The sequence below is a fragment of the Anomaloglossus baeobatrachus genome, chromosome 5 (genome assembly GCF_048569485.1).
Source record: "Anomaloglossus baeobatrachus isolate aAnoBae1 chromosome 5, aAnoBae1.hap1, whole genome shotgun sequence".
Taxonomy (NCBI): domain Eukaryota; kingdom Metazoa; phylum Chordata; class Amphibia; order Anura; family Aromobatidae; genus Anomaloglossus; species Anomaloglossus baeobatrachus.
The window spans coordinates 19,802,108-19,946,286 of NC_134357.1; the positions used below are offsets into that span (position 1 = coordinate 19,802,108).

Below are 144,179 nucleotides of genomic sequence, written 5' to 3' on the forward strand. Positions count from 1 at the left end.
ATGTTATAACAACAAAGCAAGTCTTGTTTTACATCAGAGAATACACACAGGTGAGAATCTGTATTCATGTACTGAATGTGAAAAATGTTTTACATATAGATCAAATCTTCTAATACATCTAAGAACACACACAGGGGAGAAGCCATATTCATGTTCTGAATGTGGAAAATGTTTTCCATCTAAATCATATTTTGCTATACATCAGAAAATTCACACAGGTGAGAAGCCATATTCATGTTCCGAATGTGGAAAATGTTTTAGCAGTAAATCTGCTCTTGTCAGACATAAGAAAATTCACACAGGGGAGATGCCACATTCATGTTCTGAATGTGGAAAATGTTTTATCAGTAAATCTGCTCTTGTCATACATAAGAAAATTCACACAGGGGAGAAGCCATATTTATGTTCCGAATGTGGAAAATGTTTAACAACTAAATCATATCTTGTTATACATCAGAAAATTCACAAAGGGGAGATGCCATATTCGTGTTCAGAATGTGGAAAATGTTTTCCAACTAAGTCATATCTTCTTAGACATCAGAAATGTCACACAAGTGAGAAACCTTATTCATGTTCCGAATGTGAAAAAGGTTTTAAAACAAGAATGGGTCTTGATATTCATGTAAGAACCCACACAGGGGAGAAACCTTATTCATGTTTAGAATGTGGAAAATGTTTTAGCAGTAAGTCTAGTTTGTTTGCACATAAGACAATTCACACTGGAAAGAAACGGTATTCATGTTCAGAATGTGAGGAACGTTTTCAATGCAGAAAAGATCTTGTTGTACATCAAAGAAAACACACAGGTGAAAAGCCGTATTCATGTTTAGAATGTGGAAAATGTTTTCGCAGTAAATCTACTCTTGTCACACATAAAAAAATTCACACAGGGGAGAAGCCATATGCATGTTCAGAATGTGGGAAATGTTTTACAACTAAATCATATCTTGTTAGACATCAGAAAACTCACACAAGTGAGAAACCATATTCATGTTCCAAATGTGAAAAGTGTTTTAAAACAAGATTAGGTCTTGATTTGCATCTAAGAAACCACACAGAGGAGAAACTTTCTTCATGACAAGGACCCAGGTTAAGATATAGGTAACATTGGACATAACCCAAAATGCCTCATACCCCAATGTGAGCATCACACGCACATATACAGAGTGTAAGGGGGTGTAAGGCTCAGCCTCCCCACACTTCCAAATCCACTGTGTAATGTTTCAATTTGATACAATGGTGTAGTGTGCTCAAACGGCCACTAGGTGGCCACAATGTGTAAGCTGCTTCCCTGGTACTCCTGGCCTAGTGGGAGTTAATTAAGCGGAGGAGCTTGGTCAGAGAAAATGAAGGAAGTAGGAGGAGTCCCTGAGGGAGAGAAACAGATTTAGTCTGTGAGAGATGTGTTGGAGGAAAACCCCAATAACTTTAATGTGGCGTGACCTTCTGGGTCAAATCCGGGTGCCGGACACGTGATGCAGTCCAGGTGGTTTCCATTCCCTGGCGGATACTTAACGAATTCCCTCAGTCAACGGAAGGTCAGTGGGCTCTTGAGAGAAGGATAGCCCCTGACTGACCGGAGAGACTGTTGTTTCTGTCAGGAATAATGAAGCTGAAAGAGAGGATGAGGAGCTTAGGGACCCCAATGGGCGCCCGAGTACCAGGGAAGCGGTTGGTCAGTAAAATATATGACTTATCCGTTGCTAATAGTAACCCCTTCGGGAAACAAGAATGTTCCCACCTAAGGCGATATAATAAACTGTTTTTGAAGACGTTGACAAGTAAAGAAGTTTGATGAATAGAACCTGTGACAATGTCAGTGCTTGTGATGCATGAAGAAAAAGTATGCTTATTACTATATTGCACTAAAGTGGTGGTTGGGGTACAGAGAAAAGAAACCGGGCTGCGCTGCAGCCGAACAGCAGGTTCTGCCATGATTTTCAAGACCCTCAACTGCCTCTTTAATAACATATACATGATCAGAATGTGGGAAATGTTTCCAACTAAATCAGATCTTGTCAGACATCAGAAAACACCGACACAAGTGAGAAACCATATTCATGTTCCAAATGTTTTAAAATGAGATTAGCTCTTAATATGCATCTAAGAAACCACACAGAGGAGAAATCTTGTTCATGTTTAGAATATGGAAAATGTTTTGGCACAAAATCTATTCTTGTTATACATAAGAGAATTCGCACACGGGAGAAGCCGTATTCATGTTTAGAATGTAGTAAATATTGTAAACAGGAATCATATCATCTTAGTCATCAGAGAATTCACACGGGAGAGAAATGGTATTCATGTTCAGAACGTGGGAAATGTTTCAGAGATCACATTTTGTTAATCATCAGAGAATTCATACAGGGGAGTAGCCATATTCATGTCAGAATGTTGGAAATGTTTTACACGTAAATCCCATCTATTAGACATCAGAAAAGTCACACAGGTGAGAAGCCATATTGCTGCTTACAGTGTGGTAAACAGTGCTTTTTTGCGGTGGTACGCGCTGATACGGCGTACCGGAAACTCTGAAGAGCGCCTCTGGCTCTGTGCACATGGCTAATTTGTAAACTATACAAATTAGCCATGTGGAGCGGAGGCACAAGCCAAAGGCGTCTCCAGGGGGCGCTGTCGGGCTGCTTGATGCGGCGGTGGTGATGTCTGCCGTGTGGGAGGCGCTATTCTCTGAGCGCAGCTGTCACGCTGACAGCCGCACTCATAGAATCTGCAGCGCGCGGCTCCCACTGCAATTGTCCTTGCATCTGTCAGATGCAAGGACAATTGGAGCGTTGACGCCGGCGCTGACTTCCGGGTCAGCGCGACGGCTGTCATGTGATCAGGTCAGCTGATCAGACTGCTGACCCGGAAGCCAGCGCTGCAGCGCAGAGGCAGCAGACAAACGCTGAGAAGTGCTCCACTGTGGAGCTGAAGACACGGACGTAGGAACATTATGGGGTAAGAGGGGAGTATTTATGAAACAGTATGGGGGAGAGAGGGAACTATCTGTGGACACACTATGGGGGGGGCAGAGGGTGGGGAATCTGTACCATGTGTGGACACACTTTTGGGGGACAAAGGGTGGGGAGGGGGCAATATGTATATACACAGTATAGGTGGGGGAGGGAACTATCTGTGGACAGAGTATGGGGAGAGAGAGGATCAGGTTTCATGCATGGGGAGAGAAATGATGAGGGGTGATGTATGGGGAGAGAGAGGATGAGGTTTCATGCACGGGGAGAGAGAGGATGAGGTTTCATGCATGGGGAGAGAGAGGATGAGGTTTCATGCATGGGGAGAGAGACTATGAGGTTTCATGTATGGGGAGAGAGGATGAGGTTTCATGTATGGGGAGAGAGAGGATGAGGTTTCATGTATGGGGAGAGAGAGGATGAGGTTTCATGTATGGGGAGAGAGACGATGAGGTTTCATGTATGGGGAGAGAGACGATGAGGTTTCATCTATGGGGAGAGAGACGATGAGGTTTCATGTATGGGGAGAGAGAGGATGAGGTTTCATGTATGGGGAGAGAGAGAATGAGGTTTCATGTATGGGGAGAGAGAGGATGAGGTTTCATGTATGGGGAGAGAGAGGATGAGGTTTCATGCATGAGGAGAGAGAGGATGAGGTTTCATGTATGGGGAGAGAGAGGATGAGGTTTCATGTATGGGGAGAGAGAGGATGAGGTTTCATGCATGGGGAGAGAGAGGATGAGGTTTCATGCATGAGGAGAGAGAGGATGAGGTTTCATGCATGGGGAGAGAGAGGATGAGGTTTCATGCATCGGGAGAGAGAGGATGAGGTTTCATGCATGGGGAGAGAAATGATGAGGGGTGATGTATGGGGAGAGAGAGGATAAGGTTTCATGTATGGGGAGAGAGAGGATGAGGTTTCATGTATGGGGACAGAGGATGAAGTTTCATGTATGGGGAGAGAGAGGATGAGGTTTCATGCATGGGGAGAGAGAGGATGAAGTTTCATGTATGGGGAGAGAGAGGATGAGGTTTCATGTATGGGGAGAGAGAGGATGAGGTTTCATGCATGGGGAGAGAGGATGAGGTTTCATGCATGGGGAGAGAGACTATGAGGTTTCATGTATGGGGAGAGAGGATGAGGTTTCATGTATGGGGAGAGAGAGGATGAGGTTTCATGTATGGGGAGAGAGAGGATGAGGTTTCATGTATGGGGAGAGAGACGATGAGGTTTCATGTATGGGGAGAGAGACGATGAGGTTTCATCTATGGGGAGAGAGACGATGAGGTTTCATGTATGGGGAGAGAGAGGATGAGGTTTCATGTATGGGGGAGAGAGAGGATGAGGTTTCATGTATGGGGAGAGAGAGGATGAGGTTTCATGTATGGGGAGAGAGAGGATGAGGTTTCATGCATGAGGAGAGAGAGGATGAGGTTTCATGCATGGGGAGAGAGAGGATGAGGTTTCATGCATGGGGAGAGAAATGATGAGGGGTGATGTATGGGGAGAGGGAGGATAAGTTTTCATGTATGGGGAGAGAGAGGATGAGGTTTCATGTATGGGGACAGAGGATGAGGGGTGATGTATGGGGAGAGAGAGGATGAGGTTTCATGCACGGGGAGAGAGAGGATGAGTTTCATGCACGGGGAGAGAGAGAATGAGGTTTCATGCATGGGGAGAGAGGATGAAGTTTCATGTATGGGGAGAGAGAGGATGAAGTTTCATGTATGGGGAGAGAGAGGATGAGGTTTCATGCATGGGGAGAGAGAGGATGAGGTTTCATGCATGGGGAGAGAGAGGATGAGGTTTCATGCATGGGGAGAGAAATGATGAGGGGTGATGTATGGGGAGAGAGACGATGAGGTTTCATGTATGGGAAGAGAGAGGATGAGGTTTCATGCATGGGGAGAGAGAGGATGAGGTTTCATGCATGGGGAGAGAGAGGATGAGGGGTGATGTAAGGGGAGAGAGAGAGGATGAGGTTTCATGTATGGGGAGAGAGAGGATGAGGTTTCATGTATGGGGAGAGAGAGGATGAGGTTTCATGTATGGGGAGAGAGAGGATGAGGTTTCATGTATGGAGAGAGAGAGGATGAGGTTTCATGTATGGGGAGAGAGAGGATGAGGTTTCATGTATGGAGAGAGAGAGGATGAGGTTTCATGTATGGGGAGAGAGAGGATGAGGTTTCATGCATGGGGAGAGAGAGGATGAGGTTTCATGCATGGGGAGAGAGAGGATGAGGTTTCATGCACGGGGAGAGAGAGGATGAGGTTTCATGCATGGGGAGAGAAATGATGAGGGGTGATGCATGGGGACAGAGAGGATGAGGTTTCATGCATGGGGAGAGAAATGATGAGGGGTGATGCATGGGGACAGAGAGGATGTGGAGCAAACTGGAAAGAAATTTTGAGGACACAGAATAAAGAGTGACATGGTATGAGGAGCAAGTGGGCAGGATGGGGAGTGAGGTGGAAAAGTATATGGACACACAGGAGGTAGCGAGGAGACAGGAAGGGATGAGAAGAATGTGAGGGGCACAGAATAGAGACTTGGTAGTGGAGGGGGTGGTATGGAGAGGGGGCAGAATGGGAGGACAGTGTGAGAGGATGAGGTTTCATGCATGAGGAGAGAGAGGATGAGGTTTCATGGAGGGGGAGAGAGAGGATGAGGTTTCATGTATGGGGAGAGAGAGGATGAGGTTTCATGTATGGGGAGAGAGAGGATGAGGTTTCATGCATGAGGAGAGAGAGGATGAGGTTTCATGCATCGGGAGAGAAATGATGAGGGGTGATGTATGGGGAGAGAGAGGATAAGGTTTCATGTATGGGGAGAGAGAGGATGAGGTTTCATGTATGGGGAGAGAGAGGATGAGGTTTCATGCATGGGGAGAGAGAGGATGAAGTTTCATGTATGGGGAGAGAGAGGATGAGGTTTCATGTATGGGGAGAGAGAGGATGAGGTTTCATGCATGGGGAGAGAGGATGAGGTTTTATGCATGGGGAGAGAGACTATGAGGTTTCATGTATGGGGAGAGAGGATGAGGTTTCATGTATGGGGAGAGAGAGGATGAGGTTTCATGTATGGGGAGAGAGAGGATGAGGTTTCATGTATGGGGAGAGAGAGAGGATGAGGTTTCATGTATGGGGAGAGAGACGATGAGGTTTCATCTATGGGGAGAGAGACGATGAGGTTTCATGTATGGGGAGAGAGAGGATGAGGTTTCATGTATGGGGGAGAGAGAGGATGAGGTTTCATGCATGGGGAGAGAGGATGAGGTTTCATGCATGGGGAGAGAGACTATGAGGTTTCATGTATGGGGAGAGAGGATGAGGTTTCATGTATGGGGAGAGAGAGGATGAGGTTTCATGTATGGGGAGAGAGAGGATGAGGTTTCATGTATGGGGAGAGAGAGGATGAGGTTTCATGTATGGGGAGAGAGACTATGAGGTTTCATGTATGGGGAGAGAGACGATGAGGTTTCATCTATGGGGAGAGAGACGATGAGGTTTCATGTATGGGGAGAGAGAGGATGAGGTTTCATGTATGGGGAGAGAGAGGATGAGGTTTCATGCATGGGGAGAGAGGATGAGGTTTCATGCATGGGGAGAGAGACTATGAGGTTTCATGTATGGGGAGAGAGGATGAGGTTTCATGTATGGGGAGAGAGAGGATGAGGTTTCATGTATGGGGAGAGAGAGGATGAGGTTTCATGTATGGGGAGAGAGAGGATGAGGTTTCATGTATGGGGAGAGAGACGATGAGGTTTCATGTATGGGGAGAGAGACGATGAGGTTTCATCTATGGGGAGAGAGACGATGAGGTTTCATGTATGGGGAGAGAGAGGATGAGGTTTCATGTATGGGGGAGAGAGAGGATGAGGTTTCATGTATGGGGAGAGAGAGGATGAGGTTTCATGTATGGGGAGAGAGAGGATGAGGTTTTATGCATGAGGAGAGAGAGGATGAGGTTTCATGCATGAGGAGAGAGAGGATGAGGTTTCATGCATGGGGAGAGAAATGATGAGGGGTGATGTATGGGGAAAGGGAGGATAAGTTTTCATGTATGGGGAGAGAGAGGATGAGGTTTCATATATGGGGACAGAGGATGAGGGGTGATGTATGGGGAGAGAGAGGATGAGGTTTCATGCACGGGGAGAGAGAGGATGAGTTTCATGCACGGGGAGAGAGAGAATGAGGTTTCATGCATGGGGAGAGAGGATGAAGTTTCATGTATGGGGAGAGAGAGGATGAGGTTTCATGTATGGGGAGAGAGAGGATGAGGTTTCATGCATGGGGAGAGAGAGGATGAGGTTTCATGCATGGGGAGAGAGAGGATGAGGTTTCATGCATGGGGAGAGAAATGATGAGGGGTGATGTATGGGGAGAGAGAGGATGAGGTTTCTTGTATGGGGAGAGAGACGATGAGGTTTCATGTATGGGAAGAGAGAGGATGAGGTTTCATGCATGGGGAGAGAGAGGATGAGGTTTCATGCATGGGGAGAGAGAGGATGAGGTTTCATGCATGGGGAGAGAGAGGATGAGGGGTGATGTAAGGGGAGAGAGAGAGGATGAGGTTTCATGCATGGTGAGAGAGAGGATGAGGTTTCATGTATGGGGAGAGAGAGGATGAGGTTTCATGTATGGGGAGAGAGAGGATGAGGTTTCATGTATGGAGAGAGAGAGGATGAGGTTTCATGTATGGGGAGAGAGACGATGAGGTTTCATGCACGGGGAGAGAGAGGATGAGGTTTCATGCATGGGGAGAGAAATGATGAGGGGTGATGCATGGGGACAGAGAGGATGAGGTTTCATGCATGGGGAGAGAAATGATGAGGGGTGATGCATGGGGACAGAGAGGATGTGGAGCAAACTGGAAAGAAATTTTGAGGACACAGAATAAAGAGTGACATGGTATGAGGAGCAAGTGGGCAGGATGGGGAGTGAGGTGGAAAAGTATATGGACACACAGGAGGTAGCGAGGAGACAGGAAGGGATGAGAAGAATGTGAGGGGCACAGAATAGAGACTGGGTAGTGGAGGGGGTGGTATGGAGAGGGGGCAGAATGGGAGGACAGTGTGAGGTTATAGCGAGGAGGGGGAGTGTGATGAGGGCTCAGTATAAAGACTGGGCAGTATAAGGGGACACAGTGTAAAGGACACTGTAAACAGTAGGCTCAGTTTGGAAAGAGGGAATATGGAGGGCATGTAACATAAGAGGGACAGTGTGGGTCATATTTTGTACAGAGAATACTGTGAGGGGCCATTATTTATTCAGGGGAACAGTGTAGGGCAGATATTTTTAAGTAGAAGTATTATAATCATTCTGCTATTTTTAGGGGCATCGTGATGGGATGTGCTGCAGAAGACCAGAGAAGATGGAAATCTGCAGAGACGAGATGTGAATGTGAAAAGTCATCATGGCGTCAGGACAAGATGAAGAATAGAAAGAAATGACTAGAGACAACATCATCTATAAGGTACCTGAATGTAAATGTTTATTTGTGATACTATGTCCCATCATTAGGCCTTGGTCTCACTTGCGCATTGCTTCTGATGTGAGCGCAATGGGACCCCACTGATCAGCTGATCTTGGTGCAGGTGTCCGGAAATGCTTATTTCTGGATCTGCTCCATCCTCTGATGGTGTCTGCGGCCGGGTACTGCACATCCACCTCATTGATTTTAATAAGAGACTGCTGCCACTATCAGAAGACAGAGCAGATCCAGAACTGAGCACTTCCGGGCACCTACCACCACCGACACCTAGAGTAGGGAATTGGCGGGGTTGCCAGGTGCCGGATCCTGAGCAATCAGACATTGGGGATCTATCCTAAAGAAAGGTCATTAATGTTAAAGTACTGGACAATCTCTTTAATAAAGTCTTGTGCCGTCTGACAAGTTAAGGGTTACTATGTTTTTATTTATGTTGTTAGGAGCATTAAAGGGGTTGTCCAAATTTGTGATGATTCTGCAGCCACTCCTTGTGTGACTCTGTGACTGCAGCCTTCTGAATTCTCACAGTGTGCACTCTGCCCGCTGTCAGGATTCTCTGGTGCTGGCGGTGAGAGTGGGAGGTTATGAAGCTGCAAGTATGCAATTTACGCAGATGTGGTCACGTGCTGAACAGACATGCTCAATGAAAATGAATTTACTGAGGCTGGACACATCAAATCAGAATGTGGCCACAAGTATACAACCCTCATACTTGTGCTCACATGAGGTGACGTGGGGTCAGCAGCACCGCGCTTGCGTAGAACGAAGGACGCCGAGGGGGAAAGCGCGGTCCCGCGATTATGGGCGGTTGCTTGGTAATAAACATCACAGCACCACCCATAATCTAAAGCCTGCGCGCACGTCACCAGCGGTGACACTGGGCACAGTGCTCATCCCCGAGAGATAGGCACTGGGAATGCGCGGGGACCTGTGGAGCACTGGGCGGCGTCCACAGCTATGGAAATCAGCGCTGGGGGACGGCCTAAAGTGGCAGGAGGCAGACTAACGGCCATCAGGCTGCCCGCCCCCGTGTCACATTTACAGAATCTGCATACAAAAAGGTACCACTTTATAAAGTCTTTATTTTGGTCTCACAGGGGGCACAATAATAACAGGAACATTGCTAGAATGCAGCCCAGGAGCTGCAGAGGGGGAATCTTTTAGGTTTTGGGCGAAATTTCTGCTGACAGGTTCCCTTTAATTCCTTTAATTTGAATGAGTGGGCTTTCCCAATAATCAACTCTCTCAAATATCCATTATATAGGCTGCATGATTACAGAGGATTTCCTGTTGCAGGGGTCTCTGGTGCCTTCTGGCTCAAGCTGTTGCCTCAACTGAGATTGTTATTAGACTAAAGGCCACTTTACACACAGAGATAAATCTGTGGCAGATCTGTGGTTGCAGTGAAATTGTGGACAATCAGTGCCAGGTTTGTGGCTGTGTACAAATGGAACAATATGTCCATGATTTCACTGCAACCACAGATCTGCCAAAGATTTATCTCTGTGTGACGGGGCCTTTAGTATTTGATTATTTCTTTTGAAAAAGGCTAATTTTACTGTCCTGAAACTGTATCTCCAAGACTAATATCAGTAGATGGTCTGACTTTTGGGGTGTTCAATGAATCCTAAAAAAATTCTTTTTTAATTACACTGGAATTGTTCAGATATACAGCATATCACAAAAGTTAGTACACCTCAAAGTTTTTGCAGATCTATACAAAATATCTTTTCACGAGGCAACACTGGAGATCTGACTCTGTGATACAATGCACAGCATCAGTGCGTAGCATGTATCACAAGGTAAATTTGGTGCCGTCCAAGCAACAAACACAGCCATTAATGTCTAAACTGCTGGCAACAAAAATGAGTACACCCCTAAGTGAAAATGGTCAAATTGTGCACAATTAGGCTGGTTTCAGACGTCCGTGTTTCAGGTACATATGACATCCGGTTTTAACACACGTGTGACCCCTCATGACCCCACATGCAGACATGTCCGTTTTTTCCTCCAGAAGCACGGGTGTCACACGGACCGCACACTGATGTGATCCGTTTGACATCAGTGTGACACGTAACGGAGAAAACACGGGTCTTTGAAATGAAAAGATTTTCTATATTTACCTGTATCCAGTGATGCTGCCTCCCGCTTCTGACCGCCGAGAATTATATTTATTGATTATTCACTCCACTGAGGAGTTGGAAGCTGGAGCATCGCGGGGACGTCAATCGTTGGGGACAGGTGAGTATCCATCAGTGTGTGTTCAGTGTATACAAGCATATGTACATGTATTACCATAACCATGCGTGTGACTTGTACCTGATTAAGGCTATGTGCACACGTTGCATTTTTTCCCGCGGAAACGCTGTGTTTAGAACCGCAGCGTTTCAGTGCCAAATAGCATGCGTTCAGCTTCCTCAGCAAAGTGTATGAGAAAGCCGAAAAATCAATGCACACGCTGCGCATCTAAACGCAGCGTTCTGGATGCCAAAAATCGGTGCGGAAAAAGAAGCAGCATGTCACTTCTTTTGTGTGTTGTAGCTGCGTTCTCCCCCCATTGAAATCAATGATGTGGGTCAGAATGCAGCTACATCGCAGTTCGCTGCATTTTTGTTGTGGTCCGCATGCTTTATCTGCATACAGAATGCAGGCATTTATCTGGAAGTGAGGTCAAGAGGTTTCCTGTTGACCTCACTTCCTGGCAAAGTTCAGGAAAGCCCCCGGTGTCGCCAAAGTGCCCGCCCCGACCCCCGACCCCCCTCCCAAAAATCCAACATGGCCGCGCGCACAGCAGCGCACCGGCCGCCCTACTCCTCTGTTTCTCTCGCATGTGCAATAACACATGCGACAGAAAACTGCTCCCCAGGCCTTGCCAGGTCCGGTGTCCCCCGGTAACCCCCGCACCTGTCACAGCGCTGATCCCCCGCGGCCCCCTCCTCCTTCACAGTGCTCGCCGGTCACGTGTGCCGAGCAGCTGACGGCTTCCTGTGTTCAGTGTGAGCTGCGCTGGCTGCTGCTCGGCACACTACAGCTGTGACCCGGGGAGAGTGGGTGCAGATTCTTTGCACCCACTCTCCTCAAATGGAGGGTCTGCACTACTAGAAAATGGGGGGACATGTTCCCTGAGCGTGCCCCCCATATTCTAGAAGGTCCAGAGGCGACGTGGGACGTCAAAAATGGATACTGCGGACCGAATTTTTTTTCTTTTCAATAAATTGGTGAAAGAGGACATGTTTTTGGGGAGTATTTTTTCAAATACATTTTTTTTTTGTTGTCAATTTTTTTTGCTATTACTGTCAATTAGTTATGTCTGGTATCAAATAGATGCCGTGACATCACTAATTGCTGGGCTTGATGCCAGGTGACATTACACATCTGGTATCAACCCCATATATTACCCCGTTTGCCACCACACCAGGGCAACGGGATGAGTTGGGGCGAAGCGCCAGGATTGGCGCATCTAATGGATGCGCCACTTCTGGGGCGGCTGCGACCTGCTATTTTAGGCTGCTAAGAGTCCAATAAACATGGCTCTTCCCATCCTGAGAATACCAGACCCCAGCTGTCAGCGTCACCTTGGCTGGTGATCTAATTTGGGGGGACCCCACGTGTTTTGTTTTTTTTTAAATTATTTATAAATAAAAAAAAACAGCTTGGGGAGCCCTCCAAATTGATCACCAGACAAGATGAAGCTGTCAGCTGTGGTTTGCAGGCTGCAGCTGTCTGCTTTACCCTGACTGGCTATCAAAAATAGGGGGGACCCCACGTCATTTATTTTAATTATTTTTTTTTTGGGCTAAATACAAGGCTAGGCACCCTTTAGTGCCACATGAAAGGCATTAAAGGGTGCCAGCTTAGAATATGCAGGGGGGGTGGGACGTTATATATATGTTTGACATCCATTGACACATTTTTGGCTGTGTGCCCACAATCAGGGTTTGCAGCGTTTTGGGCACAGAGTGTTTTCCTTGCGTCCATAACGCTGCGTTGTGCAGTAGAAGCACAGTGGAAGGATTTTTAGAAATCCCGTGCCCACTGGGCTTCTTTTCTCCGCAGCATAAACTGACCTGTGGCGCTGCCTGAACCCAAATCGTGGGCATGGGCAGCTGCGTTCTCCCGTGGACAACACTCACATCTCTGCAGGAAGGCTGACACTGTGTACTGGATGTACTGTGGCACTGTCACTGGATCATGTGGTCAAAAACGCACCTGAAGAAAACGCATGGAAAACGCATGCGTTTTTGATGCGTTTTTCCCCAAAACGTATTGTTTACAATTGTCCCCTCTGCCAGAGGGTGCGTTTTTTCTGCACTGAAAAAAACGCAACGTGTGCACATAGCCTAAACACGGACGTTTAAAACTGGCCTTAGCCAGTTTCCCTCCCCGGTGTCATGTGACTCGTTGGTGTTACAAGGGCTCAAGTGTAAAATGGGAGCAGGTGTGGTGTGGAGACAGAAAAGGGCACCTGTACAAGAGCAATAAATGGGACCTTTGTTGTTCAATAGGGTATCATAATGCACAATTCCACTTGTTTTGGAGGTAGAAATTGGCCTCTTCAAAACAGGCCTCGCCATGGGTCCACCAAAGAAGCTGAGTGGAGGTGCTAAGCGTCATATCTAGTGTAAAAAAAAGTTCACATTTATTAAATAATTCACAATACATATAGATACATGTGGCACCTGCTTTAGGAGCAATCTATAGAGTTCCACCCACATTCACCTCTACAGATGTTGCTTCTTTGGTTGAACTGGAGAATACTACAATTCCCAAGGTGTCTTGCAAATCTGGGGGAGGAGGAAACCGGACGGAGGGGTGGAAGGAAGTTGAGCCATCTTGGAGGGGTGAAGCTGCCGCTCTGTGTGATGAGAGACTGAGTTTTGAAGCTACAGGATGCACCATTAGTAGGAGCTGCGGCCTTCCAGGTTTACCACGCCGAAGAAGGATATTGCCTGCTGTACCAACTCCCTCCCAGACATTGAATCCAGACGCCCCAGTGTGGAATAGTCTGAGGAACAGACCTGCTGCAGACAGAAGAGAGGAGGACATTGCTGTGACTTGTAGTTCTACAGTTTGAGAAGTGTGCTGGAGCAAATTACAAGGCCTTGCTAAAAAAACCTTTTGATTGCACTAACTGGGAGTTTGTATAGGACCAGCCCTGGGGAAATACTGCCTTCATTACTTTAAGCGCGCCAACATCCGCGGCAACTGGGGCCCCAATTTGGGACTGTGTCATTTGTGAGGCTGCAGCTATTAGTTGGTAGATTGTAAGTAGTCAGCAGAGTGTGTGGTGTAGGTTAAAGAGGAAGCATTACCCCTAACCTTCAGGTCTATTACAAAGAGCCCCTCCTGCATTTTTGTAGAATACTGCATAACACTACCTGTCGTTTCACTGTTATTTGCTTTTACCCTGCAATTGCCATTTTTCATCCTCCTGCCAATAAACCTGTTAAGATTTCTAACCTCAGTTATTGTGAGTGTGTACGGAGCGTGGGTAGGGGTTTCCCGAGTCGACCCCTAGCAGAAGACAAATAACCTTCTACATTCCCCTAGAGCTCCTAGCAAGATTCGGGTGGAGGCACTGCGTCATATCAAGGTGAGAACTACCGAACACCCTGCCCCAGCGGCAAATTAAAGGGGTGTTACATACATTTTTGCTGAAATATCAAAAGTGTATGTTCGTGTGTAATCCTGGTAAAGAGTTGAATCATGCAAGGGACAGGACGTCCTAAGAAGGACATCACCAGCTGCACCTAAAACATATAACAATCCATCACATGACACACAGGGGGCTCACTTCACTCTGGAGAGTCGACGCTTCAGCAACATCTGTGAGAGCTGCAGGAAGATTCCCGATGAAGCACATGTGCTAGGCCTCAGCAGGACACTATGCCTAGACCAGGGGTCTCAAACTCGGCTGGGTGTATGGGCCGCACAGAGGAAAAAAAATAATTTGGGGGGCCGCATTCTATGCAGGACAAAGTGACATTTGTATTGGTACTATATATAATATAATTTTTTTTTACACACCTTTGGATCACTGATTTTGAACATTTTCACTTGTTTATTATAGCAAACGTGCACATTCTTTGTTTAAATATAAATTTTTTTTATTTTTTTTTTTACATTTTATTCCTTTCTTGTAACTAATAGTCTTACAATTAGCACTATATTGAAATTTTGACCAACATCTTTTAGTAACGTTCCCCATCTTGTTGTAACGTGCCCATCCTTGTCCCCTTGTAGTATTGTGCCCATCCTTGCCCCCATCCTAAAGTAATGTTCCCCATCCTTGTCCCCATCTTATCGTAATGTGCCCATCCTTATCCCCATCCTATAGTACTGTCCCATCCTATGGTAATGTCCCCATTCTATAGTAATGTGCCAACCTTTTCCCCATCCTATAGTAATGTCCCCAGCCTTATCCCTATTCTATAGTAATGTTTCCCATCCTTGTCCCCTTGTAGTAATGTCCCCATCATGTAGTACTGTGCAGATCCTAGTCCCCATCCTATAGTAATGTCCCCAACCTTGTCCCCAGTCTGAAAAAAAAACAAAAAGCCAGCACCAAGTGTGCACTTCAGCACTAAACAGCACTTGTCCCCATCCAATAGTATTGTGCCCATCCTTGTAATGTCCCCATCCTATAGTAATGTCCCAACTCTATAGTAATGTCCCCAGCCTTATCCCCATCCTATAGTAATGTGCGCACTTTGTCTCCATCCTGTAGTAATGGGGGGGGGGGGGGGTGGCGGCAGCGGCTGAAAGGGGCCAGTGGCTATATCGATCGCTCCCCTCACCTTCCACAGACGCCGGAGTGAAGCTGAGGGGAGTGGTCTCCGGCCCCAGATCCAGTGATTGGAGAGATCAGTCACAAGGCCGGTCTCTCCAATCAGAGCTGGGGGCGGGTGAAACAGAGGTCACCCAGCTCCAGCCAATGATCAGGGCTATAGCTGCACTGATCATGGCTGGATTTCAATGTTTCAGCCGTTTTCAATGAAACATTACAGTGTCTGTGATTGGCTGAGCGGCGTTGGTCAGCCAATCACAGCCTCCGTAGGTCTGGGGAGGAGACTCCACCCCTCCTGAGGTCCCCTCCTCCTCGAATCTAAGGTATTTGCAAAGCGATTGCAGCCACCGGGGCTCCGGGGCCGTGATTTCGCCATGACGTACTGGGTACGTCATGGGTCCTTAAGTACCAGGGAGCCATGACGTACCCAGTACGTCATAGGTCACTAAGGGGTTAATGTGCTGTCCTTCACATACACACACAAAAAAAAAAACACCATTCTTCTCACCTGTCTCACATTCCCTCAGTTGCCTCATCTCTGCTTCGTGTGTCCCCCAGGCCCGTGTTCCTGTTCACCATCAAGGCAGGTGCAGGGGATTTATGTCAGATGATAGTATTACCGGCGCGAGAGCGCAGCGTCGGCAAAACATTCATCTGACATTGCGCTTTATGTCAGATGAATGTTTTGCCGACGCTGCTCTCTCGCGCCGGTAATACTATCATCTGACATAAATCACAGACAGTGGCTGCGGCCCCCGCACCTGCCACCATAGTGAACAGGGGCACGGGCCTGGGGGCCGCACGAAGCAGCCTGAGGGGCCGCGTGTTTGAGACCCCTGGCCTAGACCATTTGAAGGATTCAAGCAAGGATAACTGAAACAAACTTTATTCATTTAATAGAGAAATGGACTATTATCCACTAGAATCTCAAAATATCTATCACGTAAGCTAAGGAAAAATACTATTTTTCCTTTTCTGTAACTGATCAACATACACAAATCTTCCCTGGTATTTTAGATGTCTACTCTACAGCAGCTTGTTCTTTGCATTCAGATGCCTCATCATGCAGGTGGTGCTTAGGTGAAGAACTTTTATGCCTTGCATCAAGCTCCGATGGCACAGCGTACAAACCACCGTGTCTTGTCATCAGCACACTGCCTATAGAAATGTCATGCTAGGGAGCTACCATATTTTTCAGACTATAAGACGCACCCAGGTTTTATAAGTGTAAAATAGGAAAAAAAAATTGAAGCAAAAAGCAGACCCCCCCTTCCCAGGATCGTCATACTTACCAGCCCCAGGCGTCTGTCTGCCTGTGATCTCTGGCGAGCACTCCATGGAGGTGTACTGCACGCCATCCTCCCCTGCGTCCGGCCGGCACTCACACATCAGAACGCACACTCACACATCCAATCGTATACACTCACACACAGTCACAAAATCACACATACCAATACAATTGCGCGCATACTCACGACATTCAGTGATACCACGTGCTTCCGGCCATGTGATCATCCTGCAGGTCCTGGAAGCTCAACACAGTGCACAACGTCGCAGGTCCTTATGCTGCCGAGAAGCATGCGATATCGCTGGATGTGGCGAGTCTGTGGATGCAATCTGTAGTGTGATTGTGTGTGCTTTCTCGTGTGTGTGTGTGCGTGCGTACACAACCCGAACATAAATTCCTCCACCACCAACATATATTCAGACTATAAGATGCATCCCCCACTTTCCTCCAAAATTTGGAGGAAAAAAAAGTGCTTATAGTCCGAAAAATACGGAACTTTGAGCTGGTTTTAGTGCTTTTGCACTCTGCTCCCTCTTTTGCTGTGCAGCTGGGGCAGCGTGACCACATCTTCCTGCGAACTGTACACATCACTCAGATGGCATTGACTCTATGTGGGGTCTAGGAACTCATCGTTCCTTGCATTATCTTCCACAAATTCCTCAACTCAGCCCTTCTTGCCAGTCTGTACACTGCAGAAAGCCGCACTACTTGCCAACTGTTTTATCATCATCAGAGATGTGATGCAGTGGTCCATTGACAGTGCGCACTTGCCACGTACTCCTCTTCAAACAGAACAAGTGGTTGGTTATCCGTACGCTCAATCTCCATTTCTCGTGCAGGGCTACAGAACCCCAGCCAGTGGAGTCATCTAAAATCAGAAGTGGCTGCTGCATGACTTGGGACTCAAACTGCTTGGCTGATTTGCCAGTGGTTGAGGTGGAAGGGAGATGCCCATGGGCAACACGTGCAAACTCTGCACTGTAAGCAGGGGACCAGTTGGAAGACCAAGCAAAGGAACTGGAGGCATTTTGAGCCATACAATGTAAAACTGCCTCTACTTGTTCTGGCCTCACCATTTGTACAGCGGTAATCGGGCCTATGAAATTATCCATAACGACTTGTCACCTGCTTGCACCAGAAGAAGGTGTTTCATTTGGGAGTGTGACGCCCTGGCACCCCAGGTAGTCACACAGTGGTAGGCCCCCGCACACCACCTTCCCACAAAGGGTTACATACAGCCGACAAAACCCAAGTAACCCCCCTCAGGGTTGGACAGACACACCAGTGGGCCAGACCAGGCGGATGGAGAACTCCCACCTAGGGGTCTAGGGAACCCGGGGCGGGAAAACAGTGAGTTGAGTTAAGGTTAGTCAGTGAAAGGAGGTCAAATGGAGTGAAGTTGGAGTCAGTAGTTCAAGTTCAAGCCAGAGTGGAAAGTCATCGGGGTTGGAGCCCCAGTGTGCTGGCTAGGTGGTAGACGGTGGTCAGTGTCTGCAGGAGACGGGAAGATGGTTGCCGGAGATCCGAGGTGGGCAGGGTAGGAGCCCACCGATACCGACACCGGAGAACCGACCCAGAAACCGTGCACAGAGGGGGTACTTGGACCCTGAAGCCAGGACCGGAACCAACAGCCTACTAATTAAAGAAATTGAGAGAAGGATTATAGGTCCAGTCCCACAAAAAGTCCCAAAAGCAGGTAACAGCTCACCGCGGGGAATAGGGCATCCGCCAGGGCCCGTTAGATCCCAAGAGCCAGCGTCAGCGGGAACGGCTCCCACCCGTAGTTCTGGGAGCGGGCTTCCGTGTTCCATACCGGAGAGCCCAAAGAGAACTTACAACAGTGCAGAGGGAAGAGATACTGGCCACCAACCCGGGCGTAGGACCCAAATACGCCAAGCCGCGGCGGCCGGCCACGATCACCTTGGTTACTTCTGGACTTGTCTGAGTTATTTAACCGAAATCGTGAGTAACCTAACAGTTCCCGGTCGGACCGGGCGCGCCGGCCCCTGCCACCATCACCCACAGCAAAGAGACACTGGGCCCCGAGGCATCCATCCCTACCCACGGAGGGGTTAACAAATGGCTGCTATTCCATCGCCCCCAGGTATCCCACAACAGCAGCAGTGGTGCTACACTTCACCATACACCGTGGGTGGCGTCACAGCCAGTATACTATACACCCCGTACAAATACGTCCCTTTTCATTTGATGTGTCTGCGCGACCCCCAGGTCCGGTAGAATCCCTCGAGCCACATTGCGGATCCAGATCCGAGCAGCCCGGCTGCTGGCACGGGGGCGGTACAGGAGCATAGCAGGCACAGATTGACCACATCCTGTCCCTACAGCAGCTCCAACACCAGCAGCACCACCCCTATTTGATACTCTCCTAATTCTTTATGTGGCGTCCCTGACCTGGTCAGGCACCACTGAGTACTGCACCGATGCTGGGACAATGCTTCCAGGTAATTCCAAAGGCCAGAACGAGGTGTGTACGCACAGACACATAGCAACCAGGTCTTCCACACCATGAGAGGGGACCCTTGGGCAGGCCCAACAGGGGGCTTGCCTTCAATTCTCATCAAGGGTTGTAGGGAGGGGCTGGAAGCTAAGGTTGCAGTGGCTGTGAGGAAAGGGGGAGGAGCGAGCCAGTCTGAGAGTAGCGAGTGCAGTTGCTAAGAGGAAGCAGATGTGGACACACGCTAGTCAGAGCCTGCACGTGTGGTAGCAGTTGACGGGGGAGAACGGTCACCGGAAAGTCAGTCTGAAAGACACCTGAAGAGAGGTAGTCGAGTACGAGGACTGCTGGAGACCAGGTACGCACAGGGAACAGGTCACTAGAGTAGACGTCCATTTACTGATCTGCTAAACCTGCTGGCGAGGGGACAAGAAGTTCCTCACCAACCTAACAGAGTCCGAGCCTCTGTAGCAACAGGGGGACCCATAAGGAGACAGAGCCAGAAGCCATCTCACCTGGTCCACGCTGCCAGCAAACGGGCCAAAAAGGGGAGAGAAGCCAGTAACGACTTCCCTGGATAGACCCCACGGTACTTCAGGTCAGGGGTTATCTGAAACAAAGTGCTAGGAAGGTGAGTTAACGGTTACCCTCTGAACGGCCTGAAGGAGTTCCTGGTTCCACCTGGTTTATCTCAGGATCGCCCGGGTTCCTCACAAAACCAACTAAAAGTGAGTAAACAAGTTGAAAGACTTTCTGACTCAGACTGAGTTATTCTGGGACCTGTTGTTCTACACACCCGAGCCCCTGGGGCCAGCCTCACTCATGGGAGGCCACACCACCCGACTGCAGACTCCATCAGCCCCAGACGCTCGTTAAACCTGCAGTGGCGGTCACCCGTAACCCTGACTGCCATCCGTGAGGGGCGTCACGACTCCTATATATATAAAACTGCCATATCTGTCGCCAGAAGTAACCCAGCGAAGACCGTGGTGTCCCTGAAGGTGGAGTGATGTCCCTGGGGCGGCTGCTGCTGGCGGGCGACATATCTGGCATCACGAACAGGATCAAGGACTAGACCTGCTTAGACAGGCAGGTGACAGTGTGCCTCAGCGGTCCGATCGAAAAATTTGAACCGCCGCCATTTTGTTGCTGTTAAAAGCGCGCCATTTCCAAAGCTGCGGCCCTTGCAGAAAAAAAGGTAACCACCCACGGAGGGGAGTGACAGTCCCAGAATCCCCGAAGCGCTCTGACCCCGCGAGAGGAAGAGGTGACTTGAAAAGGAACTCTGAGGGAAGATGGATGCCATGAGTACTACTGCCCCCAGCCAGGGCGACGCAACCCAAGCGAGGCCTGGCCCTAGCGCGGTGAACGCAGCGGCGCCTAGCTCCGGTGCGGCGGTCACAGCTGTGCCGGCCGAAATCTCCCCGATTATGCCGATCTCCTTACCATACGTCCCAGACGGACACACTGACCGGGTTCAAAAAGAAGATCAGCACCCTGCTTGACATGTACGTGATGACCGGCAAGCAGAGGGCTGCAGTGGTGCTGGAGCAACTGACTGGAGCAGCAGAATTAGAGGCTGAGGCCTGGATCAGTGATGACCGGAACTCCAGGGACACCATTTTGCCTTTGAAAACCGCACAGAGGCAGAGCTTAGAATGGGCTTCTATAACTGCCACCAGAAGCCCCAAGATAGCATAAGAGACTATGCCCTCAGGCTGCAAGCCGCACTGCGGGCTCTCAAACTCGTGGACCCTGTCGGTGATCAGGAGGGAAACAGGATGATGACAGAACAGTTCTTGCAGGGCCTGCACTCCTCTGAGGATAGAAAACAGATGAGGCTGTGGTCCCTGGAACACAGTGATGTAGACTTTGCCATTCTGAAAAACAGGGCCGTGAAAGCACTCCAATCCCCCATTGACACGGACCCCATCCAACCAGCATGGTCTACCAGCACCCTGACTGTCGGAGCAAAATCCTCCTCGCAGGCCCTGGTAGCCACAAAAGGACTCATCACCTCAGCCGAAAACACAGATACCCTGTCTTCCCAGGTGCAACAGCTCAGCAAGGACGTCGCCCGGATCTTGAAAGCGATGCAACTTCCACCAGAATCCAAAACCCCTCATAGGATCCTGCTTGCTGACAGCCCAGAGGACGTCCCCTGGATGCGAGGGAGAAGAGGTCCCTCATCCCAAGGGAGGAGCAGTGATCGTTATTACTCGTCCGGACAACCCATCTGCTGCCGTTGCCAGGAAGCAGGCCACTATGCGAGGGTCTGTCCTTTAAACGGGCCAAACCTGGGGCCAAGGTCCAGTCCCCAGGAATAGGAACAGCTGACTGCTGTGATCAGTATGTAGGTAGACGACCAGTCCTGTCCATCACCCTGGACGGGATCCCAACCTTAGCATTATTGGACACAGTCTCCCAGGTAACGACAATCCCGTATGTCCTTTATCGCAGGGTTTGGTCGGACGAAGATCTCCGGCGACCAGACCCTGGCCTCAGCATCTATGCCGCTAATGGACAACCTATAGACCAGATTGGGGTCAGAGGTAACCATAAAAGGTGGGAAGGCAGGAAATGAAGGGACAAGGACTGATTGTTGTAGATAATGATGTTAAGGAAAGGAATCCACAAATGATTTTAGGCACTAATGTCATTGAGAATTGCCTAGGGGAAGTGTTGTTGCTTCTTCACCAGATTGCTAAAGGTGTTGAGGGCGGACAACGGAGAGCCCTGCAAAAAGAGATCTGACTCATCCTGAGGAAGCAACAGGTAAACCAGATTGGCGGTGAAATTGGTAATGTACGGGTGATAGAGGCTAACCCCCATCTACCAGAAAGAAGAGGTTCACCGGGTCGTGCAGGAATACGAGCAGGTTTTTAGTAAGAACCCACTAGACTTTGGGAGAATCAAGGGGGTGCAACATCACATACCCACAGGCAGTCATCCTCCCATTAAAGAAAAGCACAGGCCTATATCCCACCAGCCCATTACCAGAGCGCCAAGACATGCTGAAAAACATGAAAGAGGGGCTCAGCTGAGTGCTCTCACATGCCGGCTGCCAGGCGCTCAGCTGAACGTTCGGTCACTGAGAGACAAAATAAAGTTTGTGACCTTAAAAAAAAAAAAAAAAAAAGGAGCATGCGCAGTGAAATCCTACGGATTGCGCTGCTCAAAAAAAAAAAGTTACATGCTGTGTTCCTTCCGCCCGACGCAGCGTCAAAATAACGACGCTGCGTCGTCCAGCGGATGCAACGCTGACACTTGTGTTACAGTGCGTCGTCCATACAAGTCTATGGAGAATAGCGCAGTGCGTTAACGGACTGCGCTATTCTCCATAGTGACGTACTGCGCTGAACGCAAGTGTGAAAGTACCCTAAGGGGTAAAACAGGACAAGTGCGGCCGAGTGTCTTCTCTTACATGACCCCGTCCATACTCAGCGCTGCTTTCTCTTACCTGAAAAGGGAAATATTAAGAGGAAAGAATAAACCTGCGCTGATGACCCCGGAATATTGACATGCTAGGATGTGACACCCCGGGAAGGGTCCGCATGTGTGGAGGGGCTCAGGAGCGGAGTTCTCCACACTCGTCTACACATAGCTGTGGTATTTTAAAAACTAGAAAACTTCAAAAATTACTCAAAGACAAAAATAGCAATATTAAAAATCAAACAACAAAAAAAAACCAAGCGCTCCTATCATACGGCCAAAAACATTAAACAGTCTTTGGAATACGATGATATAAAAGCCCCCCAAAAATAGTTCCAGGTCATGAGGGGGTAAAATACACGGATCCTGAAGGGGTTAAGCAATATCAGATAAGATGGCGCTCGTATTAGACGACGTATAACCAGGAATATACAAGATGGTGATCACCGCTGTAATGTGGAAGTAATAGCGCTATATAAGTGAGGAAATAACAAGAAATACAGGAACAGCAGAAGGAAAGTGAGATCCAGCACCATGACAACCAGCCCTGCAGTGCAGCACACTAGTGATGTGTCGTTCGCGAACGAACCGATTCTTTGAGCCGGCTCTTTGAAGTGAACGATATGAGCCGAATCATCAAAGTGAACAAGCCATAAAGAGCAGCTTTTTTTTTTTTTCTCTGCTTCAGGGGGAAGCAGGAGATAAGGAGAAGAGTAAAGCAAACACAAGCTCTGGGCAGGAGCTGACACTTAAAGCTATACACACATAGTGGTTCTTCCTTAGTTCAGTGGGTACAATTGAGTACCAGGGAATGATGTGCTAGGGTTAAGTTTTCTGACCTCGACTGGCACATATGGTAATGTGTAGGAGGAGAGGGCTCAGCTTGTTTGCTGATAACAATGATCATCTTCTCTAGGTATTAGGGGTGCTTCACACACAGCGAGCTCGCTGCCGAGATCGCTGCTGAGTCACGCTTTTTGTGACGCAGCATGACCTCATTAGCGATCTCGCTGTGTGTGACACTGAGCAGCGATCTGGCCCCTGCTGCGAGATCGCTGCTCGTTACAGCCCTGGTTCGTTTTCTTCAAAGGCGCTCTCCCGCTGTGACACACAGATCGCTGTGTGTGACAGCGAGAGAGCGACAAATGAAGCGAGCAGGGAGCAGGAGCCGGCGTCCAAGGTGGTTACCCGATATTTACCTTAGTTACCAGCCTCCGCCGCTCTCACGCTGCCTGTGCTGCCGGCTCCGGCTCTCTGCACATGTAGCTGCTGTACACATCGGGTTAATTAACCCGATGTGTACTGTAGCTAGGAGATCAAGGAGCCAGCGCTCAGTGTGCGCGGCTCCCTGCTCCCTGCACACACAGCTAAGTGGTGTGCGCTGGTAACTAATGTAAACATCGGGTAACCATACCCGATGTTTACCTTAGTTACCAGTGTCTGCAGCTTCCAGACGCCGGCTCCGTGCAAGCGCAGCGTCGCTTGCACGTCGCTGCTAGCTGGGGGCTGGTCACTGGTGAGATCTGCCTGTTTGACAGCTCACCTGCGACCATGTAGCGATGCAGCAGCGATCCTGACCAGGTCAGATCGCTGGTCGGATCGCTGCTGCATCGCTAAAGTGTGAAGGTACCCTTAGGGTTCAGGACCACTACAGTAAAGACCTGACCAGTTGTTGGGTAAGCATACCTCCCAACCGTCCCGGATACAGCGGGACAGTCCCTCTTTTGAGCCTTTGATCCCGAGTCCCGCCCGTGAGGCTGTTTGTCTCGTGCTCCGCCCACCCACTGTAGCCCCGCCTCGCTGTTTCTCCCTTCTATTCATTACAGAGTCGAGCGCGCACCTTGAAACTCCTGTGACTGCTGCTGAGGTATGAATCACCCCCTGCAGCAGAGCGACCCCCCCCTGCAGCAGAGCCGAGCCCCCCCCTCCCCCAGAGCGGACATCCCCAGCCCTGGAGTGGATCCCCTGCACCAGAGCCGGCCCGACCCCCCCTCCCCCAGAGCGGACATCCGCAGCCCCGGAGTGGATCCCCTGCACCAGCACTTCTCTCTCCTGCAGATAGCACTGGCCAGTAATAACCTATGCAGAGTGACATCTGCAGACTTCTATTAGCTTACCGATCAGTGGTCTCTGCCTGTGGAGCTGCTGGGTCCTAGCTGCCCAACAGCTTCAGCTCTGCTTTATCCTGGCTCCCCTACCAGTTAAAGGGAACATGTCAGCAGAAATTTCACAATAAAAGTAATAGATTCCCCTCTGCAGCTCCTGGGCTGCTTCTAGAAAGGTTCCTGTTGTTATTGTGCCCCCTTTGAGACCTACAAAAATACTTTATGAAGTCTTACCTTTTTGTATGCAAATGTTTTTTATGGTCACGGGGGCGGGCTGTCTAGCGTCCGTTATTCCCCCTCCTGCCGCTTTACGCAGTCCCCCATTGCCATTTACATACACAAGGACGCCTTCCTCATGTAACTGTCCTCCCGAAGTTTTGCGCATGTGAACGCTTTTTCAGGTGATTGCGCAGAGATTATGGGCGGCGCTGTGATTGTCATCAGCAGCGTTATCCAAGTACCCGCCCATAATCTCGTGCCCGCACTTTTCCCTCTGACTCCACTGTTATGCGCAAGTGCTGGCCATATGAACCATGTTACCTATTACCACTTGCACGAGATTATGGGCGGGTACTTGGATGACTTTGCTGATGACAATCACAGCGCCGCCCATAATCTTGCGCCTGCGGTAATAGGTAATGTGGTTCATATGGCCAGCGCTTGCGCATAACGGTTGAGGCAGAGTGAGAAGCGTGGGCACGAGATTATGGGTGGGTACTTGGATGACGCTGCTGATGACAATCACAGCGCCGCCCATAATCTCGCGCCTGCGCAATCACCTCAAAAGCGTTCACACTTTGCACAGTGCTCACTCCCGCGAGAGTGGCACTGGGCATGCACAAAACTTCAGGAGGACAGTTACATGAGGAAGGCGTCCTCATGTATGGAAATGAGCAATGGGGGACGGCGTACAGCGGCAGGAGGGGGAATAACGGACGCCAGGCAGCCCGCCCCCGTGACCATAAAAACAGATTTGCATACAAAAAGGTAAGACTTCATAAAGTATTTTTTTAGGTCTCAAAGGGGGCACAATAACAACAGGAACCTTTCTAGAATGCAGCCCAGGAGCTGCAGAGGGGAATCTTTTATTTTTTTTGCTAAATTTCTGGTGACAGGTTCCCTTTAAAGGGAACCTATCAGGTGCAATCTGCACTCAGAGCCAGGAGCAGTTCTGGGTGTATATTGCTAATCCCTCCCTAACTGTCCCTGTATACACTAGCATAGATAAAGGCATCTATAGAAAAAGTATTTTTAAAGAGCTCATATCTTATGCTAATTAGCGCGGGGACTAGTCCCAAGTGTATACAGGGACGGTTAGGCAGGGATTAGCAATATGTACCCAGAACTGCTCCTGGCTCTGAGTGCATATTGCACCTGACAGGTTCACTTTAAAGGGAACCTGTCACCAGATTTGGGGCCTATAAGCTGCGGCCACCACCAGTGGGATCTTATATACACATTCTAACATGCTGCATACCTCCCAACCGTCCCGGATACAGCGGGACTTTCACGCTTTACGTTGTTTGTCCCGTTGCCACGGGCGGGACGGCCGGCTCCCGGGCTCCGCCCACCCACTCTCTCTCCGCCTCCCTGCTTTTCCCTCCTACCATCCTAGTAGACGTGGCATAGAGAGGAGCGCTGCCTGTGCTGCTGCTGGTACAGTAAACGAATCTCCCCAGCGCTGATTTCCCTCCCTCCCCCCTCACCCCCGGCCGGAGCCTGTCTGTGCGGTCGGCCCGCCACCTGTCTGTGCGGGCGCCCCCCTGCCGCCTGTCTGTGCGGGCGCCCCCCTGCCGCCTGTCTGTGCGGGCGCCCCCCGCCACCTGTCTGTGCGGGCGCCCCCCGCCGCCTGTCTGTGCGGGCGGCCCGCCGCCTCATTGTGCGGGCGGCCGGCCGCCTCTCTGTGCGGGCGGCTGGCCGCCTCTCTGTGCGGGCGGCCCGCCGCCTGTCTGTGAAGGCGGGCGGCCGGCCGCCTGTCTGTGAAGGCGATCGGCCGCCTCACTGTGCGGGCGACCGGCCGCCTCACTGTGGCTGCCTGCGTCTCCGTGCTGGAAGCCCGCCAGCTGCCTGCCTCTCCGTGCTGGAGGCCCGCCGGCTGCCTGCCTCTCCGTGCTGGAGGCCCGCCGGCTGCCTGCCTCTCCGTGCTGGAGGCCCGCCGGCTGCCTGCCTCTCCGTGCTGGAGGCCCGCCGGCTGCCTGCGTGTCCGTGCTGGAGGCCCGCCGGCTGCCTGCGTGTCCGTGCTGGAGGCCCGCCGGTTGCCTGCGTGTCCGTGCTGGAGGCCCGCCGGCTGCCTGCCTGTCCGTGCTGGAGGCCCGCCGGCTGCCTGCCTGTCCGTGCTGGAGGCCCGCCGGCTGCCTGCCTGTCCGTGCTGGAGGCCCGCCGGCTGCCTGCGTGTCCGTGCTGGAGGCCCGCCGGCTGCCTGCGTGTCCGTGCTGGAGGCCCGCCGGCTGCCTGCGTGTCCGTGCTGGAGGCCCGCCGGCTGCCTGCGTGTCCGTGCTGGAGGCCCGCCGGCTGCCTGCCTGTCCGTGCTGGAGGCCCGCCGGCTGCCTGCGTGTCCGTGCTGGAGGCCCGCCGGCTGCCTGCGTGTCCGTGCTGGAGGCCCGCCGGCTGCCTGCGTGTCCCTGCTGGAGGCCCGCCTGCTGCCTGCGTGTCCGTGCTGGAGGCCCGCCGGCTGCCTGCGTGTCCGTGCTGGAGGCCCGCCGGCTGCCTGCGTGTCCGTGCTGGAGGCCCGCCGGCTGCCTGCGTGTCCATGCTGAATGGGTGTGAATGGGGAGTGGATATGGGCGTGATTGTGAAATGGGTGTGGTTAGGGGGCAAGGCCTAAAAATTTGCCACGGCGCGCTACGCGCGCCGCAATCTTTGTCCCTCTTTTCCTTCTTTAAAAGTTGGGAGGTATGGGGTAAGTAATAGCATTTTAGACCAAACATATGTAAAGAAGTGTATACAGCTTCAATCATTGTATAGAGTTAGTAATAGAAGTCAGCACTTAGTGTCCAGTGTGTGCACAGAACAGATGACCCCTGACATGTTCATTTAATCCTGTAAGGTTTTCTTTCTGGCATAAAAAAGAGAAAATCATTGATAATAAGCCATGTCTCCATTCCTTCAATGTTTAGTGGAAGCTGCTGTGTGTCTGTGCGCGTGTGTGTGTGTGTGTGTGTGTGTGTGTGTGTGTTATTTTTTTTTTGTGACCACAATTGATATTTTTTTACTAGTTTGGTGACTACATACAACATATTCATTAGCCTCTATATGCATGTGTCTGTGGCGTTGCGGTGTCACAATTCTCGCAGTTAAGACTTTTTTTCTATTTCTGTTAACAAATCCTGGTATTTTTAGATGTAAATAGATCTGACATCTGCACACAACCTCTATACATTTGTTTTATGTGCAATACTACCTCAATGACATTTATTGTCACTTAACTGTTAAAAAAGTTGGTATGTAACTAGTGTTGCATTGCCATATTGTGTTCCACTTGCTGGGATTTGTAGTGCTCTGCACCACCAGCAGAAGGTGGACCCATGCTATGTTAGCATTTAAACATTTCTGTTCCAGGTTGTGTTGAAATAAACTGATTTTGCTATTCAGTATCCTATGCTTCCATATTTTGGTGTGCGTACAGTGTGTGTGTACAATGTGTGTATGTATGTGTGTCCTTTGTGTTCAGTATGTACAGTGTGTGTGTACAGTGTGTGTATGTGTGTCCTTTGTGTTCAATGTGTACAGTGTGTGTGTACAATGTGTGTGTGTCCTTTGTGTTCAGTATGGACAGTGTGTGTGTACAATGTGTGTATGTGTGTCCTTTGTGTTCAATGTGTACAGTGTGTGTGTACAATGTGTGTGTGTCCTTTGTGTTCAGTATGGACAGTGTGTGTGTACAATGTGTGTATGTGTGTCCTTTGTGTTCAATGTGTACAGTGTGTGTGTACAATGTGTGTGTGTCCTTTGTGTTCAGTGTGTACAGTGTGTGTGTACAATGTGTGTATGTGTGTCCTTTGTGTTCAGTATGTACAGTGTGTGTGTATGTGTGTACAATGTGTGTATGTATGTGTGTCCTTTGTGTTCAGTATGTACAGTGTGTGTGTACAATGTGTGTATGTGTGTCCTTTGTGTTCAGTATGTACAGTGTGTGTGTACAATGTGTGTATGTGTGTCCTTTGTGTTCAGTGTGTACAGTGTGTGTGTACAATGTGTGTATGTGTGTCCTTTGTGTTCAGTATGTACAGTGTGTGTGTATGTGTGTACAATGTGTGTATGTATGTGTGTCCTTTGTGTTCAGTATGTACAGTGTGTGTGTACAATGTGTGTATGTGTGTCCTTTGTGTTCAGTGTGTACAGTGTGTGTGTACAATGTGTGTATGTGTGTCCTTTGTGTTCAGTATGTACAGTGTGTGTGTACAATGTGTGTATGTGTGTCCTTTGTGTTCAGTATGTACAGTGTGTGTGTATGTGTGTACAATGTGTGTATGTATGTGTGTCCTTTGTGTTCAGTATGTACAGTGTGTGTGTACAATGTGTGTATGTGTGTCCTTTGTGTTCAGTATGTACAGTGTGTGTGTACAATGTGTGTATGTGTGTCCTTTGTGTTCAGTATGTACAGTGTGTGTGTACAATGTGTGTATGTGTGTCCTTTGTGTTCAGTATGTACAGTGTGTGTGTACAATGTGTGTATGTGTGTCCTTTGTGTTCAGTATGTACAGTGTGTGTGTATGTGTGTACAATGTGTGTATGTATGTGTGTCCTTTGTGTTCAGTATGTACAGTGTGTGTGTACAATGTGTGTATGTGTGTCCTTTGTGTTCAGTGTGTACAGTGTGTGTGTACAATGTGTGTATGTGTGTCCTTTGTGTTCAGTATGTACAGTATGTGTGTACAATTTGTGTATGTATGTGTGTCCTTTGTGTTCAGTATGTACAGTGTGTGTGTACAATGTGTGTATGTGTGTCCTTTGTGTTCAGTATGTACAGTATGTGTGTACAATGTGTGTATGTATGTGTGTCCTTTGTGTTCAGTATGTACAGTGTGTGTGTACAATGTGTGTATGTGTGTCCTTTGTGTTCAGTATGTACAGTATGTGTGTACAATGTGTGTGTGTCCTTTGTGTTCAGTATGTACAGTGTGTGTGTACAATGTGTGTATGTATGTGTGTCCTTTGTGTTCAGTATGTACAGTGTGTGTACAATGTATGTATGTGTGTCCTTTGTGTTCAGTATGTACAGTGTGTGTGTGTGTGTGTACAATGTGTGTATGTGTGTCCTTTGTGTTCAGTATGTACAGTGTGTGTGTTGCACATATAGTGACAGGCAGCACAGTAATTGCAACTCGCCTTTATTTTCAGGAATTATAATCTTTTGTAGGAGCGACACATATCAGAGCACTGACTAATGTAGAAAGGACATGTACAAAAAACACCACATAAAGGAGGAGCGAGGGCCCTGTCCAGAAGAGCTGACAATCTGAGGAAACAGAAACAATAATGCTAAAAACTGTTTTTACTGCTTCACTAGATACATACAAGGGTAGAATGAGGTTCCCAATGTACAGGGGAGGTTCTGTATCATCACAAGGTGGAGCAGAGGGGTTTTTTTTTTAAAAAAAGAGCAGTTTTTTGAGCCGAAAGAGCCGGACTGTCCATCACTACAGCACAAGCTGAGCCTCCTGGACATGTGACCCCTGACTCCTCCCACACATGTGACTGATCACATGCTGGTGACATCACGGCAGGTCCTGTAAGCACAGAGCAGCGTATTCTCCAGTGTGCGGCTCTGCAGGTGGCGGAGGTGAGTGCAGATTCCCCGTCCAGGGACTGGTTCTCTCTTCACAGCTATTTCTTAGAACCCGGCGTTTATTTATATGTTTATTTGTTTTTTATTGTTGTTTTCCAAGAGCCGGATCTTTATTACTTTTCTGTCGTGGTCGCAGTATGAGAGCGGGGGTTAGTTTTGTTGCGGGGCTTGTGTTATTGATTGGCGCCATTTTTAGGTGCAGACAACTTTTATTTTGAGGAGAAATTGGAAAAACGATCAATAACTCCATTGTTCTTTCTTTGTGTTAGGCCTGTTTCAGACATCGGTGATTTCTGGTATTTATGTTGCAGTTTTTATACGTACCAGAATCTCTGACATACGCAGACCCATTATAATATAATATAATAATATTTATTCACTTATATAGCACTATTGATTCCACAGCGCTTTACATACATTGGCAACGCTGTCCCCATTGGGGCTCACAATCTAGAGTCCCTATCTGTATGTTTTTGGAGTGTGGGAGGAAACCGGAGTACCCGGAGGAAACCCACGCAAACACAGGGAGAACATACAAACTCCTTGCAGATGGTGTCCTTGGTGGGATTTGAACCCAGGACGCCAGCGCTGCAAGACTGCAGTGCTAACCACTGAGCCACCACTAGACTGCAGTGCTAACCACTGAGCCACCACTAGACTGCAGTGCTAACCACTGAGCCACCACTAGACTGCAGTGCTAACCACTGAGCCACCGTGCCGCCCTAATCAATGGGTCTGCTCACACATCAGTGATTTTCACTGCCCGTGTCTCCGTGCGGTGTACACGCGTGTCCATGATTGCCGCATGGAGACAAGTTGTTTTTTTTCTGGCATCACTGATGTCCCACGCACCACACTATGGTGTTGTCTGTAAAACTGTACCAGAAAAAAAGTACATTGAAAATAAAAAATTTTTTTAACTCACTCGGCTTCAGCAACGCTCTGTGCAGCCTCAGCTCTCTGCAGCTTCCTGCCCAGCTCATTATGGCATGCATATTCATTTATGCAGCCGGAGCTGACCCAGAAGTAGCTGCAGAGAGCAGAAGTAGCGGCGGCCAGATGCAGCAGAGTTCAGCACCACAGACAGCAGGAACGGGACAGGTGAGCATACGTCCATGTGCAATCACGGAGGAACACGTGTTTTTTACACGTCAGTGAAAAACGCCTGTGTTTGTCACTGACGTGTGAAAGAGGCCTTAAAGGGACCCTGCCATCACGATTTAACCTGATAAGGTAAAGGTGCAGCCATACTGGGGCTGTTATACTGACGGAATAGACACCGGTTGTGCAGAAATCTGCAGCCTGGTTGTTGTTTAATTCATTATAGAAGTTTTGGTGCAATATCCATTTTGTGTAATGTGGCGGGACTGTGGGTGGAGTCTTCAGCTCTGTATTTGTACCAGCCAATTTTTTTTTAAATTTTTCTCTAGAACCGCCCATAGCAAGGGCTGAGCTTACACAACTTCATCTCCGGGTGGTCTTCTGCAAAATGGCACTGCGGAGAGAGCATGCACACAGTCGAATCAGACGGTCTTCAGAATAATGGCACAGCGGGTGGAGATTGCGCACAGTGACATTGAACCACCTTTATCAAAATGACCCCATGGGCGGTGTATACGCACAGTGAAATTTAACTGTCTTTAGCATAATTGAGCCATGAGCAGTGTATATGCACAGTGACATCGAACCGTCTTTGACAAAATGGTGCCGTGGGCAGTGCATGCGCACAGTGGCATCCATGCATCTTTAGCAAAATGGTGATGTGCGTGGTGTATATGCACAGTGACAGCCATCCGTCTTTAGCATAATGGCCTCATTGGCGGTGCATGTGCACAGAGACATCGAACAGTCTTTAACAAAATGGCACAGTGGGCGGTGCATGCGCACAGTGACATCTGACAGTCTTCAGCAAAATGACACCAGTGGAAGTTTATGTGCAGATTGAGTTCTTAGTTCATCATTGAGTCAAAGTCTTCATCTGCGCATGCACCACCCGCAGCGCCATTTTGCTGAAAACTGAATGCGTGAAAGTACCATCCTTCCTGCAGGTGGTGCTAGCGCAAAAATTAAAAAAAAAACCCCATGTACAAACTTGGAGAGGCTACAGCAGAGCCGGAGACCCTACCCAAGGTCCTGCCGCAGAGTCCTGCTGCATTGCACAAAAAGGATGTTGCACTAAAACTTCTATCATGAATTAAACAAGAACCAGGCTGTGGATTTCTGCACAATAAGTATCTCTTAAATCAGTAGAACAGTCCCAATATTGCCATACCTTTACTTTAACATGTTAAAGCACCACTCCAGCATTTTTTTTTTATCTTTTTTCATGCTGGAATGGCACGTTAAATGTAAGTCTCCTTCCCCGAGTCATATATTCACCTTTTCGGAGTCTTGACCTCTTACGGATGCATCTCCAGTCCCGCGGTGCCATCTTGTGCTCGTGACCGGTCAGAAGTTACATCGCAAGAGCTCAATGCATCTCTGTGAGAGCCAGGACAAGGCTCTCATAGACTTGTATTGGGTTGTGACTTCCGGCATGCTGCATGAAACACTAATGTTGCCAGCAGATCACAAATCCCTGCAGACTGACCAGAGCGCCGCTGTGAAAAGGTGAGGCCGCAAAAGGTGAGTATAAGATAGGGGTCAGGGGAGTTACATTTAAAGCACCACTCCAGCAGGAAAATGAAGAGAAAAAAAAACAAAGAAATGCTCCAGTGGTGCTTTAAATTGTAATCTCGGGGTCTCTTTAAATTCACGCCAATTTTGGTATAAAAATTGTTCTACTTTTGTTCTAAAACGCTTTAATTTTTCTTCAGTCTGACCTTGTACCTTTTTTTTTTTTTTTTTTTTTTTTTTTTTTTTTTGGGGGTGGAGCCGTTGTCTTACAGGTTGTAACTAGAGTTAATCCAAAAGATTCTGTTAGACCCTAGTCCAGCAGTCACAGCAGTATTTTGCTGCCAGAGCCCTGCAAAACTCCTAATACCTGCCGATATCATCGTTGCAGAGTGACGCACACATGGCTTCACACCTGGTCTACTAATCAGAAGTCGAGGTGGGGTGCCGGCAGGTAGGATGTTCACAGGGCTGTGGCACTGGAATACTGATGTGACCACTGGACCACGGTCTCTTGAATCTTTTTGTTATCTCTAAACATCAGTAAGATAAGGCCATGTGCGCACGTTGCGTTTTTTCTTGCGTTTTGGTTGCCTTTAAACTGCACTGTGTCATTGACAAAATGCATGCGTTTTGCTTCCCCAGCAAAGTCTATAATAAATCAGAATTTCCATGCGCACGTTGCTTATTTTTTTAGGCACCGTTTTGTTTGACAAATATTTGTCAAAATCGTTGCCTAAAAAAATAAAAGCAGCATGTCACGTCTTCATTGCGTTTTGGGAACATTTTCCACCCATTGAAATGAATGAGGTATGTCAAAACGCAACCAAAATGTTTAACTGTGCGTTTGCACTGTGTTTTGGTTGCATTTTGGATTTGTTCTTGTCAACAAAAACGCAGGTCACCAACTTTTCTCCATTCTCTGTCTCTTTCCGCTTCATATTCACTGATCACCGGCGCAGCTGTCACATTGCTCCCGTGGCCCCTCCTGCTTCTGAAAGTGCCGGCTGCTCATTAGACTCACATCTCATATTCACTGCTTCCCCCGCCCACCGATGCCTATGATTGGCTGCAGTCAGACGCGCCCCCACGCTGAGTGACAGCTGTCTGACTGCAACCAATCATAGCCGCCGGTGGGCGGGTCTATATTGTACAGTACAATAAATAAGTTAAAATGGCTTGCGGTCCCCCTCAATTTTGATACCAGCCAAGATAAAGCCTCACAGCTGGGGGCTGGTATTCTAAGGCTTGGGAGACTCACGTTTTGGGAGCCCCCCAGCCTAAAAATATCAGCCAGCAGTCGCTCGGAATTGCCGCATCCATTAGATGCGACAATCCCAGGACTCTACGCGCCTCATCCTGATTGCCCTGGTGCAGTGGCAGTCTGGGTAATAAGGAGTTAATGGCAGCCCAAGCTGCCAATAAGTCCTAGGTTACTCATGGCAGGTGTCTGAGACACCCTCCATCACTAATCTGTAAGTGAATGTAAATAAACACGAACACCCAAAAATCATATTTATTTGAGATAAAAGACAAAAAAAATACCCTTTTTAACCTCTTTATTAACTCCCCAAACACCCCTCCAGGTCCGACGTAATCCACACGAGGTCCCACGACACTTCCAGCACTGATACAGTTGACACTCACAGTGTGCTTACCATCAGGAAAGTGGACGATATCTGTGAGTAGTGGCATGAACGCACAGTATCCGCCGCCGTATTGAGGTCGCCATGACAGTGGTTTTGAGTTTCAGTATCTATATGGGCGTGTAGATAGGAGGGCGGGGAATAAGCTGCATCATAGTGCTGGACTGCGCATGCGTGTCTGGATGACGGCCGTGATATGACTAAGAGGTGAGATGAGGATAACGAGCATGTGTGAAATCACTAAGCAAGAACTTTAATGCTAAAGTTGTGATCAAGATCCAAGTGACCGCGCAGGATAGCGCTAGTGCAGCCTGATGTTATTAAGCAGTGGAGGTGCTCGGTGCAAAATAGCAGAGGAAGCCATAAGACAGGATCAATATTTGGTCTAAAAGAAAAAGGAATAAGGCCCTGTTTTTGCAGCGGTTTTGCTGCAGAAAATGTTCATAACCTTTCTGCAGTCCTTCCCCAGCAAAACCTATGGAAAAAAAAAATGCTGTGCGCACACTGCGGTTTTTTCACCAACAGGTTTTGCTGCGGTAATCTTTCAGAGGGTGCGGAATATTCTTAAGAAAAATCCACTTTCTACTGCGCACAGGGCCTAACATTACATGATAAATTTATAGAAAAGACTGGAGATCATAATCACGGTTTAGACCTTTTGGAGCAGAAGTACTCAATTCATGGATTCAGTAAGCCTGTCTTTTTTTGAGGAATTTATTCAAATCACCCTCCCTTTGTGGAATATTGATTTTCTTTTTTTTTTTTTTTTTTAAGCCAGCGCACAGTGGCCGGCAGCTTTCATCAGTATTGGTGCTATTGCAATGCATGACCTCATTACCATGCGCCGCTCTCAGTCACTGAGATGCAGATGAAAGCTGCCGGCTTCTGTTTGGCCGAAAGTGTGTATCGCAGTACAGGGACCCGACGGGTCTCTGCACCACGATGCATTTCAACTGGATGTGCAGTCTCAGATACACATCCAGCTGAAGCTGGGGCCGGCAGGCCCCCTGCACTTCTGGGCCTGGTCACGGTTGCAATCCCTGTAACCACAATAGTTCCGCCCCTGGGTACAGACACTGGATGATGACCAGTTCATGCAGCATTATTTGATGACAAGAACTTTTTTTCATCTTTTGTGTTCCCACTGTTTCCTCTTAGATTGTAAGCTTGCAAAAAGGACCCTCAGTCCTCATAGTATGTGTTGAATTATGTGTTACTCTGTAATGTCCGATCGGAGCCGATGCCCGTAGGCACCAGTGAGCGTTACATTTAAATGGCGGCTGTTAGAAACAAATGTTGGCTGTTAAATACAGCCATCATCTGCCACGTGTGGACGGAGCTCACGTGAGGATTTTTTCCCAGGATGTGAATAACATGTTCCCTTCTAATCTTTAATGGTATTTTTTTTCAATGGGATTTTGGATGATTTTACTCCGGCTCATCTTCTTTCCTTTCAGATTCCAACAAGCTAGGATCCTCTCAGTGAAGATCTTCTTGATAACATAATTTTCCTGATTGACCCATCGAGGATGAATAAGGACAGAGACCAGATGGTGGAGAGGTTAATAAACCTCACCCTGGAGATCCTCTTCCGGATTACTGGAGAGGTGAGAGGTTCTGGTGACCTCACATTACATCACTATCTATGGGAATAAGAGATGGACATTCAGTGGTGCCTGAAAGTTTGTGAACCCTTCAGAATTGGCCATATTACTGCATAAATTTTACCTAAAACTGTATTACACTTTCATATGAGTCCTAAAAGTAGATAAAACCCCAAATCAAACAAATGAGTCCAAAAAAAAATTCCACTTCATAATTTTTTAGATGAGAATGATCCAGTGTGACGTGTCTGTGAATGGTAAAGCCATGATACTACCGCCATCGTGTGTCACAGATGGGAGGAGGGTTTTATGCTCTAATGCAGCTTTTTTTTTCTCTAGACATAATGTTTCTCATATAAACCCCAAATCTCTATTTTAGTCTTAGCCGTCCAGAAGACATTATTCCAGTATCCTTTTGGCTTGTTCAAGTAATCTTTAGCAAACTGCAGACTGGCAGCAATGTTATTTTTGCAGAGCAGTGACTTTCTCCTGACAATCTTGCTATGCACACCATTATTTTTCAATGTTATCTGATGGTGGACGCATGAACTTTATCATTATCTAATGTGTGAGAGGCCTTTAGTTGCTTTGAAGTTACCTTGGGTTCCTTTGAGACCTTGTGGATTATTATACACTTTGCTTTTTGTTGGTCTTGAATCTCTATTTTTCTACACAATTTGACTGTGGATTGGTGGAGTCCAAACTGTTTAACAATGGTTTTATGACCTTTTCATGCCTGAAGAGAATAAACATTTCTTCCAGGGTCCTCAGAATTTTTTTTGATACATTTCCATAAATATGTTGTTGATTTTGATAGATCTCTGCTTTTTAAATAGAACACCTAATTGTCACTCTATTGAATGATAACACCAGACTCTTATTTCACTGTCAAATTATCTCCTAATTTTAATTGGGTTTTCCAGACCCATGACCACAGCCTCTATTTTCCCTTCCTCTTTTTATTTTTTCTGTTCCTTGGAGGTGGTGTATTACACTAATTGGCCACAGAGGTTCGGGGAAAAAAGGGGGTTTCTTGCCCTTGGGGCGGATCATCTCTCTCCTTTGTGCTGTCGTGGGTCTGGAAAACCCAGTTACCAGTAAGTAATTATCTATTTTTTACTCCTGTATTTTATTTGATTGTTTATCTATTTTTAGAACTTCTATGAAAATGTGATGTAATTCTGGGTTAAAGTTATGCAGAAATATGGAAAATACTGAAGGGTTCACAAACATTTAAGCAGCATTGTAACTGGAGGAACTATAGAAATGTCTGTAGTGATATTTATTATTGTCTCTCCATAAACAGGATTACATAGTGGTGAAGAAGACCTCTGGTGAGCGCTGTCAGGCCCCTGTGTCTGAGGGATGGGGAGGAACCCTGAGCCCAATCCCGGGGCCTCCACCGCACCCCCGGATACATGAGGACATCAATGACCAGAAGATCCTAGAACTCACCTACAAGATGATTGAGCTGCTGACTGGAGAGGTGACACTGCTGGGAATGCTGGGACATTATACAGTAACGCTATGAAGGGATCCGGGGATGACGGTATCATTGTGTGTGTCAGGTTCCTATAAGGTGTCAGGACGTAACTGTCTATTTCTCCATGGAGGAGTGGGAGTATCTAGAAGGTCACAAGGATCAGTACAAGAACATCATGATGGAGGAAAGTCTGCCCCACACATCACCAGGTAATAGGACTAAATACAAACATCTGTTAAAGGGAACCTGTCAGCAGAAATTTCGCCCAAAACCTAAAAGATTCCCCCTCTGCAGCTCCTGGGCTGCATTCTAGAAAGGTGCCTGTTATTATTGTGCCCCCTGTGAGACCAAAATAAAGTCTTTATAAAGTGGTACCTTTTTGTATGCAGATTCTGTAAATGTGACACGGGGGCGGGCTGCCTGATGGCCGTTATTCTGCCTCCTGCCGCTTTAGGCCGTCCCCCATCGCTGATTTCCATAGCTGTGGACGCCACCCAGTGCTCCACAGGTCCCCGCGCATGCCCAGTGCTCATCTCTCGTGGATGAGCACTGTACCCAGTGTCACCGCTGGTGACGTGCGCGCAGGCTTTAGATTATGGGCGGTGCTGTGATGTTTATTACCAAGCAACCGCCCATAATCGCGGGACCGCGCTTTCCCCCTCGGCGTTTTTCGTTCTGCGCAAGCGCGGTGCTGCTGACACCACGTCACCTCCTTCTATCTATTTCCTGCCTCAGGGCAAGATGGGAAGGAGGTGACGTGGGGTCAGCAGCACCGCGTTTGCGCAGAACGAAGGACGCCGACGGGGAAAGCGCGGTCCCGCGATTATGGGCGGTTGCTTGGTAATAAACATCACAGCACCGCCCATAATCTAAAGCCTGCGCGCACGTCACCAGCGGTGACACTGGGCACAGTGCTCATCCACGAGAGATGAGCACTGGGCATGCGCGGGGACCTGTGGAGCACTGGGCGGCGTCCACAGCTATGGAAATCGGCGATGGGGGACGGCCTAAAGCGGCAGGAGGCAGACTAACGGCCATCAGGCAGCCCGCCCCCGTGTCACATTTACAGAATCTGCATACAAAAAGGTACCACTTTATAAAGTCTTTATTTTGGTCTCACAGGGGGCACAATAATAACAGGGACCTTTCTAGAATGCAGCCCAGGAGCTGCAGAGGGGGGAATCTTTTAGGCGAAATTTCTGCTGACAGGTTCCCTTTAAAGCGATTCGTCTTTTTAGGAAAATCTTTAAATGTTGACCAACAACTGAAGAAAAAAAACTTTCAGTAAGATGAAAATTAAGTAAAATTACATACATGCAGGGCCACCACAATGAATTTCAGGGCCTCATTCTGGCAAAATTTCGGGGCCCCCTTGAGGCTCCACCCAGACTCTGCCTCCAGCCCTCAACCCTTCCACAGTTCCACTATCACTCTTGGAAAAACTCCACTTCTGCACTACAACCTCAGCAATCACACATTAACCATTCACATTGAACACCGTATCACATACACAGCCATCAGAGTTTATTTTGGTCCAAAGATTTTTTTTTTAAGCCTGCCACCATGACGAGGTAGACTCATTTTGCAGGGCCCCACTCTACTCTAACTTTTTTTTTTAATCTAACTTTTTTGATATATTTTTATTTTTCAGAAACAATATAAAAACATACAAGCTTGGCTATGTTCAGTATTTGTAACCAAAATCAGGAGTGGAACAATCACTGAAAAAGTCCAATAGAAACACATCCCCACTGCTGGATTTATCACCCGCCCCTGGTTTCGGCTACAAACACTGAGGTAAAATACCAAATACTGAACGTGTGACCGTGGCCCTAAGATAGGCGATGGTTTTACCGGAGAACCTTGGCAACTGTATATTTGCTACTGTCTAATACTCACAGGACAGGGAGGGTTAAACATCAAAATAAATCTCTATTGGAGAAAAAAATAAAAAATCCCCTTATTGATAGAGAGAACAAGTGACGTCCATACACATAAAATGAAAATCAAAACAAGACAAAATTAAAATGGTATGAAGTCAAATGAGGCTCAGTATTGTGTGTGGCCTCCACAACGTGCCTGTCTGACCTCAATACAACGCCTGGGTATGCTCCTGATGATGCGGCAGATGTTCTCCTGAGGGATCACCTCACAGACCTGGATTAAGGCCATGTGCACACTTTGCGTTCAATTCCGCAGCGTGTAAGTCACTGCCTGTGCATCTCAGAACGCAGCCGAAAAAGCTGCATTCTGAGAAGCATTCGGCAGAACGCAACGTGCGGACATTCCTGGAGAATTCATGCGTTCTGGATGCTTGTGTCGCGGGCGGGGAGGAGGGTGTCAGCACACTGCGCTCGCCCCCTTCTGCTCGGGTCCGGCGGCCGCTGCTCAGTGGTGGCTCGAGCCGTAGGCCGGATCCCGGGGGTTTTCTCGAGCGGCACTCCTCGCCCGTGAGTGAAAGGGGTTGGTTGGGTGCGGGGATTGTTATAGTTCGTGACGCCACCCACGGTTGTGGTGATTTCACCACCGCTGCTCAATGCGGGGATCCCGGGGATGGTGATGCGGAGCAGCCAGGTGTTGTGTTGCCCCTCCGTGGGCAGGGGTTGGTGATCCCGGGGCCCGGTGATGGTTTGTGAGGTGCGGGGCCTGGTGGGCGCAGGGACGCGGGGGGGACAGCGCTGTGCCTTGCGGCACTGTGGTACTCACTCAGCCTGAGACACGGACACAGTTTGTACGGTAAACCAAACGGCTGGTAGGACGGTCCCACAGACGGCTGCACCTGCACTCCCGGTAGGTGACGGTGATGTCCCTCTTCCTTGCACCTATGGTTGACTTGTGGTAGCGGTGGATTCCCTCCGGTTACCCGCTCCCCGACTACAATCTGGGCCGGAGGAGCTCTACACTTTGCCCGCAGGCGCTGGCCCTGAGAAACTGGTGCCTTGGCGGTGGCGGTGTCTCTCTGTTTCAGGTTGGACTGTTGCCTTCAATCGGGACTTGGTTGTTGGGGGATCTACGTCCCCTTCACTGACGGATTCGGCAAATTTGGCGACTCCTAGCCTTGCCGGGGTCCGAGAGGCCCCTGCCCTGGTGCTGACTGTCCTTCGGAACACTGCTCCAGACCACCGGGCACACAGCCAACGGGGTCCTTCCAGGAACTTCCAAACGGTCCCACTCCAGACGGTCACCGCCGTCGCTGACCTTGCTGTTCTGGCCCTACACAAAGCTGGACCCTTCAGGCTTTCCTTTCTTCTTGTCACCTCACTTGCTTTCCTCCTTTACCACTTTTCCACTTTCACTACTTGTTTACTCCTTCACTTAGCTCCTCACTCAAACTCTGTTGTTTACTCTTGCCCTTCCCGGGCTACTCTGCCTGGTACTTCCCGCCTCCAGAGCTGTGATCTCCTTGGTGGGCGGAGCCAACCGCCTGGCCCACCCCCTGGTGTGAATCATCAGCCTCTGGAGGAAGGCAACAAGGATTTCTGGTTAGCTGTGATGTGCCTACCTGGAGTGTGGGGTGTGGTGGTGTTGTGACCTGTGTCCCCTGGCTTGCCCAGGGCGACACATTTGCTCTGCCATAGGCAGAGTGGAAAAGCATCCAGAAAGTATATTTTTCACAGTGCGGTCCCACTTGGCTCTGCAGCATCACCATAGACTTGCAGCAGAGCCGACCACACTGTGAAAAAGAGCATGGCTGGCTGCGAGACAGAGCTGCGCGATCGGAATGAACTCGGATGAACTTCACCCGACTTCATTGTGATCGCGCGGCTCTGTGCGTGTGCCGCGGCTTTATTTGCGGTCACACATGAAGGACTCACCTGTGATCGCAAATCCCCTGAGTGACTGCAGTGAGCCGCGCGGTCAGCTGTGCTTTCACTCAGGTTACTCGCGGCCACAGCAGCAGTCCTCCACCTAAGAGCGGTGGCCTCGAGTAACCTGAGTGAAAGCACAGCTGACCGTGCGACCGTTGCTGCATGGAGCTCACAGGAGTGGTGGTGTTCTACGGCCGCTCATGTCAGCTTCCGATGTAGCAGAGCTGGAAGCGTTGTGGGACCTTGCGTGGATTACGTCGGACCTGGAGGTGTTTTTGAGGGATTAATAAATTGGTAAAAGAGGTGTTGGTTTTTTTTGGGTTTTTTTGTCTTTCATTACAAATAAAGGATTTTTTGGATGTGTGTGTTTTATTTTCTTTAACTTACAGGTTAATCATGGAAGGTATCTCGGGGAGACGCCTGTCATAATTAACCTAGGACTTAGTGGCAGCTATGGGCTGCTGCCATTAACTCCTTTATTACCCTGTTTGCCACCGCACCAGGGCAATTCGGGATGAGCTGGGTAGAGTCCAGGGACTGTCGCATCTAATGGATGCGGCAATTCCGGGCAGTTGCCGGCTGTTATTGTTAGGCTGCGGGGCTCCCCATAACGTGGAGCTCCCCATCCTGAGAATACCAGCCTTCAGCCGTGTGGCTTTACCCTGGTTGGTATCCAAATAGGGGGGGACCGCACGTCGTTGTTGTGTGTTTTTTTTTTTTAGATTATTTATATATATTTTTTTTTTTTTTAACTGCTCGATATAGACACGCCCACCGGCGGCTGTGATTGATTGCAGTGAGACAGCTGTCACTCAGCGTGGGGGAGTGTCTGACTGCAACCAATCATAGGCGCCGGTGGGCGGAGCAAGCAGGGAATACGTGAAGGATTAATGAGTGGCCGGCATTTTCAAAAGCGGAGAAGCCGCCACAGTGTGAACACCATGCAGCGCCGCGCCGGTGATCGTGGATCGGTGAGTATGAGAGAGGGGGTGGGAGGGAGAGACCGACATGGACAGAGATAGAGACAGAGACCGAGAGTGAGACCGACAGAGAGATCGAAAGACCTGCGTTTATTATGTCAAAAACGCATGCAGATCGCTAGTAAAAAGCAAGTGAAACACATTCTTTCTTGAAAAATATGCATTTAGACATTTCTCATTGACTTCAATATTATTAAAACGCTGCAAAAATGGCAAAAACAATTGACATGTTGCTTCTTCAAATGCAGGGATTATTGACAAATTTTCCGCAACTAAAATGCAGCGTTTGTAAATGCATCGTGCGCACAAGAAAGCCCTGTTTTCCATAGACTTTGCCTGGAAATCATAACTCATGCAATTTTGCATTCAAATGCTGCAGCTCAAAACGCTGCAGAAACGCATGAAAAAAAGCAAAGTGGGCACATGCCCTAAAGCATCAGTCAACTCCTGGACAGTCTTGGTGCAATGTGGCATTGCTGTATAGAATGAAACATCATGAACGGGAGGGCCAGTCCATAGCATGAAAGCCTTCATCATGCAGGAACTGCTGACACACGTGAGCCACATGAGGCCTAGCATTGTTATGCATCAAAAAGAACCCAGGGCCAACCGCAAAAGCATATGGTCTCACAACAGGTCTGAGGATCTCATCCCAGTACCTAATGGCAGTCAGGGTACCTCTGGTGAGCACATGGAAGGTTGTCGGCCCTCCAAAGAAATGCTGCCTCATACCATTACCGACCCACTGCTAAACCAGTCATCCTGGAGGATGTTGCAGGCAGCAGATTTCTCTCCACGGGGTCTCCAGACTCTGTCACATGTGCTCAGTGTGAACCTGCTTTCATCTGTGAAGAGCACAGGCCGCCAGTGGCGAATTTGCCAATCCTGGTGTTCTGTGGCAAATGTCAATTGCCCTGCAGTGTTGGGTTGTTAGCATAACACCCACTTGTGGACGTCGGGTCCTCATACCACCCTTATGGAGTCTGCTTCTGACAGTTTGAGCAGACACATGGATATTAGTGGCTGTTGGAGGTCAATTTGCAGGGCTCTGGCACTGCTCTTCCTGTTCCTCCTTGCACAAAGGAGGAGGTAGCGGTCTTGCTGCGGGGTTGTTGCCCTCCTACGCCCTCTTTCGCGTCTCCTGGTGTACTGGCCTGTCTTCTGGTATCTGCTTCATGCTCTGGACACAATGGTGACAGACAGGCACAGCTCGCATTGATGTATCATCCTGGATGACTTGCACTCCCTGAGCAACTTCTGTGGGTTGTAAACACTGCCTCATGCTACCTCTAGAGGCTGCTTTACACGCAGTGACATCACTAGCGATGTCGCTGTTGAAAGCACCCGCCCCCGTCGGTTGTGCGTCATGGGCAAATCGTTGCCCGTGGTGCACAACATCGCTTACACCCGTCACACGAACCTACCGACGTCGCTGTGGCGGGCGAACCGCCTCCTTTCTAAGGGGGCGGTTCGTGTGGCGTCACAGTGACGTCACCCGGCAGCCGTCCAATAGAAGCGGAGGGGCGGAGAGCAGCCGAAAGAAAGTCACGCCCACCTCGTTGCCGGAGGACGCAGGTAAGCTGTTCCTCGTTCCTGGGGTGTCACACGTAGCGATGTGTGCTGCCTCAGGAACGAAGAACAACCTGCGTCCTGCAACAGCAACAATATTTGGGATTAGAACGACGTGTCAACGATCAACAATTAGGTGAGTATTTTTGATCGATAGTGGTCGTTCGTACGTTTCACACGCAATGACGTCGCTAACGAGGCCATCGCATCACGAATTCCGTGACCCCAACGACATCTTGTTAGCGATGTCGATGCATGTAAAGCCCCCTTAAGGGTGAAAGCAATGACAAAATGCAAAAGTGACCAAAACAACAGCCAAAAATGATGAGAACAGTGAAATGGTCCGTGATCACTACCTGCAGAACCGCAACTTTATAGGGCGTGTATTGATAATTGCCTGTCATTTATACCTGTTTTTTGTTCCATTTGCACAACAGCCGGAGAAATTGACTCTCAATCAGTGTCGCTATATAGCTGGAAAGAATGATCTCACAGAAGTACGATTGATTTAGAGATATTAGATATTGATTTAGAAACATTGTGTGTGTGTGTGTGTGTGTGTGTGTGTGTGTGTATATATATGTATGTATGTATGTATGTATGTATGTATGTATGTATGTATGTATATATATATATATATATATATATATATATATATATATATATATATATTATATCCTTATGTCTTTCCTACAGTAAGAAGCAGTAAGAGGACGACACCAGCGAGACATCCCGAAGCTCAGGACAGGTCACAGGATCATCAGGTCAGTGGGGAGGAGGTTGTAGGGATCTGATGTGTAGGAGGCTGTGCAGGTCGTGTTCTGCGTCCAGCATTATTATATGATTTATACATGGCGGAGAAGGCATCTGACCACAGACGTTACATGGGGTCTGGATCTCCTCACACGTCTCTGGCTGTGGAAAATGTTGGGAAAGGAACTGACCGGTTGGATTTATATGGCAGATGAGTAGCTCTTTGCTGTAATGTGAGCTTTAGTCATCCCGCTAATTAAAGGGATGTTACCAAAACACGTTATTCCCTATCCATGGAATAAGGAATGACTATCACTGGGGGTTTGACCACCGGTCTCTTCATTGATCCTGAGATTGGGGCTCTATGACCCCGAGAATGTGTGGCTCTGCAGCCCCTTACTGAAAAGAGCAAAGGTGCGCATGCTCAACCTCCGCTTCATTCATTGTCAGTGGGACTTGGAAGTACAGTGCTCAGTTATTTACATCAGTCCCATAGACAATGAATGGAGCAGAAGCCCAGCATGCGCACCTTCACTCTTTTCAGGACGGGCTGCAGCGCTGCATTCACAGGATCTCCGGATCTGCTGTCCCAGCAGTTGGGCCCCTGCGAAACTACAATGTATAGGGGATAACTTGCTTTTTTGGGGGGAAATAACCCTTCAATGATCTTTTCTGGTCATCTATTCATTCCATGTGAAATCTCCAAGTATCCGGTCACTTTTTAGCACATTGTTTTCACAGCTTGTGAATCAGGATGAAGTTCTGCACCATTGTCCTACTACAGACATAATGGAAGAAGAGGAGGAATATGTGAGGGGTGACGAGCAGTGTAAGAAGGAGACTCCGACAGATGACGGCTCCGGTGAGTAGTGGCCACTGAATGCAGATCACATATTCCTTTTCTCCACTGGATGCAGCAGATTTATGTTGAATTTGGTAAAGTGGATCTCTCACCAGATTTCACTTTCAACAGACTCACTAAAAATATAAACACAACACTTTTGTTTTCCTCCCATTTTTTTATGAGCTAAACTCAGAGATCTTAGACTTTTTCTATGTACAAAAGACCTTTATCTCTCAAATGTTTTTCACAAATTTGTGTAAATCTGTGTAAAGGTCCAGTCACACTAAGCAACTTACCAGCGATCCCAACAACGATAGGGATCGCTGGTAAGTTGCTAGGAGGTTGCTGGTGAGCTGTCACACTGCGACGCTCCAGCGATCCCACCAGCAACCTGACCTGGCAGGGATCGCTGGAGCGTGGCTACACGAGTTGCTGGTGAGCTCACCAACAACCAGTGACAAGCCCCCAGTCTCCTAGTTACAGCACACATCAGGTTAATTAACCCGATGTGTGCTGCAGCTAAATGTGCACAGAGCAGGGAGCAGCGCACAATGCTTAGTGCTGGCTCCTTGCTCTCCTAGTTACAGCACACATCGGGTTAATTACCTGATGTGTGCTGCAGCTACATGTGCACAGAGCAGGAGCCGGCACTGACAGTGAGAGCGGAGGAGGCTGGTATCAAAGGTAAATATCGGGTAACCAAGGACAGGGCTTCTTGGTTACCCGATGTTTACATTGGTTACCAGCCTCCGCAGAAGCCGGCTCCTGCTCACTGCACATTAGTTGTTGCTGTCTCGCTGTCACACACAGCGATCTGTGCTTCACAGCGGGACAGCAACAACTAAAAAATGGCCCAGGACATTCAGCAACAACCAACGACCTCACAGCAGGGGCCAGGTTGTTGCTGGATGTCACACACAGCAACATCGCTAGCAACGTCACAAAAGTTGTTCGTTACCAGCGATGTTGCTAGCGATGTTGCTTAGTGTGACGGGGCCTTTACTGAGCACTTCTCCTCTGCTGAGATAATCCATCCTCCTCACAGGTGCGGCATATCAAGGTGCTGATTAGACAGCAGGATTACTACTAAGTGTGCCTTAGGCTGGCCACTATAGAAGGGCATTCTAAAATATGCAGTTTTATCACACAGCACAATGCCACAGATGTTGAAGTTGTTGATGGAGCGTGCAGTTGTAATACTGACTGCAGGAATGTCACCAGAGCTGTTGCCTGTGAATTGAATGTTCATTTCTCTACCATAAGTCGTCTGCAAAGGTATGTCAGAGAATTTGGCAGAATATCCAACCGGACTCACAACCACAGACCATGTGTAACCACAGCAGCCCAGGACCTCCACATCCAGCATCTTCCCCTCCATGATCGTCTGAGACCGGCCACCCGGACAGCAGCTGCAACAATCAGTGCCTGTTGTACATAGAAAAAGTCTTAGATCTCTGAGTTCAGCTCATGAAAAATGGGAGCAAAAAAAAAAAATGAATTGCATTTCATATTTTTGTTCAGTGTCTGTTCCATGCCGGCCTAATTCATTTGACATATAGACTTATTTATGTGTCATGATCACAGTGCTGTTTATTAATTTATTATTATAAGGGATAATATATTCCCAATATTAGCCTAGGAATTAACATTGAGGACCCGGCATGTCCTCTACTATCCCACAAACTGGGATTTCTTGGTCAAAAATAGGGACATTTTAACAATATTTTTATTTGATTAATGGTGATAATAAAAGTTAAATATTAATATTATATATTTACATTCTTTATACACGGTGGTGTACATTATATGTTGACATAACTACGGGAGGGTGATAAAAGAGCTGAATATCTTCTTACCCTCTTCTATGCCAGGCTATGGGAATATTACATTTATATATGAAAAAATGATTGCATCACTGCAACTTTTTATTCTAAGTAGACAAAGAGCTGGGAAATGTGGATTCTCAACCCCAATTATTCCAATTAAATTGCATATTACGCTCATTCTATATTCTGTAATATCCTCATTAACCTTTTCTTTAAACCCTTCCCGCCGCAACCCATTTATATATATATATTTATTTATTTTTTTTGTTCTTTTCTCCTCTTTCAGGACCTATAACTTTTTTCTATATTTTTGGCGACCGCTATATAAGAGCTTGTTTTTTGATGAGACAAGTTGTAGTTTTGAATGACACGTTACTATACGTTGTACTGGAAGGGGAGGTGGTGACCAAATCCCGCAATTGCGTTTTGTTTTTTTTTTTGTTTTAATGATAAGTAAGAAGTTGAAACATGACTCTTCATATCAGTACAATCACAGCGATGCCAATCCTGTATAGCTTTGTATTTTATTTAGTGGTGAAAGAAAAATTCTGAAATTTGTAAAAGATATTTCATATATATATTTTATTTTTTTATTATTATTTTTCTGTTCATGGAGTAGTATGAGGGCTTGTTTTTCATGTGACTTACTGATGCTGGTAAATTTGCAACATGTTTTTAAAGTTGTTTTTTTTCTTGTTCATAAATAATCAAATTAGATTCAATTTTTGGCAGATGACTGTAATCGGAGCGCAGAGGGACATCTGACGTTTGATTTAAAGGCAGAAAATCCTGATAACTCACAAGATACACATGAAGTACATGCAACTGTTCCTGATATACACTCATCTTCTGATTCATCACAGACTGAAGAGCAAAGTAAAATTCACAGAATGGGTATGAAATATCCAGCAACTCTAAAAGGAAATAAGCCATTTTCATGTTCAGAATGTAAAAAATGTTATAACAACAAAGCAAATCTTGTTGTACATCAGAGAATACACACAGGGGATAAGCCGTATTCATGTTCTGAATGTGACAAATGTTTTACAACTAGATCACATTTTGTAGTACATCTAAGAAGACACACGGGTGAGAAGCCATATTCATGTTCTGAATGTGACAAATGTTTTACAGCTAAATCAGATCTTATAGTACATCTAAGAAAACACACAGGCGAGAAGCCACATACATGTTCCGAATGTGGAAAATGTTTTAGCAAGAAATCTGGTCTTGTTGTGCATAAAAAAATTCACACAGGTGAGAAGCTATATTCATGTTCAGAATGTGGAAAATGTTTTAGTACTAAATCTATTCTTGTCAGACATAAGAAAATTCACACAGGTGAGAAGCCATATTCCTGTTCTGAATGTGGAAAATGTTTTCCATTTAAATCATATCTTGTTATACATCAGAAAACTCACACAGGGGAGATGCCATATTCATGTCCAGAATGTGGAAAATGTTTTCCAACTAAATCAGATCTTGTTAAACATCAGAAAAGTCACACAAGTGAGAAACCATATTCATGTTCCGAATGTGAAAAAGGTTTTAAAACAAGAATAGCTCTTGTTATTCATGTAAGAACCCACACAGGGGAGAAACCTTATTCATGTTTAGAATGTGGAAAATGTTTTAGCAATAGGTCTGGTTTGTTTGCACATAAGAGAATTCACACAGGGGAGACGCCGTATTCATGTTCCGAATGTGGTAAATATTTTAAACATAAATCAAATCTTGTTACTCATCAGAGAATTCACACAGGAGAGAAACGGTATTCATGTTCAGAATGTGAGGAATGTTTTCAAAGAAGTCAAGCTCTTGTTGTACATCAAAGAAAACACACAGGTGAAAAGCCGTATTCATGTTTAGAATGTGGAAAGTGTTTTCGTAGTAAATCTGCTCTTGTCAAACATAAGAAAATTCACACACGGAAGAAGCCATAGTAATGTTCAGAATGAGGGAAATGTTTTCCAACTAAATCAATCTTGTTAGACATCCGAAAACTCACACAAGTGAGACACCATATTAATGTTCCAAATGAGAAAAAGTGTTTTAAAATGAGATTAGCTCTTGATATGCATCTAAGAAACCACACAGCGGAGAAACTTTATTCATGTTTAGAATGTGGAAAATGTCTTGGCACAAAATCTATTCTTGTTATACATAAGAGAATTCACAAAGGGGAGAAGCCGTATTCACGTTCAGAATGTGGTAAACATTTTAAACAGAAATCATATCTTGTTAGACATAAGAGAAGTCACACGGGAGAGAAATGGTACTCATGTTCAGAATATAGGAAATGTTTCAATAAGAGATCACATTTTGTTAATCATCAGAGAATTCATACTGGGGAGTAGCCATATTCATGTTCAGAATGTTGAAAATGTTTTACACGTAAATCCCATCTAATAGACATCAGAAAAGTCACACAGGTGAAAAGCCATATTGCTGTTTAGAGTGTGGAAAACGTTTCACAAGTAAAACCTATTATGCTGAACATATAAAAAAGAGAACCTCTGGACAGAGAGGTGCAATAGGGTCTTACCCGGTATATGAGAGGAGAGGAGGTGAAAGATTGTACTCCCCTGTAGGGGTTGTGATAGGTCACAACACCTGGAAGAACATATAATGGTGGAGATGGCTGCAGCACCGGAGAATCAGGCAGCTAGGAACATCAAAGGAAACCATTTTTTCTTGCCACGCTTGTCACCACTCCAGAGACGGAAATTAAATCATCCAAGTCTTTATTAAGAACGCTATATACAGGTCAACGCGTTTCTGGGGTCAAACCCCCCTTCTTCGGGACAAAATAGCACTGACAAGGATAGTCGACTATCCTTGTCAGTGCCATTTTGTCCTAGCGCTTCCTATTACCCTGGTGCAGTGGCAATCTGCATAATAGGGAGTTAATGGTATCCCGCATCTGCTGCTAAACCCTCGATTTAGTAAGGGGGAAGCGTCTAAGACCCCCATTACTAATCTGTAAGTGAAATCACAAACAGCCAAAAACAACTGTATTGGAAATAAAAGACAAAAAGAAGGGAATTTTGTTTACTTACCGTAAATTCCTTTTCTTCTAGCTCCAATTGGGAGACCCAGACAATTGGGTGTATAGCTTCTGCCTCCGGAGGCCACACAAAGTATTACACTTAAAAGTGTAAAGCCCCTCCCCTTCTGCCTATACACCCCCCGTGCCTCACGGGCTCCTCAGTTTTGGTGCAAAAGCAAGAAGGAGGAAAAGTTATAAATTGGTTTAAAGTAAATTCAATCCGAAGAAATTTCGGAGAACTGAAACCATTCAACATGAACAACATGTGTACACAAAGAACAACAGCCCGAAGGGAACAGGGGCGGGTGCTGGGTCTCCCAATTGGAGCTAGAAGAAAAGGAATTTACGGTAAGTAAACAAAATTCCCTTCTTCTTTGTCGCTCCATTGGGAGACCCAGACAATTGGGACGTCCAAAAGCAGTCCCTGGGTGGGTAAAGTGAAACCTCGTAATAGAGCCGTAAGACGGCCCCTTCCTACAGGTGGGCAACCGCCGCCTGAAGGACTTGCCTACCTAGGCTGGCTTCTGCCGAAGCATAGGTATGCACCTGATAGTGTTTCGTGAAAGTGTGCAGGCTCGACCAGGTAGCTGCCTGACACACCTGCTGAGCCGTAGCCTGGTGCCGCAAAGCCCAGGACGCACCCACGGCTCTGGTAGAATGGGCCCTCAGCCCTGAGGGAACCGGAAGCCCAGAAGATCGGTAAGCTTCGAGAATTGGTTCCTTGATCCACCGAGCCAGGGTTGATTTGGAAGCCTGTGACCCTTTACGCTGGCCAGCGACAAGGACAAAGAGTGCATCCGAGCGGCGCAGGGGCGCCGTACGAGAAATGTAGAGTCTGAGTGCTCTCACCAGATCTAACAAGTGCAAATCCCTTTCACATTGGTGAACTGGATGAGGACAAAAAGAAGGTAAGGAGATATCCTGATTGAGATGAAAGGGGGATACCACCTTAGGGAGAAATTCCGGAACCGGACGCAGAACCACCTTGTCCTGGTGAAACACCAGGAAAGGGGCTTTGCATGACAGCGCTGCTAGCTCAGACACTCTCCGAAGTGATGTGACTGCTACTAGGAAGGCCACTTTCTGCGAAAGGCGTGAGAGAGAAATATCCCTCATTGGCTCGAAAGGTGGTTTCTGAAGAGCCATCAGCACCCTGTTCAGATCCCAGGGTTCTAACGGCCGCTTGTAAGGAGGGACTATGTGACAAACCCCCTGCAGGAACGTGCGTACCTGTGGAAGTCTGGCTAGGCGCTTCTGAAAAAACACAGAGAGCGCTGAGACTTGTCCCTTAAGGGAGCCGAGCGACAAACCTTTTTCCAATCCGGATTGAAGGAAGGAAAGAAAAGTGGGCAAGGCAAATGGCCAGGGAGAAAAACCCTGATCAGAGCACCAAGATAAGAATATCCTCCACGTCCTGTGGTAGATCTTGGCGGACGTTGGTTTCCTAGCCTGCCTCATAGTGGCAATGACCTCTTGAGATAACCCTGAAGACGCTAGGATCCAGGACTCAATGGCCACACAGTCAGGTTGAGGGCCGCAGAATTCAGATGGAAAAACGGCCCTTGAGACAGCAAGTCTGGTCGGTCTGGTAGTGCCCACGGTTGGCCCACCGTGAGATGCCACAGATCCGGGTACCACGACCTCCTCGGCCAGTCTGGAGCGACGAGGATGGCGCGGCGGCAGTCGGACCTGATCTTGCGTAACACTCTGGGCAACAGTGCCAGAGGAGGAAACACATAAGGGAGCTGAAACTGCGACCAATCCTGAACTAAGGCGTCTGCCGCCAGAGCTCTGTGATCTTGAGACCGTGCCATGAATGTCGGGACCTTGTTGTTGTGCCGGGACGCCATTAGGTCAACGTCCGGCATCCCCCAGCGGCAACAGATCTCCTGAAACACGTCCGGGTGAAGGGACCATTCCCCTGCGTCCATGCCCTGGCGACTGAGATAGTCTGCTTCCCAGTTTTCTACGCCCGGGATGTGAACTGCGGATATGGTGGAGGCTGTGGCTTCCACCCATAGCAGAATCCGCCGGACTTCCTGGAAGGCTTGCCGACTGCGTGTTCCGCCTTGGTGGTTGATGTATGCCACCGCTGTGGAGTTGTCCGACTGAATTCGGATCTGCTTGCCTTCCAGCCACGGCTGGAACGCCTTTAGGGCAAGATACACTGCCCTTATCTCCAGAACATTGATCTGAAGGGAGGACTCTAGCTGAGTCCAAGTACCCTGAGCCCTGTGGTGGAGAAAGACCGCTCCCCACCCTGACAGGCTCGCGTCCGTCGTGACCACAGCCCAGGATGGGGGCAGGAAGGATTTCCCCTTCGACAGAGAAGTGGGAAGAAGCCACCACTGAAGGGAAGCCTTGGCTGCTCGAGAAAGGGAGACGTTCCTGTCGAGGGACGTCGACTTCCTGTCCCATTTGCGGAGAATGTCCCATTGAAGTGGACGCAGATGAAACTGCGCAAAAGGAACTGCCTCCATTGCTGCTACCATCTTCCCTAGGAAGTGCATGAGGCGCCTCAAGGGGTGTGACTGGCCTTGAAGGAGAGATTGCACCCCTGTCTGTAGTGAACGCTGTTTGTCCAGCGGAAGCTTCACTATCGCTGAGAGAGTATGAAACTCCATGCCAAGATATGTCAGTGATTGGGCCGGTGTCAGATTTGACTTTGGAAAATTGATGATCCACCCGAAACTCTGGAGAGTCTCCAGAGCAATGTTCAGGCTGTGTTGGCATGCCACTTGAGAGGGTGCCTTGACAAGCAGATCGTCTAAGTAAGGGATCACCGAGTGTCCCTGAGAGTGCAGAACTGCTACTACTGTTGCCATGACCTTGGTGAAGACCCGTGGGGCTGTCGCCAGGCCGAAAGGCAGTGCCACGAACTGAAGGTGTTCGTCCCCTATGGCGAAACGCAGGAAGCGCTGATGCTCTGGAGCAATCGGTACGTGGAGATAAGCATCTTTGATGTCGATTGATGCTAGGAAATCTCCTTGGGACATTGAGGCGATGACGGAGCGGAGCGATTCCATCCGGAACCGCCTGGTTTTTACGTGTTTGTTGAGCAGTTTTAGGTCCAGAACAGGACGGAAGGATCCGTCCTTTTTCGGCACCACGAACAAGTTGGAGTAAAAACCGTGACCCTGTTGCTGAAAGGGAACAGGGATCACCACTCCTTCTGCCTTCAGAGTGCACACCGCCTGAAGAAGAGCATCGGCTCGCTCGGGGGGCGGAGATGTTCTGAAGAATCGAGTCGGAGGACGAGAGCTGAACTCTATCCTGTAACCGTGAGACAGAATGTCTCTCACCCAACGGTCTTTTACCTGTGGCAGCCAGGCGTCGCAAAAGCGGGAAAGCCTGCCACCGACCGAGGATGCGGTGTGAGGAGGCCGAAAGTCATGAGGAGGCCGCTTTGGGAGCGGTTCCTCCGGCGGTCTTTTTAGGACGTGACTTAGACCGCCATGAATCGGAGTTCCTCTGATCCTTCTGAGGCCTTTTGGACGAGGAGAATTGAGACCTGCCCGCGGACCGAAAGGACCGAAACCTCGATTGTACCTTCCGTGGTTGAGGTCTGTTTGGTTTGGACTGGGGTAAGGATGAGTCCTTTCCCTTGGATTGTTTAATGATTTCATCCAATCGCTCACCAAACAGGCGGTCGCCAGAAAATGGCAAACCGGTTAAGAACTTTTTGGAAGCAGAGTCTGCCTTCCATTCACGTAGCCACATGGCCCTGCGGACTGCCACCGAATTGGCGGATGCTACCGCCGTACGGCTCGCAGAGTCCAGGACAGCATTAATGGCGTAGGACGCAAACGCCGACGCCTGAGAGGTTAAGGACACCACCTGCGGAGCAGAGGCACGTGTGACTGCATTAATCTGCGAGTGACAAGCTGAGATAGCTTGGAGTGCCCATACGGCTGCGAATGCTGGAGCAAAAGACGCGCCGATAGCTTCATAGATGGATTTCAACCAGAGCTCCATCTGTCTGTCAGTGGCATCTTTGAGTGAAGCCCCATCTTCCACTGCAACTATGGATCTAGCCGCCAGTCTGGAGACTGGAGGATCCACCTTGGGACACTGAGCCCAGCCCTTGACAACGTCAGGGGGGAAGGGATAACGTGTATCCTTAAGGCGCTTGGAAAAGCGCTTATCTGGACAAGCTCGGTGTTTCTGGACTGCCTCTCTGAAGTCAGAGTGATCCAGAAACGTACTCAATGTACGCTTGGGAAACCTGAAACGGAATTTCTCCTGCTGAGAAGCTGACTCCTCAATTGGAGGAGCTGGGGGAGAAATATCCAACACCTGATTGATGGTCGCTATAAGGTCATTCACTATGGCGTCACCTTCAGGTGTATCTAGGTTGAGAGCGGCCTCAGGATCAGAATCCTGATCTGCTACCTCCGCTTCATCATCCAGAGAGTCCTCCTGCTGAGACCCTGAACAGTGTGATGAAGTCGAGGGAATTTCCCAGCGAGCCCGCTTAGGCGGCCTGGGACTGCGGTCCGTGTCAGAGACCTCACCCTGGGACCTATGAGTCACCCCAGGAGCACTTTGCTGCTCCAACTGAGGGGGGCCTGGGGTCAATGATTCAACAGTGCCCGGGGCCTGAGTCACCGGTCTGGACTGTAAGGCTTCTAGTATCTTAGCAGACCATTTATCCATACTCTCAGACAGTTTGTCAGCAAATACTGCAAACTCCGTCCCTGTCACCTGGACAGTGGTAGCAGGTGGTTCCACCTGGGCCACCAGTAGCAGAGGCTCCGGCTGAGCAAGTGCCACAGGGGCCGAGCATTGCACACAATGAGGGTCGGTGGAGCCTGCCGGTAGTATAGCCGCACATGAGGTACAGGTTGCAAAGTAAGCCTGTGCTTTGCCACCCTTGCTTTTTGCGGACGACATGCTGTTGTCTCCTCTGAGTACAATCCAGGAGGGTATATAGCCAAAAATCAACAGTGCGACCGTACAGTGTAAATGTATAGCATATAAGCATATATATATATGTACACTTCGGCACTGAGTGGGGCCAGCACCACAGGTGCTGCTTACCGACCGCTCAAAGCGATTGTGTGATCACCAGATTCCCTGCCTGGGCCTCCCAGAGCCGTGTTGTCTCTCCTCTCCAGCGTCAGAAGTGCTGACAGGAATGGCTGCCGGCGTTCTGTGGGGAGGAGAGGGCCGTGGGCGTGCCCTAGAAAGTGCGGGAATCTGATGCCCCACTGTGCTGAGTGAGGGGGGAGGAGGATACAAAGTATGCTCCAGCCCTCAGCGCTGACGTTCTGTGCAGCGTCCCGCCCTTCCCCTGACTGGCAGGCCTGGGGGCGGGAATATGCGATACTAGGCCGCAAAAGCCGGCGACTAAAGTTATAAGCGCGGCCGGCAAATAAGCGCGGTCGGCGCGGTAGTCCCCGGCGCACTAACACACCCAGCAGTGCTGCAGTGTGTATGGCACAAGCGCTCCATGCGCGGTCCCCCACGGGGACACAGAGTACCTCACAGTAGCAGGGCCTTGTCCCTGACGATACCCGGCTCCTGTCCAGCAGATTCCCCAGGGGCTGCGGAGGGAGCACGGTCCCAGTGCCTGGAGACCGATTAGGATCCCACTTCACCCAGAGCCCATTAAGGGATGGGGAAGGAAAACAGCATGTGGCTCCTGCCTATGTACCCGCAATGGGTACCTCAACCTTAACAACACCGCCGACCAGAGTGGGGTGAGAAGGGAGCATGCTGGGGGCCCTGTTATGGGCCCTCTTTTCTTCCATCCGACATAGTCAGCAGCTGCTGCTGACTAAGATGTGGAGCTATGCGTGGATGTCAGCCTCCTTCGCACAAAGCATAAAAACTGAGGAGCCCGTGAGGCACGGGGGGTGTATAGGCAGAAGGGGAGGGGCTTTACACTTTTAAGTGTAATACTTTGTGTGGCCTCCGGAGGCAGAAGCTATACACCCAATTGTCTGGGTCTCCCAATGGAGCGACAAAGAAAGCACCCTCTTTCACTACTTTATTAACCCCAAAAACACCCCTGCACGTCCAGCATAATCCACACAAGGTCCCACAACACCTTTAGCACTGCTTCATCTGAATTCACACTGAGCGGCCATAGAACTTGACTACCCACTGTGAGGTTCAGGCAGCGACTGGCGTGAGTCAGTGGTGATGTCACTCAGGTGATTTGCTGTAATAGGTTAAGAACAGTGGGAACCTTCAGCTGTGGCCACGGCTAACCTGAGTAACATCACCGCTGATCACACAGCTCACTTCAGTTGCTCCTTGAACCTCACAGCGGGCAGTCATGTTCCATGGCGCTTGCTGGGAGCTTGAAATGTAGCAGAGTTGAATTGTCGTGGGACCTCGAATGGATTACATCAGACCTGCAGGAGTGTTTTTTGGGTGAAAGATTTGTGCTTTTTTGTCTTTTATTTCAAATAAAGGATTTTTGAGTTGTTTGAGATTATTTGCTTTCACTTACAGATTAGTGATGGGGAAGTCTCACAGACTCCTCTCATTACTAATCTAGGGCTTAGTGGCAACTGTGGGCTGCCATTAACTCCTTATTACCCTATTTGCCACCACACCAGGGCAACGGGAAGAGCCGGGTCCAGCCCCAGAATTGGTGCATCTAATGTATGCGTCACTTCTGGGTCGGCTGTGGGCTGCTATTGTTAAGCTGGAAAGGGCCATACAATCATGGACCTTCCCACTCTAATAAAATCAGCCCCAAGTTGTCTCCTGTACCTTGGCTGGTAGTAGAAAAATGGGGGGACCCCATGTCATTATTATTTTTTTTTTTTTTAATCAAATAATTTAAAGTGTGGGATCCCCTCTATTTTTCATAACCATCCAAGGTACAACAGACAGCTGATGGTTGCAGCCCGCAGCTGCTGTTCCTGTGCTGGCTATGAAAAAGGGTGGACCACACCTCATTGTTTGTTTTTTTTTGTTTGTTTTTTTTCTTACCAAAAAATAATTTCAAAAATGTAATGTGGGAGAGATTTCAACCAGAAATCAGATCTTGTTAATAATTTGATAATTCATACAGAGGAGAAGACATATCGGTGTTGTGAATGTGGGAAATGTTTTGTCAGCAAATTAGATCTTTTTAAACATCAAATTTGTATGTAATTTATGAAATGTTTGCAATTACCAATAAACAACTTTTAATCAATCAGAATCCAGATGATGTATATGTATTACCTTATAATAGTGAGGTTAGAATCCTGATAATACACAGATATATGGTGATAACACTTTATATAATTTTCTAGGGCATTTTCTGGTTTTGAAAACTGTCTTTTCATAGAGAATAATTATGTAAATCGTGTTTTGTGTTCCTCTTTACCAGGCTCATGAGGGGGGAAAATTAATGGTAGAAGAGAAAACCTTTTCCTATACACTAAGCAATTGATGTACGCAATTGTAGCTTGTCTGAGAATATACGAATGTAGAGATCTTTCAAGACTACCTTTTAGGCCGGGGCCACACGGGGTTATGTGCGATCCTAGGATGACACTCTGCTCACTCTGGCAGCACAGCGGGAGCCGATGGTCATTGCGACTATGGTCCGATCGTGCGATCAGACCACAGCTGCGGAGGGGAGGGGAGGAAGGGATTTATCTCCCTCTCTCCTCAGTAGCCGGCAATTGTGATTCTCGCACTGCTCTCGTGTTACACCGGTGTAACACGAGAACAGTGCAATGTTTCCCTTGCCCCATAGACTTGCATGGGTGCAAGTGGAACAGGATCGCGTTCATGGATACCGTCCATCTGTCTGGTAGCATAGATAAAGATCTTTAGAAAAAGTATTTCTAAAGATCGTATGCTAATCAGCGAGTGGACTAGTCCCCTGGGCGTTGCTTCCCTTGGTAGTCAACTCCATTAGCATGTTACTACGTCCCTGTGGGCATGCTAACATGCTAATAAATACGTCGCATCACAGGATGATCTCACTCACCTCTCCGCCGCCATCACGTTCAATGCTGGATTTTGGCTCAGTACGCATGACCCCGGAGTTTGGATCATGCCAGTGGCGTAGCTACTGCTTTTGCCGCCCGGGGCGGTCGTCAAATTTGCCGCCCCCCTCCGTTGGCCGTCGATAATCCAGAAACTTTCAAAAATCCAGAAAGCCATCAAAATATTTATTTTTCATGGAACTACAATCAAAGATCTAATTGTAGACTGCTGCTATTAGTCCTAGACTTTCACCTTTTTACACTCATGTAGGCCTATTATACACACACACACAGCTCTGCTGCATACATACAGACACACACAGCTTTACTGCGCATACATACAGACACACACACAACTCTGCTGCATACATACACACACAACTCTGCAGCATACATACAGACACACAACTCTGCAGCTGCTGCATACATACATACAGACACAACGCTGCAGCTGCTACACACACACACACACAACTCTGAGGCTGCTGCATACATACATGCATACATACAGACACACACAACTCTGCTACATACATACAAACACACACAATTCTAGCTGCTGCATACATACAGACACACACAACTCTGTAGCTGCTGCATACATACAGACACACACAACTCTGCTACATACAGACACCCACAGCTCTACTGCATACATACAGACACACACAACTCTGTAGCTGCTGCATACATGCATACGTACAGACACACACAACTCTGCTACATACAGACACACACAGCTCTACTGCATACATAAAGACACATACAACTCTGCCTCAAATATAGACACACACACGCGGCTCTTGGGGGCCCACACACATGGCTCTTGGGGGCCCGCACACGCGGCTCCGGGGGGGGTGGGGGAGCCCATGCAGCTCACTGGGGCCCATAAACCGGGTGGCTGGAGGGAGTATACAGGTCGAGGGGGGTAGCACTTACCGCTTGGTCATGGAGGAGAGGGGGCCCACACAGCGCCGGTGGTCGCTGGCTGGCACTGCGCCTCCTTCATCTGTGGGACTGAGCAGGCGCGCGGTAGCTCTGCCCACAGACGACACTCAAACCAGGAGGACGCCGACGCTGTGGTCTGCGCGCCTTAAAGGGACGGTAGCCACAGTTTCCTGCCGAGGACTGTGGTCCCCGGAACTCGGCCCGGGGGCAGCAGAACTGAAGGCGAGTGGCCAAAATGCCGCCTCCCTGACACGTGCCGCCCGGGACGGACCGCCCCCTCCGCCCCCCCTTTGCTACACCACTGGATCATGCGCACTACTTCAGTTGAAGCCAGGACACTTACACCCGGCTTCACAGTGCGCAAACTCTTGGGTCATGGGCATTGAGCCGAAATCCCCCGACAGACGCGATAGAGGCGGAGAGGTGAGTGAAATCATCCTGTGACACTGCATATTCATTAGCATGATAGCACACCCACAGGGGTGTACTAACATGCTAATGGGGCCAATTAAGCAAGGGAAGAGGACTAGTCCCCACGTTCATTAGCATACGGTAAAAGATCTTTAGAAATACTTTTTCTAAAGATCTCTTTATTTATGCTAGTGTATACAGGGAAGGTTAGGCAGGGATTACCGATATGCACCCAGAACTGCTTGTGGCTCTGGGTGCATATTGGACCTGACAGGTTCCATTTAATTCCTTTGGATGAGTGGTCTTTCCCAATAATCAACTCTCTCAAATATCCATTATATAGTCTACATGATTACGTAGGATTTCCTGTTGCAGGGGTCACTGGTGTTTTCTGGCTCAAGCTGTTGCCTCAACTGAGATTGACTTAAGACTTAGGGGTACTTTACATGCTGCAACATCGCTAGCAATTGCTAGCGATGTTGCGCACTATAGCACCCGCCCCCGTCGTGGGTGCATTACTGTGTGATCGCTGCTGTAGTGAACATTATCGCTACGGCAGCGTCACACACACATACCTTGACAGCGACGTCGCTATGACCGCCGAACAATCCCTCCTTCAAGGGGTAGGGGCGTTCGGCGTCATAGCGACGTCACTGCCGCATCACTAAGTGTCCGGCCAATAGAAGTGGAGGGGCAGAGATGAGCGGGACATAACATCCAGCCCACCTCCTTCCTTCCGCATTACCGGTGGACGCAGGTGAGGAGATGTTCGTTGTTCCTGCGGTGTCACACATAGAGATGTGTGATGCCGCAGGAATGACCAACAACATCGTACCGGTGGCAGCAGTGATATTAAGGAAATGAGCGACGTGTCAACGATCACCGTTTTGGAACGATTTTGTGATCGTTGATCGTCGCTCATTAGTGTTACACGCTGTGCTATCGCTACCGGCGCCGGATGTGCGTCACTAACGACGTGACCCCGACGATATATCGGTAACTATGTTGCAGCGTGTAAAGCACCCCTTAGTATTTGATTATTTCTTTCGTAAAGAGACTGATATTACTCTCCTGAAACTGTATCTCCAAGACTAGTCTCAGTAGAAGGTCGGACTTTTGGAGTGTTCAATGAATCCTAAAAAAAAAACTATTCCTTTTAATTACAATTGAATTGTTCAGATATACAACAGATCACAAAAGTTAGTACACCCCTCAAGTTTCTGTAGATATATACAAAATATCTTTTCATGGGACAATACTGAAGATCTGACCCTGTGATAGAATGTAGTGTCAGTGTGCAGCTTGTATCACAAGGTAAATTTGGCGCCCTCTAAACAACAAACACAGCCATTAATGTCTAAACCGCTGGCAACAAAATTGAGAACACCCCTAAGTGAAAATGGCTCAATTGTGCCCAATTAGCTAGTTCCCCTCCTCGGTGTCATGTGACTCATTAGTGTTACAAGATCTCAGGTGTGAATGGGGAGCAGGTGTTGTAAATTTGGGGTTATCACTCACACTCTCTCTCATACTGGACACTGCACTGTCGGACGCAGACAGAAAAGGGCACCTGTGCAAGTGGCCATCTCCACCAGCTGGAATGGCAGCATTTCAATGGCCAGGAAATTGAAAATGCTGGCATTCAGGACCAGGGCTCATGAGTGGGTAAGCGGTTACTTCCTGTTCCTCTCCATTGTCTTGGGGAAAGACAGCCGAATGCTTCCATGGGACGGTGTGGAGATGCTCGGTGACACTGCTGGTGGTGGTGGAGTCACAGCCTCGCTTTGCAGGGAGCCAGGAAGCTCTGTTCCTCAGGAGTGGCTGGAAGAGGCCGAAACCACAGCAGAAGAGGGAGAAGGATGAGCCTCAGATCTTCACTGGTTTTCAGGTGTCTACTCCACAGCAGCTTGTTCTTTGTATTCACATGCCTTGTCATGCAGGTGGTGCTTAGGTAAACATTTATGCCTTGCTTCAGGCTCTGACGGCACAGCGTGTACACCACCCATGTCTTGTCAGCACACTGTAAAGAAATTACACACCATGGAGCTATGTTGAGCTGGTTTTAGTGGTTTTGTACCTTGCTCCCCCTTTTGCAGTGCAGCTGGGGCAGCGTGACCACCACGTCTTCCTCCAAACTGCACGTCACGCAGATGGATTGACACCATGTGGGGTCTAGGAACTCCTTAGGCTACATGCGCACGCTGCTTTATTTCTTGCTTTTTTGGCTGCAGTTTTGTTGTCAGAACTTTCTGACATTTGACTTCCCAGCAAAGTCTATGAGAAGTCAGATTTGTCATGCGCACGTTGCAGTTTGTCAGCGTTTTATTTGTCAAAGGTTTGTGACAAATAAAATGCAGCATGTTCATTCTTCCTGCGTTTTTGTCAACATTTGTCGCAAAAACGCAGGGTGTGAAAAACGCACCAAAAACGCACCTAAAATTACATGCGTTTTTTGTGACATTTCCAGGCTCTCTCTGACAAGGTGCAGTTTTGGCTGCAGTTTGTGAACACAAAAAGATGCAGCGTGCGCATGTAGCCTTATTCCTTGCGTTATCTTCCATAAACTCCTCAACTCTGCCCTCCGTTCCCGTCTGCACACTGCAGAAAACCGCAGCGCTTGCCAACTGTGTTTTATCATCATCATCAGAGATGTGATGCGGTGCTCCATTGACTGTGTGCACTTGCCACGTACTCCTCTTCAAACAGAACAAGTGGTTGGGTTGACAGTGAATAAATAGAAAATTCAGCACTACTCACATGCATAAGCTGGTATGATGTAGATTTATTCCCCATACACTGCAGAATAGGATTCCGGTGGTGCTCAAACTGTCAAATAGTCTGTTGGTTGCAGCAAAAGAATAAAAAGTTGATACTTCACCTTCCTTAAATTCTTTCTTCATGGTTCCTTAAAACCACAAGGAGCTCTGAGATGCAGGGAGCGTGTGGACGACAGCTGTTTCATGCTACATGGATTGCGCTTCAACAGGTCCCTCCCCATACTGACACATGACTAGGACAGACTGCAGTTTGAATTATATTAGGGATTCCATTTTATGTCAATCATTCTGAGAGAACCCCTTTTATAAAGTGGAAATGGTGAGTGTGGAAAGGGCATATAGTAGTAGCCTCACCTTGTTGGGATGTGCACAAAGCCAGAGATGGACTGACTCAGCTGCAGCTTGCCCCAAATGATGGTACGGTGCAGGAACCACCATGCATCAGAAAAATAGGTTCAAAATTAAAAGAAAAAAAGGGGGATGACATAACCGCTGCTGAGCGTAACAGACAGGCAGGTAACACGTGCATAAGAATTTATGAGATAAATACAGGGCTATACGCTTCAGCATCAGACAGAGTCTTCCTCAGGTCAGGTATATACTGTATAAATACTTATATCATCCCTTTTTTATTTGATTTCTTTTCACACAATGTTCCTCTCATCGTCACTGCTTCCATCTGAATCAAACACCTGCTAAGAGGTAAAACAGGAGAAGTGCGGCCGAATGTCTTCTCTTACATGACCACGTCCATACTCCGCGCTGCTTTCATTTATTTATTTGTCAAACTTGTATACTGCTCCTCTCCGAAGACTTGGAGCGGTTTTCATAGTGCTTTTACATACAATGGCAACACTGTCCCCATTGGGGCACACAATCTAAGGTCACTATCTTTTTGGGTTTTTTTTAGAGTGTGGGAGGAAACCCACGCAAACACGGGGAGAACATACAAACTCCTTGCAGATGGTGTTCTTGGTGGGATTTGAACCCAAGACCCCAGCGCTGCAAGACTGCAGTGCTAACCACTGAGCCACCATGCTGCCCTTTTACCTGAAAAGGGAAATATAAGAGGAAAGAATAAACCTGCGCTGACGGCCTCGGAATATTGACTGACCGCACCAGAAATAATGCTAGGATGTGACACCCCGGGAAGGGTCCGCATGTGTGGAGGGGCTCAGGAGCGGAGTTCTCCACACTCCTGTATACGGAGCTGCCGGATTTTAAAACCTAGAAAACAAACCTCAAAAATTACTCAAAATTACTCAAAGATAAAGATAGCATTATTAAAAAACAAACAAACCCCAAAACATAAAAACAGCGCTCCTATCATACGGCCAAAAACATAGAGCAGTCTTTAGAATACGATGTTGAAAAAGCCCCCAAAAAAATAATTCCAGGTCATGAGGGGGTAAAATACACGAATCCTTAAGGGGTTAACGAATATCAGATAAGATGCCGCTCTATCCTCCTGTACCAGTCTGTGCCTTGTATTGTTTATGATTATTGTACTTGTCCCTATTATGTACACCCCTTTTCACATGGAAAGCGCCATGGAATTGATGGCGCTATAATAATAATAATATAATATTAGACGACGTATAACCAGGAATATACAAGATGGTGATCACCGCTGTAATGTGGAAGTAATAGCGCTATATAAGTGAGGAAATAACAAGAAATACAGGAACAGCAGAAGGAAAGTGAGATCCAGCACCATGACAACCAGCCCTGCAGTGCAGCACACGCTGAGCCTCCTGGACATGTGACCCCTGACTCCTCCCACACATGTGACTGATCACATGATGGTGACATCACGGCAGGTCCTGTAAGCACAGAGCAGCGTATTTTCCAGTGTGCGGCTCTGCAGGTGGCGGAGGTGAGTGCAGATTCCCCGTCCAGGGACTGTTTATCTCTTCACAGCTATTTCTTATAACCCGGCGTTTATTTATATGTTTATTTGTTTTTTTTATTGTTGTTTTCCAAGAGCCGGAACTTGATTACTTTTCTGTGGTTGTCGCAGTATGAGAGCGGGGGTTAGGGGCACTTTGCACACTACAACATCGCAAGCCGATGCTAGCGATGCCGAGCGCGATAGTCCCGGCCCCCGTCGCACATGCGATATCTTGTGATAGCTGCCGTAGCGAACATTATCGCTACGGCAGCTTCACACGCACTTACCTGCCTTGCGACGTCGCTCTGGCCGGCGACCCGCCTCCTTCCTAAGTGGGTGGGTCGTGCGGCGTCACAGCGATCCGGCGGCCAATAGAAGCGGAGGGACAGAGATGAGCGGGACGTAAACATCCCGCCCACCTCCTTCCTTCTGCATAGCGTGAGACGCAGGTAGGAGATGTTCCTCGCTCCTGCGGCTTCATACACAGCGATGTGTGCTGCCGCAGGAACGATGAACAACATCGTAACATCGGTCCTTCCGAAATTATGGAAGTGACCGACGCTACACCGATGATTCGACTTTTGCGCTCGTTAATCGTATCAAAAGCGATTTACACACTCCGATATCGACAGTGACGCTGGATGTGCGTCACTTTCGATTTGACCCCACCGACATCGCAGGCGATGTCGTAGTGTGCGAAGTACCCCTTAGGTTTAGATTTGGGGCTTGTGTTATTGATTGGCGCCATTTTTAGGTGCATAGAACTTTTTTATTTTTTTTTATTTTGAGGAGAAATTGGAAAAAGATCAATAACTCCATTGTCCGTTTTTTGCTTTAACCTTTTCTCGGCCGCAGGCAGTAAAGTTACGTCCTATTTTTACATGACTTAACGACCAGGGATGTAAGTTTACTGCCTAAAATTCATTTGATTCAAATGATGTCCCCTGCTTGTTTCTTACAGCAGGAGACCTTTGCTTGACCCCAGGGGGGGTGGTATTGCCACCCCCCATTGACGATTATTGTGATTGGCTGTTCAAATCTGAACCGCCAACCACATCGATCACACTGGTTGCGGCTAACGCAATGCCTGAATCAATGCGATCCTGTGAGATCCTGCTATGAGGTGCTGCATTGTCATTCCTGGGGAGCCCTCCCCCAGCATGACTGCGGCGTTAACTGGCTGGTACTTGTGTGACGCCCTGGGCAAGCCAGGGGTCACAGGTCACAACACCACATGCACCCCACATTCCCTTCAGGTACATCAAGCTAACCCAAAAATCCTTGTTGCCTTCCTCCAGGGGCTGATGTCCACACCAGGGGGTGGGCCAGGCGGTTGGCTCCGCCCACCAAGGAGTTCACAGCCCTGGAGGTGGGAGAACCAGGCAGTTGAAGTCTAGCTGAGGGCGAGAGTAGAGTCCAGCTAGGGAAGTGAAAGTAGAAGGAAGTGGTAGAGGAGCTTAGGAGAGAAGCTGAAGTAAAGTGAAAAGAAACAATTTTGTAAAGCCTGAAGTTGGTCCGGGTGTGTGCCCCGGACAGTGACAGCAAGGTCAGCAGACGCAGGTGATAGTCTGCAGGGGGACTGCTCGGAGGTTGCTGGAAGGACCGCGGACGGGTGGTGACCCGGCGGTACCGGAGCAGTATACGAAGAACAGTCAGCACCAGGGCAGGGGCCTTTCGGATCCCGGCAAGGCTAGGAGTCGCCATAATTTGCCAAATCCGTCAGTGAAGGGGACGTCTGTCTCCTAACAACCAAGTCCCAATTGAAGGCAACAGCCCGACCGTGAAGGGGAGACACCGCCACCGCCAGGGCACCAGTTTCCCAGGGCCAGCGCCTGCGGGCAAGAGTAGAGCTCCTTCGGCCCAGCTTGAAGCCGAGGAGTGGGTAACCGGTGGGAACCCATCGCTACCAAAAGGACTTTACATAGGTGCTGGGAAGAGACCGTCACCGCTAACTGCAGGGAACATCAGCACCGTGAACCGTCCGAGGGACCCGTCCAACCAGCCGTTTGTTTACCGAGAACTGTGTCGTGTTTACTGGCTGAGTGAGTACCTCCGTGCCGTGCGGCACAGCGCTGCCCCTGCGCCCCTGCACCTCCACAGGCCCCAGACCCGCCTGTCCACCATCCCAATCCCATCACCGGGCCCCGGGAGCACCACAACCCCTACACACGGAGGGCACATCAACAACTGGCTGCTCCATACCATCACTCCCGGGCTCCCCATACAGAGCAGCGGTGGTGTTAACAAATCACCACAACCGTGGGTGGCGTCACGGACAATAAACTATCCCAAAACACCAATTCCCCTTTTCACTCACGGGCGAGGAGCGCCGCTCGAGTCCCCGGGATCCGGCCCATCGCTCGAGCCACCGAGCAGCGGCAGGCCGCAGCAGCCGCGGCAGCTGGACCCGAGCAGTGGGAGAGCGCGGCGTCCCCTCCTCCGCCCGCGACACTTGTAGTACGCCGCTGCTGCCACTGCTGCTCCACGTGATGGTCTCTGTGTGCTCCTGTGATGGCCCTGCCCCCTGCCGATGTGCCCCCCCGATCTGCCCCCCCAACCCCCGCGATCTCTATTCTGCCCCCATTCTTCTGCCGCTGCTTCTCCGGTCTCCCCCTCCCCCTCTCCATCTGCTGTTCCTCCGATGTCCCCTAGCTGCTGTCACCGGGTCGTCCAAGATCTTCATTGGTCCTATCACATCTGCCTCCATCGCTGGGTCTTTTTTGGGTCCTTCCTGGGTCCTCCTCACACATAAACTGTCCAATTTCCTGCCTACTGCTCCTGTAATAAGCTGTCCATCTTGCTGCCTTCTATTCCTCCTGCAGTTCCTCTGGTCAGTGATCCTCCTGCTAATCCTGTGGGTACTGTAATTATAACTTTTTTTTTCTTCTGTATCCCTTGTCCATTTTTAAACCTCATCCGTCCGTGTGTCCCACTGAGCACTGATCAGTGGTGCACATAACGTATCTGCATCCATGGTCAATTTTCAGTGGGACTTTTTTTTTTTTTGGTCCCTATCTTGCGTCGTTTTTTTGCACCTCATCCATGTGTGCGTCGTGCAGCGGCCGAGCGCTGATCAGGAATGCACATAACAGATCGGCATCCTTGCTCAATTTTCGGCGTGACTTGTTTTTTTTTTTTACGTATCCCCGTTGCTTTTTTTGTATCTCATCCGTCCATGCGTCCTACAGCGGCCAATCAGTGATGCACGGCGTCTGTGCGTTTCAAAAGTCAAATGGCGCTCCTCTTCCAAGCCCTGCCGTGTACCCGAACAATTGATTTCTACCACATATAAGGTATCTGCGTACTCAGGAGTAATTGCACAATACGTTTTATGGTGCATTTTTTTCCTGATACCCTTGTTAAAAAAAAAAAAAAAAAAAAAAGCTACTTGGTTGAAGCAAAGATTTTTGTGGTAAAAAAAAAAATAATAATAATTTTAACAGCTTAACGTTATCAACGTCTGTGGAGCCCCTGGGGGTACAAGGGGTCACCAAACATCTAGATAAATTCCTTTAGGGGTCTAGTTCCAAAATGGGGTCATTTGTGGGGGAGCTCCATTGTTTAGGCACGTCAGGGAGTCTCCAAACATGACATGGCATCCGCTAATGATTCCAACCAATTTTGCTGTCAAATGGCGCTCCTTCTCTTCTGAGCCCTGCCATGCCCCCAAACAATTACTTTCCACCACATATGAGGTATCTGCGCACTCATGAAAATTTGCACCATACGTTTTATGGTGCATTTTTTCCTGATACCCTTGTGAAAAAAAGCTACCTGGTTCAAGTAAGTTTTGTGGTTAAAAAAAAGAAAAATGTATTCATGGCTCAACATTATCAACGTCTGTGGAGCCCCTGGAGGCTCAAGGGGCTCACTAAACATTTAGATAAATTCCTTGAGGGGTCTAGTTTCCAAAATGGGGTCACTTGCGGGGGAGCTCCAGTGTTTAGGCACCTCAGGGGGTCTCCAAATGCAACATGACTTCAGCTAATGATTCCAACCAATTTTGCTGTCAAATGGTGCTCCTTCCCTCCCCGCTGTGCACCCAAACAATTACTTTCCACCACATATGAGGTATCAGCGTACTCAGGAGAAATTGCACAATACGTTTTTTTTCCTGATACCCTTGTGAAAAAAAAGCTACCTGGTTCAAGTAACAGTTTTGTGGTAAAAATAAAATATATATATATTTTCACGACTCAACGTTATTAACTTCTGTGAAGCCCCCGCGGGTTCAAAAAGCTCACCAAATATCTAGATACATTTATTAAGGGGTCTAGTTTCCAAAATGGGGGTCACTTGTGGGGCAGCTTCATAATTTAGGCACCTCAAGGGGTCTCCAAACCTGACATGGCGTCTGCTAATGAGTCCAGCTAATTTGCACTCAAAAATTCGAATAGCGCTCCTTCCCTTCTGAGCCCTGCTGTACGTCCAAACAGTGGATTTTTACTACATTTGGGGTATCGTCGTACTCAGGAAAAGAAGAAGATACATTTTATGGTGCATTTTTTCCTGATGCCCTTGTGAAAAAAAAGCTATCTAGTTGAAGCAATAGTTTTTTTTCTTTTCACGGCTCAACATTATAAACTTCCGTGAAGTCCCCAGGGGTTCAAAGTGCACATCAAACATCTAGAAAAATTATCTGAAGGCTCCAGTTTCCAAAATGGGGTCACTTGTGGGGGAGCTTCATTGTTTAGGCACCTCAGGCGGTCTTCAAACCCGACATGGCGTCCGCTAATGAGTGCAGCTAATTTTGCATTCAAAAATTCAAATGGTGCGCCTTCACTTCCGAGCTCTGCCGTGCGCCCAAACAATTGATTTTTACCACATATGGGGTATCAGGGTACTCGGGAGAAATTTCACAATAATTGTATGGTGCATTTTCTCTCTTCTCCCTTGTGAAAATGCAAAATTCTATGACTAAAGTAACATTTTTGTGTTAAAAAGTAAAATTTTCATTTTATCCTTCCACATTGCTTTGGATACTGTGAAGCACCTGAAGGGTTAATAAACTTCTTGGATGTGGTTTTGAGAAGTATGAGGGGTACAGTTTTTAGAATGGGGTCACTTTTGGGTATTTTCTGTCACCTAGGCCTCTCAAAGTCACCTCAAATGGTATGTGGTCCCTAAAAAAATGGTTTTGTAAATTTTGTTGGAAAATTGAGAAATTGCTGATGAACTTTGACCCCTTCTAACTTCCTAACGGAAAAAAAAATTGTTTCTAAAATTGCGCTGATGTAAAGTGGGAAATGTTATTTAGTAACTATTTTTTGTGACATAATTCTCGGATTTATGGGCATAAATTTTCAGTTTAAAAATTGTGAAATTTTTGCAAACTTTCCGAAATTTTCACAAATAAACCCAAAAAATATCAGCCTAAATTTACCATTATCATGAAGTACAATTTGTCACAAAAAACAATGTCAGAATCGCCGGGATCCGTTGAAGCATTCCAGAGTTATAACCTGTCAAATTAGGTGTGTTTTAGTGACTGGGGATGACGGGGTTAAAGGGACCCTGTCATCACGATTTAACCTGTTAAAGTAAAGGTGGGGTCATATTGGGGCTGTTATACTGATGTGATAGATACCGACTGTGCAGAAATCTGCAGCCTGGTTGTTGAATTATATAGAAGTTTTGGTGCAATATCCTTTTCCTGCAATGTGGCGGGGCTGTGAGTAGAGTCTATACTTACCAAGTCTCCGATGTGGGTGCTGTGCATTATCCTTTATGCATATGCACTGCTTCCACCGGCAGCCTGTGTGACAGCGTTTGACGCTTCCAATCACAGGCGCTGTCTACAGGTTTTTAAAGTGGTGTAAAAATAAATAAATAAGAAAAAAAGATTGGCGTAAGGTCCCCCCATATTATGACAACCAACACAGGTAAAGCATATGGCTACAGACTGCAGCCTCCAGCCATGCACTTATCTTGGCTGTGTATTAAAAGAAGAGGAATCACATGCAGCTTTTTTTTTTAATTATTTAGATAAATAATTTTAAAAAAACAGCATGTGGTCCCTGCAAATGTTGATAGCCAGCCATGTAAAGCCTGACAGCTAGGGGATGGTATTCTCAGGCTGGGGAGACCCATGATTATTTGGCCCCCCACAGCCTAAAAATAGCAGCCTGCAGCCACTCAGGATTGCCGCATCCATTGGATTCGACAATCCCAGCTGTTTACCCGACTATTCCTTATTACCCTGGTGCTGTGTCAATAGGAGTTAATAAGGAGTTAATTGCAGCTCACAGCTGTCACTAAGCCTTAGATTAATGATGGGAGGCATCTATGAGATACCCCCATCACTAATTTGGAACTGAAACGAAATAAATACAAACATCGAAAAAATCCTTTTTTTGACATAAAAGACAAAAAAAGCACCTTCTTTACATAAAGGATTTTATGGGTGTTTGTGTATATTTATTTTCACTTACAGATTAGTAATGGGTGGAACTCATAATCACCTCCCATCATCAATCTAGGACTTAGTGGTAACTGTGAGCTGTGATTAACCCCTTATTATTTCAATTGCCACTGCACCAGGGCAATAGAGCCGGGTAAAGTGCTTGGACTGTCGCATATAATGGATGCGGAAATTCTGGGTGGCTGCAGGCTGCTATTTTTAGGCTGGGGGGCCCAATACCCATTGGTCTCCTCAGCTTGAGAATATCAGCCCCCAGCTGTCGGCTTTATCATGGCTGGGTGAATGAGAGGCTACGGGAGCAGTTACAGTCGCGCCGGAGACTCGGTAAGTGTAGCATACTTGTTCCTATCCCACCATCCCTTCTACCACCATTTTTAATCGCCTGATTCTGGTCCCCATAGACTTATACGTGGATTGGTGTCCAGGCAAATATCCAGGATCAATCCCGGGCCAGAACTTTTTTTTTTTTTTCTTTTAACCCAATTAGACTCGCTGGTCCCTTTTATCTGCGAGTCCACCCATCACTAGTTGGCAATTATAAATAAAGTTATCTGCCACGTGTTGAAGGAGCTCACGTGAGGACTCCTTCCCAGGATGTGAATAACATGTTTCCCCTTCTTATCCTTAGTAATGGTATTTTTTCAATGGGATTTTGGATGATTTTACTCCGGCTCATCTTCTTTCTTTTCAGACTCCAACAAGCTAGGATCCTCTCAGTGAAGATCTTCTTGATAACCTAATATTCCTGATTGACCCATCAAAGATGAATAAGGACAGAGACAAGAGGGTGGAGAGGTTAATAAACCTCACCCTAGAGATCCTCTTCCGGATTACTGGAGAGGTGAGAGATTCTGGTGACGTCAAACTACATTATTATCTATGGGAATAAGAGATGGACATCCAGTGCTAGTTGAAAGTTTGTGAATCCTTCAAAATTTGCCGTATCTCTGCATACGTTGGACCTAAAACTATATTACACTTTCACATGAGTCCTAAAAGTAGATAACATCCCAAATCAAACAAATGAGTCAAAAAATATTTCACTTCATAATTTTTTAGATGAGGAGAATGATCCAATGTCTTGTGTCTGAGTGATATAACCATGGTACTACCGACACCGTGTGTCACAGATGGGAGGAGGTTTTTATGATCTAATGCAGCATTTTCTTTGTCCCAGTCATAATGTTCCTCATATAAACCTCAATCCTCTACTTTAGGCCTCTTTCACACATCCATGTAAAACACAAATAGTTTGCACGGTCAGTGATAATAATAATAATAAATAATGTGATGTAAGTGCGTATATGTGTTTGTTCTCCGTCTGGTGTCCATGTGCAAGCCATGTGATATCTGGATAGCACACGGACAGCATGAGCTGGTATACTTACCTGTTGCCGGCGCTGCTGTTACTTCCGGGTCTGCGGTAAGTGCAGTGCATATGCAATGAGCATAATGAGTGACCCAGAAGCAACAGTAGAGGGAGACACAGCAGCACCAGACACAGCAGCACCAGACACAGCAGCACCAGAGACAGGGAAGTATAACAATTCTTTATTTTTATGTGACCTGTGTTTTATTCGGGACATGTCACATGGATCACATCAATGTACAGTCCGTTTGACACCCGTGCTGCTGGATAAAAACGGACATGTCGCTGTGCGGAACACACAGACATGCTCGTGCTCCACATAGACACATGGTCCTTGTGAAAACACATGAAGAACCTCTCTCTGGGTTCTGTGAGAGATAAGAAATCCCAAGATTATCACTACAGACACAAGTCCTTTTGTTTGTGGTGCGCACACAGAGGGATAGAGACTCTTTAAGGTATATGGCAGCAGAAGTTGAAGGAGGCACTGTCAAACCTAAAGGAACAAGTGGCCATAAAGCTAGCGCCTCTAGGGGCTTTGCCGTGCTTATCAGGTCACCATGTGAAAATATTGTCGGACAACATTACAGCTGTAGCTTACGTGAACAAACGGAGGCACAAGATCCAGAAAACTCATGTTGGAGGCAAGGGAAATAATGACCTTCGCCAAGGGGAGTTTTCGGCCATTGTTGACAAACTACCTAAGGGTTCAGGAAGATTGAAAAGCAAATTATGTAAGTTGTCACTGGATAAACCAGGACTAATGGACTCTAAATTCTGCAATATACTGGGAGATTACTCACAGATCAGGGTTCCATTATTGTCCTTGTTTGCAAATCATTTAAACCAAAAAGTCAGAGCATTTTTTTTCCCCTAAACCCAAAAGAATAGATGTCCTTCTACGTGAGTGGCCCAGGGGGTGGGTTTATGCCTTCCCTCCCATTTCTTTGATTCCGATTGTTCTGAGGAAGATTCGGACGGACTGGATGCAAGTAGTTTTCATTACTCCCTTTTGGCCCAGAAGGACTTGGTTCACATGGCTACGCCTGATGATGATGATGATGATAGGAGACCCGTGGGTCCTTAAAGAGATTCCAGACCTAGTATTCCAGGGTCCATTCCTGCATCCCAATCTAATGAGCTTGCATTTGAGTGGCATCTCTTAATGCCAGGGGATTTTTGGATAGTCTTACCTTCACTCTGATGGACTCTAGGAAGAAAACAACTACAAACTTTTACGCTAAGGTTTAGAGAAAATGTTTAGATTTTTCAGAGTTAAATCCTATTAGAAAATAATCTGATTCCCTGGTCAGTCATTTTGGAATTCCTACAGAAGGGGCTAGAAAAACATCTTAAGCTAAATAAGCTTAAAGTTCACATTTCAGCCTTTGGGGTTATCTTCAATTGTAAGATAGCAGATCACCCTTGAGTAGTGAGGTATGTTAAATCCATAGCTCTGTCTACGACCTCAACCTCAGACCTCCCCTAGGGATCTTAACTAAAGGTCCAGTCACACTAAGCAACTTACCAGCGATCCCAACAACGATAGGGATCGCTGGTAAGTTGCTAGGAGGTTGCTGGTGAGATGTCACACTGCGACGCTCCAGCGATCCCACCAGCAACCTGACCTGGCAGGGATCGCTGGAGCGTGGCTACATGAGTTGCTGGTGAGCTCACCAGCAACCAGTGACCAGCCCCCAGCGCCGCGTGGAAGATGCTGCGCTTGGTAACTAAGGTAAATATCAGGTAACCAACCTGATATTTACCTTGGTTACCAGCGCACGGAGCTACACGTGGAGAGAGCAGGGAGCAGCGCACACTGAGCGCTGGCTCCCTGCTCTCCTAGTTACAGCACACATCGGGTTAATTACCCGATGTGTGCTGCAGCTACATGTGCACAGAGCAGGGAGCAGCGCACAATGCTTAGCGCTGGCTCCCTGCTCTCCTAGCTACAGCACACATCGGGTTAATTAACCCGATGTGTCCTGCAGCTACATGTGCACAGAGCAGGAGCCGGCAGCACAGGCAGTGAGAGCGGCGGAGGCTGGTAACAAAGGTAAATATCGGGTAACCAAGGACAGGGCTTCTTGGTTACCCGATGTTTACCGTGGTTACCAGCCTCCGCAGAAGCCGGCTCCTGCTGCCTGCACATTTAGTTGTTGCTGTCTCGCTGTCACACACAGCGATCTGTGCTTCACAGCAGGACAGCAACAACTAAAAAATGGCCCAGGACATTCAGCAACAACCAACGACCTCACAGCAGGGGCCAGGTTGTTGCTGGATGTCACACACAGCAACATCGCTAGCAACGTCACAAAAGTTGTTCGTTAGCAGCGATGTTGCTAGCGATGTTGCTTAGTGTGACGGGGCCTTAATTTTGAAGGCCCTGTCTAGAGCCCCATTTGAGCCATTGTCGGAATGCACTGTCAGGGTTCTGACCATTTTGTCTGCTCTTCTAGTAGCCCTCACATCGGCCAGAAGAATAGGGGAGCTACAGGCTTTATTAGTAAACCAACCATTTACAAAAATCCTTTCGGATAGGGTAATATTTAGGCCTGAACCAGCGTTCCTTCATAAGGAAGTCTTGGAATTTCATAGATACCAGGAAATTGTGCTACCTTCATTCTATAATAACACCTAGAATGAGAAAGAAGGGGAATTTCACACGCTAGACATTAAGAGGTGTCTTCCTCATTACATAGAAGCAGCAAAGTGTTTCTGGAGACCTACCTCCTTCTTTAGTCTTTTTCAGGGTCATGGTAGAGACCAGATAGCATCATTTTTTGATTGAGTGATCAAGGGGTTAGTCTTGCAACCCACCCCTTCACAGCTGAGTGCACTTGTATGTGTATATAGTGGGGCAACTAAATGTCTGCACAAGACATTTCGTCTGCACCAATACAAGTATGCACCATATAAGTATGATGCATTGAATTAGGCCAGAATTGGGCCGGAAGTGACCGGAAGGTAACAGCATACATAGTCACTGTAAACAATGTTTGTGTTTCTATTCACCTTCACCCCTATAATACTTCACTTCTCACTGCCCCCTCTGATCCCTCAAGCCAGTAATGAACTTTACATCTCTCCCTCCATCCTCCCCACCCATCTTACCTTCCCCTCACATATTTTCTTCCACATTTCACCTAGTGTCTCCAGACACACACGTCCATCTCATGGCCTCTCCTGCTCCCACCTACTAACACTCTCACTGCTTCTCCTCAGTGCTGGGGATATTGCTTCAAATCCAGGTCCTCCTCACCACATCCCTATTGTCACTTCAAACCCTCTTCAACAACCTAACACAAATTTCCGCACCCTCTCAAACCTCATACCCATTCACCCAGCCCCCGCTCCCCCAGTCCCACTAACAGGAGCTCTATGGAACGCTCGCTCTGTCTGCAACAAACTATCCTACATTCATGATCTGTTCATCACTAATAAACTCTCCTTCCTCGCCATCACAGAAACCTGGCTCACCCCCTCTGACACAGCCTCTCCTGCTGCACTTTCTTATGGCGGTCTCCAACTCTCTCACACCCCCCGCCCCAGTAACAAGCATGGTGGAGGAGTTGGTTTGCTCCTGTCCGACCAATGCTCCTTTACCCCAATTCCACTACCACCCTCTGTCACGCTCCCCTCTTTTGAGGTGCACTCCGTACGCATCTACGCCCCCTCCAACCTTCAGCTGGCTGTCATTTACCGCCCTCCAGGGCCAGCCACTGCCTTTTTTGACCATTTCACCACCTGGCTACTACATTTCCTTTCCACCGACATCCCCACCATCATCATGGGTGATTTCAATATCCCCATTGACACTTCCCACTCATCTGTCTCCAAACTTCTAACACTCGCTTCCTCCTTCGGCCTCACCCAATGGTCTTCTGCAGCTACTCACAAAGATGGCCACACGCTGGACCTCATCTTCACTCGCCTCTGTTCCCTATCTAACCTCTCTAACTCGCCTCTCCCCCTGTCTGACCACAACCTACTCACATTCTCTTCCCTCTCTTCTCCAAGTATGCAACCCCCCCTCCACAAATTTTCACACCCTCGCAGAAATATCAAACACATTGATTTACACGCCCTTTCTCAGTCCCTTCTCCCCCTCACAGACATTGCATTTCTACATGATGCAGATGCCGCTGCAACTTTATACAACACTACAATCTCTGCAGCTCTCGAATCAGCTGCCCCCCTCACACACACCAAAACCCGCACAATCAACAGGCAACCCTGGCACACAAGGCAGACTAAAGAACTTAGACGGGCTTCCAGAATTGCTGAGCGCAGATGGAAGAGGTCTCATTCCACTGAGCACTTCATTGCATATAAAGAGTCCCTCACCACTTTCAAGTCCACACTCACTGCTGCAAAACAAACCTACTTCTCATCCCTCATATCTTCTTTCTCTCACAACCCTAAACAGCTATTCAACACTTTCAATTCTCTCCTTCGTCCTCCGGCACCACCTCCCTCTCCTCTCATCTCAGCTGAAGACTTTGCCTCTTTCTTCAAGCGGAAGATTGACAACATCAGAGCAAGCTTTGGCCCACAATCACCACAGCCCCTCATCATAGCTACTCAGCCATCTTCCTCCAAATCCAGCTTCTCCACCATGACAGAAAACAATCTCTCCACTCTACTCTCAAGATCACATCTAACCACCTGTGCACTGGACCCGCTCCCATCGCACCTCATCCCCAACATCACCGCAGTCCTCATCCCAGCCCTAACCCATCTCTTCAACCTATCACTAGCAAGTGGTGTAGTCCCTTCATGCTTTAAACATGCCTCTATTACACCCATCCTCAAAAAGCCCTCCCTTGACCCATCCTCTGTGTCAAACTATCGCCCCATATCCCTTCTCCCCTACGCCTCAAAACTACTGGAACAGCATGTCCATCTTGAATTGTCCTCATACCTCTCCTCCTGCTCCCTCTTTGACCGGCTTCAATCTGGCTTCCGACCACATCATTCTACCGAAACTGCCCTAACCAAAGTCACCAATGATCTACTAACCGCCAAAGCCAAGCGACACTACTCTGTCCTCCTCCTCCTGGACCTGTCCTCTGCCTTCGACACAGTAGACCATTCCCTCCTACTACAGATTCTCTCATCTCTGGGCATCACAGACTTGGCCCTATCCTGGATCTCCTCATACCTAACCGACCGAACTTTCAGCGTCTCCCATTCTCACACCACTTCCTCATCTCGCCCCCTATCTGTCGGTGTCCCCCAAGGCTCAGTTCTTGGACCCCTGCTGTTCTCCATCTATACCCTCGGCTTGGGACAGCTCATAGAGTCCCACGGCTTCCAGTATCATCTCTATGCCGATGACACACAGATCTACCTCTCTGGACCTGACATTACCTCCCTACTAACCAAAATTCCACAATGTCTGTCTGCTATTTCATCCTTCTTCTCGGCGCGATTCCTAAAACTTAACATGGACAAAACAGAGTTTATTGTCTTTCCTCCTCCTCACTCATCTCCTCCAACAAGCCTTTCCATCACACTTGATGGTTGCTCACTCTCCCCAGTCTCACAAGCTCGTTGCCTTGGAGTGACCCTCGACTCTGCTCTATCCTTCAAGCCACACATCCAAGCCCTCTTCACCTCATGCCGATTACAACTCAAAAATATCTCCCGGATCCGTGCTTTTCTTAACCAAGAATCTGCAAAAACATTAGTGCATGCCCTCATCATCTCCCGCCTCGACTACTGCAACCTCCTGCTCTCTGGCCTCCCTTCCAACACTCTTGCACCCCTCCAATCTATCCTAAACTCTGCAGCCCGCTTAATCCACCTCTCCCCTCGCTACTCCCCAGCCTCGCCACTCTGCCAATCCCTTCACTGGCTTCCCATCGCCCAACGACTCCAGTTCAAAACATTAACCATGACATACAAAGCCATGCACAACCTGTCTCCTCCCTACATCTGTGACCTAGTCTCCCGGTACCTACCTGCACGCAACCTTAGATCCTCACAAGATCTCCTTCTCTGCTCCTCTCTTATCTCCTCTTCCCACAATCGTGTACAAGATTTCTCCCGTGCATCCCCCATACTCTGGAACGCTCTACCTCAGCACATCAGACTCTCCACGACCGTGGAAAGCTTCAAGAGGAACCTCAAGACCCACCTCTTCCAACAAGCCTACAACCTACAATAGCCTTCAGCCCAGTAGACCACTGCGCAACCAGCTCTGTCCTCACCTATTGTACCATCACCCATTCCCTGTAGACTGTGAGCCCTCGCGGGCAGGGTCCTCTCTCCTCCTATACCAGTCTGTCTTGTACTGTTAATGATTGTTGTACGTATACCCTCTTTCACTTGTAAAGCGCCATGGAATAAATGGCGCTATAATAATAAATAATAATAATAATAATAATAAAATGGGGCTTTAGCCAGATGGGTCAAATCAGGGATTTTGTTACCATACATGGCAGGGAGTCATGATGCCCCCCCTCCCCCAAAAGCTTGAAAGCACACCCCACTAGGTCTGTAGCCACAACTTACTTGGGCAGAGAGAGCAGAAGCCTCTCTTGAATACATTTTTACAGCATTTTTCCTGTCCTTGGTGCTGTCGTGGGTCTGGAAATCCCAATTACCAGTAAGTGTCTATTTTTTTTATGCCTGTATTTAATTTGATTGTTTATCTACTTTTAGGACTTCTGTGAAAATGTGCTGTAATTCTGGGTTAAATTTATGCAGAAATATAGAAGAAATTCTGAAGGGTTCACAAACATTTAAGCAGCATTGTAACTTGAGGAACTATAGAAATGTCTGTAGTGAGATTTGTTACTGTCTCTGCATAACCAGGATTACACGGTGGTGAAGAAGACCTCTGGTGATCGCTGTCAGGCCCCTGTGTCTGAGGGATGGGGAGGAACCCTGAACCCAATCCCGGGGCCTCCACCGCACCCCCGGATATATGAGGACATCAATGACCAGAAGATCCTAGAACTCACCTACAAGATGATTGAGCTGCTGACTGGAGAGGTGACACTGCTGGGAATGCTGGGACATTATACAGTAATGCTATGAAGGGATGGGGGATGACGGTATCATTGTATGTGTCAGGTTCCTATAAGGTGTCAGGACGTCGCCGTCTATTTCTCCGTGGAGGAGTGGGAGTATCTAGAAGACCACAAGGATCAGTACAAGGACGTCATGATGGAGGAGCCCCAGCCCCGCACATCACCAGGTAATAGACAGGACTAAATACACACATCTGTTAAAGGGTTTGGTCACTTTAGGGAAATTTTTGACCAGACACTAAAGAAAAAACTTTCAGAGAGATGAAAAATAAGTAATATTCACCTTACTGATCCCCTCTGTTGATTCCTCTCCTGCGTATCTTACCTGTCACTATACTGCACAGTATAGATGGACGTGTGACTTCTGCTGTCAATCACGAGCACAGGAGCAGTGGTCACCTCTGCGGCCAATGATGAGGCATCTCCGCTTCGTCCATTGTTGTACACTGCCTTTGCGCTCGTGTCCTGGATACAGAGTGTCTGGTCACAGGCTCCTCCATGTCAATGACGGGAGTGGTTTGTGATCAGAAGACATGGCTGTCATAAGAAGGGGCGAAAACAGAGCAGAACGTCTGATAAAAATGATTAGTACATTTGTTACAACTATTTCATTATTTACAGTTTCCCATAGCAGCAAATACTAAATTACTTATATATAAGGAATTAATTGATTTCCTTATGTCTTTCCTATAGTAAGAACTAGTAAGAGGACGACGCCAGAGAGACATTCCGGAGCTCAGGACTGGTCACAGGATCATCAGGTCGGTGGGGAGGAGGTTGTAGGGATCTGATGTGTAGGAGGCTGTGCAGGTCGTGTTCTGCCGTCCAGCATTATTGTATGATTTATACATGGTGGAGAAGGCAGCTGACCACAGACGTTACATGGGGTCTAGATCTCCTCACACTTTATTGGCTGTGAAAAATAAACTGACAGGTTGGATTTGTATGGAACTAGCTGTAGTACCCAGGAGTCTCTGTCTGTCTCTTTCCCTGTCTGTCTCTTTGTGTCTGTCTGTGTCAATCTCTCTGTCTTTCTCTGTATCAGTCTCTCTCTATCTTTGTGTCTCTGTGTATGACTATCTCTATCTGTGTCCGTCTCTCTGTCTGTCTCTATCTCTCTCTCTCTTTCCCCGGTCTGTCTCTTTCCCCGGTCTGTCTCTTTCCCCGGTCTGTCTCTTTCCCCGGTCTGTCTCTTTCCCCGGTCTGTCTCTTTCCCCGGTCTGTCTCTTTCCCCGGTCTGTCTCTTTCCCCGGTCTGTCTCTTTCCCCGGTCTGTCTCTTTCCCCGGTCTGTCTCTTTCCCCGGTCTGTCTCTTTCCCCGGTCTGTCTCTTTCCCCGGTCTGTCTCTTTCCCCGGTCTGTCTCTTTCCCCGGTCTGTCTCTGTCGGTCTCTTTACCTGTCTGCCTCTGTCGGTCTCTTTACCTGTCTGCCTCTGTCGGTCTCTTTACCTGTCTGCCTCTGTCGGTCTCTTTACCTGTCTGCCTCTGTCGGTCTCTTTACCTGTCTGCCTCTGTCGGTCTCTTTACCTGTCTGCCTCTGTCGGTCTCTTTACCTGTCTGCCTCTGTCGGTCTCTTTACCTGTCTGCCTCTGTCGGTCTCTTTACCTGTCTGCCTCTGTCGGTCTCTTTCCCCGTGTGTCTTTCTTTCTGTCTCTGTCTGGCTTTTTTTTTCCTATCTGTCTCTGTGTGTGTCTCTGTCTCTTTCCCTGTGTGCCTCTTTCTCTGTCTGTGCCTGTCTGTCTGTCCCTGTCTGTCTCTCAATCTGTGTCTGTCTGTGTCTGTCTCTCCACCGGCATCATATTGCCTCACACATGAGCTTCTTATACTATGAATGTCCTTTGTTCCTATAGCAACCAATCATAGCTCCTATTAATAGCCTATAGCTCGCAGCTCCATTCACTTTAATGGAGGCATGTTTTTTGGAGAGTTACTGTAAAGCGCGGGGTTACATTTTGTTGTCAAAACATAGTTTATGATGTCCCCTGAGTCACATGGGGTGTCTGTGCAAAATGTTGTGATTGTACATACAATGGTGCGCACACACACACACACACACACACACACACACACACACACACACACACACACACACTCACTCAGCTTTATATATTAGATATGTGCCACTATTTGCTGTAATGTGAGCTTCGTTCGGCCTGCTAATTAAAGGGATATTACCAAAACACGTTATTCCCTGTCCATGGAATAAGAAATGACTTGATCACTGGGGGTTTGACCACTGGTCTCTCCATTTATCCTGAGATTGGGACACTATGATCCCAAGAATGTGGCTCTGTAGCCCCTTCCTGAAAAGAGCGATGGTGCGCATGCTCAACCTCCGCTTCCTTCATTGTCAGTGGGACTTGGAAGTACATTTCTCGGCTGTTTACATCAGTCCCATAGACAATGAATGGATCAGAAGCCGAGCATGCGCACCTTCACTCTTTTCAGGACGGGCTTCAGCGCTGCATTCAAAAGATCTCCGGATCTGCTGTCCCAATCTACAGTGGACAGGGGATAACTTACTGTTTTTGCGGGAGAATAACCCTTTCATGATCTTTTCTGGTCTTCTATTCACTCCATGTGAAGTCTCCAAGTATCCAGTCACTTTTTAGCACATTGTTTTCACAGCTTGTGAATCAGGATGAAGTTCTGAACCATTGTCCTACTACAGACATAATGGAAGAAGAGGAGGAATATGTGAGGGGTGACGAGCAGTGTAAGAAGGAGACTCCGACAGATGACGGCTCCGGTGAGTAGTGGCCACTGAATGCAGATCACATATTCCTCTTCTCCACTGGATGCAGCAGCTTTATGTTGAAATTCGTAAAGTGGATCTCACCAGATTTCCCTTTCACCAGATTCACTAAAAATATAAACACAACACTTTTGTTTTTCTCCCATTTCTCATGAGCTGAACTGAAAGAGCTAAGACTTTTTCTATGTACAAAAGACCTTTATCTCTCAAATATTGTTCACAAATTTGTGTAAATCTGTGTGAGGCTAGTTTCACACATCCGGCTTTTCACCGGATTGGCGGATCCGGCACACTCCAGTACAGTATATACAGTACAATGGCAGCGCGACAAGCTCCGGTCACGTGCTGTCATGTGACCAGAGCATGTGACCTGGAAGTTGTAGCGCTGCCATTGTACTATATCACACTGTACTGGAGTGCGCCGGATCCGCCAATCCGGCGAAAAGCCAGATGTGTGAAACTAGCCTTAATGAGCACTTCCTCTCTGCCAAGATAATCCATCCACCTCACAGGTGTAGCATATCAGGATGCTGATTATTGCACTGGTGTGCCTTAGGCTGGCCACCTTTAAAAGCCACTCAGGTAACAGTGGGCAGCTGGAAGACACCCTGATACGTGTGGATCGCTTATTGCCGCTGAAATCACAAAGAGGGGACCGAAGAAACAAGCAGGAGAGCCAGAACGGCAAATCCAAAATGGCACCATGGGCAGCATGGAGCAGAAGACTACAGGCAGTATACAGATTGAGGAGCTTCGGAGGCAGACTGCAGCCAGGTTGGAGTGTTATGCAAGGCAGGGTAACGGTGGCAGACATGGAGGGACAGAGAAAGGAGAGATGGATGTGCATGTGAACCACAAAAACAGCATGGAGCTCAGTGAAGGAGAAGGGAGGTGGGAATGCAGTGAGGGAGATGCTGCAGCTGCTGTCAGAAGTGATACAGCCTGGAACTCAAGCAGCGCTGCCAGAGAAGCTGATGGGTGCACAGAGCATTCCTGAAGAGCCCACAGTAAGAGATGTATTAACAGCAGTAATGGCGTGCAGCTAATCTATAATGGAGGTGACCCAGCAGCTAGGGAGCCTTAGAGAAGATATGGCGTCCATGCGGCATAAGTTCCATGAAGTCAAAGAAAGAACACGAGCAGTGGAGCAGAGTGTCAGTGTCATGGAGGACCACATGGCAGGCTCTGACAGAGATGGGCAGCGTGCAGCACAACAAATACCGTGTTTTTCCAAAAATAAGACACTGTCTTATATTTTTTTTTGCCCCCCAAAAAGCACTAGGGCGTATTTTTGGAGGAGGTCTTATTCTTGGAGAAACACCGTTGGGGGTAAGTTTACCCCCCAAAAAAGCAGACCCCCCACTTCCCAGGAGACTCATACTCACCAGACCCGGACGTCTGCGTGGCTCCCATGTCCTCCCTGTGATCTCCGGTCAGTGCTGCATGCCATTCTCCCCTGCTGCTGGCTGACACAGCAGATCACACACACAGCAGATCACACACACAGCAGATCACACACACAGCAGATCACACACACAGCAGATCACACACACACAGCAGATAGCAGACACACACAGCAGATAGCAGACACACACAGCAGATAGCAGACACACACAGCAGATAGCAGACACACACAGCCGATCACAGATACACACAGCCCGATCGCAGACACACACAGCTAATCACACACACACACACACACACACACACACACAGCCAATCGCAGGCACACACAGCCGATCACAGATACACACAGCCGATCGCAGGCACACACAGCTTATTGCAAAAATACACAGCCAATCGCAGACACACACACCGCTGATCCCAGACACACACAGGAGATCACTGACACACAGCCGATCGCGCACACAGAGCCGATCGCACACGTCCCATCACATCCAGCGCTTACGGCCGCAGGGAATGATGAGAGCAAGTCACGTGTCCTGCCGCAGGTCCTGTTCATTGCGCTTCAGCGCACTGCCTCTCAGGATTCTGCCGGTGAGAAGAGATCGGTGTCGCTGGATGAGGTGAGTGTGTATGCGATCCGATGTGTGTGTGTGTGATTTGATGTTTGCGTGTGATCCGTTGTTTGTGTGTGCGATCTGACTGTGTGTGCAATCCGATGTTTGTGAGTGAGATCTGAGTGTGTGTGTGTGTGTGTGAGATCTGATGAGTGCGGGTGTGTGATCGCTACATGTCCTCCCGCTCAGCATCGGGTGAGTGTAATTGCCGGGTGCCGCTGTCTATAATGAAGTGTCCTGCAGTATTTGTAACCTTTTTCTTCATCGTTCCTTATGGGAGACCCAGACCATGGGTGTATAGCTTCTGCCTCCGGAGGACACACAAAGTACTACACTAAAAGTGTAGCTCCTCCCTCCGAGCATATACACTCCCGGATGACAAATCCAACCAGTTCAATGCTTTGTGTTCAGGAGGTCACACACACACATGCATCCTCTGAATTTTGATTTTTGATTTCAAAGATTTGGAAGAAAAGCGGGTCCAATCTGGACTCCCGGCATGTCCCTTCTCACCCCACTGTGTCGGCGGTGCTGTTAAGGTTGATTTTACAAGGCTGGAGCCTTCACAAGCCGCGCTCCTTCACCATCCCCTGAGGCTCTGGCTTGAAGTGGGAGCCATCACGGTTCTCACTGCTTTGCAGGAGACCGGTCTCCATCCGCAGCCCTTTTCAGGATCCTGCCGGACGGAGCGCTCACCTCCCAGGGACCTGGCACCTGCGTCTCACAAGCTAAGTACTGAGACGTTATTACCACAGACAGTGGTCTTTCCAGGGGTCCCTTGTACTTTATATATTGGGGAGAGTGTGTTATATGACTGTGTTAACATTTCCGGCCGGTTCTCCAGTTTTCACTGGAGAACCGCGCCGATGGTGCCTGCACGCTGGCCGCATGTTTAAATCTAGGCCCCGGCTTCGCCTGAGGCCTAGTTTCGATTCTCTACCCCTGCACGTCAGTCAGTGCAGTGGGACAGTGTGGCTCCGCCCAGCGGCTGTTCAGCACAGGGAACGGACACTCCTCACTGAGGAAAGATTCCCTCCCCTGTATACCTCATTTGCCCTCCAGATCCTGCTCTCAGAGTAGGCCCCGCCCCCTCTCCTCGCTCCGGCGCCATTTTCTCAGCGTTCTCAATGTCTGCATAACACATTGTGACAAATGGGGGCCTGGGCTGGGGGATCTGGAGGGCACAGAGATGTCCCTATGTTAAACGGTCTGGCAAGCCACAACCTCCGGTTGTGCAGCTGCTTATATACTCTGTTTATATACTCTGCTGGGGGTCATTCTGGACAGAGCCCCCACTTCTGCAGCATGTCTCACATCAGAGCAAGGCTGCAAGGCTGTTCTTATTATGCACTACATGTAGACTCGTACTGCCTGTACCGAGCACATAACCACATTGTGATGCTTGCTCTAACATAGTGGTCTCTCAGCCTGGATGCTCATCAGTGGTCCCTCCAGCTGCTCCGGCTCCGGTGGCTGATCCCCCGGTTTGGGCAGAATCCCTCTCTCCAGGGGACAGCTGTCCCGGACACTGCTGAGCATGCATCAGCCCCCTTCTCAGGGCGCTTCTGCTGCTACGGCTCGCTCAGCAAAGCTCACAGAGGATTCTTCATCTGGTCTCAGTCCCCGTCCTCCTAAAATGGAGTCGCAGGGTCCCCTTTCCTTCCTCGTCCCGCAGCTCTGATTCACGAGCCGACTCGCAGGACGAGGAGGATGCTTTTACTAGGGGCTCGGACGCTACTTCATGTACATTGATCTGTCCGAAGGTGACGCAGATGCTAATGATTTGATTGCGTCCATTATATTTGTACTGGACCTCAATCAGCCTGTATCAGGGGGGCATTCCACTCTGGCAGAAAGGCATCAGTATACCTTAAGAGAACAAGGAGTGTGTTCCTTAACCACTCCAGTTTGTCAGCCCACTGTGACCAAGCCCAGAGCCTGTCCTGACAGACGCTTCCCAAAGCGTGGTTCTGATGACTGTTTCCCCCTTCCACCAGTGGTGGTCAAGGAGTGGGCTCATCACCAAGGGTGGACCCTCCGGTGTCTAGGCTTTCAGCCCGGACAGTTGTATCAGTGGCTGACGGCTCCTCTCTAAGGATCCCACTGTCCGCCAGGTTGTCCTTCTGGCCAAATCTATATATGAGGCGGCAGGGGCCTCGTTCTCCCCATCTTTTGCAGCAGTGCGGGCTCTCAAAGCCATCTCTGCTTCTCTGGAGGAGATGCATCCCCTCACCTAGGGACTTTATCCCCGAAATGGTTGCCTTAACTTCCAGGCTTCAGTCTTTTCATCCTATGCCATGTCTGCCATGCTGGAGACTGTCACCGCACTGCGGTGGCCTCGGCTACTTCCCTCGCTATCCGCAGGCTCCTGTGGCTTCGAGAGTGGAAGGCAGATGCTTCTTAAGAAGTTCCTTGCTGGGTTCCCTTTGCTGGGACCAGTCTATTCGGTGAACAACTGGATGAAATTATTACGGACGTTTTTTGGCAGGAAGAGTACTTCCATGCCACAAACCCAGGAAACCTGTCCAGGGCAGGAATCAGTCGAGGTTTCGTTCCTTTCGTTCCTCTATCTGGTCGTCCTCTAAGCCCTCGGCCTCGTCCACTAACTCAGCCAAGGTCCGTAAACCAACTGGCGCATGAAGCCGCGTCCTCAGAAGTCCGCAGGAGCTGCGGCCACCAAGGCAGCCTCCTCTCGTCCTTGGTCAGTGGCAGGCTCTTCCTCTTGGGCGACGTGTGGTTTCAACACGTCTTCGATCGGTGGGTGTGGGTTACCATCTCCCACGGCTACAGAATAGAATTCTATCCAGCCCGCCAAACAGATTTTTTCTGTCAACTCCCCCCTGCTCCAAGGCCGCCGCCTTCTCACAGGCCGTGGCATTCTTGCAGGCCAATGGAGTAATTGTACCAGTTCCCGACTGGGAACGGTTCTGAGATTTCTACTCAAATCTCTTCCTAGTCCCCGAAAAGGACGGTGCTTTCCGACCTGGATCTCAAGCTTCTCAACAAGCATGTCAGGTGCGGCATTTTTGCATGGAATCTCTGCGATCAGTCAATGACCCAAGGAGATTTCTTAGCATCCATCGACATAAGAGATGTCTTTCTGCTTGTGCCAACCGCAGTTTCACACCAGCGTTGGCTACGTTTTGTAATCGGAGAGGAACATTTCCAATTCGTGGCTCTCCCCTTCAGGTTAGCCACGGCCCCTCGTGTATTCACAAGGTCATGGCAGCAGTGGTTGCGGTTCTGCACCTCCAGGGGTTGGTAGTGATTCCTTTCCTGGACGACCTTCTAGCAAGGCTTCATCCAGTGCAGACTGTCAGCGGAGTGTCTCGCTCACTCTCAGCGGAGTGTCTCGCTCACTCTCGCCACGCTTGCAAGTCCACTCTGACTCCGACCCAGGACTTTGCATCCCTAGGGATGCAATTCGAGACTCTGCTGGCACTTGTGAAGCTGCCCTTAGTCAAACAGCAGTCCCTTCATCTGGCGGTTCGCTCTCTGCTGAGGCTCCGCCGTCATTCCATCAGGTGCTGGGTCAGATGGTGGCGTCAATGGAAGCGGTTCCCTTTGCCAGTTCCATCTGCGTCCCCTGCAGCTTGACATTCTCCGCTGTTGGGACAAGCGGACCTCTTCCTTGCACAGGCTGGTGGCTCTGTCGCCACAGACCAGGAGCTCTCTTTAGTGGTGGCTTCGGCCCCTCTCTCTGTCCCAGGGACGCTCCTTTCTGGCCCCGTCCTGGGTAATTTTCACCACGGATGCCAGTCTATCCGGCTGGGGAGCAGTGTTTCTCCACCACCGAGCACAGGGCACTTGGACTCCGTCCGAATCAGCCCTCTCGATCAATGTGCTGGAAATCAGGGCTGTACTCCTAGCTCTCGTAGTTTTTCACCACCTGTCGGTGGGCAAGCACATTCGAGTCCAGTCAGACAACGCGACAGCAGTTGCCTACATCAATCACCAAGGCGGGACTCGCAGCCGCCTAGCAATGTTGGAAGTTCAACGTATCCTTCAGTGGACGGAGGACTCCAAGTCCACCATATCCGCAGTCCACATCCCAGGCGTTGAAAACTGGGAGGCAGATTATCTCAGCCGTCAAACCGTGGACAGCGGCGAGTGGGCCCTGCATCCGGCAGTGTTCCGGTCAATCTGCCGCAGGCGGGGCACTCCGGAAGTGGATCTAATGGCATCCCGGCACAACAACAAGGTCCCGGTTTACGTGGCTCGCTCCCACGATCCTCAGGCCTTGGCAGTGGACGCGCTGGTTCAAGATTGGTCCCAGTTCCGTCTGGCCTACGTGTTTCCCCCCTAGCTCTCTTGCCCAGAGTCCTGCGCAAGATCAGAATGGAGGGCCGTCGGGTCGTACTCATCGCCCCAGACTGGCCCAGGCGAGCTTGGTTCCCAGACCTGCTCCGTCTGTCCGTAGAGGTGCCGTGGCATCTCCCGGACCGGCCAGACCTTCTCTCACAGGGTCCGTTTTTCCGCCAGAATTCTGCGGCTCTCAGATTGACGGCGTGGCTCTTGAGCCCTGAATCCTTACGGCTTCAGGCATTCCTTCCGATGTCATCTTCACTATGACTCAGGCTCGGAAGTCTTCCTCGGCCAGGATTTACCACAGGACTTGGAGAATTTTCCTGTCCTGGTGTCGTTCTTCCGGCCATGCCCCTTGGCCGTTTTTCCTTGCCGACCATCCTGTCCTTTCTACAGTCCGGTCTGCAGCTAGGACTGTCCCTCAATTCCCTCAAGGGACAGGTCTCGGCTCTGTCAGCGTTGCTCCAGCGGCGTATCGCCCGGATGGCCCAGGTGCGCACCTTCATGCAGGGCGCATCTCACATCATTCCGCCTTACCGGCGGCCTCTGGATCCCTGAGACCTTAATCTGGTCCTCACGGCCTTACAGAAACCCCCCCTTTGAGCCTCTTAGGGAGGTTTCGTTGTTTCGTCTTTCACAGAAAAGTGGTTTTTCTGGTGGCCATAATTTCTCTCAGGAGAGTCTCTGATTTGACTGTGCTCTCTTCGGAGTCACCCTTTTTGGTTTTTTTTCACCAAGACAAGGTGGTTCTCCGTCCGACTCCGGGCCTTCTCCCTAAGGTGGTGTCTCCTTTCCACCTTAACCAGGACATTTCATTGTCTTCCCTTTGTTCGGCCCCTGTGCATCGCTTTGAGAAAGCGTTGCATGCTTTAGATTTGGTGCGGACGCTCCGGATCTATGTGTCACGCACCGCTGTTCTTAGGCGATGCACCTCTCTTTTTGTGCTGACCACAGGTCAGCGCAAGGGTCTCTCGGCTTCTAAACCGACCCTAGCTCGTTGGATTAGGTCGGCCATATCCGATGCCTACCAATGTTCTCAGGTGCCTCCCCCGCCGGGAATTAAGGCACACTCGACCAGAGCTGTCGGTGCCTCTTGGGCTACGGCTCAGCAGGTCTGTCAGGCTGCCACTTGGTCTAGTCTGCACACCCTTTCGAAGCACTACCAAGTGCATGCTCATGCTGCGGCAGATGCGAGCTTGGGCAGACGCATCCTTTGGACGGCTATCGCCCATTTGTGAAGTTAGGTTTGCCTACTTCTCAGTTTCTGTTTATTCCCACCCATGGACTGCTTTGAGACGTCCCATGGTCTGGGTCTCCCATAAGGAACGATGAAGAAAAAGAGAATTTTGTTTACTTACCGTAAATTCTTTTTCTTATAGTTCCGACATGGGAGACCCAGCACCCTCCCTGTTGCCTGTTGGCAGCTTTCTTGTTCCGTGTGTTTTCACCGGCTGTTGTTGTAGACAGAGGTTCCGGTTATTCCGGGTTTTACTCTATCTCTACTTATGGGTGGATGTCCTCCTTCAGCTTTTGCACTAAACTGGTTGGATTTGTCATCCGGGGAGTGTATATGCTCGGAGGGAGGAGCTACACTTTTAGTGTAGTACTTTGTGTGTCCTCCGGAGGCAGAAGCTATACACCCATGGTCTGGGTCTCCCATGTCGGAACTATAAGAAAAAGAATTTACGGTAAGTAAACAAAATTCTCTTTTTTATCTGCATGGACACTTCATTATTCATCCGGGACTAGGGCTTATTTTCGGGGGAGGGCTTATATTTGAGCCTTGCTCCGAAAATGCTGAAAATCCCTGCTAGGGCTTATTTTTGGGGGAGGGCTTATTTTTGGAAAAACATGGTAGCAGTACTCCTGGCAAAAACAGACGACCTGGAATATAGATCAAGGCGTAACAACCTGAGATTAATTGGCGTCCCAGAGAAAGTGGAAGGTGCATCCCCAACTGAATTCTTTGAACAGTGGCTAAAAAGTAAAATCGGATCTGAGCATCTCACCCCTCTATATGCAGTGTAAAGAGCGCATAGGGTGCCCACCCGAACCCTGCCTCCGGGGCACCCACTGCGACCTGTCTTGGCCAAAATATTGCACTATAGAGACAGGGATAATATTCTGAAGCAAGCCAGAGGACACACTGATCTGACCATCAATGGCTCCAAAATATCCATCTTCCTAGATTACTCCATTGAAGTGCGAAAACAAAGGGCCAAGTTTATTGACATCAAGAGAGGTCTGAGACAACTAAATCTGGTATACGCCATGATGAACCCCACGAAGCTGAGATTGTTGGCTGGAGAAAAGTATACTTTTTTTCTGATCCTAAAGAAGTGTTGCGATGGCTGGATGGCAATGAGCAGCGTCTGGGGCAAGACGGACGTGAAGGGGAAGCTGGGGACTGACTTTGGAAGGCACTTTACCTCTTACTGTGAATAGCGGTGTAAAGGAGGAAATACACAGTATGGTTGCTGAGGAGAAGGTTCTATTTGAATTTTCTGTTGTTTTTTTTTCTTCCCCCTCCCTGGAAGTTTGAATTTAACTGTTTGGTGGAATCTAGAAGGGGGAAGAGTTTCTGGTAAAGAAGAGAGTAAGTAGCACCTTGATCCAGAGGTGGGACTCTCTAATAAGCACTGGACACGTAATGTATGGTTGTCAATTATGGAAATGGGTGAGGGGGGGGTGAGGAAAGAGGGAGAGAGGGTGTTTCTAACTCGCCCACCCCAGGGCTATGGGACACCCGGTGCCGGGCCGGACTAGTCCGGGGGTCGTCAGTGGTGGCGGGGCCCGACTCCGTGGCCCTGGTGGGTGTCAATTAAATATGGCTTGATGAATAAAGTTTGTGTTCGTGACGCCACCTGTGGTTATTTGAGCCGCCGCTGCTGTATGGGGCCTCCGGGGCTGATGGAATGGCAGCTTGGATGGTCCTGCTCCCCACAGGTGGAGCGGTACCCCGGGGCACAGTTGGTGCTTGTGAGTGTCTATGCAGATGAAATAACAGAGGCAACTCCAAGGGTGCAGTTCAAGTTGTTTACTCACAGTTCCTGGTAGGTGTACACTGGGGCCTCTGGACTGCTGAGACCCACTGTCAGGGACCTCCGCCGATCCTGGGTAATTTCTGGAGTAAAAGCCGGTACCCTTCTCTCAAGTGTCTCTGTCTGCAGCTGTCTCCTCAAACCTTGCCTTTGTAGGATGAACCTGGCTCGGCCTCCACAACAGCCTCCAGGCTGGGGGGGTCACCTGTCGGATGATTATCCCCTTTCTAGAGGTTCTGCGGTGGGCTGTGGCCCGGGGAGTTTACAACTTTCCCTGGGCCTCTGTTTTTACTGTTTGGAGATGATTTTGCACTCCTCCGGTTTCTAGGGACCGTTCCCTGTTGCAGCTTGATCCCTCCACCGATGTTCCTGTGGAACAGGCCACCACAGCTCAACAGCTATCCGTGGCCCTGGAATCCCTTCTCTTCCTCTGCTTGGTGTCACCTGGACCCTCTGAGTCCCAGGATCTTCACCAGGAAGCGTCACTTTCTTTCCTTAGCTCCTGTCTGACTAGAGCTTTCTTTCTGCTTCTTCTCGTCTGCCTCCCGCAGACCTCCTCCTCCCTCCTTCCCTCTCTCTTCAACTCCACTCACTATCTTGACCTTCCTTACACTGTCTGCTCCATGGTGGCTCCTCCCACCTCCCCAGTTGCTCTGATCTACCCTATAGGAGCAGGGATGGGTCTTACGGCCCCTCCCAGCATGCAGCATGGGAGGGTTGCTGCCACTCTCCCTGGTCCCAGTGTGTACCTAACAATGGGTGTAGTGTAGATTTGCCAGGCGACCGTCGTTCACTCCTTTCCTTACCCAGAATGGACATCACACCGCTGGATGGGGTGCAATGTTCCTGTGGCGACGGAAGCCTCAGGGGCGCCACATTTCTCTCTTTCCCCCCCCCGCCCCCTTCCCTTTTTTTTTTTTCCTCTCTTTTCTCCTCTGCATGCACAGATCTGTGCAAAAATGCATTACGGAAATATGGCAGAACTGCATCGCAATTTTGATAGACAGCCGAATACCGTGTAGGTCAGACAGGCGTGAGCTGTTTACTCGTCTGGAGATCTTGATTTGGGGGATGTGGATGGTTAATTGGGCTATACTTATGGTAGAGGAGGAGCCCAGGCAAAAGATGGACACGGTATCGGGTGAAATTGTCAAGGCGAAAATATGCCCTTTGTCCCTGTTGTGAAAGGGACAGGTGGCAACGATATGCTGTTCATATGTTTTTCTTCATCGTTCCTTATGGGAGACCCAGACAATGGGTGTATAGCTTCTGCCTCCGGAGGACACACAAAGTACTACACTCAAACGTGTAGCTCCTCCCTCCTAGCATATACACCCCCTGGTAGCCAGTCCTAGCCAGTTTCAATGCTTTGTGTTCAGGAGGTCACACACACACATGCATTCTCTCGTGGTCCTTCCAGGGGTCCCTTGTACTTTATTTATTGGGGACAGTATGTTATATCACTGTGTTAACATTTCCGGCCGGTTCCCCAGTTTTCACTGGAGAACCGCGCCGACGGTGCCTGCACGCTGGCCGCATTCTTAAATCTAGGCCCCGGCTTCGCCTGAGGCCTACTTTCGATTCTCCTCCCCTGCATGTCAGTCAGTGCAGAGGGACAGCGTGGCTCCGCCCAGCGGCTGTTCTGCACAGGGAGCGGACACTCCTCACTGAGGAAGGATTCCCTCCCCTGTTTACTTCATTTGCCCGCTCTCAGAGTAGGCCCCGCCCCCTCTCCTCGCTCCGGTCGCCATTTTCTCAGCGTTCTCTGTGTCTGCATAGGCACAGAGATACCTCATTGTGACAAATGGGGGCCTGGGCTGGGGGACTGGAGGGCACAGTAATGTATGTTAAACTGTCTGGCTAGCCACAACCTTCGGTTGTGCAGCTGCTTATATTCTCTGTTATACTCTGCTGGGGGGCTTTCTGGAGATGCACTCTCACAGAGCCCCCACTTCTGCAGCATGTCTCACATCAGAGCAAGGCTGCAAGGCTGTTTTTCTTAATATGCATAAACACAGTGATTCCTCAGCTTGGAGGGTCCCTCCAGCTGCTCCGGCTCCGGTGGTGTTGAGCATGCATTAGCCCCCCCCTCAGGGCGCTTCTGCTGCTACAGCTCGCTCAGCAAAGCTCTCAGAGGACTCTTCATCTGATCTCAGAACCCGTCCTCCTAAAATGGAGACGCAGGGTCCCCTGTCCCCCCGCAGCTCTGATTCACGAGCTGACTCACTGGACAAAGAGGATGTCCTTACTGGGGGTTCGGAGTCCGAAGGTGATGCAGATGCTAATGATTTGATTGCGTCCATTATATTTGTACTGGACCTCGATCCGCCTGTATCAGGGGAGTATCCCCCCTCTGGCAGACAGACATCAGTATACCTTAGAGAGAACAAGGAGTGTGTTCCTTAACCACTCCAGTTTTCAGCCCACCGTGACCAAGCCCAGAGCTTGTCCTGACAGACGCTCCCATTAAAGCGTGGTTCTGATGACTTTTTCCCCCTTCCACCAGAGGTGGTCAAGGAGTGGGCTCATTCACCAAGGGTGGTCCCTCCGGTGTCTAGTGTTTCAGCCCGGATAGTTGTATCAGTGGCTGACGGCAAAGGATCCACTGTACATTACTTCGGTACTGGACCTCAACCCGCCAGTATCAGAGGAGCAACCCTCTCTGGCACAAAGGGGCACCAGTTTACCTTGCCTAAGAGAACAACGAGTGTGTTCCTTAACCACTCCAGTTTTTCAGGCCACTGTGACCAAGCCCAGGGTCTGTTCTGGCAAACGTTTCCCAAAGCGTGGTGCTGAGGACGGTTTTCCCCTTCCACCAGAGGTGGTCAAGCAGTGGGCTCATTCACCAAAGGTGATCCCCCCGGTGTTTAGACCCTCAGCCCGTGCCGTTGTACCAGTGGCTGATGGCTCCTCACTTACGGCTTTGCTGTCCGACAGGTTGTCCTTCTGGCCAAATCTGTATGGAGGCGGCAGGGGCCACGTTCTCCCCAGCTTTTGCAGCAGTGTGGGCTTTCAAGGCCATCTCTGCTTCTCTAGAGGAGATGCTTTCCCTCACAGGGAATCTATGCCCGAAATGGTTGCCTTAACTTCCAGACTTCAGTCTTTTTTCATCCTCTGCCTTATCTGCCATGCTCGAGACTCTCACTGCTCTGCGGTAGCCTCGGCTAATTTCCTCGCTATCCGCAGGCTCCTATGGCTTCGGAAGTGGAAGGCGGATGCTTCTATAGAAGTTCCTTGCTGGGCTCCCTTTTGCTGGGACCAGACCATTCGGGAACAACTGGATGAAATTATTAGTGAAGCTCTTGGCGGGAAGAGTTCTTCCATGCCATAAACCTAAACCAGGTAACCTGTCCAGGGCAGGAATCAGTCGAGGTTTCGTTCCTTTCGTTCCTCCATCTGATCGTTCTCTAAGCCCTCGGCCTCGTCCACTAGCTCAGCCAAGGATCGTAAACCCAAATGACGCACGAAGCCGCGTCCTCAGAAGACCGCAGGAGATGCTGCAACTAAGTCAGCCTCCTCCTGGCTATCTGGCCACGCCAGCAACGTCCTTGGTCGGTGGCAGGCTCTCCCATTTTGGCGACGTATGTTTTTAACACGTCTCCGATCAGGGGGTGCGAGATACCATCTCCCACGGCTACAGGATAGGATTCTATCCAGCCCGCCAAACAGATTTTTTCTGTCAACTCTCCCCCGCTCCAAGGCCGCCGCCTTCTCACAGGCTGGGGCATTCTTGCAGGCCACTGGAGTAATTGTACCGGTTCCCGACTGGGAACGGTTCTGAGATTTCTGCTTAAATCTATTCCTAGTACCTGAGGAGGGCGGTGCCTTCCGACCTGGATCTCAAGCTTCTCAAGCATGTTCAGGTGCGGCGTTTTCGCATGGAGTCTCTGCGGTCAATCGTTGACCTAAAGAGATTCCCTAGCATCCATCGACATCAGATATGCCTATCTGCATGTGCCAATCTCAGTTCCAACCAGCGTTGGCTACGTTTTGCAATCAGAGTGGTCCAATTCGTGGTTCTTCCCTTGGGGTTAACCACGGCCCCTCGAGTATTCTCAAAGTCGGGGCAGCTGTGATTGCGGTCCTGCACCCCTTGGGGTTGGCAGCGATCCTTTTATCCTAGACAGCCTTCTAGTCTGGGCTTCAGCCAGTGCAGACTGTTAGCGGAGTGCCTCGCTCACTCTCGCCACTCTGACCAATTCGGGTGGTTTGTCTTCTGTCCAAGTCCACTCTGACTTCGACCCAGAAGTTCACATACCCAGGGACGCAATTCGAGACTCTGTCGGCACTTGTGAAGCTGCCCTTAGTCAAACAGCAGTCCCTCCGCTGGCGGTCGACGTCGTTCCATCAGGCACCTAATACAGGTGCTGGATCAGTTGGTGGTGTCAACGGAAGCGATTCCCTTGCCCAGTTCCATCTGCGTCCTCTGCGGCTGGATATTTTCCGCTGTTGGAACAAGCGGACTCCCTCCTTCCACGGAGTGGTGGCTTCGCCACAGACCAGGGGCTCGTTTCACTGGTGGCTTCGGCCCCTCTGTCTCAGGGACGCTCCTTCCTGGCTCCGTCCCGGGTGATCCTCACCAAGATGCTAGTCTATCCAGCTGGGGAGCAGTATATCTCCACCTTGGAGCGCAGGGCACTTGGACTCTGTCCGAATCAGCCCTCTGGATCAATGTGCTGGAATTCAGAGCTGTGTTTCTAGCTCTCCAAGCCTTTTCGTCATCTGTTGACGGCCAGGCACATTCGAGTCCAGTCAGACAACGCTACAGCGTTTGCCTACATCAACCTCCAGGGCGGGACATCACTGTTGGAGGTTCATCGCATTCTTCTGTGGACGGAGGACTCCTAGTCCACCATATCCGCAGCCCACATCCCAGATGTGGAAAGTTACGAGGCAGATTGTCTCAGCCGTCAAACCGTGGCTCCACGATCCTCAGGTTTTTGCGGCAGACGCACTGGTTCAAGTTTGGTCCCAGTTTCGTCTGTCTTATGTGTTTCACCCTCTAGTTCTTGCCCAGAGTCCTGCGCAAGATCAGAAAGGAGGGCCGTCGGGTCATTCTCATTACTCCAGACTGACCCAGGCAGGCTTGGTACCCTGACCTGCTCCGTCTGTCCGTAGAGGTGCCATGGCATCTCCCGGACTGTTCCTCTCACGAGGTCCGTCTTTCCCGCCAGAATCTGCGGCTCTCAGATTGACGGCGTGGCTTTTGAGTCATGGATCTTGACAACTTCTGGTACCCCTCCTGAAGTCATCTCCACTATGACTCGAGCTCGGAAGTATCCTTTGGCCTTTTGGCCTTGCTGACCCTTCTGTTCCTTCTACAGTCTGGTCTGCAGCTAGGACTATCCCTCAATTCCCTTAAGGGATAGGTCTCGGCTCTGTCAGTGTTGTACCAGCGGCGTATTGCCCGGCTAGCTCAGGTGCGTTCCTTCATGCAGGGCGCATCTCACATCATTCCGCCTTACCGGCGGCCTTTGGAGCCCTGGGACCTTATTTCGGTCGTCACGGTTTTTGGAAACCCCCCTTTGAGCCTCTTAGGGAGGTTTCTTTGTTTAGTTTTTCATAGAAAGTGGTCTTTCTAGTGGCCATTACTTCCCTCAAGAGAGTCTCTGTTTTGGCTGCACTCTCTTCGGAGTCCCCCCTTTTTGGTTTTTCATCAAGACAAGGTGGTTCTCCGTCCGACTCCGGATTTTCTCCCTAAGGTGGTTGCTGCTTCCACCTTAACCGGGGCATTTTCCCTGCCTTCCTTTTGTCCGGCTCCTATTCATCGCCTTGAAGAGGCGTTGCATACTCTGGATCTGGTGCGGGTGCTCCGGATCTATGTGTCTCGCACCGCTGTTCCTAGGCGGTGCACCTCTCTTTTGTGCTGACCACTGGTCAGCGTAAGGGCCTCTCGGCATTTAAGCCGACCCTGGCTCGATTGGTTTAGGTCGGCCATTTCCGATACCTACCATTGTACTCAAGTGCCTCTCCTGTCGGGGATCAAGGCACACTTGACCAGAGCTGTTGGTGCCTCTTAGGCTTCAGGCCTAGGCCACGGCTCAGCAGGTCCGTCAGACTGCCACTTGGTCTAGTTTGCATACTTTTTCGTAGCACTACCAAGTGCATGCTCATGCTTCGGCAGATGCGAGCTTGGGCAGACGCATCCTTCAGGCGGCTGTCGCCCATTTGTGAAGTTAGGTTTCGCCTACTTCTCAGTTTCTGTTTATTTCCCACCCATGGACTGCTTTGGAACGTCCCATTGTCTGGGTCTCCCATAAGGAACGATGAAGAAAAAGAGAATTTTGTTTACTTACCGTAAATTCTTTTTCTTATAGTTCCGACATGGGAGACCCAGCACCCTCCCTGTTGCCTGTTGGCAGGTTTCTTGTTCCGTGTGTTATCACCGGCTGTTGTTGTAGACAGAGATTCCGGTTATTCCGGGTTTTACTCTATCTCTACTTGTGGGTGGATGTCCTCCTTCAGCTTTTGCACTAAACTGGCTAGGACTGGCTACCAGGGGGTGTATATGCTAGGAGGGAGGAGCTACACGTTTGAGTGTAGTACTTTGTGTGTCCTCCGGAGGCAGAAGCTATACACCCATTGTCTGGGTCTCCCATGTCGGAACTATAAGAAAAAGAATTTACGGTAAGTAAACAAAATTCTCTTTATTGTTGGGGGGGGTTTGTATTGGGGGGGTAGGGGGTGGGAGGGCCGGTCGACAGTCTCATTTGGCCTATTAGAAAGCTTGAAAAGGGGGAGAATTAACTGGTTATGCACATGACGGGGCTTATTAAGTTGATTAGTTGGAATGTCAGGGGCTTAGCCCCCGGCATCAAATGGCAAGCAGTATTTCAATTTTTGCATACAGAAAAACCTGACCTGATTTGCTTGCAGGAAACACACATGGTACCGGAGAAGTTGCATTTATTGGATAGACAGTGGCTTAGAGTGGCGTACCACTCTACGTATTCTGCATACTCTAGGGGGGCCAGTATATTGGTTCGCTCAGTTATGAGATTTGAATGTTTAAAGGTTATTATGGATAAGGATGAGCAGTATGTCTGTTTATCCTGTAGATTGGGGACAAGAGCTGTAGTAATTATATCCTTATATATACCTCTGCCGTATTGTTGTAAGCTTCTTTATGATTTGATAACTGTATTGGCAAATTTCCCGGGAGTTCCCTTTATAATAATGTTCCGAATTCGCACTGGGATAAAGGGAGACATGAGGCACGAAAGGAGTGAGGTAATCGTACACCGTTTGGCAATTTACTTAAAAACGGCGATGATTGACTTGTGGAGGACTAGGCTATGTTTTCATCCCTTTCGCGTATAGATTTGGCCCTGGGTAATGAAGCTATGCATAGTTTGGTAGTGGGTGCGAAATATTACCCAAGAACGGTATCAGACCATTCACCTATGGGGGTGGAAATAGACTTAGGGGACCAACGAAACCAAAATAGACCTCTGTGGAAATTAAATCCTTTCTGGCTGCAGTTAGTGGATGGAGGGGGGGGGCATTGGTGAGAGTCTAAGGGAGTACCTTAGGTTTAATGAAGGGTCAGCGTCTATTGGCATGGTTTGGGAGGCATTGAAGGCATACTTGAGGGGGCTATATATAAGGGGAATATCTAAGGTCAAGTCGGAGGCAAAACGACAGGTTCAGCTTGCATTCCAGGAATTAGGGGAGGCGGAAGAGGCTTTAATCTTAAATCCAATACCGGCCGCAAAAGCTAGGATGAAGGTAGCTCAAAAAGCGGTTACTAGTTTGACTATACAGGTGGCGGAAAGAAAGAGAAAATGTTTCAGACTATGCAGTCATTTGAAAATGGAGAGAGAGAGGGACATCTATTGGCTGTGATAGCTGTGGCGCACAGGGAATCGGTGATTATTGCGCGGCTGCGTTCGGCAGAGGGAGTGGAAGTCACGGATACCCCGGGGATTTTTAAAGTATTGGAAACATTCTGTTCTGACTTGTACTCAATCAAGGTTCACCCGGGAAGAGGTGGACTTATTTCTTGAGCGAGGTGAGCTTCCGGTGTGGTCTGTGGCGGATAGAGATAAATTGGAGTCACCTATTACTATTGATGAACTGGAGAATGCTCTGCATGGCATGAGCAATGACAAGGCACCGGGAGCAGACGGGCTACTGGTTGAAATTTATAAACAGTTAGAAGAAATCCTATTACCCAAACTATTGAAAGTCTTTGAGGTGGCGGAGGTGTCTGAATCTATGAGAGAGGAATACATGTAATAGCAGAAACTGCTGTGTGAATACTGACATGAAAAATTCAATAGCTATATGTAAGAATGAAATGGGAAAAATGGAACCTGCATTACTGCCATGAATATATGAATAAAGAGAAATTTAGCTACTGAATTGATCAATGCAATAGAGCCCCAACACTACGCCAAAGTATTTCTCTACGTTGGGGTCCCTAGCTTGTGTGTGTCCTCTCATGCAGTTAAATAAAAAAAACTTACCGTGTATGGGAAACTGAGACCCAGGCTATATATACGTATCATGTGGATTGGCAATAGGTGTGTATGGGGAGGGTTCACAAACGAAAAACTACTAACAAATAAGGAATAACGTTTGGAACTCCATTCTATGTCTGAACTGGGTGCAAAAACCTAAAAAAACATCACTATATGGAAATAAAGGTATGCACACCAGTGACTATGCAAGGGGAATACATGTAACAGCAGAAACTGCTGTGTGAATACTGACATGAAAAATCCAATAGCTATATGTAAGAATGAAATGGGAAAAATGGAACCTGCATTACTGCCATGAATATATGAATAAAGAGAAATTTAGCTACTGAATTGATCAATGCAATAGAGCCCCAACACTACGCCAAAGTAACTGCATGAGAGGACACACACAAGCTAGGGACCCCAACGTAGAGAAATACTTTGGCGCAGTGTTGGGGCTCTATTGCATTGATCAATTCAGTAGCTAAATTTCTCTTTATTCATATATTCATGGCAGTAATGCAGGTTCCATTTTTCCCATTTCATTCTTACATATAGCTATTGAATTTTTCATTTCAGTATTCACACAGCAGTTTCTGCTGTTTAATGTATTCCCCTTACATAGTCACTGGTGTGCATACCTTTTTTTCCATATAGTGATGTTTTTTTAGGTTTTTGCACCCAGTTCAGACATAAAATGGAGTTCCAAACGTTATTCCTTATTTGAATCTATGAGAGAAGCAATAATAGTAGTAATTCCTAAAGAGGATAAAAATCCGAGGCTTCCAGACTCATATAGACCAATCTCGTTATTAACAGCGGACGTGAAGCTTCTGGCTAAGGTGTTGTGAAACTGGCTGATTGGAGTTATATCTAACCTAATACATATGGATCAATCAGGGTTCATGGCCAATAGGTCGACAGCTGCTAATATCAGGAGATTATATCTTAATCTACAGTTGCCGCCTGACAACCCTGGCCGGAGGGTGATCGCTTCGCTAGATGCCCAGAAAGCGTTCGATAGTGTTGAGTGGGGGTATCTGTGGAAAGTGTTGCAGCATATGGGTTTTGGCCCACGGTTTGTAAAGTGGGTGCAGCTGTTGTATAATAGGCCTACTGCTAAAGTTAGAGTTAATGGTATGACCTCCGCAGAGTTCGAGTTGCACCGGGAAACGAGGCAGGGCTGCCCACTATCGCCGCTCCTATTTGCTATTGCAATAGAGCCTCTGGCTGCGGCCATTAGGAAATCGAAGGAGATCCATGAATTTAGATATGGGCATTTAGAGGAGAAAATAGCTCTTTATGCTGACGACTTATTACTTTTCTTAGGGGATCCGTCAGCCTCATTGGATCATGCCATGCAGATAATAGAGAAATTTGGAGAAGTTTCGGGACTGACCATTAATTGGTCTAAATCGAGCCTCTTTAAAGTGGATGGGGAAGTAACCTGGACAAATGATGATACTGGGGCTAACAAATTGAAGAGTGTGGACGAATTTAAATATCTAGGAATCCAGATATCTCTGCCAGTATAAAAATACATACAGGTGAACTTATGGCCGCTCCTTAAAAAATTGAGAGCCAAAGTGGATGCCTGGAACAAGCTACATTTGTCAGTTGTTGGAAGGGTTAATTTACTAAAGATGGTAGTAATGCCTAAACTCCTATACATACTGCACAATGCCCCTGTTTGTATTTCAAAGAAAAGATTTAAAGGGATAAACTCGCTGTTTAGGGACCTGGTGTGGAGTAAAAAGCAGCACAGGGTGTGATTTAGAGTCTTTAGAAAGGCCGAAAGATGGGGGGGTCTAGCAATCCCAAATCCGGAATTGTATTATATGGCGGCGAAATGTCAACACCTCAGGGGGTGGTCTGATCGGGAGAAAGATGGGGGCATTAAAGAAGTGCTGGAATACATAGTGGGTAGAAGTCCATTGGTAATGGGACTAGAGGATGGTGCGGTGGGGCTCCTGGGTGGAACATCTCCTACAATGGCACTTATAAACAAGACCTGGGATAGGCTGAAAAGGGTGAGAGGGGTGAGCCGGTTAACTAAGTTTACACCTATCTGGGATAACCGTAATCTCCCGGAGATTCAGAAAATGGGGAATATTGAGGAGTGGAGACGCAAGGGTGTGATATACATGCATCAGATATTGGACGGAGGAATTCTGAAATCGTTCCCACAGTTAGAGTGAGTTTCAGTTACCGGCGTCCGGCTGGCTCCACTACAGTCAATTGAAACATGCGATTGCAGCCCAAGCGGCTAAAAAAAGTGTGGCCATACAGACTGACCTGGTACTGGAGTATGTGTGTAAGGGCGGAGGAAGCACTAAAGGGATCATTTCTGGCACGTATAAAGATATGCTTCATACTTTTCTTTTAGACTACCCAATTAAAACTAAATCTAAATGGGAGGAGGAAGTTGGGACGATAACGGAGGTGTGGGAGAGTATCCTGGAGTATGTCCCTAAACTCTCTATGAGCGAACCGGCCAGACTATCTCACCTATACGTGATTCACCGGGTATATAGGTCTCCCTTACTGATGTTTAAAATGGGGTTGAAAAGGAACTCTGAGTGTCCAAGGTGTCAGGGATCTGACGCAGGTATCTTTCATATGATGTGGTCTTGTCCGAGACTGGTCTCCTTTGGACTAAGGTTATCCACAAGGAAGAACATATGGGTGTGTCCTTCCCAGGGAACCATTGATATGCCTATTGGGATATGTTGAGGAGCTTGGGGTGGAAAATACTATGAAAATTGCCATTGCTAGGCTGCTGTATACAGCAAGAAAGCTGATCGCCAGGTCCCGGATTAAAAAAGACCCCTCGACCAGGGGAGAGTACATTAAAAGGGTGAAATGTATTCTTCAGCTGGAACAGGGTGTGTATGAAAGAAGGGGGAATGTTAAAATGTTTGAGAAGCTATGGTCTCCTTGGCTGCAATGCGAATAGGACGAGTGATGGACCAGTAGACTGGTTTGGGTTCAGGATAGCCGTCGGAGACCTCTGATGTGTGTGTTTTGTTTTATTTGTGTTACTAGTAGTTCTTCCAGCACATCGGGGTGAACGGGATGGTTGCTATACTGCAGATGGAGGGTATTCTAAGTGTGTACTAAATGGGATGTAGTATCGGGGGAGTGTTGCTGCCTGGGAAGGGGGCGGGAGGGGGAGTTAAAGGGGTTATAGATATGATAAACTTAATTTGGATGCCGATTTGTTATTCTGTTGTATGTATTCTGTTTTTAATAAAAAAGTATCTGATTTAAAAAAAAAAAAAATGATGAGACATCTCCGCTTTGTCCATTGTTGTACACCACCCCTGCGCTTGTGTCCTGGATACAGAGTTTCTGGTCACAGGCTCCTCAATGTCAATGATGGGAGTGGTTTGTGATTAGAAGACATGGCTGTCGTAAGAAGGGGCGAAAACAGAGCAGAACGTCTGATAAAAATGATTAGTATATTTGTTACAACTATTTCATTATTTACAGTTTCCCAAAGCAGCAAATACTAAATTACTTATATATAAGGAATTAATTGATTTCCTTATGTCTTTCCTATAGTAAGAACCAGTAAGAGGACGACGCCAGAGAGACATCCCGGAGCTCAGGACTGGTCACAGGATCATCAGGTCGGTGGGGAGGAGGTTGTAGGGATATGATGTGTAGGAGGCTGTGCAAGTCGTGTTCTGCCGTCCAGCATTATTATTATTATTATTATTATTATTATTATTATTATGATTTATACATGGCGGAGAAGGCAGCTGACCACAGATGTTACATGGTGTCTGCATCTCCTCACACTTTATTGGCTGGGAAAAATAAACCAACAGGTTGGATTTATATGGCACTAGCTGTAGTACCCGGGCGTCTCGGTCTGTCAGTCTCGGTCTGTCTCTTTCCCCGGTCTGTCTCTTTCCCCGGTCTGTCTCTTTCCCCGGTCTGTCTCTTTCCCCGGTCTGTCTCTTTCCCCGGTCTGTCTCTTTCCCCGGTCTGTGTTTTTCCTTGTCTGTCTCTCTCTGTCTCTTTCCTTGTCTGTCTCTCTCTGTCTCTTTCCCTGTCTGCTTCGGTCTGTTTCTTTCCCCGTGTGTCTTTCTTCCTGTCTCTGTCTGCCTTTTTTTCCCTATCTATCTCTGTGTGTGTCTCTGTTTGTCTCTGTCTCTTTCCCTGTGTGCCTCTTTCTCTGTCTGTGCCTGTCTGTCTGTCTCTCAATCTGTGTCTGTCTGTGTCGGTCTCTCCACTGACATCATATTACCTCACACGAGCTTCTTATACTATGAATGTCCTTTGTTCCTATAGTAACCAATCATAGCGCCTATTAATAGCCTATAGCTGGCAGCTCCATTCACTTTAATGGAGGCACGTTTTTTGGAGAGTAACTATAAGGCGCGGGGTTAAATTTTCTTGTCAAAACATAGTTTATGACTTCCCCTGAGTCACATGGGGTGTCTGTGCAAAATGTTGTGATTGTGCATACAACGGTGCGTATTCCTTTAGCGGGGACACACACACACACACACAAACACACAGCTTTATATATTAGATACAGTTAGGTCCAGAAATATTTGGACAGTGACACAATTTTGGCGAGTTGGGCTCTGCATGCCACCACATTGGATTTGAAATGAAATCTCTACAACAGAATTCAAGTGCAGATTGTAACGTTTAATTTGAAGGTTTGAACAAAAATATCTGATAGAAATTGTAGGAATTGTACACATTTCTTTACAAACACTCCACATTTTAGGAGGTCAAAAGTAATTGGACAAATAAACCAAACCCAAACAAAATATTTTTATTTTCAATATTTTGTTGCGAATCCTTTGGAGGCAATCACTGCCTTAAGTCTGGAACCCATGGACATCACCAAACGCTGGGTTTCCTCCTTCTTAATGGTTTGCCAGGCCTTTACAGCCACAGCCTTCAGGTCTTGCTTGTTTGTGGGTCTTTCCGTCTTAAGTCTGGATTTGAGCAAGTGAAATGCATGCTCAATTGGGTTAAGATCTGGTGATTGACTTGGCCATTGCAGAATGTTCCACTTTTTTGCACTCATGAACTCCTGGGTAGCTTTGGCTGTATGCTTGGGGTCATTGTCCATCTGTACTATGAAGCGCCGTCCGATCAACTTTGCGGCATTTGGCTGAATCTGGGCTGAAAGTATATCCCGGTACACTTCAGAATTCATCCGGCTACTCTTGTCTGCTGTTATGTCATCAATAAACACAAGTGACCCAGTGCCATTGAAAGCCATGCATGCCCATGCCATCACGTTGCCTCCACCATGTTTTACAGAGGATGTGGTGTGCCTTGGATCATGTGCCGTTCCCTTTCTTCTCCAAACTTTTTTCTTCCCATCATTCTGGTACAAGTTGATCTTTGTCTCATCTGTCCATAGAATACTTTTCCAGAACTGAGCTGGCTTCATGAGGTGTTTTTCAGCAAATTTAACTCTGGCCTGTCTATTTTTGGAATTGATGAATGGTTTGCATCTAGATGTGAACCCTTTGTATTTACTTTCATGGAGTCTTCTCTTTACTGTTGACTTAGAGACAGATACACCTACTTCACTGAGAGTGTTCTGGACTTCAGTTGATGTTGTGAACGGGTTCTTCTTCACCAAAGAAAGTATGTGGCGATCATCCACCACTGTTGTCATCCGTGGACGCCCAGGCCTTTTTGAGTTCCCAAGCTCACCAGTCAATTCCTTTTTTCTCAGAATGTACCCGACTGTTGATTTTGCTACTCCAAGCATGTCTGCTATCTCTCTGATGGATTTTTTCAGCCTCAGGATGTTCTGTTTCACCTCAATTGAGAGTTCCTTAGACCGCATGTTGTCTGGTCACAGCAACAGCTTCCAAATGCAAAACCACACACCTGTAATCAACCCCAGACCTTTTAACTACTTCATTGATTACAGGTTAACGAGGGAGACGCCTTCAGAGTTAATTGCAGCCCTTAGAGTCCCTTGTCCAATTACTTTTGGTCCCTTGAAAAAGAGGAGGCTATGCATTACAGAGCTATGATTCCTAAACCCTTTCTCCGATTTGGATGTGAAAACTCTCATATTGCAGCTGGGAGTGTGCACTTTCAGCCCATATTATATATATAATTGTATTTCTGAACATGTTTTTGTAAACAGCTAAAATAACAAAACTTGTGTCACTGTCCAAATATTTCTGGACCTAACTGTATGTGCCGCTATTTGCTGTAATGTGAGCTTCGTTCAGCCTGCTAATTAAAGGGATGTTACCAAAACATGTTATTCCCTGTCCATGGAATAAGGAATGACTTGATCACTGGGGGTTTGACCACTGGTCTCTCCATTGATCCTGAGATTGGGACACTGTTATCCCAAGAATCTGGCTCTGCAGCCCCTTCCTGTAAAGAGCAAAGGTGCGCATGCTCAACCTCCGCTTCCTTCATTGTTAGTGGGACTTAGAAGTGCATCGCTCGGCTGTTTACATCAGTCCCATAGACAATGAATGGAGCAGAAGCCGAGCATGCGCACCTTCACTCTTTTTCAGGACGGGCTTCAGCGCTGCATTCACAAGATACTCCGGATCTGCTGTCCCAGGAGTCAGGCCCCTGCCAATCTACGATGGACAGGAAATAACTTACGGTTTTTGCGGGAGAATAACCCTTTCATGATCTTTTCTGGTCATCTATTCATTCCATGTGAAGTCTACAAATATCCGGTCAAATTTTAGCATATTTCTTCCACAGCTTGTGAATCAGGATGAAGCTCTGCACCATTGTCCTACTACAGACATAATGGAAGAAGAGGAGAAATATGTGAGGGGTGACGAGCAGTGTAAGAAGGAGACTCCGACAGATGACGGCTCCGGTGAGTAGTGGCCACTGAACGCAGATCACATATTCCTCTTCTCCACTGGATGCAGCAGCTTTATGTTGAAATTCGTAAAGTGGATCTCTCACCAGATCTCACTTTCACCAGATTCACTAAAAATATAAACACAACACTTTTTTGTTTTTCTCCCATTTTTCATGAGCTGAACGGAAAGAGCTAATACTTTTTCTATGTACAAAAGACCTTTATCTCTCAAATATTGTTCACAAATTTGTGTAAATCTGTGTGAGGCTAGTTTCACACATCTTACTTTTCGACGGATTGGCGGATCCGGCACACTCCAGTACAGTGTATACAGTACAATGGCAGCGCGACAAGCTCCGGTCACATGCTGTCATGTGACCGGAGCATGTGACCTGGAAGTTGTAGCGCTGCCATTGTACTGTATACACTGTACTGGAGTGCGCCGGATCCGCCAATCCGGCGAAAAGCTGGATATGTGAAACTAGCCTTAGTGAGCACTTCCTCTCTGCCAAGATAATCCATCCACCTCACAGGTGTGGCATATCAAGATGCTGATTATTGCACTGGTGTGCCTTAGGCTGGCCACCTTTAAAAGACACTCTAAAATATGCAGTTTTATCACACAGCACAATGCCACAGATGCTGAAATTTTGATGGAGCGTGCAGTTGTCATACTGACTGCAGGAATGTCACCAGAGCTGTTGCCTGTGAATTGAATGTTGATTTCTCTACCATAAGTCGTCTCCAAAGGTACATCAGAGAATTTGTCAGAATATCCAACCGGCCTCACAACCACAGACCATGTGTAACCATTTTGTGGGGGTTGCAGGGGGCCATAGACGTGAACAGAGGTGAGCCCCTGCTTCCAGGCAGCACTCCTCTTCTGGGCTGCACTTCTGCTACCTCCACAATGCAACAAGGAACACCACATCCCCGCTTCTTAAGGGTTAAGTCAGAAACAGAGTCCAAGATAACAATTAACATCTCTTTACTGAAGACAACACAGTTTCTGTGGAGCACATCTGCTGCGGGCACATAGCTTGAACATTACAGGCATGTTACAGTTTGGTTTCTTTACACTTTTTTTCTGCACACTGCTCCCTCCTGGACAGCTCTCCAGCTACTATAAGATGGTCTCTCTTTCCTGGCAACACCACAGTGGCAGCTAGTAAATTCATAGAGTCCCGCATGGATCTAACCGCATCCCCTCCCACAGGGATTTAATACATCACTGGATGGAGTTACTTCACCATTGTCTTTGTGCTGACCCGTTCGCCCAGGTCTATGTTACCTCACACCTAGACCTGTCCTACTGGAGTCAGAAGTCTCACTAGAGCCAAGTACCACAACTTCAGAGTCAGTCTGTGCCTTTCACTGCACCCAGCTACTGGAGAACGTTTTTCCAAATTACTCCGGACCTCCTGGGGTGACCCTCAGGGTCTGGCCAAATTCCTCTGGGCTTCTGTCACTATACCTCCCTCAGGTACAGCTTCCTCACTCTTCACACCGGTGTCCCTGACTGATTCAATCTCAATGGTCAATGCTCTTGTTGGCCAATTTAACCTTTAACTCCATCAGCCCGTCCTCCATCCCAACCACAAGCTAAGGGCCCAGGGACCTAATGGTACCTGAAAACAGTGCACCCAAGAGCACACACACAAACATGTTCCACATATAAATACTCAAAATAACCAGGGGAACGGTGGCAGACATGGAGGGACAGAGAAAGGAGAGATGGATGTGCATGTAAACCACAAAAACAGCATGGATCTTAGTGAAGGAGAAGGGAGGGGGGAATGCAGTGAGGGAGATGCTGCAGCTGCTGTCTGTCCAGAAGTGATACAGCCTGGAACTCAAGCAGCACTGCCAGAGAAGCTGATGGGTGCACAGAGCATTCCTGAAGAGCCCACATTAAAGGCCGCTTTACACGCTGCAATATCGTTACCGATATCGCTAGCGTGCGTATCTGCCCCCATCGGTTGTGCGACACGGGCATATCGCTGCCCATGGCGCACAACATCGCATAGACCCGTCACACTACTTACCTGCCTAGCGACGTCGCTGTGACCGACGAACCGCCTCCTTTCTAAGGGGGCGGTTCGTTCGGCGGCACAGCGACGTCACTAAGCGGCCGCCCAATCAAAGCGAAAGCGGAGGGGCGGAGATTAGCGGGACGAACATCCCGCCCACCTCCTTCCTTCCTCATTGCGGGCGGGACGAGGTAAGGAGAGGTTCCTCGTTCCTGCGGTGTCACACGGTGCGATGTGTGCTGCCGCAGGAACGACGAACTACATCATTACTGCAACAGCAACGATAATTGAGCTTAGGGGGGATGTCACTGATTAGCGATTTTGAACGTTTTTGCAACGATTCGAAATCGCTCACAGGTGTCACACGCAACGACATCGCTAACGCGGCCGGATGTGCGTCACAAAATCCATGACCCCAACGAGCTCACTTTAGCTGTTCGCCGTCCCCCCTGTGTTGATTTACATCGATGAGGCCGCCGCCCTCATGTTATGCAAGGCTCCTGAAGTCTGGCGCATGCCCAGTGGCACTATCGCGGGACTGAGCGCTGTTCAAATCGGGAGCGCCGGTGATGTAATTGCGCAGGCGCAAGACAGGATATTTGGAATCTACAGTAGATGGGAGCAGAACAGATTGCAGGAAGCGTGCAGGAACATAGTGGGTCATAAATGAAGAGAAATGCGAAGAATGGGGGGATGAGACTGTCGACCGGAAGCAGGGGGGGTGGAGGGAATGTTTATTGTTAATGGTATGTATATTAAAATAAAAATGTATCTGATTAAAAAAAAAAAAAGGGCAGATGGCAGACTGTGTGTATGGTGTCGCGTGGATGAGCGGTTTGCGGATGTCACCACTGTGAATAGACTAGCCAATCGTGGCAGTGAGGTTATGGTATGGGTAGGTGTATATTACAAACAACAAAGAGGTGCATTATTGATGCCACTTTCAATGCACAGAGTCACTATGATGAGATCTTGAGGCCATTCTGCCTTATCCACCACCTTCGCCTCATGTTGCAGATGATAATGTGCGGCCCCATGGTGCAAGGATCTGTACACAATTCCTGGAAGCTGAAAACATCACAGTTCTTGCATGGCAGCATACTTTCCAGACAGGTCACCCATTGAGCATTTTTGGGAAGCTCTGGATCGGCATATACAACAGCAAGGACAAGTTCCTGCCAATATCCAGCAACTTCACTGCCATTGAAGAGGAGTGGACCAACAATCCACAGGCCACCGTCACAAAATTGATCAACTGTATGAAAATGGGTTGCACTGCGTGAGACAAATGGTGGTCACCGACTGGTTTTCTGTCCCTCCTCCCCGTTCAAATCCCCTTTTAATTACTGGAAAACTGTACATTTTAGACTGACCTTTATTGTGGCCAGCCTAAGGGCGGCTTTGCACGTTGCGATATTGCACGTGCGATCTCGGTGGGGTCAAATCGAAAGTGACGCACATCCGGCGTCGCAGTCGATATCGCAACGTGTAAAACCTTTTTGATACGATGAACGAGCGCAAAAGCGTCGTTATCGTATCATCGCTGCAGCCTCCGACATCTCCATAATGCCGATGGTGTGACAGGTATGATGTTGTTCCTCGCTCCTGCAGCAGCACACATCGCTGTGTATGAAGCCGCAGGAGCGAGGAACTTCAACTTACCTGCCGCCGGCTGCAATGAGAAGGACGGAGGTGGGCGGGATGTTTACATCCTGCTCATCTCCGCCCCTCCGCTTCAGTTGGCCGCCTGCCGTGTGACGTCACTGTGACGCCGCACGACCCGCCCCCTAAGGAAGGAGGCGGGTCGCCGGCCAGAGGGACGTCGCACGGCAGGTATGTGCGTGTGAAACTGCCGTAGCGATAATAATCGCTACGGCAGCTTTCACTATATATCGAACGTGCGACGGGGGCGGGACTATTGCTGCAGCATCGGTAACACATTGTTACCGATGTTGCAACGTGCAAAGCCCGCCTAAGGCACACAGACTTAGACAAATTTGTGAACAATATTTGAGAGATAAAGGCCTGTTGTACATAGAAAAAGTCTTAGATCTTTGAGTTCAGCTCATGAAAAATAGAAGCAAAAAGCAAATGTTGTATTTTATGTTTTTGTTCAGTGTCTATTTCATCCCGCCCTTATTAATTTAACATATAGAAGAATTTGTGTCATGATCACAGTGCTGCTTATTAATTATAATATTCTCACTCCTCATTATATAAGGGATAATATAATCCCCATAATAGACTGAGAATTAACATTGCGGGCTTGGGCATGTCCTCTTCTATCCCATGAATTGATAGGGACATTTTAACAATATTTATATTTCTTTTAATGGTAATAATAAAAGTTAAATATTAATATCATATATTCACATGCTTTATATCCAGTGGTGTACACTATATGTGGACATAAATACAGGAGGGTGGTAAAAGAGCTGAATATCTTCTTACCCTCTTCGACTATGCCAGGCTATGGGAATATTACATGTATATATGAAAAATTGATTGAACTACAGCAACATATTTATCCCAAGCAGACAAAGATCTGGGAAATGTGAATTCTCAACCCTAATCATTCCAATTAAATTTCATATTACCGTATTTTTCGGAGTATAAGACACACCGGACCATAAGACGCACCCTGGTTTTAGAGCAGAAAAATAGGAAAATAAAATTTTAAGCAAAAAATGGGAGTCAGGACACACTGTTATGGGGCGAGGATCTGCTGCTGACACTGTTATGGGGGTAATGTCTCCAAATTCTCTACTAAGGTACCCCAGCCTGGAAATGATCCTCCTGCCTTGTATATACAGTATATGTCCCTCATCCTGCTATATACCCCATCCTGGCATATGGCCCCATCCTGCTATATACGGTAACCCAACCTGGCATATGGCCCCATCCTGCTATATACGGTAACCCATCCTGGCATATGGCCCCATCCTGCTATATACCCCCAACCTGCTACATACCCCCATCCTGCTCATATACCCCCATCCTGCTCATATACCCTGATCCTGCTCATATACCCACATTCTGCTCATATACCCACATTCTGCTCATATACCCCCATCCTGCTCATATACCCTCATCTTGCTCATATACCCTCATCTTGCTCATAATATACCCCCATCCTGCTCATAATATACCCCCATCCTGCTCATAGTATACCCCCATCCTGCTCATAGTATACCTCCATCCTGCTCATAGTATACCTCCATCCTGCTCATAGTATACCCCCATCCTGCTCATAGTATACCCCCATCCTGCTCATAGTATACCCCCATCCTGCTCATAGTATACCCCCATCCTGCTCATAGTATACCCCCATGCTGCTCATATTATACCCCCATGCTGCTCATATTATACCCCCATCCTGGTATACGGCCCGCATCCTGTGGCACATAAAAAAAAATAAATGTTCATACTCACCTTACCTCACTCCCTGCAGCATCGCTCCTCCTCCCGTCTGTGTCAGCGGCAGCGCCGCTGAGTGAAGCCGTCCCCATTCTCCTGCAGCATTGCGATGTCCTCCTGTGCCAGCGACGGCTGTGTGTGGACATGTGCGCACAGCGATGACGTCATCGCTGTGTGCGCCGCTAGTCTCAGCGGCCGCTGCTGGCACAGGAGGACATCGCAATGCTGCAGGAGAACGGGGACGGCTCCACTCAGCGGCGCTGCCGCTGACACAGATGGGAGGAGGAGCGATGCTGCAGGAGAACGGGGACGGGTCCACTCAGCGGCCGCCGGCAGCCAGGAGGAGATCGCGGTACTGCAGGGGAATGGTGACAGGTGAGTGTACTGATTCACTGCACCCCACGCTGATGATGATGCACGGGGGGCAGTGAATACAGCCGCACATGTTCACTCCAGGCTGCAGTTGCCAGGGGTGATCACGGCTGGCTGTTTATCCCTCGCCCATCCTCCCGCCCATCATCCCGCCCACCTGTCTACTCCTGCTTTAGCTCTGAGAGATGGGCGGGAGGATGGGCGTGCATATTAAATGAGCGGGTCCACGTGGTCACAGCAGGCGCTGCTGCTGCCTACTCGTGCCCCCGATGACCCGCTCCACCGCAGCACCCTCATTCCCCGCAGCCATGCCCTACATTCAGACCATTAGACGCACCGCCCAATTTCCCCCAACATTTGGGGGGAAAAAAGTGCGTCTTATGGTCCGAAAAATACGGTACTCTTATTCTACGTTACTATACATTGTACTGTAGAGCGAGGTGGTGAACAAATCTTGCAGTTGCATTTGTTGTTTTAATGGTAAATATGAAGTTGAAATATGACTCTTCAGATCAGTACAATCAGTTATCCAATCCTGTATAGTTTTGTATTTTTAGTGGTGAAAGAAAAATTCTGAAATTTGTAAAAAAAAATGTATTTTTTTTCTTTAGTTTTTTATTGGAGTTGTATGGGGGCTTGTTTTTCATGTAACATACCGATGTTGGTAAAATTGCAACACTTTTTTTGTATTTAGAAATAATATAATTACATTTTTGGCAGATGACTGTAATAGGAGCACAGAGGGACATCTGAAGTCTGATATAAAGGCAGAAAATCCTGAGAACGCGCAGGCTGAAAATCAAGTACATGCAGTTGTCCCAGATATATCCTTATCTTCCGATTCATCACAAACTGAAAAGCAAAGTAAAATTCACATAAGGGGTGTGAAATATCCAGCAACTCTAAAAGGAAAAAAGCCAGTATCCTGTTCAGAATGTGGAAAATGTTTTAGCAACAAAGGAAATCTTGTTGTACATCAGAGAATACACACCGGGAAGAAGCCATATTCATGTTCCGAATGTGACAAATGTTTTACAACGTCATCATATCTTGTAGTACATCTAAGAAAACACACAGGGGAGAAGCCGTATTCATGTCCTGAATGTGAAAAATGTTTCAAAGCAAGACCAGATCTTGTTATCCATCTAAGAAACCACACCGGTGAGAAGCCATATTCATGTTTAGAATGTGGAAAATGTTTTACCAGTAAATCTGTTCTTGATACTCATAAGAAAATTCATACAGGGGAGATGCCTTATTCATGTTCAGAATGTGGTAAATATTTTAAACAGAAATCATATCTTGTTAGTCATCAGAGAATTCATACGGGAGAGAAACGGTATTCATGTTCAGAATGTGAAAAATGTTTCAATCAGAGGTCAAATCTTGTTAATCATCAGAGAATTCACACCGGGGAAAAGCCATATTCATGCCCAGAATGTGGGAAAGCTTATACAATTAAAACAGATCTTATAAGACATCGGAAAATTCACACAAGTGAGAAACCATATTCATGTTCCGAATGTGAAAAATGTTTTAAAACGAGATTAGCTCTTGATATGCATCAAAGAAACCACACAGATGAGAAACCTTATTCATGTTTAGAATGTGGAAAATGTTTTGCCACAAAATATATTCTTGTTACACATAAAAGAATTCACACAGGGGAGAAGCCGTATTCATGTTCAGAATGTGGTAAATATTTTAAACAGAAATCACATCTTGTTAGTCATCAGAGAATTCACACGGGAGAGAAACGGTATTCATGTTTAGAATGTGGAAAATATTTCAATCAGAGGACAAAGCTTGTTTATCATCAGAGAATTCACACCGGGGAAAAGCCATATTCATGCCCAGAATGTGGGAAAGCTTACACAAGTAAATCAGATCTTAATAGACATCAGAAAATTCACACAGGTGATAAACCGTATGCATGTTCAGATTGTGGGAAATGTTTTCCAGCTAAATCCACTTTTGTTTTACATCAGAGAATTCACACAGGGGAGAAGCCATATGCATGTTCAGAATGTGGGAAATGTTTTCCAACTAAATCACATCTTCTTAGACATCAGAAAACTCACACAAGTGAGAAACCATATTCATGTTCCGAATGTGAAAAATGTTTTAAAACGAGATTAGCTCTTGATATGCATCGAAGAAACCACACAGATGAGAAACCTTATTCATGTTTAGAATGTGGAAAATGTTTTGCCACAAAATATATTCTTGTTACACATAAAAGAATTCACACAGGGGAGAAGCCGTATTCATGTTTAGAATGTGGTAAATATTTTAAACAGAAATCACATCTTGTTAGTCATCAGAGAATTCACACGGGAGAGAAACGGTATTCATGTTCAGAATGTGGTAAATATTTTAAACAGAAATCGCATCTTGTTAGTCATCAGAGAATTCACACAGGGGAGAAGCCATATTCATGTTCAGAATGTGGTAAATATTTTAAACAGAAATCGCATCTTGTTAGTCATCAGAGAATTCACACGGGAGAGAAACGGTATTCATGTTCAGAATGTGGGAAATGTTTCAATCAGAGATCACATTTTGTTAATCATCAGAGAATTCATTCAGGGGAGTAGCAATATTTATGTTCAGAATGTGGGAAATGTTTTACACGTAAATCACATCTATTAGACATCAGAAAAGTCACATATGTAAGAAACCATATTGTTGCTTAGAGTGTGGTAAAGTTTCAGAAATAAATCCTATTATGCCGAACATGTGAGAAATCACACACTGGAGAAAATATTTTCATATTAAGAAAGAACTTTCTCTTAGACATCAGATAAGCCACACAGGGGAGAAGCTGTATTCATGTCCTGAATGTGGGAAATGTTTTTATCTGCATGAGACAAGTCACAGAGCAGAGAAGCCATTTTCATGTTCGTAATGTAGGAGAGATTTCAACCAGAAATCAGATGTTGTTAATAATCTGATAATTCATACAGAGGAGAGAAGACATATCTGTGTTGTAAATGTAGGAAATGTTTTGTCAGCAAAGCAGATATTTTAAACATCAAAAAATTGTATGTAACTTATGAAATGTTTGCAATTACCAATAAACAACTTTTAAGCAATCAGAATCCAGATGATGTATATTACCTTATAATAGTGAGGTTAGAATCCTGATAATACACAGATATATAGTGATAACACTTTCTGTAATTTCCTAGGGCATTTTCTTTTTTTGAAAACTTTCTTTTCATAGGGAATAATTATGTAAATCATGTTTTTGTGGCCCTTCTTTGCCAGGATCATGATGGGGGAAAATAGAAGAGACAATTTTCTGTACACTAAGCAATTGATGTATGCAATTGTATCTTGTCTTAGAATATTCAATTGTAGAGATCTTTCAAGACTTCCTTTTAAAGGAAACCTGTCAGGTCCAATATGCACCCAGAATTACGAGCAGTTCTGGGTGCATATTGCTAATCCCTGCCTAACCGTCCCTGTATCTGGCAGCATAGATAAAGAGATCTTTAGAAAAAGTATTTCTAAGAATATTATCACATGCTAATGAGTGCAGGGACTAGTCTCCTGGGCATTGCTTCCCCTGGCTAGTCGGCCCCATTAGCATGTTAGTACATCCCTGTGGGCATGCTAACATGCTAATGAATACGCAGCGTCACAGGAGGATCTCTCTCACCTCTCCGCTGCCATCGCGTCCGACGCTAGATTTTGGCTCAGTGCTCATGACCCCGGAGTTTGGGTCATGCGCACTATGAAGTCGGGTGTACGCGTCCTGGCTTCAAACTGAAGTAGTGCGCATGACCCAAACTCTGGGGTCATGCGCACTGAGCCAAAATCCCCCGTCGGACGCAATGGTGGTGGAGAGGTGAGTGAGATCATCCTGTGACCTTGCACATTCATTAGCATGATAGCACACCCACAGGGACATACTAACATGCTAATAAGGCCAACTAGCCAGGGGAACTAACGCCCAGGGAACTAGTCCCTCTGCTCATTAGCATACGGTAAAAGATCTTTAGAAATACTTTTTCTAAAGATCTCTTTATTTATGCTAGTGTATACAGGGACAGTTAGGCAGGGATTACCGATATGCACGCAGAACTGCTCGTGGCTCTGGGTGGATATTGCACCTGACAGGTTCCCTTTAATTCCTTTAATTTGGATGAGTGGGCTTTCCCAATAATCAACTCTCTCAAATATCCATTATATAGACTTCATGATTACGGAGGATTTCCTGTTGCAGGGGTCTCTGGTGCCTTCTGGCTCAAGCTGTTGCCTCAACTGAGATTGACATGAGACTTAAGGCCCCGTCACACTAAGCAACATCGCTAGCAACATCGCTGCTAACGAACAACTTTTGTGACGTTGCTAGCGATGTTGCTGTGTGTGACATCCAGCAACAACCTGGCCCCTGCTGTGAGGTCGTTGGTTGTTGCTGAATGTCCTGGGCCATTTTTTAGTTGTTGCTGTCCCGCTGTGAAGCACAGATCGCTGTGTGTGACAGCGAGACAGCAACAACTAAATGTGCAGGCAGCAGGAGCCGGCTTCTGCGGAGGCTGGTAACCAATGTAAACATCGGGTAACCAAGAAGCCCTGTCCTTGGTTACCCGATATTTACCTTTGTTATCAGCCTCCTCCGCTCTCACTGTCAGTGCCGGCTCCTGCTCTGTGCACATGTAGCTGCAGCACACATCGGGTTAATTAACCCGATGTGTGCTGTAACTAGGAGAGCAAGGAGCCAGCGCTAAGCAGTGTGCGCTGCTCCCTGCTCTGTGCACATGTAGCTGCAGCACACATCGGGAAATTAACCCGATGTGTGCTGTAACTAGGAGAGCAAGGAGCCAGCGCTAAGCGGTGTGCGCTGCTCCCTGCTCTGTGCACATTTAGCTGCAGCACACATCGTGTAATTAACCTGATGTGTGCTGTAACTACGAGAGCAGGGAGCCAGCGCTCAGTGTGCGCTGCTCCCTGCTCTCTGCACGTGTAGCTCCGTGCGGTGGTAACCAAGGTAAATATCGGGTTGGTTACCCGATATTTACCTTAGTTACCAAGCGCAGCAGCTTCCACGCGGCGCTGGGGGCTTGTCACTGGTTGCTGGTGAGCTCACCAGCAACTTGTGTAGCCACGCTCCAGCGATCCCTGCCAGGTCAGGTTGCTGGTGGGATCGCTGGAGCGTCGCAGTGTGACATCTCACCAGCAACCTCCTAGCAACTTACCAGCGATCCCTATCGTTGTTGGGATCGCTGGTAAGTTGCTTAGTGTGACTGGACCTTTAGTATTTGATTATTTCTTTTGAAAGAGGCTGATTTTACTCTCCTGAAACTGTATCTCCACGACTAGTCGCAGTAGAAGGTCTGACTTTTGGAGTGTTCAATGAATCCTAAAAAAATTATTCCTTTTTAATTACACTGGAATTATTCAGATATACATCATATCACAAAAGTTAGTACACCCTTCCAGTAGATATATACAAAATATCTTTTCATGAGACAACACTGAAGATCTGACCCTGTGATACAATGTAGTGTCAGTGTGCAGCTTATATAACCAGGTAAATTTGGTGCCCTCTAAACAACAAACACAGCCATTAAAGTCTAAACCTCTAGCAACAAAAGTAAGTACACCCCTAAGTGAAAATTGCTAAATTGTGCCCAATTAGCCAGTTTCCCTCCCTGGTGTCAATTAGCTTATTGGTGTTACAAGGGCTCAGATGTGAATGGGGGGCAGGTGTTGTAAATTTGGGGTTATCACTCGCTCTCATACTGGACATTGCACTGTCGGACACAGACAGAAAAGGACCCCTGTGCAAGAGCAATAAATGGGACCTTTGCCGTTCAATAGGTCATTGTAATGCACAATTCCACTTGCTTTGGAGGTAGAAATTGGCCTCTGAACCTCTTGGCTCCTTTGCAGCTGCACAGGTTCCAACAATGTTTTCCTCTGGGTCATTGTAAGTATGACAGGGTGTTACGTCGCCACCGGAGTCTGCTCCAGCGACTTCTGCTCCGATCATCAGGCGACGCCGTGTTCCTGCCGTGGATGGTGCTGGTGATGGGAGAGGAGTCGATGCCAGCGGGACCGGTGGGTGCAGGCTCCGATCATCCACTGGGCTGGGTTATCTTGGGATCTGCAGTACCACTGGCTGACTGTGGGTGGCGTGTGTCTTCCAGCTGAAGTTGCCAGCGTTCAGCTACAGCCAATGGGAAGACACCACACCCTTCTTAGTTCCCCTCCTGTCTGCTGACCTCTGCCAGAGATAGTTCTGATTTCCTGGCTCCTGGTCCGCCCTATTCTGTTTTGTGATTCCTGTGTGCTGACCTCTGCGTGTTTTCTGACTACCCTTCTGCCTGCTGTTTTTGTACCTCGCTGCCCGATTCGGTTTTGACCTCTGCTACGTTTTCTGATTACGTCCTTGTCTGCCGATTCTGTTCTGCTATTCCTGGTTTGACCATGCCTGACGACTACTCTCATCGGACTGCTGCCTTCCACAGGTAGTGATCTCCAGGGCCCTGTGTAATTCTAAATCCCTGTATAGGGGTTAAAGGGTTTCAGGGTGCTGGGGGTCCTGCTTGGTGAATGGCTTCCTTCTAGTCTGTCCATTACATCCCACCTGAGTCTGTTGATCCAGGCAGGCGTTGCACAGGGCACCTCATGGTAAAGAATTCTCTGAGGATCTGAAAAAAAATAATTGTTGCGCTACATAGTTATTCTAGGCTATAAGAAGATTGCCACCACCCTGAAACTGAGTTGCAGCACGATGGCTTAGAAGACCATACAGCATTTTAATTCTCTGATGATCTGAAAGAAATAATTGTTGCACTACATAAAGATATTTCAGGCTACAAGATTGTCAGCACCCTGAAACTGAGCTGGAGCACAGTGGCTAAGAGTTCTTTCACACATCCGTTTTTGCCATCAGGCACAATCCGGCAAAATGCGGATAAAACGAATCCGGCACCGGATCCGTTTTATTTCTCATTGACTTGTATTAGCGCTGGATTGTGCCGGATGGTCTCGCGTTGCATCTGGCGTGCTCCGGATCCATTAAAAGGGAAAGTGTGCAGCGTTTATTGGTTGTGGCGAAAAATGGACCACGCCGAATCCGACGCCATATGGCATTTTGTATAATGGAAGCCTATGGGTGCCGGATTCGGCGTGAATCGGCATATGCCGGAAACCAACGATGGATCCGGTTTTTGCTTCTGGGCATGCCCAGACGTTGTGTAAATAATCTCTCTCTCTGTCGATGTGTCGGTCAGTCCATCGGTCTCTTTCTCTGTCGGTGGGTCTCTCTCTGTCGGTCGGTCTCCCTCCCACCTTTATACTCACCGATCATGGACGCGGCGCTGCACAGCTGTCACATTGCTCTGGTGGCTTCTCCTGCTTTTGAAAATGCCGGGCACTCATTATTCCATCTAGGATTAACTGCATCCCCCGCCCACCGGCACCTATGATTGGTTGCAGTTAGATGAGCCCCCACGCTGAGTGGCAGCTGTCTCACTGCAACCTATCACAGCCGCTGGTGGGCGGGTCTATATCTTGCAGTAAAATAAATCAATAAAAAAAAAAAACAACATGTGCCCCCCCCCCCCACCCCCAATTTTGATACCAGCCAAGAAAAACCCACGCAGCTGGGGGCTGGTATTCTCAGGATGGGGAGCCCCACGTTATGGTGAGCCCCCCAGCCTAAAAATATCAGCCAGCAGCCACCCGGAATTGCCGCATCCATTAGATGCGACAGCCCCGGGACTTTACCCGGCTCTTCCTCAATTGTTCTGGTGCGGTGGCAGTCGGGGTAATAAGGAGGTAATGGCAGCCCATAGCTGCCACTAAGTCACAGGTTAATCATGGCAGGCATCTGAGACACCTTCCATGATTAACTTGTAAGTTAAAGAAATCCTTTATTTGAAATAAAAGACAAAAAACCACCCTCTTTCACCACTTTATTAATCCCCAAATACCCCTCCAGGTCCGACGTAATCCACAGAGGTCCCATGACACTTTTAGCTCTGCTACATCGGAAGCTGACAGGAGCGGCCGTAGAACACTGCCGCTCACTGTGATCTCCACTCAGCAACTGAAATGAGTCACTCAGGTAGTGTTGGTGTGTGTGCGGTGATGATGGGGGGTAGTGCCTGCATGTGTGCGGTGATGATAGGTGCGGTAGTGCCTCTGTGTGTGCGGTGATGATGGTGGCGGTTGTGCCTGTGTGTGTGCGGTGATGATGGTGGTGGTAGTGCCTGTGTGTGTGCGGTAATGATGGGGGCGGTAGTGCCGGTGTGTGCGGTGATGATAGGGGGAGGTAGTGCCTGCATGTGTGTGATGCGAATGAGACAAGTATGAGTGTGACTGGGTTACAATAGGTATCCAGTCTTCAGAATAGGTGATTATGGAAGTCATGCTGTCCATGTGCTACAATCGTAGAGCTTTAGGGGTGCTTCACACACAGCGAGCTCGCTGCCGAGATCGCTGCTGAGTCACGCTTTTTGTGACGCAGCAGTGACCTCATTAGCGATCTCGCTGTGTGTGACACTGAGCAGCGATCTGGCCCCTGCTGCAAGATCGCTGCTCGTTACACACAGGCCTGGTTCGTTTTCTTCAAAGGCGCTATCCCACTGTGACACACAGATCGCTGTGTGTGACAGCGAGAGAGCGACGAAATGAAGCGAGCAGGGAGCAGGAGCCGGCATCTGGCAGCTGCGGTAAGCTGTAACCAAGATAAACATCGGGTAACCAAGGTGGTTACCCGATATTTACCTTAGTTACCAGCCTCCGCAGCTCTCACGCTGCCTGTGCTGCCGGCTCCGGCTCTCTGCACATGTAGCTGCTGTACACATCGGGTTAATTAACCCGATGTGTACTGTAGCTAGGAGAGCAAGGAGCCAGCGCTAAGCAGTGTGCGCAGCTCCCTGCTCTCTGCACATGTAGCTGCATTACACATCGGGTTAATTAACCCGATGTGTACTGTAGCTAGGAGATCAAGGAGCCAGCGCTAAGCTAAGCGGTGTGCACTGGTAACTAATGTAAACATCGGGTAACCATACCCGATGTTTACCTTAGTTACCAGTGTCCGCAGCTTCCAGACGCCGGCTCCGTGCAAGCGCAGCGTCGCTTGCACGTCGCTACTGGCCGGGGGCTGGTCACTGGTGAGATCTGCCTGTTTGACAGCTCACCAGCGACCATGTAGCGATGCAGCAGCGATCCTGACCAGGTCAGATCGCTGGTCGGATCGCTGCTGCATCGCTAAAGTGTGAAGGTACCCTTATGCCGTTGTCATGAGGAGTTAACTTTGTGACAAACAACATACCGGAGAACTTTGGATTGTTAAGACTATAATCGGTAGCAAACAAACCTTGGATTGTTAGACTGTAAATAGTAACAGACAACCTTGAAGCACTGTGCTGTAGTCATGAGACTAAAGCGGGCTTTACACGCTGCGATATCTGTATCGATATCGCTAGCGAGCGTACCCGCCCCCGTCGGTTGTGCGCCACGGGCAAATCACTGCCCGTGGCGCACAACATTGCTTACACCCTTCAAACGGACTTACCTTCCCTGCAACGTCGCATTGGCCAGTGAACCGCCTCCTTTCTAAGGGGGCGGTTCGTGCGACGTCACACGGCAGCCGTCCAATAGCAGAGGAGGGGCGGAGATGAGCGGCCAGAACATGCCTCCCACCTCCTTCCTTCGTCATTGCTGGTGGACGCAGGTAAGGGGATGTTCATCGTTCCTGTGGTGTCACACATAGCGATGTGTGGTGCCGCAGGAACAACGAACAACATTGTACCTGCAGCAGCACTGATATTAAGGAAAGGAGCGACGTGTCAATGATCAACAATTTTTGACGCTTTTGCGATCGTTGATCGTCGCTCCTAGGGTTCACACGCTGCGATGACGCTAACGGCGCCAGATGTGTGTCACAAACGACGTGACCCCGACGATATATCGCTAGCGATGTCGTAACGTGTAAAGCCCCCTTTAGCTTCATGATAAACAGCATACTTCGTAACTGCAAGAAACTGATGATCTGGCTAAAACATACTGCGCAGCCATGATGGAGGTGGATGTGGGAGCGGTGTATAAAAAAGGGTGTCCTGCTTAGCGAGTTAGGGACATTCCAGAAGGTATAGCGGACGCACTTCTTCTGTGATGATAAGACCAGAGTATTTTCCTTCTCGCTGACACTGAGATCCCTCCGTTGGAAAAGTGATGTTACAATACTAATGGTAATGTATTTATGCATATTTCTTTATATACTATGATTTATATTGATTGTATGATTTACATTAATTGAATCAATAGAACAGGGTAATATTGTTTCTGCCTTTCCATAATTGAACATTATCCTGATGCAATCTTAATAAATTGTTACATTATTGTTTTACCATAAAACTGTATTCAATGTGCCTAATTTGTATATTAGTGAGCGCTCCGTAAGTAAGGGCGTATCTACCCTGTCGCTTTGACGTGGTAAGACAGTGTGTGCGGTGATGATAGGGGCGGTAGTGCCTGCATGTGTGCGGTAATGATGGGGGGGGATCACTTCACTTTGGAATGTCGATGCAGCAGCAACACGTGGCAGGGCTGGAGGAAGATTTCCGAGGAAGCACATGTCCTAGGCATCCGCAGAGCACTATGGCCTAGACCATTTAAAGGATTCAAGCAAGGATAAATGAAGGAAGAAACAAACTTTATTGATTTAATAGAGAAATGGACTATTATCCACTAGTATCTCAAAATATCTATCATGTAACCTAAAGGACAATACTATTTTCCTTTTCTGTAACTGATCAACATACAATGAACTTTTTTTTTGCCAATTTTTATTCTACATCAGATACAACTATTTCTTTTTAAGTTTATCTTTCTTGCGCCTCATTGCGTTCTTACATAAAAAATATACAAATTGCTTATTTTTTTAACAGCTAGAGGTCGTCTTTTCAAAAGAGACATATTAGTGCTGCCAGCATTACTGTAGAGGTTACAAGGGTATGGGGGGTCCGCCTGTCAATGCTAAGACCATAGGCCGCACACTGCATCAAATTGGTCTGTATAGCTGTTGTCCAAAAAGGAAGTCTCTTTTAACCCCTTAACGACCCATGATGTAATGGGTACGTCTTGGATCGTGTGAGGTTATGGCAATCCGCGCACATAGTAGCGCATATTAGCCTGCTAGTCACATGTGTGCCTGCTAGCCACGAGTGGAATCGCTTCCACCCGCGACTATTAACCCCTTACATCTTGCCTCCACCCTCGAATATTAACCCCTTACATCTTGCTGCCAAAATCTGGCAGCGAGATGTATATGCGCGCCGCCATTACAGTGACTTACCACGGCCCCATTGGAAGTCACGTGACATGATCACGTGACTTTCGATGGTTGCCATGGTAGCACAGGGTCATGTGATGACGCCTGTAGCTAACATGAGTCACTTCCTCTCAATTCTGGAATACAGCCGGCATTGAAAGTAAAGCACCATATCTGCAGTTCTCAGCTCTGTAGCTGTGATATGGAGATATGGCAGAGCGATCAGATTGCTGATCGCTATAGCACCCTAGGTGGACTAGTAAAATAAAAAAAAAAAAGTTAAAAAAGTTTTAAAAATTAAAAAAAAAATTAAAAAAACATTAAAGTTCAAATCACCCCCCTTTCACCTCATTGAAGATTAAAGGGTTAAAAAAATAAAAAAAATATACACATTTTGTATCGCCGCGTTCAGAAATGCCCGATCTATCAAAATATAAAATAAATTAATCTGATTGGTAAACGGCGTAGTGGCAAAAAAATTACAATTGCCAAAATTACGTTTTTTGGTCGCCACAAATGTTGCGCAAAATGCAATAACAGGCGATCAAAGTGTAGCATCTGTGCAGTAATAGTACAGTTAAAAACGTCAGCTCGAGACACAAAAAATAAGCTGTCACTGAGCCATAGATCCAGAAAAATGAGAACGCTACGGGTTTCGGAAAATGGCACAAAACGTGCGCCACTTTTTTTGGACAAGCTTGTGAATTTTTTTTAACCCCTTAAATACAAGAAAACCTATTCATGTTTGGTGTCTAAAAACTCGCACCAACCTCAGGCATCACACCAACACATCAGTTTTACCATATAGTGAACACGGTGAATAAAATATCCCAAAAACTATTGTGCGATCACACATTTTTTGCAATTTTTCCGCACTTGCTGTTTTCCAGTACATTATATAGTAAAACTTATGGTTTCATTTAAAAGTACAACTCGTCCCGCAAAAAACAAGCCCTTATATGGTAAGATTAATGGAAAAATAAAAAAAAGTTACGGCTCTCGGAAGAAAGAGAGGAAAAAAACTAAACGGAAAAACGCAAATTGCCCGGGGGCTGAAGCGGTTAAAGATGATGCAAAAGAAAGCCACAAACAGTTTGCTGCAGTCAAGCAGATTAAGGCTATGTGCGCACAGTGCGTTTTTCGCAGCGTTTTTGTGCGTTTTTCGGGTGTGTTTTTGGCCTCAAAACTGCAGGACTTTGCTTCCCCAGCAAAGTCTGAGTTTTCATTTTTGCTGTCCGCACACATCTGTTTTTTTTTACCTGCGTTTTTGAGTTTAAAAAAAAAAAATGGACATGTCAGTTCTTTCCTGCGTTTTTCTGCGTTTTCCCCCCATGCAATGCATTGGAAAAACGCAGCAAAACGCAGAGATCAAAAACGCAGCAAAACACAGCCAAAAACGCACCAAATCGCGGCAAAAACACATGCGTTTTTTGATGCGTTTTTTTCGACACAGGTGCGTTTTTAGCGACCAAAAACGCACAAAAACGCAGCGTCAAAAAGACGCAGTGTGCGAACCTAGCCTAAGGAAATTAATTACTGGGACTGTCCTTTGGTCTGATGAGACCAAGATAAACTTTTTTGGGTCAGATGGTGTCAAGAGTGTGTGGCAGCAATTAGGTGAGGAGGACAAAGAGAAGTGTGTCCTGTCTACAGTCAGACAAGATCAGCATGAACCTCTTCCTTCACATTCCAATGTGATAACAACCCCAAACACCTCCAAGACCACCACTGCCTCGCTAAAGAAACTGAGGGTAAAGCTGCTGGACTGCCAATCACATCTCCAGACTTCAACTCTATTGAGCATCTGTGGGGCAACCTGTGAAGCGCTAGTGAATTCCATACCCAAGAGATGTAAGGCAGTGCTTTACAAAAATGTTGGCCACAGGAAAAAATTTACACTTTGGGCGCAAGTTGGCCATATTCAGTAAGGGGTGTACTCACTTTTGTTGCCAGTGTTTTTGACAATAATGGCAGTGTGTTGTTATTTAGTGGGCACCAAATTTACACTGGTATACAAGCTGCACACTGACACTGTACATTGTATCACAGGGTCAGATCTTTAGTGTTGTCCTATGAGAAGCTATAATAACATATTTACAAAAATGTGAGCGGTGTACTCACTTTTGTAATATACTGAATTACCCATCCCATATTTTCTTTGGTATTCATGACTAATTTCAATAATTTATTGGTCTAGAGAACAGCTGGAACCACCATTATCGCCCATTCAACTTAGTATAAAATCAGGAATTGATTGTTCTCAGTAAGGGCTCGTGAAGATGATTGTGTTTTTTCAGTAAGCTCTGCACCACCAAATTCAGCACATGCGCCAGACAAGGTTTGTGCGTCAAACCAGCTAAGATCAAAGTTGCTAAGAGATTTTGCCCATTATGGCACACCAGGATGCCGGACTTGAGGTTCAGTCTGTTGTTTGATTCCCGGGCACACATAAAAAGTAGAAAAAGGACAAATCTGAAGTTCAATCTGCTTGTCTTTATTAGTGCAAAGGTCAAAAAGAAAGAATTCACAGTTCTAACGTTTCGGCCCCAGTCTCGGACATTCGTCAGAGATAATCTATATGTGATATAGAACATACAAAGAAAAAATATTCACAATCAATGAAAGATACAGAGTAATGTCACAGTATACACAAATGTACATGATCATTATCCATGATTACATATTCGCATCACAAATATACAGATACATTGATAAAAAGATTCAAAAGGAAAAAATACCTTCTTTATTTCTTATGAATGAGACAAGAGTAATGTTAATAGAGGAGAGAAAAGAAAAAAAGGATTTTCTATAAAATGCGCTTTATTTGATTAATTGGAACCTACCTATATGTGACTGTTAATAGGGTAAATAAGTGTTTACACGTACATAAAGTCCTGGATTGAATAATGGATACCTGAAGAGTAAATAATCATTGTCAATAATCTGCTCCCATATCTAGAGAGGATGTCATAGCCAGACAATGCGCATGCGTTACGACTTAGTATTATCTCGGGATTTTATATTATACAGCGCATGCTCTGGAACTTAGAAAATTAAAGCAGTGTTATCTTTCATACCGTCTGTATGGGAATCTATGCCTGCTCCTATCATTTAAAAATAAGACCAGACAGTGTATGTACATTGAGATCCAGTATTTTTGGGAGTTTTATATCATGGAGTATATACCTAAAAGCTTCAAAACGTCTATACTGCCTTAAACATGTACAGTGCCTACAAGTAGTCTTCAACCCCCTGCAGATTTAGCAGGTTTGATAAGATGCAAATAAGTTAAGCTGGGTTTACACACTGCAACATCGCAAACGACATCGCTGTAGCGTCACCGGTTTTGTGACGCAATAGCGATGTCGTTTGCGATGTTGCAGTGTGTGAAACACATCAGCGACCTGGCCCCTGCTGTGAAGTTGCTGATCGCTACAAATCGTTCAGGACCATTCTTTGGTCCTTTGTTTCCCGCTGTGCAGCATGCATCGCTAGAAAGTTTCAGTGTGTAAAGGGACTTTGCAGCGACTTTGTTAGCGACTTCCTTTCAAAGAGCTGCTTTTCAACGTCCCCAATGACTAGCTAGGTCGTTCTGCAGGTCCGGATCGCTGTTGCGTCGTTGGCCAGGTTTGCCTGTTTGACAGCTCACCAGCGACTCAACAGAGACTTTGGGAGGTCGCTATTGCGTCACAAAACCGGTGACGTTACAGCGATATCACTAGCGATGTTGCAGTGTGTAAACCCAGCTTTAGAGCCTGCAAACTTCAAACAAGAGCAGGATTTATTAACAGATGCATAAAAATTACAAACCAACAAGTTATGTTGCTCAGTTAAATTTTAATACATTTTCAACATAAAAGTGTGGGTCAATTATTATTCAACCCCTAGGTTTAAGGCTCTGTGCGCACTAGAGCTTTTTACCCGCGGATTTACCCGTGGATTTGCCGCGGAAATTTCTTGAGAAATGTCTGCAATCTTTGTGCAGACATTTCCCAGCAATTTCTATGAAAAAAAAAAAATAGCTGTGCGCACTTGTGCGGATTTTTCTCAAGAAATGTCCTTGAGAAGAATTTCTCGAGAAACTTTCTTGAGAAAATGAACATGTCCATTATTTCCGCAGGTACCCTGCGGATTTCGGCAGTACAGCCTGCAAAAATCCGCAGGGAACCACCCGCGGGAAAATCGCGGCAATTTCGCGACTATTCCGCGGCAAATCCGCGGCAAATCCGCATGCGGATTTGGTGCGGATTTTTTCCGGAGGTCCGGAAATCTTTCACTCCCAGAAGTTTCTCAAGAAATTTTCTTGAGAAACTTCACATTTCTAGTGCACACATAGCCTAATATTTTGTGGAATAACCCTTGTTTGCAATTCCAGCTAATAATCGTCTTTTATAAGACCTGATCAGGCCGGCACAGGTCTCTGGAGTTATCTTGGCCCACTCCTCCATGCAGATCTTCTCCAAGTTATCTAGGTTCTATGGGTGTCTCATGTGGACTTTAATCTTGAGCTCCTTCCACAAGTTTTCAATTGGGTTAAGGTCAGGAGACTGACTAGGCCACTGCAACACCTTGATTTTTTCCCTCTTGAACCAGGCCTTGGTTTTCTTGGCTGTGTGCTTTGGGTTGTTGTCTTGTTGGAAGATGAAATAACGACCCATCTTAAGATCCTTGATGGAGGAGCGGAGGTTCTTGGCCAAAATCTCCAGGTAGGCCGTGCTATCCATCTTCCCATGGATGCGGACCAGATGGCCAGGCCCCTTGGCTGAGAAACAGCCCCACAGCATGATGCTGCCACCACCATGCTTGACTGTAGGGATGGTATTCTTGGGGTCGTATGCAGTGCCATCCAGTCTCCAAACGTCACGTGTGTGGTTGGCACCAAAGATCTAGATCTTGGTCTCATCAGACCAGAGAACCTTGAACCAGTCTGTCTCAGAGTCCTCCAAGTGATCATGAGCAAACTGTAGACGAGCCTTGACATGATGCTTTGAAAGTAAAAGGTACCTTACGGGCTCGTCTGGAACGGAGACCATTGTGGTGGAGTACGTTACTTATGGTATTGACTGAAACCAATGTCCCCACTGCCATGAGATCTTCCCGGAGCTCCTTCCTTGTTGTCCTTGAGTTAGCCTTGACTCTTCGGACAAGCCTGGCCTCGGCACGGGTGGAAACTTTCAAAGGCTGTCCAGGCCGTGGAAGGCTAACAGTAGTTCCATAAACCTTCCACTTCCGGATGATGCTCCCAACAGTGGAGACAGGTAGGCCCAACTCCTTGGAAAGGGTTTTGTACCCCTTGCCAGCCTTGTGACCCTCCACGATCTTGTCTCTGATGGCCTTGGAATGCTCCTTTGTCTTTCCCATGTTGACCAAGTATGAGTGCTGTTGACAAGTTTGGGGAGGGTCTTAATTAGTCAGAAAAGGCTGGAAAAAGAGATAATTAATCCAAACATGTGAAGCTCATTGTTCTTTGTGCCTGAAATACTTCTTAATACTTTAGGGGAACCAAACAGAATTCTGGTGGTTTGAGGGGTTGAATAATAAATGACCCTCTGAATAAACTTTTCACAATTTAAAAAAAAAAAAAAAAAAGAAATAACTTTCTTTTTTGCTGCAGTGCATTTCACACTTCCAGGCTGATCTACAGTGCAAATGTCACAATGCCAAGTTAATTCCGAATGTGTAAACCTGCTAAATCTGCAGGGGGTTGAATACTACTTGTAGGCACTGTATATTCTATTGCTCTGTTCTTACTTTCATATAAGAGGTAGATATATGTACATTAACCCCTAATATTTTTCGAGCTCTATAAAATAAGAACCATACTCTGGGAGATTTCTCATCCCTATCTTTACTAGACATACTCCCAAATAACCATCAAAAATACACTTTTAATATAAAGGAGAATTATTTTATTATTTAGAGGACAGAAATATATTTATATATATATATAGGTATATCAGATATTATATCCCAGTCACTGATATATTATATCCCAGTCACTGATATATTATGGCAAGAAAAATATTCTGATTATCTCACAGATTATCCAGTTATAAAGTACATCCACTATCAATATATCAGTGTGCTATCTCTTTTATCTGGATGTATTATTGGAGCATAACTAGATCTTGAGGTTTTTATTTTATCTTTTGAATCTTCAATCTATAGGTCCATTTATTTGTAAAGTCCAACAAATCTCTCTTACATTCATATTATCTTATGTTATATGGCAGTAGTTTAATTATCACAGAGAACAGCAGAATTCAAATAAATACTGTATATGTAAAGCCTTCATTCAGGCCATTGGGACTCATAGAGTTCAATCTAAAAATCCACCTTGCTTCTTCCTTTAGTAGCAGCCTGTCCAGATTACCTTTTCTCATACCTAAATTGATCTGTCCTATACCCCTTATACCTTATTTTTTGGGGTATAAGACAGATCAATTTAGGTATGAGAAAAGGTAATCTGGACAGGCTGCTACTAAAGGAAGAAGCAAGGTGGATTTTTAGATTGAACTCTATGAGTCCCAATGGCCTGAATGAAGGCTTTACATATACAGCATTTATTTGAATTCTGCTGTTCTCTGTGATAATTAAACTACTGCCATATAACATAAGATAATATGAATGTAAGAGAGATTTGTTGGACTTTACAAATAAATGGACCTATAGATTGAAGGTACAAAAGATAAAATAAAAATAAAAACCTCAAGATCTAGTTATGCTCCAATAATACTTCCAGATAAAAGAGATAGCACACTGATATATTGATAATGGATGTACTTTATAATTGAATAATCTGTGAGATAATCAGAATATTTTCTTGTCATAATATATCAGTAACTGGGATATAATATCTAATATAGCAATATATATATATATATATATATATATATATATATATATATATATATATATATATATAATTTCTGTCCTCAAAATAATTCTCCTTTATATTAAAAGTGTATTTCTGACGGTTGTTTGGGAGTATCTCTAGTAAAGATAGGGATGAGAAATCTCCCAGAGTATGTTTCTTATTATATAGAGCTCGAAAAATATTAGGGGTTAATGTACATATATCTACCTCTTACATGAAAGTAAGAACAGAGCAATAGAATATACAGTTAGGTCCAGAAATCTTTGGCCAGTGACACAATTTTGGCGAGTTGGGCTCTGCATGCCACCACATTGGATTTGAAATGAAACCTCTACAACAGAATTCAAGTGCAGATTGTAACGTTTAATTTGAAGGTTTAAATAAAAATATCTGATAGAAATTGTAGGAATTGTCACATTTCTTTACAAACACTCCACATTTTAGGAGGTCAAAAGTAATTGGACAAATAAACCAAACCCAAAGAAAAATTTTTAGTTTCAATATTTTGTTGCGAATCCTTTGGAGGCAATCACTGCCTTAAGTCTGGAACCCATGGACATCACCAAATGCTGGGTTTCCTCCTTCTTAATGCTTTGCCAGGCCTTTACAGCCGCAGCCTTCAGGTCTTGCTTGTTTGTGGGTCTTTCCGTCTTAAGTCTGGATTTGAGCAAGTGAAATGCATGCTCAATTGGGTTAAGATCTGGTGATTGACTTGGCCATTGCAGAATGTTCCACTTTTTTGCACTCATGAACTCCTGGGTAGCTTTGGCTGTATGCTTGGGGTCATTGTCCATCTGTACTATGAAGCGCTGTCCGATCAACTTTGCGGCATTTGGCTGAATCTGGGCTGAAAGTATATCCCGGTACACTTTAGAATTCATCCGGCTACTCTTGTCTGCTGTTATGTCATCAATAAACACAAGTGACCCAGTGCCATTGAAAGCCATGCATGCCCATGCCATCACGTTGCCTCCACCATGTTTTACAGAGGATGTGGTGTGCCTTGGATCATGTGCCGTTCCCTTTCTTCTCCAAACTTTTTTCTTCCCATCATTCTGGTACAGGTTGATCTTGGTCTCATTTGTCCATAGAATACTTTTCCAGAACTGAGCTGGCTTCATGAGGTGTTTTTCAGCAAATTTAACTCTGGCCTGTCTACTTTTGGAATTGATGAATGGTTTGCATCTAGATGTGAACCCTTTGTATTTACTTTCATGGAGTCTTCTCTTTACTGTTGACTTAGAGACAGATACACCTACTTCACTGAGAGTGTTCTGGACTTCAATTGATGTTGTGAACGGGTTCTTCTTCACCAAAGAAAGTATGCGGCGATCATCCACCACTGTTGTCATCCGTGGACGCCCAGGCCTTTTTGAGTTCCCAAGCTCACCAGTCAATTCCTTTTTTCTCAGAATGTACCCGACTGTTGATTTTGCTACTCCAAGCATGTCTGCTATCTCTTTGATGGATTTTTTCTTTTTTTTCAGCCTCAGGATGTTCTGCTTCACCTCAATTGAGAGTTCCTTAGACCGCATGTTGTCTGGTCACAGCAACAGCTTCCAAATGCAAAACCACACACCTGTAGTCAACCCCAGACCTTTTAACTACTTCATTGATTACAGGTTAACGAGGGAGACGCCTTCAGAGTTAATTGCAGCCCTTAGAGTCCCTTGTCCAATTACTTTTGGTCCCTTGAAAAAGAGGAGGCTATGCATTACAGAGCTATGATTCCTAAACCCTTTCTCCGATTTGGATGTGAAAACGCTCATATTGCAGCTGGGAGTGTGCACTTTCAGCCCATATAATATATATAATTGTATTTCTGAACATGTTTTTGTAAACAGCTAAAATAACAAAACTTGTGTCACTGTCCAAATATTTCTGGACCTAACTGTACGTTTAAGGCAGTATAGACGTTTTCAAGCTTTTAGGTATATACTCCGATATAAAAACTCCCAAAAATACTGGATCTCAATGTATACCCACTGTCTGATCTTTTTAAATTATAGGACCAGGCATAGATTCCCATACAGACGGTATGAAACATAACACTGCTTTAATTTTCTAAGTTCCAGAGCATGCGCTGTATAATATAAAATCCCGAGATAATACTGAGTCGTAACGCATGCGCATTGTCTGGCTATGACATCCTCTCTAGATATGGGAGCAGACGCAGAGCGATCGGCTTACACGCATGCGCGATGAGAGATAATAATGCTTTAACGTTCTAAGTCCGGGAGCATGTGCGGTGCGATTATCTCCGATAAAACACTGGGACTGATGATGCATAGCGTGAGCAAGCGCAGTTAGTATGAGCTGACGTAAACACGGGATGACATAGATGAATATGACCTGGACAGAGTTAATGTTATGATGAGAGAGAGAATTTTTCTGGCTGGACTGAACAGATCCTGATTGGATATTAACCTTTGAGAGGGAAACGTGAAGATGGTAAGTCCAGCCAATGAGATAAAGGAGTATGGGAGAGATGGACATAAGAACGAATAGCGATTTAGGAGGAAATGCATGCAATATACTCCTCTAGTAATGATTGGTTATATAGTTTATAGTGGAGCACGTATTGAGGAATCCCATTGGCAAAACAGAATATGAGGTCATATCTAAGTCTTTAAAAGGTCCGCGCAGGCATAGTAATTCAGCATTAGCCTCAGCCCCCTGATGACGCCAGTGTGGTGAAACATGTTGGGGAGGCTACTGAATGTCTTTTTAAAATAGCGATCACAGTGGTCATCTACTATAGGAACAACACACTAGATAGCCAGAGACATAGGAACAGTGAGTCTGAATAGGGAATTCCCTGTGGCTACAATAATGGCTTATGTGACATAAGACAGATCTCGGCGCTTTTTAATTGTGTTTGTCCCCTTATCTTAATAAGTTGATTAAAAGTTACATATTAATAGATTAGTCTTTAGTTTGGGGATTTAACACTAGAACTACTGGACTTGTGCCACCTCTATAGAAATACATAGTGCAAAGTAGTCAAAATGACTACCTCAGTAGTTCTAGTGTTAACTGCCTTAGACCTCTGTCACACGTCTGCTGCTGCTGTCACTTGCTGCCGACCGATGCTCATTATGCTCATTTAATATTCACTTCACTGCAGCCGGAAGCAGCAGCAGCACCGGGGAGTCGGCAGGGCTGGAGACCGAAGATCAGTACCCTGGACAGCATAAAGGAGCACGCGAGTATGCAAATTACCAGTTCTCCGTGTGTTATCGCGGATAGCACACGTAGAACACACGTGGTCCACACGTACCGGAGACCGTACTTACCAAACGCAACACGCAGGGAAAATACGTGTTTTGCGGCACGTGCATGATTTTCACGTGAGTGTGGCAGAGGCCTTAGGCAAATTGTAAATTAATTCAAACTCTCAAGTAGTCTCTTGGTTGTGTGACGCCCTGGACTAGTCAGGTCGTCCCATGCACACACCCCCCCCTCCCTAAAAAGGTGACAGCAGCCAAACTTAAATACCCTTGTCAGCACCCTCCAGTTTTGATGTCCACATCAGGGGGGTGGAGCCAGGTGGTTGCCCACCAAGGAGTTCACAGGCCTAGAGGCGGGAAAACAGGAGTTCTAGAGAGTACAGTGGAACCTTGCTTAACGAGAACAATCCGTTCTGGGACTGTGCTTGTTAACCAAGTGACTCGTTAGGCAAAGCAAGATTTCCCATAGGAAATCATTGCAATGCAAACGATTCGTTCCACAACGTGTTAAATTTCCCATCCTGGTCCCCTATTCTGTCATTCCACACACGTGCAAACACACACAAACATGTACAAACACACATGCACACGCACATATTATATGCTCACCTTACCTTCCATTCCATCGCCGGTCTCCTGGGACTTGCTGTTCTCTGGTACGGGGCCGGGCTGTGTATCGCGTTACCATAACGACGAGGCAGGAAGTTCCCGGCCAGAGTGCTGACGTCAAAGGCAGAGCCGCTAGCCTCTGATTGGCCAGCACGCTGCCTTTCAGTAGCAGCGACAGGAAGTTCCTCCCTCGTTGCTATGGATGCAGATACACAGCGTGGACTGGTGCGCAGCGGCGAACTACAGGACCCAGGAGGCCGGCGATAAAACGAAAGGTACACTATATTGTTATATTATATGCTCACCTTACCTTCCGTTCCATCGCAGGCCTCCTGGGTCGTATAGTTCGCCGCGAGGACGTCAGGATGTACCCGGGAACTACAAGAACCATGAGGCCGGCGGTGGAACGGAAGGTGAGCATAATACTGTATGTGCGTGCATGCGTGTGTGTGTGCATGCGTGTGTGTGCGTGCGTACATGTGTGTGTTTATGTGGACTGCAAGTGCGGGTTAGAGTGCGGTGGATGGACGGAACCGGAAGTGTGTGCGGTGAGGATTTCGCTCGTACAGCAAAGCTTTCTCGTAAAGCGGGTTACAAATTTACAGAAAGCTTTGCTTGTTAAGCGAAATTCTCGTTAAGTGGGTTACTCGTTAAGAGAGGTACCACTGTAGTTCCAAGAGAGAAATCGAGTTCAAGGGCAGACCTGTGACCAGGCCAATAGTCTACTCAGGTGTCTGGGTTGGAGCCCAGTCACCTCTGGCAAGGAGGCAGACGGTGGTGGCCGCCTGCAGGAGCTGGGATTACAGCCAGTGGAACCGTAGGGACCGGGGTCGGGCGGTGGCCCGCCGGTACCGAACCGGGGAACTGATTGGAAACCGGAGCACCGGGGGGGTACTCAGACCCAGTACGAAGCCTAGAAACCACTAGGCTAAGTCGAAACAACTGATTGAGGACTGGACTTTAGGACCTTTCCCACACAAGACCCGACTGAAGACAACAGCTCAACCTCTAGGGTAAAGCCGCCGCCAAGGCATAAAGACCCAAAGGGCCAGCATCTGCGGGCAAACAGGGCTCTCCCTACACCCAGCAAGCCGGGGAGCGGACTACTGTTGCTTAGGCATAGGAGTCATAACATTCACATTAAGGAGGTGCAGGAGAAAGGCGGAAACCACCAACCTGTTAAGGGAGAAGCTGCAGCCGGCTGCGGGCCCCGTTCATCATCCCGTTTGGTTTACCAGAGACCCCAGTGTGTCATAGTGAGTACACCAGTGCCTTTAGGCCGCGCACCGCGCTGCACCGCACCGACACCCCAGCACGCATCCAATCCCCCGCCTCGTCACCTCCCTCGGGCCCCCGGGACCATCACTCCCCTACCCACGGGAGGGGTCAACACCAAGCTGCGCAACACAGTCCCTGGGAGGCCTAGTAGACGGCAGCGGTAGTGTCCATCCATTCACCACAACCTGTAGGTGGCGTCACGAACTTAAATCCCCTACAAACCCCCGCGGCCTCGACCATGGGAATCCCCACCGAAGTCCCCGCGTGTAGCGCCAACTCCCCCCTTACGGAGCGACGTGACCCCCAGGTCCGTGAAGAGCTCGAGCCACCCACCGTACGAGCACGAATCCGAGCGGCTCGGCAGCCGACCGAGCCCGCGGGGTGGTATAGTTGCAGTAAAAGAAATAAAAGTTGGCACTTCACCGTCCTTAAATTCAAAATTCTTACTTTATGGTTCCTTAAAAACACAAGGAGCTCTGAGATGCAGGGAGCGTGTGGACGACAGCTGTTTTCTGCTACATGGATTGCGCTTCAACAGGTCCCTCCCAGGGCTGCAGTATGAATTATATCAGGGACTCCATTTTATATCATTTTCAGAGAACCCCTTTAATAAAGTGGAAATGGTGAGTGTGGACAGGGTATATAGTAGTAGCCTCACCTTGGAGAGATGTGCACAAAGCCAGAGCTAGAGTGACTCAGCTGCAGCTTGTCCCAAATGATGTTACGGTGCAAGAGCCACCATGTATCAGAAAAATAGGTTCAAAATTAAAAGAAAAAAGAGGGATGACATAACCGCTGCTGAGTGTAACAGACAGGCAGGTAATACGTAAAGAAGAATTTATGAGATAAATACAGGGCTACACGTTTCAGCATCAGACAGATTCTTCCTCAGGTCAGGTATATACTGTATAAATACTTATATCACTCCATTTTTTATATGAATTCTTTTCAGACCCGCAACACACATCCGTTTTTTTTGTACGTGTGCGGTACGTATTTGCACGTACCGGAGACACGGAGACCCATGTTATCCAATGGTAGATGGCACACACACGTAAAATCACACGGAACGTGTGTCCGTGTGGTAAGTACGTGTGTGCGCTTTTCTACACGGACAACATGTCAGTTTTTGGCCGGCATCACGCAGGCACGGACCCACTAAAGTCTATGGGTGGAGTATGTCCGTGTTCAGCACGTTTCGTCTGTGTGCGTTTTTAAACGAACGATGTTTTTTTTTTTTTTTGCTAAATTCAGTATACTTACCTTTTTTCATGATGTTCTCAGTCATACTTACATTGGCGCTCGGTCTGTTTCTTCCCCCGGCTCATACTTACCGCTCCCCGATCACCAGCGCTGCGAGGAACAGCTGTGCAGAGAATGCGCGGCAACAATTACTTTGAAAAAGCCGGCCGCTCATTAATCAATCTCGTATTCCCTGCTTTCCCCGCCCACAGGCGCCTGTGATTGGTTGCAATCAGACACGCCCCCCACGCTGAGTGACAGCTGTGTCACTGCACCCAATCACAGCAGCCGGTGGGCGTGTCTATACTGTGCAGTAAAATAAATAAATAAATAAATAAATAAATAAATAATTAAAAAAAACTGGCGTGCGGTCCCCCACAATTTTAATACCAGCCAGATAAAGCCATACGGCTGAAGGCTGGTATTCTCAGGATGGGGAGCCCCACAGCCTAACAATATCAGTCAGCAGCCGTCCAGAATTGCCGCATACATTATATGTGACAGTTCTGGGACAGTACCCGGCTCTTCCCGATTTGCCCTGGTGCGTTGGCAATCGGGGTAATAAGGAGTTAATGGCAGCAACCCATAGCTGCCAATAAGTCCTAGATTAATCATGTCAGGCATCTCCTTGAGATACCTTCCATGAGTTATCTGTAAGTTACAGTAAATAAATACACACATCCGAAAAAATCCTTTATTTGCAATAAAAAACACTAACAAATACCCTCATTCACCACTTTATTAAGCACGAAAAACCCCTCCATGTCCGCGTAATCCACGGAGGTCCAGCGTCGCATCCGGCTCTGCTACATGGAGGTGACAGGAGCTGCAGAAGACACTGCCGCTCCTGTCGCCTCCACGCAGCAACTGAAGACAGCCGCGCGATCAGCTGAGGTAACTCGCGGACAACCGCTGAATCCTCCAACTATGACAGCAAGTCGCCCGAGTGACAGCGATGTAGTCACAGGTGACTTGCTGTCACAGTTGGAGAGGGCTGCTCACTAAAGTCACTCAGGGGATTAGCGGTCACTGGTGAATCCTGCACAGGTGACCGCTAATCAGGATGCGACACGGACAGAGCCGTGGCATGACAATGAAGTCAGGTGACGTTCACCCGAGTTCATTCTCATCGCAACTCTGTCTGCTGTCAGCCGACATCTATAAACGACATTGTGCATCACAAACACGGACATTCCACGTACACATACACGTTCATGCCACACGCACACATGGACAGCATACGCCATCAACACAGATGTCATACGTACCGGAGAAACGCCCCTAAAAAACGGAACACGGACCCGAAAAACGGACCGTAAGACACGTACGTTTTTTTTGCGGAAGTGTGTTTTAGGCCTCACACAATGTTCCTCTCATCGTCACTGCTTCCATCTGAACCAAACACCTGCTAAGGGGTAAAATAGGAGAAGTGCGGCCGAGTGTCTTCTCTTACATGACCCCGTCCATACTCAGCGCTGCTTTCTCTTACCTGAAGAGGGAAATATTAAATGAGGAAAGAATAAACCTGCGCTGACGACCCCGGAATATTGACTGACCGCACCGGAAATAATGCTAGGATGGGACCCCCCGGGAAGGGTCCGCATGTGTGGAGGGGCTCAGGAGCGGAGTTCCTCCACACTCGTCTAAACGGAGCGGCCGGATTTTATAACCTAGAAAAGAAACATCAAAAATTACTAAAAGATAAAGATAGAAACAAACAACAAAAAACAACAAAAAACAACACTGTCATACGGCCAAAAATAATTAAAGTTTTTAGAATATAAATATAATCATGAAAAAGACACAAAAAAAAATAAATTCCAGATCATGAGGGGGTAAAATACACAGATCATTAAGGGGTTAACCAATATCAGATAAGATGCCGCTCGTATTAGACGACGTATAACCAGGAATATACAAGATGGTGATCACCGCTGTAAAGTGGAAGTAATAGCGCTATATAAGTGAGGAAATAACAAGAAATACAGGAACAGCAGAAGGAAAGTGAGATCCAGCACCATGACAACCAGCCCTGCAGTGCAGCACACGCTGAGCCTCCTGGACATGTGACCCCTGACTCCTCCCACACATGTGACTGATCACATGATGGTGACATCACGGCAGGTCCTGTAAGCACAGAGCAGCGTATTCTCCAGTGTGCGGCTCTGCAGGTGGCGGAGGTGAGTGCAGATTCCCCGTCCAGGGGCTGTTTATCTCTTCACAGCTATTTCTTATAACCCGGCGTTTATTTATATCTTTGTTTGTTTTTTTATTGTTGTTTTCCAAGAGCCGGATCTTTATTCCTCTTCTGTGGGGGTCGCAGTATGAGAGCGGGGGTTAGTTTTGTTGCGGGGCTTGTGTTATTTATTGGCGCCATTTTTAGGTGCAGAGAACTTTTATTTTGAGGAGAAATTGGAGAATTTTTTTTTTTGTTTTAAAGGGACCCTGTCATCACGATTTAACCTGTTACTGTAAAGGTGCAGCCATATTGGGCTGTTATACTGATGGAATAGACACCGGTTGTGCAGAAATCTGCAGCCTGGTTGTTCTTTAATTCATTATAGACGATTTGGTGCAATATCCTTTTCCTGCAATGCGGCGGGGCTGTGGGTAGAGTCTATACTTACCGAGTCTCCGCGGTAGCTGCTGTGCATTATTCTTTATGCATATGCACTGCTTCCTCCGCCCACCGGCAGCCTGTGTGACAGCGTCTGACGCTTCCAATCACAGGTGCTGTCTACAGGTTTTTAAAGTAGTGTAAAAAATAATATTGGCGTAACGTCCCCCCATATTATGATAACCAAGACAGGTAAAGCATACGGCTACAAACTGCAGCCCCCAGCCATGCACTTATCTCTGTTGTGTATCAAAAGAAGAGGAACCACATGCAGCTTTATTTTTTTTTTTTATTATGTCGATAAATAAAAGAAAAACAAAAAAACAGTGTGCGATTTCCCCCCCCCCCCCCCCCCCAAATTTTGATAGCCTTTAAAGCCTGACAGCTAAGGGCTGGTATTCTTAGGCTGGGGAGACCCATGATTATTTGGCCCCCACAGCCTAAGAATAGCAGTTTGCAGCCATCCGGTAAAGTGCTCGAATTGTCGCATATAAGGGATGCGGCAATTCTGGGTGGCTGCAGGCTGCTATTTTTACTATATGGAGAGAAGGTATGCACACCAGCGACTATGTAAGAGAGGAATATATGAGAAGCAGAAACTGCTATGTGAATACTTTGGCGTAGTGTTGGAGCTCTATTGTGTTGATCAATTCAATAGCTAAATTTCTATTTATTCATATGTTCATGGCAGTAATGCAGATTCCATTTTTCATACCTTCATTCTTACATATAGCTATTGGATTTTTCACTTCAGTATTCACACAGCAGTTTCTGCTTTTTATATATACTCCTTACATAGATTTTTTTTTTTTTTTTAGGTTTTTGCACCCGGTTCAGACTCAGAATTGGTGTTCCAGACGTTATTTCTTAATCGGCTGCTATTTTTAGGCTGAGGGGCCCAATACCCATGGGTCTCCTCAGCCTGAGAATACCAGCCCCCAGCTGTCGGCTTTATCATGGTTGGGTGAATGAGAGGCTGCGGGAGTAGTTACAGCCGCACCGGAGACTCAGTAAGTATAGCATGCTTTTTCCTATCACCCCATCCCTTCTACCATCATTTGTAATCGCAGGATTCTGGTCCCCATATACTTATACATGGTTTGGTGTCCAGCCAGATATGTAGGATCAATCCTCGGCCAGAACGTTTTTTTTCTTAACCCAATTAGACTCACTGGTCGCAGTTGTCTGCGAGTCCGCCCATCACTAGTTGCCTTTTATAAATAAAGTTGTCATCTGCCACGTGTTGAAGGAGCTCACGTGAGGACTTTTTCCCAGGATGTGAAGAACGTCTTCCCTTCTTATCCTTAGTAATGGTATCTTTTCAATGGGATTTTGGATGATTTTACTCTCTCATCTTCTTTCCTTTCAGATTCCAACAAGCTAGGATCCTCTCAGTGAAGATCTTCTTGATAACATAATTTTCCTGATTGACCCATCGAGGATGAATAAGGACAGAGACAAGATGGTGGAGAGGTTAATAAACCTCACCCTGGATATCCTCTTCCGGATTACTGGAGAGGTGAGAGGTTCTGGTGACGTCACATTACATCATTATCTATACGAATAAGAGATGGACATTCTATGGTACCTGAAAGTTTGTGAACCCTTCAGAATTTGCTATATCTCTGCATAAATTTGACCTAAAACTATATTAAACTTTCACATGAGTTCTAAAAGTAGATAAAACCCCAAATCAAACAAATGAGTCAAAAAAAATATTTCACTTTATCATTTTTTAGATGAGGAGAATGATCTATTGTCAAGTGTCTGTGAGTGATAAAGCCATGATACTACCGCCACCGTGTGTCACAGATGGGAGGAGGTTTTTATGCTCTAATGCAGCATTTTCTTTGTCCCAGCCATAATATTTCTCATATAAACCTCAATCCTCTACTTTAGGCCTCTTTCACACATCCATGCAAAACACAAATAGTTTGCACGGTCAGTGATGTACAGTACAGACCAAACGTTTGCACACACCTTCTCATTCAAAGAGTTTTCTTTATTTTCATGACTCTGAAACTTGTAGAGTCACATTGAAGGCATCAAAACTATGAATTAACACATGTGGAATGAAATACTTAACAAAAAAGTATGAAACAACGTAAAATATGTCTTATATTCTAGGTTCTTCCAATAGCCATTTTTTGCTTTGATAACTGCTTTGCACACTCTTGGCATTCTCTTGATGAGCTTCAAGAGGTAGTCACCGGAAATGGTTTTACAACTGTCTTGAAGGAGTTCCCAGAGATGCTTAGCACTTGTTGGCCCTTTTGCCTTCACTCTGCGGTCTAGCTCACCCCAAAATATCTCGATTGGGTTCAGGTCTGGTGACTGTGGAAGCCAGGTCATCTGGCGTAGCCCCCCATCACTCTCCTTCTTAGTCAAATAGCCCTTACACAGCCTGGAGGTGTGTTTGGGGTCATTGTCCTGTTGAAAAATAAATGATGGTCCAACTAAACGCGGACCGGATGGAATAGAATTCCGCTGCAAGATGCTGTGGTAGCCATGCTGGTTCAGAATACCTTCAATTTTGAATAAATCTCCAACAGTGTCATCAGCAAAGCACCCCCACACCATCACACCTCCTCCTAAAAGGTTCACGGTGGGAACCAGGCATGTAGAGTCCAACCGTTCACCTTTTCTGTGTCGCAGAAAGACACAGTGGTTGGATCCAAAGATCTCAAATTTGGACTCATCAGACCAAAGCACAGATTTTCACTGGTCTAATATCCATTCCTTGTGTTCTTTAGCCCAAACAAGTCTCTTCTGCTTGTTGCCTGTCCTTACAAGTGGTTTCCTATCAGCTATTTTACCATGAAAGCCTGCTGCACAAAGTCTCCTCTTAACAGTTGTTCTAGAGATGTATCTGCTGCTAGAACTCTGTGTGACATTGACCTCGTCTCTAATCTGAGCTGCTGTTAACCTGCGATTTCTGAGGCTGGTGACTCGGATAAACTTATCCTCCGCAGCAGAGGTGACTTTTTGTCTTCCTTTCCTGGGGCGGTCCTCATGTGAGCCAGTTTCTTTGTAGCGTTTGATGGCTTTTGCCACTGCACTTGAGGACACTTTCAAAGTTTTCCCAATTTTTCAGTCTGACTGACCTTAATTTCTTAAAGTAATGATGGCCACTCACTTTTCTTTACTTAGCTGCTTTTTTTTCTTGCCATAGTAAAAATTCTAACAGTCTATTCAGTAGGACTATCAGCTGTGTATCCACCAGACGTCTGCACAACACAACTGATGGTCCCAACCCCATTTATAAGGCAAGAAATCCCACTTATTAAATCTGACAGGGCACACCTGTGAAGTGAAGACCATTTCCGGTGACTACCTCTTGAAGCTCATCAAGAGAATGCCAAGAGTGTGCAAAGCAGTAATCAAAGCAAAAGGCGGCTACTTTGAAGAACCTAGAATATAAGACATATTTTCAGTTGTTTCACACTTTTTTGTTAAGTATTTCACTCCACATGTGTTAATTCATAGTTTTCATTCCTTCAATGTGAATCTACAAGTTTCAGAGTCATGAAAATAAAGAAAACTCTTTGAATGAGAAGGTGTGTCCAAACAATTGGTCTGTACTGTAGGTGCGTATATGTGTTTGTTCTCCATGTGGTGTCCATGTGCAAGCTGTGTGATATCCGGATAGCACACAGACAGCGTGAGCTGGTATACTTACCTGCCCCCATCGCTGCTGTTACTTCCGAGTATGCGGTGAGTGCAGTGAATAATAAATGAGCATAATGAGTGACCTGGAAGCGACAGCAGAGGGAGACACAGCAGCACCAGAGACAGGCAAGTATAAAATTTTTTTATTTTTTAGGTGACCTGTATTTTCTCCGGGACATGTCACATGGATCACATCAGTGTACAATCCATGTGACACCCGTGCTGCTGTATAAAAATGGACATGTCGCCGTGCGGAGCACACAGACATGCGTGTGCGACACATGGTCCTTGGGAAAACACAGGACGAACCTCTCTCGGGGTTCTGTGAGAGACAGGAAATCCCAAGAGCATCACTACAGACGCAAGTCCTTTCGTTTGTGGGGCGCACACAGAGGGTGAGATTCTTTGATGTGGATGGCAGCAGAAGTTGAAGGAAACATTGTCAAACCTAAAGGAACAAGTGGCCATAGAGCTAGCGCCTCTAGGAGCTCTGCCGTGCTTATCAGTTCACCATATGAAAGTATTCTCGGACAACATTACGGCTGTAACTTACGTGAACAAACGGAGGCACAAGATTCAGAAAACTCATATCGAAGGCAATGGAAATAATGGCCTTAGCCAAGGAGAATTTTCGGCCACTGTTGACAAACTACCTAAGGGTTAAAGGGGTGGTTCACCCATATTTTTTATTTTCTAGATCGATATTATATTGAGAAACAATATTTCTCTCAAATACTTTATGTTGGCACTAGTGCCTGTGAGAGGCGCTATTGCGGACCGCTGATCCCCGCTTCGTGATCCCTGGGCTCTGTGACCTTGGGGAACCCATGATGTCA

At 47.4% G+C, this 144,179-nt stretch overlaps 4 protein-coding genes across 4 annotated transcripts in view; all 4 read left to right on the plus strand.

Annotated features, from left to right (window-relative positions):
* LOC142310670 (uncharacterized) overlaps nucleotides 1-1,985 on the plus strand; it is a 22,220-nt gene extending 20,235 nt beyond the window's left edge. Inside the window, exon 6 of the mRNA XM_075348254.1 lies at nucleotides 1-1,985. This exon is cut by the window's left edge and continues 223 nt beyond it. Coding sequence (XP_075204369.1) covers nucleotides 1-1,078 — 1,078 coding nt within the window. The 3' untranslated portion in view covers nucleotides 1,079-1,985.
* Nucleotides 1,986-30,269: 28,284 nt separating this feature from the next.
* Nucleotides 30,270-90,816, plus strand: LOC142312571 (uncharacterized). Its single transcript, XM_075351562.1, has 7 exons — nucleotides 30,270-30,313; nucleotides 71,575-71,724; nucleotides 79,075-79,254; nucleotides 79,336-79,459; nucleotides 79,986-80,053; nucleotides 81,919-82,039; nucleotides 90,560-90,816. The coding sequence occupies exons 2-7, from the start codon at nucleotides 71,647-71,649 to the stop codon at nucleotides 90,814-90,816; spliced, it is 828 nt and encodes a 275-aa protein (XP_075207677.1). The 5' UTR covers nucleotides 30,270-30,313; nucleotides 71,575-71,646.
* Nucleotides 36,040-50,532, plus strand: LOC142310671 (uncharacterized). The gene is made up of 6 exons (XM_075348255.1): nucleotides 36,040-36,185; nucleotides 37,489-37,668; nucleotides 37,751-37,874; nucleotides 44,720-44,787; nucleotides 45,518-45,638; nucleotides 48,179-50,532. Exons 1-6 carry the CDS (start codon nucleotides 36,108-36,110, stop codon nucleotides 49,387-49,389), a joined length of 1,782 nt encoding a protein of 593 aa, XP_075204370.1. The 5' UTR covers nucleotides 36,040-36,107; the 3' UTR covers nucleotides 49,390-50,532.
* A 15,794-nt stretch (nucleotides 90,817-106,610) lies between the features above and the next one.
* LOC142310675 (uncharacterized) overlaps nucleotides 106,611-144,179 on the plus strand; it is a 70,372-nt gene continuing 32,803 nt past the window's right edge. The window contains exons 1-2 of the mRNA XM_075348257.1: nucleotides 106,611-106,718; nucleotides 113,246-115,096. Of these exons, the coding sequence (XP_075204372.1) occupies nucleotides 106,646-106,718; nucleotides 113,246-115,096 (1,924 nt within the window). The 5' untranslated portion in view covers nucleotides 106,611-106,645. The remainder of the gene's footprint in view (nucleotides 106,719-113,245; nucleotides 115,097-144,179) is intronic.

Excerpts from the sequence above, each read along its gene's own strand:
- LOC142312571 (XM_075351562.1), top strand. The coding sequence starts at position 71,647 with ATGAATAAGGACAGAGACAAGAGGGTGGAGAGGTTAATAAACCTCACC. Across the intron at positions 79,255-79,335 it reads TTGAGCTGCTGACTGGAGAG|GTTCCTATAAGGTGTCAGGA; the intron begins GTGACACTGCTG and ends TGTATGTGTCAG. Across the intron at positions 82,040-90,559 it reads TCCGACAGATGACGGCTCCG|ATTACTCCATTGAAGTGCGA; the intron begins GTGAGTAGTGGC and ends CCATCTTCCTAG.
- LOC142310671 (XM_075348255.1), top strand. The coding sequence starts at position 36,108 with ATGAATAAGGACAGAGACCAGATGGTGGAGAGGTTAATAAACCTCACC. Across the intron at positions 37,669-37,750 it reads TTGAGCTGCTGACTGGAGAG|GTTCCTATAAGGTGTCAGGA; the intron begins GTGACACTGCTG and ends TGTGTGTGTCAG. Across the intron at positions 37,875-44,719 it reads TCTGCCCCACACATCACCAG|TAAGAAGCAGTAAGAGGACG; the intron begins GTAATAGGACTA and ends TCTTTCCTACAG.